The sequence below is a fragment of the Oncorhynchus clarkii genome, chromosome 2 (genome assembly GCF_045791955.1).
Source record: "Oncorhynchus clarkii lewisi isolate Uvic-CL-2024 chromosome 2, UVic_Ocla_1.0, whole genome shotgun sequence".
Classification (NCBI taxonomy): Eukaryota; Metazoa; Chordata; class Actinopteri; order Salmoniformes; family Salmonidae; genus Oncorhynchus; species Oncorhynchus clarkii.
In genome coordinates, this window is record NC_092148.1 from 25,977,603 (window position 1) to 26,121,781 (window position 144,179).

The 144,179-nt window shown below is 42.4% G+C and overlaps 8 protein-coding genes and 1 pseudogene across 20 annotated transcripts in view; 5 read left to right on the forward strand and 4 right to left on the reverse strand.

Moving 5' to 3' along the window:
• The window catches only part of LOC139365041 (myocyte-specific enhancer factor 2D homolog), a 74,789-nt gene extending 72,220 nt beyond the window's left edge, over window positions 1–2,569 (forward strand). For 10 of the 13 annotated variants that reach the window (XM_071102385.1, XM_071102433.1, XM_071102455.1 and 7 more), the window contains one exon: window positions 1–1,780. This exon is cut by the window's left edge and continues 1,680 nt beyond it. The gene's annotated coding sequence lies outside the window, so the exon portion shown is untranslated. The other 3 variants (XM_071102417.1, XM_071102450.1, XM_071102441.1) reach the window with 2 other exon arrangements.
• Window positions 2,570–6,304: 3,735 nt separating this feature from the next.
• LOC139365096 (nestin-like) lies at window positions 6,305–17,844 on the reverse strand. Its single transcript, XM_071102476.1, has 5 exons — window positions 16,780–17,844; window positions 15,772–15,896; window positions 14,061–14,134; window positions 11,051–13,396; window positions 6,305–7,804 (listed from the first exon to the last, which is right to left on the reverse strand). Exons 1-5 carry the CDS (start codon window positions 17,593–17,595, stop codon window positions 6,555–6,557), a joined length of 4,611 nt encoding a protein of 1,536 aa, XP_070958577.1. The 5' UTR covers window positions 17,596–17,844; the 3' UTR covers window positions 6,305–6,554.
• Window positions 17,845–19,020: 1,176 nt separating this feature from the next.
• LOC139380571 (C-type lectin domain family 12 member B-like) lies at window positions 19,021–27,904 on the forward strand. The gene is made up of 7 exons (XM_071123365.1): window positions 19,021–19,096; window positions 25,513–25,587; window positions 25,931–26,038; window positions 26,185–26,427; window positions 26,773–26,933; window positions 27,248–27,369; window positions 27,473–27,904. The coding sequence occupies exons 1-7, from the start codon at window positions 19,033–19,035 to the stop codon at window positions 27,612–27,614; spliced, it is 915 nt and encodes a 304-aa protein (XP_070979466.1). The 5' UTR covers window positions 19,021–19,032; the 3' UTR covers window positions 27,615–27,904.
• Window positions 27,905–30,840: 2,936 nt separating this feature from the next.
• LOC139376999 (asialoglycoprotein receptor 2-like) lies at window positions 30,841–34,062 on the forward strand. The gene is made up of 6 exons (XM_071120052.1): window positions 30,841–30,847; window positions 31,130–31,237; window positions 31,319–31,624; window positions 31,932–32,104; window positions 33,195–33,322; window positions 33,592–34,062. Exons 1-6 carry the CDS (start codon window positions 30,841–30,843, stop codon window positions 33,734–33,736), a joined length of 867 nt encoding a protein of 288 aa, XP_070976153.1. The 3' UTR covers window positions 33,737–34,062.
• Window positions 34,063–35,074: 1,012 nt separating this feature from the next.
• LOC139377007 (G patch domain-containing protein 4-like) lies at window positions 35,075–37,564 on the reverse strand (annotated as a pseudogene).
• A 10,457-nt stretch (window positions 37,565–48,021) lies between these two features.
• On the forward strand, window positions 48,022–85,657 carry LOC139365105 (platelet endothelial aggregation receptor 1-like). The gene is made up of 23 exons (XM_071102489.1): window positions 48,022–48,274; window positions 71,901–72,011; window positions 72,254–72,355; window positions 72,457–72,557; window positions 72,820–72,912; window positions 76,926–77,172; window positions 78,559–78,664; window positions 78,844–78,980; window positions 79,217–79,429; window positions 79,767–79,941; window positions 80,124–80,244; window positions 80,715–80,878; window positions 81,232–81,334; window positions 81,669–81,815; window positions 81,961–82,092; window positions 82,241–82,369; window positions 82,512–82,637; window positions 82,897–83,106; window positions 83,282–83,388; window positions 83,517–83,640; window positions 83,811–83,873; window positions 84,140–84,343; window positions 84,849–85,657. The coding sequence occupies exons 2-23, from the start codon at window positions 71,905–71,907 to the stop codon at window positions 84,989–84,991; spliced, it is 3,054 nt and encodes a 1,017-aa protein (XP_070958590.1). The 5' UTR covers window positions 48,022–48,274; window positions 71,901–71,904; the 3' UTR covers window positions 84,992–85,657.
• A 58-nt stretch (window positions 85,658–85,715) lies between these two features.
• Window positions 85,716–110,394, reverse strand: LOC139365111 (lamin-A-like). The gene is made up of 13 exons (XM_071102502.1): window positions 110,020–110,394; window positions 107,482–107,873; window positions 92,096–92,252; window positions 91,524–91,649; window positions 91,048–91,221; window positions 90,689–90,814; window positions 90,282–90,502; window positions 89,784–90,120; window positions 89,458–89,565; window positions 89,150–89,269; window positions 88,897–88,953; window positions 88,345–88,548; window positions 85,716–88,090 (listed from the first exon to the last, which is right to left on the reverse strand). Exons 2-13 carry the CDS (start codon window positions 107,835–107,837, stop codon window positions 88,055–88,057), a joined length of 2,022 nt encoding a protein of 673 aa, XP_070958603.1. The 5' UTR covers window positions 107,838–107,873; window positions 110,020–110,394; the 3' UTR covers window positions 85,716–88,054.
• Window positions 110,395–130,137: 19,743 nt separating this feature from the next.
• Window positions 130,138–135,371, forward strand: LOC139380578 (RNA-binding protein MEX3A-like). Its single transcript, XM_071123379.1, has 2 exons — window positions 130,138–130,567; window positions 134,245–135,371. Exons 1-2 carry the CDS (start codon window positions 130,144–130,146, stop codon window positions 135,369–135,371), a joined length of 1,551 nt encoding a protein of 516 aa, XP_070979480.1. The 5' UTR covers window positions 130,138–130,143.
• Window positions 135,372–143,345: 7,974 nt separating this feature from the next.
• LOC139365116 (ras-related protein Rab-11A-like) overlaps window positions 143,346–144,179 on the reverse strand; it is an 8,881-nt gene continuing 8,047 nt past the window's right edge. The window contains exon 5 of the mRNA XM_071102517.1: window positions 143,346–144,179. This exon is cut by the window's right edge and continues 885 nt beyond it. The gene's annotated coding sequence lies outside the window, so the exon portion shown is untranslated.

Sequence of the window (144,179 nt, forward strand, 5' to 3'; positions counted from 1 at the left end):
AGCAGGGACATCGTTTTTTGAGGGTAAACATATAGAGCATATAAATATATATTTAAACAGCAGCGATAGCAGATTTTGAGAGTAAGGGATGAACTGCATACGATGCAGAGAAAACGATAGACGACAGGGATTGTATATAGAAATATATGTTCACATATGTTCAGCAGGATATCCCTAAAAGCCAATGTGTTGATTCTCAGTGGATCGGGTCTTTCTATTTATGTGTGTACATAAGTGTACTAGGTTGCAAAGCCAGGTGAGGGTGCCAGAGGGACAGAAAAGGAAGTAGCAGTGGATTGGACTGTTTGAGTGAGCAGTGGTTAGTACTCTGATGGAGCGCACTTTAACCCCTTCCTCCTCCCAAGCCCCCAAAATGCCCCCTCTCTTTAAAAGCCAGGTGTCCTCCAGAAAGGGACAGTCATGTCTGCATGTCCTCAGGCACGTCAAACTCATTCAACACACACAAACACATTTTCACACATTAGCCAGACAAGTATCCCCTGTGCTTTCTGTTAGAGGAGAGTTCTCTGGCCACATGAAGTAATTACAGCATTTCACTCATTGAACCGTAGTGTAAACTCGACCGCTCCCTACCAGTGACTTAAGACAAGTCCATCTCACACTCATTTGACCCTTGCCACTATCAATTTTCTGCCAAAATGCCTCATTGCTCCACACACTCAAACACCATACTCGCATATACTCTGCACTCCGTCCACAACAGGTTCAAATGACCTCCCATTGGCTCTTTATCGTTTTATATCGTTGTAGTTGTTGCTGTAGGGATTGTGCAGCCTGACTCGTCAGGAGTCTAGACAATCGTCTAGAGGTGGATGGCAGAGAGAGAGAGTGATCACGCCTGCCGGTATATTCACACACCCTTAGACTGTAAGACTGTTGTGTCCTGAGCTTTGAACAAAACGTTGACCCTGATGTTTTTTTTATAATAATGGTAGCCATGTCTTGAATAGGGCCACATGCCATGAAGCGATGTTTCATACCTAGACTAAATGGTGACTAGCGGAAGCAGACGATGGGGTTGGTTAGTACTATGGACACTGACCAATCGAGGTGTTGTATAAAGCCCTGACATTATCTCAGAACAACACTATGGGTCACTGTAATCACAAATGAAAAGACAATCGTCATGACAATAGTTAACCTGCGCCCCCATATTCCCCATATATAATGAATGATGTTTAGAGAATCTCACTTTCCAGTGTTAATTTGTGCTGGTGACAGTTCTATTGTCTGTTTTTATTATAATTGTTCTATGATAATTGCTATTATTACTGTTAATATTATCATTATTGTGACCATCGATGGTAATTGTAATGATGATATAGAAAAGGCAATTTTATTTTTTGCGGTTTTGTGTAGGTTAGGAATCTTGTTTTATTTGAATTTTATTTTATTATATATAAATATATTTTTGTTTTGTTTTCATTTTTTGTTTTTTCTTCAAAGGGTGTACTAAAATTGCACGATTTATGACGTAAAACAAAACGGCTGTAGTAATATTAGTACATGTGAGATCATGAAAGGTGGTAAACAAGTTTAATATAATAACCAGTTCAATGCTGCAATTTTTTGTCAAATGTACAAAACTTAGTCCACAGATAGTAAAGTGAGGACAATTTATTTCTGACCAGACACAAAGATGTCAATGCATGGGCATAACACAAACAAAGAATGAATCCTATTATAGGAAATGCATATGAAATGTAATATCAATAAGAATATACATCACACAGAAATAAAATAGAAATTGAAGAAAAAATTATAGCTAATATATTGTGTTCGGCTAGTCTGCTTTTTGTTGTAAACAAAATGAACTTTTTTGTTGTTTTTGGAGAATGATATACAATTTGTGTATATTTTCATAAATAAAGTATGCACTGATGTTATTACAAATTCTATACTGCTTTTACAAAAAGTGTTTGTTATTGTACCAAAGTATCCATTTGTCCCTTCTTACCCTCCCCTTTTTGCGTATGTTTTATGGTATTTTATATATTAAATAGACAAGTTGACCTACAAAAAGGTTTGGTTTGTTATTATGATTTACATTAGAATGTGCATTTGTGTTGTTCACCATCAAAACATATGATAATTTATCAATACAAACTTGTTCTCTGAAAAAAGTTTTCTGAAACGTGATTTATCAGCTATGTTTGGTAAGTGACAGAAAATATGGGACTGTTGAGAGAGTAGTTTATTAACTGCTCACATCTGAGCATCTGTGAAGTGGAATGATGTATTTTCACCATAAGATGTCATCACATGTGCTGGTAATGCTTTGGGCATCATTATCACGTGTTCAGATCTACTGAATTATTTTAAGCCTAAACCTAAACCAAATTTGTTCTGGTTTTTCTTAGTTTTATGAAATGGAAATGTTTCTAGAAATAATTTATTATTTCGAATCACATTTAAAGCATTCCATTTTTCGCAAGCGAAGTGATAAACTTAATTGACTTAAACTGCATGTTATGTGAGACACTATGCCACGGTATTTGAATGACATAACTAAGATTAAAACAAATAAAACTAATGTTGATATAAAATTCTTATGTTTCTAAATCATAACTGTCATGGGAGGAAAAGAGAAAGTCAAATGAACTTGGAAGGAGAGACTTGGGAGAGTTGTCATGGAGAAATGTTGTATTGAGGCATCTATTCACTGCATGATAACTTTTCCACTGACATAATCTCTACTTATTTAAAGAAGTGCAAGATTTCAGTTTCTAAATGTATCATTGGACATTTAAATTGCACAGTAAACAAATAGTTAATAAATAAGACCCTGTTTAGTCCCAATTTTCTGAATGAGAGAGAGAGATGAAGTAACGAGACAAGAGGATTGGAGCGAGGGGTGTAATTTCCCCTCCTCCAGACAGTTGACCATAGTGTCAGCTGGAAGTGGCAGCTGTTCTGTCCTGTGTGGCCCATGAGCACATGTCTCAGACACACACTTCTGTCTCCAGTGGCAATGGCCAACTAATAATCATGTCTAATCCAGACCACTCAGTCTGTGGCAGTATACCTTGCAGGTTAGTGTTTTCTGTCATGAATCTTATTCTGGAGGCAGCTCTGCAGAGTGGTCACTAGCTGGCGCAGCCACAAAGTAATACAATCTGATTTGAAACCTAACCTTAACCACACTGCTAACCCTAATGCCTAACCTTAAATGAAGACCAAAAATATAATTGTTGTTTTCATGAATTATTACAATTTAGCCAATTTTGACTTTGCAGCTGGCCTAAGGGGAAATCACTCAGTTCTGCCTCCAGGACAAGACTCATGAGAATAAGCGCCAACCTACGTATATATCATCCTTTTATCACTATTTACGGAGAGCAAGCTAGTGTGTGTGTGTGTGTGTGTGTGTGTCACGTGGCCAGCGATGAGCCAGGGTGTGGCTCCACTATTGCAATCAAGGTCATTGGCTGGACGTGTGTGATTATTTCTGTTACCCAGTTGCTGATTGCCAGACATGACCTTATCTCATCATAAGGGGACCTTTTTCTGTGAGAATGATTCACACATTCTTTGGAGCAGCTGATGTGGTTGTGAGATAGCAGCTGGAGCCAAACCCTGTCAGATGCGGCTCTGTCTAAAGTGCTTTGTCGTTTGTCCTTGGTAAGTGGCACTTGTCCTTAGTGATGTATTCATACAATTATTTGAGTCTAACAGAATGAGTACATACTGTATATGCATCAGGTTGCACTGATTTAATATATATTTCTATTCTGTTTGCAACATGGCACGTATAACATTTCTTTTCCTTATAGCCCATTGTTTGCAAGGGGTGGGCCAGTTGAAACTTTAGAACAGAGAAAAGGAAGGCCAGCTAAGGAGCCACCCCTTCCTCCGTCTGATTTTACAGGTCTTCCGTCACATGGAGTAAATCAACAGAATGGGAATAATGGATGACAGATGGTCGTCGAAGGAGAGCAAACGCACTCCCTGTAGAGATCTGGTATAGTTTTTACATTCCTCCTGTGTCAAATCCACACACACACACCAGCCCTGCAGCTGAGCCCCTCCCCCCGGGTTAGCCAGAATGGCCCAGCTGAAATGGCGCCTCTGGTCGCAGCCGGACATAGTGACCAAGCACTTTCAGCCTCTTGCATCAGATATGGTCATCCTGGCTGTTTGTCAGGAAACTATTCTTCTATTAATAGCACTGGGCATGTGTTCCTGGGATAGACATAGCTTGTCCATCCACAATATCTCTTTCTATAAGTATTGTTATTTCATATACTGTAGATCATCTTGTGCCTATATAGCCTAGTTAGTTTATTCTTATTCCCTGAACGGAATATATAAAGTTGTATTGCCATAGCTAGTTATAAGGCTGACTGGGAGCCATAGACATGAGAGAATAAGAGCATGCCAGACAGCTGCCGTAATGCCATTCCAGCACCCAGCCTTTCTCTCTGTGAATGGCTGTGGCTTCCCCCTTTATTCAATCAGTCATTGCACAGACTTGGGCAGTGAGCAGGCAACCGGCAGCTAAAATAGCCAACATTGTTCTGAAGACTGACTAATGAATGACAAAAAAAGGGGGAAGGAAAGCCGTGAGGCGGGAAGAGGAGGTGGTGAGGGGAGGTCATCCATTGTTCCTTTTGCCCATTTTATCCCTCCCTTCCCATGGGATGGTTGTTTGTTATGGAGGGCCCAGTACGTCTTTGTTAGCTAGCCTGCTTTGAGGTCAGTAAAGCTGGGATGGTGCAAAATCTCACCTCCCACACCGCCACTGGGTCTCACTCACTTTAATGTAATACACAGAGGAAACAGATAGATGCTGAGGGAGAAGCCAGCTGTTTTCTTGGCCTGGTCTAAGGGTATACATTCCTCTGAGCTTCATCCAGATTTCAACAGACACTGGATAATTATTCTCAGAACCCGTTGTGCGCTGGTCTTTCCTCTATCAGAAGAGACACATACCCTGGATAATAGACCGTCATTGTAAAATAACTGACAGTTTCTTAACTGACTTGTTTAGTTAAATAAACGTCAAATAAAACAAAAAAATGGACCGTGGTGTGTTTATTTGTTTATATTTCTGTTTTTCTCCCTTCATTTTTCAAAAGCTTTTTGTAAATATTTCAATGTAGAGTAATATCAAACGTGCATCATGAAATAAGTCCTACACAGTTCTTAAGCAAAAAATAAAATGTATAAACATATTTGTCAATTTGTTTTATTTTTCCAGGTATGTTTTTTTTGTGTGCATTTCTAGAGAGAGAACACTAGCCAAAGAACAACACACGTTTATTTTTGCTGTAATCGTGAACAAAGCATAACTAATATGGTACCATGTTGTTTCATTGTATGTTAGTTATACATTGTGACACTGTGTTGTGAAACGCTTTAATAAAATGAAGGCAAACTGTTCTTCTGGGATTTCAAACCATGCACTGCTGAACATCTAGACAAATGGCTACCCAGACTATTCACCCCCCCCCCCCACCACTGCCACTCTCTGTTGTCATCTATGCATAGTCACTTTAATAACTCTACCTACATGTACATACTACCCAAACTAACCGGTGCCCTGCACATTGACTCTGTACCGGCACTCCCCTGTATATATTGTTATTTTTTTTACTGCTCCTCTAGTTACCTGTTACTTTTATCTCTTATTCTTATCCATATTTTTTGAAACTGCACTGTCAGTTAGGGGCTCGTAAGTAAGCATTTCACTGTAAGGTCTAAACTGGTTGTATTCGGCGCATGTGACTAATACAATTTGATTTGATTTGCTGCTTGTAGTGTGTTAGTTGAAATATCAAATGATAATCATAAATAACTCTTCAATGGAGTAAGTCAAAGGGGTATGAATACCTTCTGAAGGCACAGCTGGAGTCCTTATCAAATGGACTTAAGATGTTAAGATAACAGTTGCTGCTAGAAAAAACAAGCTCCCAGGCCTTGGTTCTCACTTTTGCTCTAATTGATTTCCTTCAATCAGTGCAATCAAATCAACTATCAATTAATGGCAGTTCAGAATGCTTTGACTTTCAAATGTCCTTTCTTTGGTTTTTAATTAAGTTACTTTTGTTCTTCAAAGGGGGGAGGCAAAATAAACAAATGCTATTCAAACATCAATTTGTAAAACTTACAAAAAATGGCCCTCAATGTCTTGAAATGGAGTAGGTACACTGGTGGTTAGTGCCACAAGCACAACTTTTTGGTTTTTGAAAACAGCATAAATATTTGACGGTCTGTGCTATCTCGCATCCTTGGGACGTCCCTACCCCATTGAAGTTGACATTTTAAATGGTGTAGGTAAGGATTATGGTTATAGTTAGGGTTTAGGGTAGGGACATCCCAAGGATCCCGGAGAGCACTGAATTGTCATGACATTCTGTGACATAGTACATTCATGTTTGGATGAAATTATCGTTTCATTTACTTTCCACTGTGAGGATCAATGTGAATCAATGCTCAAATTCAAAGCCTGTAAAATGTAAATAGTTTTACACTCTCAGTAACACTTGTTACTTATACTTTTCTCCTTTATAGAAACCATGCTGAAATTGTTCCTATTCTTCCCCAGATGACCAGGAGTCTCCATCTTCAGAACCTTCAGAAGTAACATTCATACCCTCTACCACATCTTTACAAACCAGCTGCTTCACCTGTGAGGGCATCTGTTTGTCCTCTTCTTCAAGGGTGGAAGCTTTAGGTGTGTCGCTGTCCATCTTTGTGTTCCAATTAGTTGCCTGTGGATTATCCAAATCCACCCAGGATAGGTTGTTAGCCAAGACTAGGTTCTGATTGGGTAGCTCGGTCACATGGTCATATGGCTCATCCGGTTGATAGGGGGCTCCTGTCTCCAGATTGGAACCCCAGAAGTTGTTGTGTACACCAGAGCTGAGGAAGCTGTGGAGGTCCTGGCCTTCGCTGTCAGTTTTGGATGATCTCTCGGAGTCTCTCTTGTGACCTGCAAAAGGATCTCCAGATTCCAGGTGTTTGTTTGGACTTTCTAAGACTTCCCATTCATCTGTCTGAAGACATTCATTACTTGCCTGATAGCTAGTGACCTCTTCTGCAGAATGTTCAATAAGAGTATTGCAATCCTCATAGTGAGAGTCTGCCACATTTAACAAGTCTTCCTGATCTGCGGTTAGATTTGCTTTGGTGACAGGTTGCAAATACTGGCTTGCATTTGGCGACTCATCATCTGTGCTGTTGGACTCTTCTATATCCAAGTTGTTCATGTCGGTTTGACTCTCAGGCCTGCTGTTTAAACTGCTGTAGATAGAATGGCTTTCAGTGAAGTCTGCATGAGTCGACATATAAAGGTTCTGGTCATCCTGTCCTTCTATTTTGTCTGGTACAGCTTCAGTTCCCAGTCCCCCACTGAATACCTTACCTTGAGCCAAATATTCTTCTTTGGATATTTCTACTGAACCTTCTCTAAGAGATGTGTGATCAGATGTCATTAGAATCCTAGAGTGCACCGAATACATAACCTCTGAGGAAATACACTCTTGTTCAGACTGATTCAGTTTCTCTGCACCTGGAGGTATACGCTCTTGTTCAGACTGATTCAGTTTCTCTGCACCTGAAGGTATATGCTCTTGCTCAGACTGATTCAGTTTCTCTCCACCTGAAGGTATACACTCTTGCTCAGACTGATTCAGTTTCTCTCCACCTGAAGGTATATGCTCTTGCTCAGACTGATTCAGTTTCTCTGCACCTGAAGGTATATGCTCTTGCTCAGACTGATTCAGTTTCTCTCCACCTGAAGGTATATGCTCTTGCTCAGACTGATTCAGTTTCTCTGCACCTGAAGGTATACACTCTTGCTCAGACTGATTCAGTTTCTCTCCACCTGAAGGTATATACTCGGACTCAGATTGATTCATTTTCTCTCCATCTGAGGGTATATGTTCTTGCTCACATATATCCAGTGTCTCTCCGCCTGAAGTTATATCCTCTTGTTCAGATTGATTCAGTTTCTCTCCGTCTGATGGTATGTGTTCTTGCACATATAGATTCAGTTTCTCTCCACCTGAAGGTATATACTCTGACTCGGATTGATTCATTTTCTCTCCGTCTGTTGGTATGTGTTCTTGTGCATTTACGTTCTGTTTCTCTCCGCCTGAAGTTATATACTCTTGTTCAGATTGATTTAGTTTCTCTCCGTTTGAAGGTAAATGCTCTGTCTCGGATTGATTCCGTTTCTCTCCTCCTGAAGTTATATCCTCTGTCTCGGATTGATTCAGTTTCTCTCCACCTGAAGTTATATCCTCTGTCTCGGATTGATTCCGTTTCTCTCCTCCTGAAGTTATATCCTCTGTCTCGGATTGATTCCGTTTCTCTCCTCCTGAAGGTATATTCTCTGTCTCGGATTGATTCCGTTTCTCTCCTCCTGAAGTTATATCCTCTGTCTCGGATTGATTCCGTTTCTCTCCTCCTGAAGTTATATCCTCTGTCTCGGATTGATTCAGTTTCTCTCCACCTGAAGTTATATCCTCTGTCTCGGATTGATTCAGTTTCTCTCCACCTGAAGTTATATCCTCTGTCTCGGATTGATTCAGTTTCTCTCCTCCTGAAGGTATATACTCGGGCTCGGATTGATTCAGTTTCTCTCCACCTGAAGGTATATACTCGGGCTCGGATTGATTCAGTTTCTCTCCTCCTGAAGGTATATCCTCTGTCTCGGATTGATTCAGTTTCTCTCCACCTGAAGTTATATCCTCTGTCTCGGATTGATTCAGTTTCTCTCCACCTGAAGTTATATCCTCTGTCTCGGATTGATTCAGTTTCTCTCCGCCTGAAGTTATATCCTCTGTCTCGGATTGATTCAGTTTCTCACCACCTGAAGTTATATCCTCTGTCTCGGATTGATTCAGTTTCTCTCCGCCTGAAGGTATATCCTCTGTCTCGGATTGATTCAGTTTCTCTCCACCTGAAGTTATATCCTCTGTCTCGGATTGATTCAGTTTCTCTCCGCCTGAAGTTATATCCTCTGTCTCGGATTGATTCAGTTTCTCTCCACCTGAAGTTATATCCTCTGTCTCGGATTGATTCAGTTTCTCTCCGCCTGAAGGTATATCCTCTGTCTCGGATTGATTCAGTTTCTCTCCTCCTGAAGGTATATCCTCTGTCTCGGATTGATTCAGTTTCTCTCCGCCTGAAGGTATATCCTCTGTCTCGGATTGATTCCGTTTCTCTCCACCTGAAGTTATATCCTCTGTCTCGGATTGATTTTGTTTCTCTCCACCTGAAGGTATATCCTCTGTCTCGGATTGATTCAGTTTCTCTCCACCTGAAGTTATATCCTCTGTCTCGGATTGATTCAGTTTCTCTCCTCCTGAAGGTATCTTCTCTTGTTCAGATTGATTCAGTTTCTCTCCGCCTGAGGGTATATACTCTTGTTCAGATTGATTCAGTCTCTCTCCACCTGAGGGTATATACTCTTGTTCAGATTGATTCAGTCTCTCTCCGCCTGAGGGTATATACTCTTGTTCAGATTGATTCAGTCTCTCTCCGCCTGAGGGTATATACTCTTGTTCAGGTTGATTCAGTCTCTCTGAGGGTATACACTTCTGTTCAGGTTGATTCAGTTTCTCTCCGCCTGAGGGTATATACACTTGCTCAGGTTGATTCAGTCTCTCTGAGGGTATATACTCTTGTTCAGGTTGATTCAGTTTCTCGCCGCCTGAGGGTATATACACTTGCTCAGGTTGGTTCAGTCTCTCTGAGGGTATATACTCTTGCTCAGGTTGATTCAGTCTCTCTGAGGGTATATACTCTTGTTCAGATTGATTCAGTCTCTCTGAGTGTATATACTCTTGCTCAGGTTGATTCAGTCTCTCTCCGCCTGAGGGTATATACTCTTGCTCGGATTGATTCAGTTTCTCTCTACCTGAAGTTATATCCTCTGTCTCGGATTGATTCAGTTTCTCTCCACCTGAAGTTATATCCTCTGTCTCGGATTGATTCAGTTTCTCTCCTCCTGAAGGTATCTTCTCTTGTTCAGATTGATTCAGATTCTCTCCATCTGAGGGTATGTGTTCTTGCACAGATAGATTCAGTTTCTCTCCGCCTGAGGGTATATACTCTTGTTCAGATTGATTCAGTCTCTCTCCGCCTGAGGGTATATACTCTTGTTCAGATTGATTCAGTCTCTCTCCGCCTGAGGGTATATACTCTTGTTCAGATTGATTCAGTCTCTCTCCGCCTGAGGGTATATACTCTTGTTCAGGTTGATTCAGTCTCTCTGAGGGTATATACTCTTGTTCAGATTGATTCAGTCTCTCTGAGGGTATATACTCTTGTTCAGATTGATTCAGTCTCTCTGAGTGTATATACTCTTGCTCAGGTTGATTCAGTCTCTCTGAGTGTATATACTCTTGCTCAGGTTGATTCAGTCTCTCTCCGCCTGAGGGTATATACTCTTGCTCGGATTGATTCAGTTTCTCTCCACCTGAAGTTATATCCTCTGTCTCGGATTGATTCAGTTTCTCTCCGCCTGAAGTTATATCCTCTGTCTCGGATTGATTCAGTTTCTCTCCTCCTGAAGGTATCTTCTCTTGTTCAGATTGATTCAGATTCTCTCCATCTGAGGGTATGTGTTCTTGCACAGATAGATTCAGTTTCTCTCCGCCTGAGGGTATATACTCTTGTTCAGATTGATTCAGTCTCTCTCCGCCTGAGGGTATATACTCTTGTTCAGATTGATTCAGTCTCTCTCCGCCTGAGGGTATATACTCTTGTTCAGATTGATTCAGTTTCTTGCCGCCTGAGGGTATATACACTTGCTCAGGTTGATTCAGTCTCTCTGAGGGTATATACTCTTGTTCAGGTTGATTCAGTTTCTCGCCGCCTGAGGGTATATACACTTGCTCAGGTTGATTCAGTCTCTCTGAGGGTATATACTCTTGCTCAGGTTGATTCAGTCTCTCTGAGGGTATATACTCTTGCTCAGGTTGATTCAGTCTCTCTGAGGGTATATACTCTTGTTCAGATTGATTCAGTCTCTCTGAGGGTATATACTCTTGCTCAGGTTGATTCAGTCTCTCTCCGCCTGAGGGTATATACTCTTGCTCAGATTGATTCAGTCTCTCTGAGTGTATCTGCTCTACCTCCTCACTGTATAATATGTCTTGTGTCTGGGGAAGTTCAGTGTGAGACTCAATTTGAAGACTCAGTACTGACTCGCTCTCAATCATCTGCCCAGTAAAGTGTTCACTGTAACTGGATATAGATAAATTCTCTAGCTCTTGCTCCACCAATCTATCAATTCTGTCTTCATTATAGTCCTCATCAGAGCACACCATGGAGTACTCTCCAGGTTCTGTAAGTTCCTCATAGGATTGCTCCTCTTCTGCCTCCTGAATCAACTGATCTACAGCATTCTCCTCATCGTTCTCCTGTGGAGCATGCTCCTTTGTTTGGCTAGCATCCATGTCCTCTTGGTGAGTGGAGCCCATGTTACTTTCCTGATCTATGACATCTCCTTCTGACTCTTCATACAGATATTCCATGGTGTCAAACTGTTTGGACTTGCTTTCGCCCCAGGTGTCTGTTCCTGTCTGGCAAACCTCCCTGTCCTCTTCACCATCACTGGAGTCACTCTCGCCCATGTGTGAAGCCTGAGTGTTGACATCCGTCTCGTCACTCTTGTAACGGATCAAGGGGTGTGTGTCGGCTAGTGTGTTGTCCTGAGCATAGCTGTCGCCTTCTAGCTCAGCCCTCCATGAAACAGAATTATTTTGACAGTAGTTTGCCTCATCATGATCCTCTTTGTCATTGTCGGATATATTCAGTTTCTCTCCGCCTGAAGGTATATGCTCTTGCTCAGACTGATTCAGTTTCTCTCCGTTTGAATTGATATACCTTTGCTCAGACTGATTCAGTTTCTCTCTGCCTGAAGGTATTTGCTCTTGCTCGAATTGATTTAGTTTCTCTTCATTTGAAGGTATATACTCTTGATCAGACCGATTGGATTGGGCTTCTCTGTTATTCCACATCTCTTCCTCTTTCATATGATACTTTCCGTCTTTCCAATCATCCATTCTTTCTCCAATTCCATTCTCTTCATTGTACCCTCCCACTCTATCCCATTCATCCTTTACATCCCCATTGGGGTTCAGTGCATGTTGTTCCTCACGTTTGTTAGACATATCATTTTCATCATCCACTTTTGTGAAATTTATGTCACCTTCCTCCACTCTTTCAACATGGTGAAATACCTCTTCTGACCATTGAGAAGCTTGAGCAGATTCAGATGAGATCATCTCCTCTTGGTTGAACTTATCGATTCTTTCTGTCATATCATTTTCCTTAATGAATCCTCCCAATCTTTCACGATCATCCTTACCATACCCATAGGGGTGCAATTCATCTTCCAATTGCTCCTCATGTTTGTTAGACATATCATTTTCATCCTCTTTTGGGAGATGAATAACATCTTCCTCCAGTCTTTTAACATGGCGAAATGCCTCTTCTGAACCGTGGGAGGCTTGAGTAGATTCATATGACATATTGTCCTCTTGGTTGAGCTCTATTGGCTTGTTGTAACTTTTCCCCGCCCCATACTCAAAAGCTTGACTGCTTGTGAAGGTCTCAAATGCTTGTTCTAGCACTGATGCAGTTTCAGATTCCAAGCCTTCATTTCCCGTCCATTCAGCATCTTTCTTTGCTGTTTCAAGATCTCTTTCCTCCGATGCATTCATGGGACCGTAAGGCATATCTAGTAGAGGTTCCTCTTTTTCAAAAGACATTTCAAAAGGTACATCATTATCATCATTCGCTGAGAAAGCAGAATGTGCCCCTGTCACCGAACCTGCTCTCTCATAGCTCACTGAAAGGCTGTAGAGCTCTTGAGCATCAGTGCTGAACACAGTTGGCATACTGAAGCTGGTCTCGACCCGGTGACTCATGGCAGATTCCAGAACAGGTTTCTCTTCAGCAAACCAGGTTCTGACTATGTTCTGATCCTCTTCCTCCTTTTCCATATCCCACATGGATTGTTCCTTGTGGTCAGACCCAAGCAAAGATACAACATCAGCTCCTGCCTCTTCAGTGGGAGGTGAGAGAGGCTCAGCATAGTTGACTTCTTTATGGACATCTTGGGGTCTGAAGTGGTCGACTGAAATTCCGTCCTGTGGTACTTTGGGGTAAGGCGTTGAACAACTTACCTGGTGGTTGGACCCTACCCCAAAGTCGATATGCTCTTCTGTCTTTCGACAACTCTCAGGTGTTTCTTTCAGGGTTACCCGATTTTGAGTCCAGATTGGTGATGCGGACATCATTGTCACATTGGATCGTGGGCTTGCTCTATGGATGGTAGAGATGGGCCTGATCATGTGACTGGTAGCCAGCTGTGTCTGGAAGCTTTGCTTAACCCCTCGGGAGCTGGGCACTCCATCTGTGAATGACATAGGAAGATTATTGAATAGGTACACCATACATAATGGTACTGGGTAGGCCACAGGCCAGGGACTATTGTAGATAGACATCAATAAGGTTGAAATGACACTGACAGTAATCTTAACAATACCAGGAAACATTCACCAATGCTTTGATTGTAAGACAAAAAGCAATCTCTGTCTATTCCAAAATGTCTTCAGTATTATCTTAGGTTGACAGAGATCTTGAAACCCCATCCCAAAGGCAATATTAGGAGACATGTTCTCCTGAACAGAGGTTAGACAGTAATGGAGAGATATTGATCATGACTTCCTTCCCCTCCAGTCTGAATTACCGGAAAGCAAAGCCATATGGCTCAATGACCTTTGGGGACTCTAGGTAGCTTGCGTTACAGAGCACAAAGCGTCTAGCTCAGCCCCCTAACCAACCCACACCACCCCCCACTCGTTTTGGTCTAATGTGAATATATACACTGTACAGTGCAGAGTCAGGACTCGCCCACCTTAAGTATGAGGAAGATTCCTTTTGGTTTACAGTACAATTATACAGCAACAGGAGTACATGTCATGGAGGTGTTGGCTTTGACAGCTATCAATATCATGTTGTATTACAACACAGTCACTAATCTAGCTGGCAGATTCCTGTATGAAGTGATCATTTACCAGAGATGTAGGTACTCCTTAGCTGATTTGTTGAAGAGAAATCCCCCTTCAGACTTTCATTGTCCAGTAAAGCGCTGAAGGAAAAGAGCAGACACAGACAAACGAGAGAAGGATTCATAAAGGGAAAGTGATGTAACATTTTTTTGCAACACTATCTAGAAAATCTTATGTCCTGGTTAGAAGCAGCTTGAATACTAATGTGACGAATAACCAAAATAATTTGTACTTTGGCCACACTAGGGGGTATTCTGAAATGATGTGTCATAGGGTGGGGTGAGAGGAGTGAAGTGGGAGGGCTTTTGTTGCCAACATGAGATCTGTTGTTATGGAAATGTGGGGACGACATTGTCATTTGACGAGCCATCTGCTGTGCATACCACTGCCATCAATTCCCCCTCTCACATACTCACAGCCTAAAATACAGGCATGCACGCCCTGAAATTCTGATTAGCCCAAGCAGAACTAATACCATTTGTATTCACAGATGTGGACCATGCCCATTCCATCACACATTCAAACCAACATCTCTAATGAAACAATACTTAGAAATACTTATAAACTGGTGGACATGTATATCCCAATATGATCCCAGAATCACATTCCAAGTGTTGCTCAATGTGTTCTGTTGCGCATTGGGATCTACTGTATAGGTGCCGATAATATGAATTTGATGCATTTACGAAATCTCTTTTGAGACTTGCTGTCTGCTTCTCCCCCTGCCTCTTATTCCTGTTCCTCTAGACTCCCATAGCTCATACGTTGGTCATCCCCTGCTGATACCTTGGGGTGACTATGGAGGGGGAAGAGACCAAGGGAAAGAGAAAGGCGCCACTATAGAGGCCCATATAAAGTTACCCTGCTCAAGACAGCTGAGACTGGCCTTTTCAAGGGGATGACCTTTTGGGTCAGACGGCTGAGCCCTATTGGACAACAGGCCTTGGACATCTACATATTGTTCCACATTCTCACAGGGGGAGGGGTGATGGGGCTCAGTCTGAACTTCCAGTTGAAAAGCCATCTTTGAATGTGAAAAACTAGACATCTGAATCAGCATGGACATGGGGGCTAATAATGACGGCTTTCTCACAAATCGGTAGAAAAGTAAAAAGAAAAAGAACATGTTTGGAAAATAACTATTGGAAAAGAAGAGGAAGATAGTAGTGAACATGGGATGATTGTGACATTTGCCTCAATTTTCATATTCTGATCGACAGGCTTTTTTGCAGACGTCAAACATGCGTGGGCTTGGTGTCACTTTTTCAGCTGTTGCCGCCTTCATCAGAGTTCAAACCAACTTGAGGTGACACTTTTATTTGAACATTCCCACGTCTCTCTTACATTAAAAAAAATGACACTACCTCTTATCACCTTTGGCTGTGTGCCAATAGTCTTTCATGGCTTCCTCCCCGTGTCTCCTTTCCCTCTACAGTTGATAAGTAAAATAGCTGGATGGATGGCCATCAACATACTTTCATCTGTCATGGTCTATCCGATCAGTGGTTGTGAAGATAAACAAGTTAGTTAAGACTGAAGTCCAACTTGAGATCATTGTGTACAAGTAATGTTTTCAAGCAAAGCTCCAATTGACATCAATGCATGATTTACTAGTTACCCTTTAGCATTTGGCCCAAAATGTCGATAGTTTCCTGCTAAAGATATGATGAGAGAGGTACTGTAGCTTCTGATATATGTACAGTGACATGTACCGTACCTGTATGTGGCCACCTCCATGCCCAGAGACATCTTCAGCTGCAGCAGACCCCTACTTTCTGTCAGGAGAGTGTCAATCTGATTTCCCAGCGCCCCCTTCTCCATCTCCAACACGTCCAGATGGGCCTGTGGAACAGGAAAAGGGAAGAGAATTGATTGAAAATGGCATTGATGTTATCCAACCATAGCACATGAACAGGTATTGAAGGCACCGAATTATGGTTCCTGGTCCCATGGCAAGAGCTTATGACCAGCATAGAACATAGAATGTTCAATGTTGTGTTCCCTGCATCTAATGGTTGGGCCCCAGTGTGGATTTTTGACCTTTCTGGACAAATAATGACCTGGAACTAATTCCCAGAGCCCCAGCCTAGGCAGAGTCCAACATGCTGTTTCTGTCCAAACATTTCATTAGCATTTCAAATGAAAGGGAGCACAATATAAGCCTTCTCAGAGATACTGCGTTGGTATGTTTCTACGTCATAGATATCATCAGACTCATTTGGACAAAAACACCTTGTTTTCATAAAATTACCATATTGTTCCTGTTTTTATTTTGGGCCATGTCCATTTGAAAAACGTTCTGCTATGACACTTTGTTTTGCCCTGGTTTGCTCAACTGGAAGCAGCTTTAGCTGTCTCGATTAACTGGCAAGATACACAACGAAGCACATTGTAATTTGTCTTTGGACTGAAATCATTTGAAGGTCCTAAATCCCAGACAGCAGTCACATTCAGACAACACACTCAAGATGTTTTAAACAATGCATGATTATTAAAGCATAACTCGATATGGAATTTAATAGTATGGTTAGGAATCTCACTTATATGGCTCAGTTCAGGTTCAGGTGAACAGGAGTTTTAAATCATCTAATTGACACTGTTTTATGATTGAATTGGCAAATGACACTGTTAACAAAGTTACCTATGAGATATTGACATGAATAAACCCACACCCATAAATACGCCCACACCAAAGACCAGGGTCGGCTACTTTAACTGTTCTTACCTGCAGGTTTTGTATCTCTTGCCTCTGCATGTCTCTCTGTTTGGCCACACTCCTCTCCAGACACTGCCTTCTAGCCTGGGCTGATTGCAGCTCATTCTCCAGGGCCTGAAGTTTCAGCTGGCTCTCATTCTTCTCCTGGCCCACCTGGGCCAACCGGGTTCTGGCCTGGTTTAGAGACTCGTCCAGGCTGTCCACCTGGCCCTGAAACACCATGGCCGCCTCATGCCACGCCCTGACAGCCATCTGGGAGTACTCCTCACCTAGCTCCTGGAGGCTGGGCAGCTGGGTGCCCGTTTGGGGTGGAGGGGGTGGCAGTGCAGGTCTGACATGGATTAGTGTAGCCTGGAAGCCGGCAACATCTTCCTGGTGGGTTTTTATCTGGAACTGGATTTGTTTCTCTAGCTGGCTCACCTTCTCTCCTAACCAGATCTGAGCCCTCCTCTCCTCCTCCATCTGCTTCCTGCTGTCTGCCAGCTTCTTCTTCACCTCCCCATGGGCGTCCGCCTCCCACTGTCTCTGCAGCCCCAGGACGTGGAGCTCTTCACCCAGGCTCCCTAGCTCCAGCTCCACCCGATCCTTCTCCCTCCAGACTTCCTCTACCTCTTGCCTGGCCAGGCTCAGCTTGTCCTCCAGGCCCATCCGCCCCCCCTGGCCGCTGCCCCTCAGGGCCTGGATCTCCTGGCATAGTAGCTTGTTCTCCTCCTCCAGCAGCCTCACTCGGCCCAGGTAGGTCTCCAGGCGTTGGTTGAGGTTCAGCATCTGGAGCTTGTCGTCAGTCCGGTGGCTGTGGTGGTGTCGGAGGCGGTGGAGCTCCATGTCAGAGAGAGAGGACAGATAGTAATGCTGGTTGAGTAATTCAATTTTTTTTAAGTAAAGAATTCCTCACCCTGGAGCGAGCAGGTTCTGGCAATGTGTGTGAGGTGCTGATTCGGTCTCTCTCTCTCTCTCTCTCTCTCCAAGCCTGTGTGTGATGGTCAGAATGTGCTGTGAGGCTGCTTGCTTCCTGGAGTGTGACCGCTGGTGAGACACTCTCCTTTCATACTGGAATTAATGCAGGGGGAGGGCAGAGGGGAAGAAAGGGGAGGAGGGATGGAGAGGAGGGAAGAGAGGGAGGTGGGAGTGAGCGGTGATGTCATTTGGGGGTTAACTCTAGCTCTGCTGGGAAGGTATTTTTCTTATTCACTGGGAGAAATTCACATTTTGATTGAATGATTTCTGTTATCTCTCTACAAGTACATATTCAGTTGTAATTTATGAAATGATGTATTTCTTTAGACCATTTCTTTTTCTGATAAAACATATTGTGTGTAATTGTTAGACTACTGGATGTAATATGTAAGGCTAAATGTCAAAGCACGAATACAATACTCTAATACGTCACTGTAAATGAAGAGACTTGACAGGAAGCCTAGAGGAAACATTTGTAGTTGGACTAAGACAACTCTGATTGTCACACATGTTTAGAAACTATAGGCTAAATCAATCTAATTGGATAGTTTTTTGATAAAAAAAATTGTGATGTATCGACTTCTCAGATCCATTTTGACCTCACTACTACCCTCTGGTGACAGTATTTCAACATTGTCGCAGCCCCACGTCCATACAGTATCAAGTCCACTTCCATTCAACCTTGATCTTCTGGTTGGGAAAGGGGGGTACTTAATCAATTGTGCATCTGAATGCCAACAACTGAAATGTGTCTTCCGCATTTAACCCAACCCCTCTGGCTCAATAGTGTCCTGAAGATCTATTGCAGACATATGGGAAATGAATTACAGACAAATGAGAAACACATTACGACATGTTCTGAAGTCTTAGCAAGCCAGGGTATTCCCTTTAACTTGTAAGCCAGTCAACCACAATGTGAATTGGCAAACTTCTCAAACTTCTCAAGCAACCACTGACAGGAGGGTATGGCATGTCTTCAGAGGTGCACTCATGCTAAAACAAGTGAGCATAGAATGAGATACACTATGTACAAAACTAGTTCTGTTTTCCATGCACAGTTGTCTGCCTATTGTTTCCATACAGTTTTTCATATTGAGTACAGGTGTATTGACAATGGCACGTCAACATGACTTCCTCTTCTCAGTCAGGTGAAATTGTTGTCTGACATGAGTAATGCAAACCAGAGTCTAAGCAGAAGTACTAAAACAGGTCCTAATTGGAGCCATCACCACTCGTATAGATCAATACTGGGTAAGGTTTCTCTGTACTTGTATCTCTAAGAAACACACTGTTGACAACTAAAGGATGTCAGAAGAGCTGCATTATTCTACAGTGGTTTTCAAGAATCCCATGATTTCTTTGCTGGAAGGTGAGTCTTGGCCTTTCTTTCTCATCTCTTCATCAATGTCACTCCCTTTTATTTTATTTCTTTCAGTTTCAAAAAATGTCAATTCCAGACTGAAGACTATAACAATCACAGTTGTGTGTGAATATTCCAAGTAAAGGGTCCATAAATCAAGTGATCCAGATATGGCTGCTACAGTATGCTGAATCATGTTCATGTTTTTCAACTCTGACTTGTTGTTTTAATCAAGTACAAATTACATTCTTAACCCATTTAATCGCATGGGTCACAATAGCAAGACTATATTTGTTGTACTTTACAGGCTCTAGAGAAGTTAAAGTTGTATTTAGAATCAATGTTTCAAATATTATACATTATCATTTCATTTAGAGAAGTTTCATTTGATTTCTCAAAAATGGTCAGAAGACCACAAGCATATTTCTCCAAGATGTACTTTTACAGACAAACTTGGCACCAGAGGTCTGTACTCAACAGCTTTAAAAACAAATACGTTGTTGAAATAAAAATATATTTTCCCTATGAATATATTTTTTAAACGGTCTAGTTTATAAACACTATATATACCGAAGTATGTGGACACTTGTTCAAATTAGTGGATTTGGCTATTTCAGCCACACCCGTTGCTGACAGGTGTATAAAATTGAGCACACAGTTATGCAATCTCCATAAACAAACATTGGCAGTAGAATGTACTTACTGAAGAGCTCAGTGACTTTCAACGTGGTACCGTCATAGGATGCTACCTTACCAACAAGTCAGTTTATCAAATTTCTGTCCTGATAGAGCTGCCCCGCTCAATTAAGTCCTGTTATTGTGAAGTGGAAACAATGAGGAGCAACAACAGTTCAGCCGCGAAGTGGTAGGCCACACAAGCTCACAGAACGGAACCACCTAGTGATGAAGTGCATACCGTGTAAATATTGCCTGTTCTCGGTTGCAGCACTCACTACCGAGTTCCAAATTGCCTCTGGAAGCAACATCAGCACAAGAACTGTTAGTCGGGAGCTTCATGACATGGGTTTCCATGGCTGAGCAGCGCACACAAGCCTAAGATCACCATGTGCAATGTCACGCGTAGGCTGCAGTGGTGTAATGCTCACTGCTATTGGACTCTTGAGCAGTGGAAACTCGTTCTCTGGAGTGATGAATCACGCTTCCCCATCTGGCGGTCTGATGGACGATTCTGGGTTTGGCGGATGCCAGGAGGACGCTACCTGCCCCAATGCATAGTGCCAACTGTAAAGTTTGGTGGAGGAGGAATAATCTCTGGGGACGTTTTTCATGGTTCGGATTAGGCACCTTAGTTCCAGTGAAGGGAAATCTTAACACTACGGCATACAATGACATTTTAGACGATTCTGTTCTTTCAACTTTGTGGCAACCTTTTAGGGAAGGTCCTTTCCTGATTTAGCATGACAATGCCCCCATGCACAAAGCAAGGTCCATACAGAAATGGTTTGTCGAGATCGGTGTGGAAGAACTTGACTGGCCTGCATAGAGCCCTGACAACTCATCGAACACCTTTGGAATGAACTGGGACGCCGACTGAGAGCCAGGCCTAATCGCCCAACATCAGTGCCCAACCTCCTTAATGCTCTTGTGGCTGAATGGAAGTTCCCGCAGCAATGTCCTAACATCTAGTTTAAAACCTTCCCAGAAGAGTGGAGACTGTTATTACAGCAAAAATGGGAGCAACTCCATATTAATGCCCATGACTTTGGAATGAGATGTGTCCACACACTTTTGGTCATGTAGCACATGTGCCTTAATTTTCAATACATTGAATCCATGATACTTGAGGTAAATTAATTCATCCGCATACACAGTGTCTCTAATTTATAAAATACAGTACCGGTCAAAAGTTTGGACACACATACTCATTCAATTTTTTAATTTTTTATTTTGTACTATTTTCTACATTGCAGCATAATAGTGAAGACATCAAAACTATGAAATAACACATATGGAATCACGTAGTAACCAAAAAAGTGTTAAACAAATCCAAATATATTTTATACCTAATATTATTCAAAGTAGCCAACCTTTGCCTTGATGACAGCTTTGCACACTCTTGTCATTCTCTTAACCAGATTCATGAGGAATGCTTATCCAACAGTATTGAAGGAGTTCCCACATATGCTGAGCACTTGTTGGCTGCTTTTCCTTCACTCTGAGGTCCCCAAACCATCTCAATTGGGTTGAGGTCGGGTGATTGTGGAGGCCAGGTCATCTGATGCAGCACTCCTTCACTCTCCTTGGTGAAATAGTCCTTACACAGCCTGGAGGTGTGTTTTGGGTCATTGTCCTATTGAAAAATGTATTATTGTCCCACTAAGCGCAAACCATATGGGATGGCGTATCGCTGCAGAATGCTGTGATAGCCATGCTGGTTAATTGTGCCTTGAATTCTAAATAAGTCACAGACAGTGTCACCAGCAAAGCACCCCCACACCATCACATCTCCTCCATACTTCACGATGGGAACCACACATGCGGAGATCATCTGTTCACCTACTCTGTCTCTCACAAAGCTACGGCGGTTGGAACCAAAAATCAAAAATGTTGACTAATCTGACCAAAGGACAGATTTCCACCGGTCTAATGTCCATTGCTCATTTTTTTGGGCCCAAGCAAGTCTCTTCTTCTTATTGATGTCCTTTAGAGGTGGTTTCTTTGCAGCAATTCGACCATGAAGGCCTGATTCACGCATTCTCCTCTGAACAGTTGATGTTGAGATGTATCTGTTACTTGAACTCTGTGAAGCATTTTATTTGGGCTGCAATCTGAGGTGCAGTTAAATGCTGATTTCTGAGGCTGGTAATGCTAATGAACTCTGGCTTTTGATGGACTGTCATTTCTCTTTGCCTAATTGAGCTATTCTTGCCATAATATGGACTTTTGGTCTTTTACCAAATTGGGCTATCTTCTGTATACCACCCCTCCCTTGTCACAACACAACTAGCAACTGCAAGCTAGCTAGCTAAATTGCCATAAATGTTTAATGCTTTTCAACCTGCCCCCAAATTAACATAATTGGTTCAGAGTTTGTTTAGATATTTCAACCTGCGTGTTGTGGTTGCGTTTGGTGTGTGGGACCAAATCAATTTGTGCATGTGCGTGTCCGGTTCGGACATGGTGTTTTGGAGGAAACGGCACGCACAGGGATGAGACGCCATACACCTCATCAAATTCTCCCTTGTGCCGATAGGGTGAACTGGAGATAAGCCAACCTGTATGCTCTGCAAACAAAATTATAAGAAATGTTAGTCTGATACCGAAACTAAATCACAATGTATTTACAATGAGCACGCCCCATTATTGGTTAGAATGAGATTTCATGAATGCTGTCTGCGATTCGAACTCCTGTCGTCTAATCTAAAGGTAAATGTGTTACCAACTTGGCAAACTGAGCTGATGATAAACATCATTATAAAATACTGAACACCTACCCACTACTGATATTAACCTTAAGCAATGTATAATCAAGCTAAATTTGACCAATTATTTAACTGGCATATCAGCTGCTGACTGGTCGAGTAACCTCTTCTGCCAGGAAGTCCTTCATATGGATTAGTAACACGTTCAATAAATACATTGCCATCCAGACAGACTGACAGGAACTTCTGACTGCATAATACAGCCACCATCCGCTGGGATATTGTGCTGTATTGCTACCATCTCTCTACAACACACACACTCCTACTCTAGCCTTTACCTGGCAGCATCCCCACTCACACCAGTTAGTGTTTGCCCTCTAGCTGAGGTGTTTCAGGCGGCATATCTGTGTTGTTACTGCTACGAGAAGAAACTCTTTGATCTGGGGCAACGATCGGCTCAAACATGAACGTCTTCAGTAGGTTTATTGGCTCCCTAACTAACAATTATGTCATTCTCTGTAATAAACTCATTCTCAGACTTGGAGCTACTCTGTAAATTCAGACATTTTGGGGAATTCCAAAATGCGCTCTCCTGCCAGTGAAGCAACAATGCCAATATGGTGATTTACAATTACAGTTAGATGGCATTCTTAATCATAGTGTTTCCATTTCCCTTTAATGATTTTCAAACTCCTCATATATCTTCTTACGAAATCTTCTTATGTTTGGTCTGATGTCTGGTGCTAGGCAACCAATTTAGCTAGCTATCTAGCTAGCAATGGCAATCATGTTAGCATATTTCCTACTGAGATTACTGTTCTAAAATATGTACTTTGGTTTAAAATAATCTATACTGAAACTTTAATTTGACATTTGAGTGGATTAAACATGTTCAATTGTTATTCTCTCACTGCCCAGAGTTTAAGACAAGGGTTTAGCTATCATGGAATTAAGAACAAATCCAATAACTTTATTTTCAAGAATCTAATTTCTTGTAAACTATTTGCTTAAGGAGAAACATAAGAAATAGTGCAATAACCTTTCCAATAACCTTTTTGAGGAATAGCAACTTTGCTTAACTTTCTTTAAGTTAATAATACATTTTTTCTTAAGACGATTTTGTGAATCTGGACCCAGGCGACTACCTCATGAAGCTGGTTGAGAGTATGCCAAGAGTGTGCAAAACTGTCATCAAGGCAAAGGGTGGCTACTTTGAAGAATAGGAAAGCAACAGGGACGAGGAGTTTTGACAAAGAAACTGGGGTCTATGAGTAACAAATAGGAACATTTAAGGGTAGGATATGGATGTATCAGTACTTGATTGTTTCAATATTAGGGTATGGGGCATGTGTGGGAAAATGTAGGAACAAATGTGTTAATATTATTGAATATGTACAGTGCCTTGCGAAAGTATTCGGCCCCCTTGAACTTTGCGACCTTTTGCCACATTTCAGGCTTCAAACATAAAGATATAAAACTGTAGTTTTTTTGTGAAGAATCAACAACAAGTGGGACACAATCATGAAGTGGAACGACATTTATTGGATATTTCAAACTTTTTTAACAAATCAAAACCTGAAAAATTGGGCGTGCAAAATTATTCAGCCCCTTTACTTTCAGTGCAGCAAACTCTCTCCAGAAGTTCAGTGAGGATCTCTGAATGATCCAATGTTGACCTAAATGACTAATGATGATAAATACAATCCACCTGTGTGTAATCAAGTCTCCGTATAAATGCACCTGCACTGTGATAGTCTCAGAGGTCCGTTAAAAGCGCAGAGAGCATCATGAAGAACAAGGAACACACCAGGCAGGTCCGAGATACTGTTGTGAAGAAGTTTAAAGCCGGATTTGGATACAAAAAGATTTCCCAAGCTTTAAACATCCCAAGGAGCACAGTGCAAGCGATAATATTGAAATGGAAGGAGTATCAGACCACTGCAAATCTACCAAGACCTGGCCGTCCCTCTAAACTTTCAGCTCATACAAGGAGAAGACTGATCAGAGATGCAGCCAAGAGGCCCATGATCACTCTGGATGAACTGCAGAGATCTACAGCTGAAGTGGGAGACTCTGTCCATAGGACAACAATCAGTCGTATATTGCACAAATCTGGCCTTTATGGAAGAGTGGCAAGAAGAAAGCCATTTCTTAAAGATATCCATAAAAAGTGTCGTTTAAAGTTTGCCACAAGCCACCTGGGAGACACACCAAACATGTGGAAGAAGGTGCTCTGGTCAGATGAAACCAAAATTGAACTTTTTGGCAACAATGCAAAACGTTATGTTTGGCGTAAAAGCAACACCCTGAACACACCATCCCCACTGTCAAACAAGATGGTGGCAGCATCATGGTTTGGGCCTGCTTTTCTTCAGCAGGGACAGGGAAGATGGTTAAAATTGATGGGAAGATGGATGGAGCCAAATACAGGACCATTCTGGAAGAAAACCTGATGGAGTCTGCAAAAGACCTGAGACTGGGACGGAGATTTGTCTTCCAACAAGACAATGATCCAAAACATAAAGCAAAATCTACAATGGAATGGTTCAAAAATAAACATATCCAGGTGTTAGAATGGCCAAGTCAAAGTCCAGACCTGAATCCAATCGAGAATCTGTGGAAAGAACTGAAAACTGCTGTTCACAAATGCTCTCCATCCAACCTCACTGAGCTCGAGCTGTTTTGCAAGGAGGAATGGGAAAAAATTTCAGTCTCGATGTGCAAAACTGATAGAGACATACCCCAAGCGACTTACAGCTGTAATCGCAGCAAAAGGTGGCGCTACAAAGTATTAACTTAAGGGGGCTGAATAATTTTGCACGCCCAATTTTTCAGTTTTTGATTTGTTAAAAAAGTTTGAAATATCCAATAAATGTCGTTCCACTTCATGATTGTGTCCCACTTGTTGTTGATTCTTCACAAAAAAAATACAGTTTTATATCTTTATGTTTGAAGCCTGAAATGTGGCAAAAGGTCGCAAAGTTCAAGGGGGCCGAATACTTTCGCAAGGCACTGTATGTGTCCCCTTTCTCTTCCCCACAGAGAATAAAGAGGAAGAAACAGTATATGCTGAAGTTAAGGGAAGTGCAGTCACTCAACGGAATCCTGCCACAGCAGGTACATTTGAGAGATACCGAACTGCGGAAGATCTGCGTTATTGTGCAATTCTATAGATATCCGGGTTGCCTCCAACAATTAATTTTTTTTTCGCTTTAACATCGTCTGAACGGCAATTTGGCATAGAGGAATTATGTCACTGCCTATGCGAGTACCTTATCCGCTTGAATAAAATAAGAAATAGTAAAAAGCAAAATGTATATATATTTCCTCAAATTATCCACCATTTACTGTTCAATTATTAGATTTCAACAAATTATGGAATAACGCTTACCATTAAATATATACACTTATGCTAACAATTTGGCTATAATAACATGAATCTTATTTTTGCTATTCCTAGTGGATGAGAGGCCTGCTCTCCACTCTCAACCCTTTCGAGGAGTGGCAGTGTGTTTGGGTGTTCTTTGTGTCCTCTTGGTTTCAGCCATTATAGGCCTCTATGTGTACTGTGAGTATGTGGATCATAACATAATATGGATTGTGGAGTGGTGCAGGATGACATCATAGAGTAAACATGTCCTTCTCTCTCCATAGTCAGCACTGCCCTGTCAGAGCACAACACAAAGTTGGTGAGGGAACTGGAGCAACTAACAGATGTGCGTGCATTCCTACTGGCGGCCAATCAGGACCTTACGAACCTCAACAGTAATCTGAGTACAGCCAATCACATTTTGCGGTGTGATTATAGCAAAGTAAGCACTGCAAACCAACGTTTAGCGGCTGAGAAAGAAGCATTGTCAAGAGAGAGGGATAGACTGAACTGGAATCTTAAGTACATATATCAGTTTGAAAATTTTCCAGTCAATCAATATTGTTCACCAAAGGATGACGTAGGAGGTAAGCCCACCTTCCTGTTGGCCTTGTTTTCATCATAGTGTACACCACGTGTCAAACTCCTCCCACGGAGGGCCAAGTGTCTGCGGGTTTTCGCTCCACCCTTGTACTTGATTGATGATTTAAGGTTACTAATTAGTAAGGAACTCCCCTCACCTGGTTGTCTAGGTCTTAATAGAAGGACAAAACTAAAACCTGAAGACACTCGGCCCTCCACGGAATGAGTTTGACACCCTTAGTGTACACTAAAGACAAACTTTACACTTTCTATCTTACTCTGTAATATTGATAACACGTATGTAGTACAATTACCTAATAATTACCACCTGTAATTCTTCATTGTTGCAGAGAGAAAGTGTAACCCTTGTCAAAGTGGGTGGATGTTGTTCCAATCTAGTTGTTACCAGATTTTATACCATTCCAGTCCCTGGAAGACCTGGGAACAAAGCAGAGAGAATTGCAAAACAAATCATTCTGATCTGCTTGTCATAGGAAGTCAAAAGGAACAGGTGGGACAATGCTACAGACTAGAGTTTTGAGGGACAGATTCATTTCACATTTAAAGTGGATCTCCAAAAAGTGAAATGGGAACTATATTATAATGTGTGATATGTAGATATGAGCTCAAGGTAAACCAGTTGTTACTGAAAAACAAAAGCACAAAGGTCATTATACTGCTGCTACCTGTTATGCCTTTTGTTATTCTCGCTCATTTGGACCTGATTAGATACATTTATTCATAACGTTTAGACACTCTCTCCTGAAACTGTGGATTACCATATAAAAATGTTTTTACTTGTGGTTTCATTCATTTCACATTCAGGAATTCATTCATAACCACACTCAATACTACTTTGATATTCATCATGGATACTGGATCGGTTTGACTGACATAGCTAATGTCAACCAATGGCTCTGGGTTAATGGAAGTCACCAGACTGATGGGTAAGGACCTTTCATTCAATGTAAATACAACAAAGACGCATTGTTAAATCATTATTTGACTCAGTCATTTCTTTTCATTCATGGTGGTGTTCTCTTTTCACAGGTTTTGGAAGAGACAAACTGGGGGGGGTAATTGCGCGCTAACTGTCCCAAATAATGAGCCTTTGGCTAATTGGAATGCTGAATCATGTAGCATGCAGAACCGTTGGATCTGTGAGAGTAGAGCCTTACTATGGTCAGATTAAATTGCAGGGACACTCTCTTAAGAGGTATTCTCACATACTGAACTTATATATTATTGCATCTCCACTTGAGAATTACATTGAGTTTTATTCTTCTAATTTAAGGACCCATGCATCTGTCTGTTGTGGTCAATTCGAATTCACTCAATTCAGGAAGTGATTTTAATTTAAAATTTACAATGGAAAACCTTCCTTAGCTGACTTCAATTTGAATTGACCCCAATCTGGTTCTGTTTGTATGTTTTTGAATCAAGGATCTGGAGTAATGTAGCTATAGAGAAGTTAAAAAATAATGTTCCGTTTTGACCTTTCATATAAATCAGGCATATTTTCTTTAATGTCAATCATTTCACTTTGACAATAAATTTATGTTCTTCTATTGTCTTACTGTATTATGTTCGTAGTGTTTTAGAATAACATTTGTCTTGGCCTTTTCATAGACCAGAAATCACATCATATTCAGTTTACAAAGCAAAGCAGGACTTGTCTTCCAAGATTGTCTTCTTTCGATTTTGAAAGATCTTACTTAGCATATGAAGTACAAGTTTAATACATGGAATGGAAGTTTAAAGTTTTTAATGAAATCACTGTTTTATAAACTATACAATACTTCTAAATCAGCAGCTTTAGGCACTTGATTAAATCTTTATTTAAAGCAGCAATCAAGAGTTGAAACCGTAACAAAGTACATCCCCGCCCCTGTTTTGGTGAAAGAAAAAAAAAAGCTGAGGGATGGGGCTGGAGAAATGTTACCACTGTCAAATTCATAGAAGGAGCCATGCCTGACCATCCATGATATCAAAATTATAGTTTTAACCATGTTATGAAGCTGTAGTGTTTGTTTACATGTATTTTGATGACAAACATTGGAGGAAAACAAGCTTATACCTTTGGTTCTGATGGAGAATCACAGTTGAACGAAGCTCATGAGGCATTTATAAGTTATATTCTTTAAGAATCAATGGGTACATATCATTCATTTAAGTCCAAAATTGATTCCTCTTTAAGCATCATGCAAATGTGTCACATCAGAGAGTAGTAAGGAAAGCTCATTGAGCAAAAGACGGGCTACAATCCTTTATTCAGCCCATCAATTATCCAATAAGATGAATTTGATAAGATTACTACATTTTTTACACAAAATAGTCTCAATCTTTATCAGATAAACTAAAAAACCATTGTGTCCATATTTAATTAAATAATTTCAAATGTATATGCAGAGATGGTCTTCTACATAACAGTAATGTCAATCAAATCATGAATTTCTCTAAGTGACTGACTCAGACACTAATATCAAAAATAAGAAGTCGTCCAAGAACAAAGAGGATTCAGCGGTGATAGAACACACTAACGTAGAGAAACCAACCAATCAGAAACTGCGGTGGACTCTCCTCGGAAAAAGAAATTGGATGCAGCAATAGAGGAGAGAGAGATGAAGGGAGAACCGTGGAGGAGGAACCTAAAATAAAAGGTAAAAACAAAAAATGCAAAGAGGACAAGCAGACAGTAGAGGACAGGTAACATGAGTCCATACCTCTAAAAAATAAATAAAATGGAACAAGATTGAGGACTTGCCTAAGATTGTTGGAGAGGCAAATAGGTCAGGCATTTAGGAGCTTGTGGTCAGAGCTCCAATGTTCACTTCATCTCATAGACACATGAAACCACCATATGAAACCGTATATTTGAATCTGACATTATTGCAAAACCATGACAAAAGGATGCTTTGACAGGAAACAAGACTTTCAACAATCTACTTCATAGTGGAATGGATATTAGAAAGAATTTTGTGTGCATCAACTGGTGTTTATATACCACTTCTTGTACGGTGGTCCTGTATTGTTAATATTCTCAACATGGATGTTTTAAACAATGCTACATCAGATAAAAGGTTGCTAGATATGAGCATAGTAGTGTCCATGTTTATTTGGAATAAACAAATGGCGTAGCTATTTTCTCAGATCCATTTTGACCTCAGTACTACCCTCTGGTGACAGTATTCAACATTGCAACAGCCCCACGTCCATATTGTCCAGTGGCAACTCCGCTTCCATTCAACCTCCTAAGGTTGGCTCAATAGTGTACTGAAGATCTACTGCATTCATATGGGAAATGACTTAATATCTATTGCAGACTAATTGGAAAACTTACATTTTCTGACATCTTAGGAAGTCAGGGAATTTCCTTGAACTTGTAACCAGTCAATGTGGCTCGATCTACTTATTTTTTAAGAATCAATTAGTGACTGGAGGGTATGGCAAGTCTTCAGAGATATGCTCACCCTAAAACAAGAGAGGAATGAAAGACAATTGTATTTCTGTTTCCCACAGCTATAGAGCTTTCCATATTGAGTAGCACACAGCAATGTTACCATCATGACACGTAAACATACATTCCCCTTTTGAGTCAGATGTGTGAATCTGTACAGTGAAATGTCTGTCTGTGAAGTAACCTCATCGCCAGGCTCAATTACTACAGTGACAGAGAGCCGGCTGGGTGGAGATTATCTGTGAGTAATTAATGCAGACCAGAGTCAACCCATAAGTACTTATTCAGATCCTATTGGGGATAACAACAGTAGTCGCACTTGTAGAAACAGTAGTCGCACTTGTATCGAATCACGCTTCAAACCAGCTTGAACAAAAAAGGGAATCCCAAAAAGCCTTCCTCACCCCAGGACACTTCAACAGGTAAATAAATACCTTTAAATAAACTGAAAAATAAAGAAAAGGTGCTTATGAAGGCATCCAATGATGAAACATAAGCCTGTTTGCTTTACATGAAACAGATCAATGCAGACAGAGAGCTATTTTTCTTTATTTTCCTGATAGTCACCTGTTGCAAAGTCCTGGAGTAAGGAATGCTTTTTAACAGTAGTCGCACATGTATTTCAGACACCGTTGGTTATGGCTTTATTTGTATCTGAAGGATGCCAGAAGAGCTGCATTACTCTACAGTGGTTATAAAAAAAATTAAAATGTCTTCACCAAAAGGTGAGTCTTAGCATTTCTTTCTCTCTTCATCTATCTTACTCTCTTATAGTGCATTTCTACCAATTCAGCTAATTCTCACTGCCAGACCTAGAAATAAAACAGTTTTACTTAAATTGCCATGTTTTTAAATGTTCAAATTGATGGATGCTTAAAGCAAGCAAGCCGGTTATGGCAGCTATTTATTCCAGATTATTTGAATGTTTTACCAATTCTGTGTTGGAGAACATTGATGCCAAATGAATTGTAAATTAAGGTTTAATCAAGTACCTCTGTGTAAAAACTAATGAATAATCTCCCTCTCCCACGAAATAAGAGGAAAAGAAAGAACATATGCCATATATTGAAGTAAAGGCAAGATGCACCCAGTCAACCTGGTCCTGCCACAGCATGTGTTAAATAAGAGCTCAATATCCACCACTTATTGTTCAATTATTTGACTCCTTCGAATAATAGCATACTGTCAGATTCACTAATGAAGCATATTAAAATGTAGCTATAATGCACTCCTATCTTTGCTATTCCTAGTGGAGGAGGGCCCTGCTCCCCACTCTCAAACCTTTGGAGGAGTGGCATTGTGTTTGGGGGTTCTTTGTGTCCTGTTGGTGTCAACCATTTTACCTCTCTGTGTCTACTGTGAGTATGTTCATCATAAAGACATAATAATATGGAATTTGGAGAGGTGCAGGTTGAGTAAACATGTCCTTCTCTCCACAGTCAGCACTACCCTCTCAGAGCACAACACAAATTTGGTGAGGGAACTGGAGCAGCTAACAGATGAGCATATATCCCTACTGGCAGCCAATCAGGACCTAATGAATCTCTACTGCAAGCTGAGTGTAGCCAATCACATTTTGCAGAGCGATTACATCAAAGTGTCTACTGAAAACCAGCAATTGAAGGCAGAGAGGATGAACTTGTCAAGAGACAGGGATGGGCTCAACTGGACTCTTGGGGTCATATTTCAGTTGAAGAATTTCCCAGTTGATAACTACTGCCCATATGAAGATGCCAACACCAAAGGTAAAGTTTCCATCCTTGTTAATATTTCCTCATTCATTTGAATTGTTTCATATGCTGATGGTCTAGAATGTGTCACAGTGATACTTTGTTACTTTAAATGTCAAAAACACTATGTAGCTGGTCGTAGCGGTCCTCTGTTGCCCAGTTGATAGAGCATGGCACTTGCAATGCCAGGATAGTGGGTTTGATTCCCAGGACCACTCGTAGAACAAATGTATGCACGCATGACTAAGTCACTTTGGACAAAAACATCTGCTAAATGGAATATATTAATATTATATTACTTTGCATGTTTCATGTTGCACAGATAGAGCGTGCAAACCTTGTCAAGTTGGCTGGGTGCTGTTCCAATCCAGTTGTTACCTGTTTCTGCACATTAAAGTCCCCTTCGGTCACCTTTGGAGGACCTGGCAAGGAAGCAGACAGCACTGCAAAAACAACAACGCAGATTTGGTTGACATAGGCAGTCAAGAGGAACAGGTAGGACAGTACTACAGGTAAATGCTTTAAGGGAGATTCACACAGCCTTTAAAGGGTTGCTCAAGCAATACAAATGTACAAAAAGTAGGAATAGGAACCATATTAAAATGTGATATAGCTACCTCATAACATGAAGTTCATTAACACTGCTACAACTGTGCTCCTTGTTATATGGTATGAAAGTGGTACTTCCTGTTGTCTCGTTTTGTAGGCTAAGAATGGGCTTCAAATAAGACTTTTCTAACTTTTGGCAATGTGTCGTACTTCTTGAGCATCAAATATTTTGATAAAAGGAATCGGCTATGAGCTAATCAACACATGAATATGAATAGAATTGTGTATATATTATTATATATATGTAATACACTGAGTGTACAAAACATTAGGAACACCTTCCAAATATTAAGTTGCACCCCATTTTGCCCTCAGAACAGCCTCAATTTGTCAGGGCGTGGACTCTACAAGGTGTTCGAAAGCGTTCAACAGGAATTCTGGCCCCATGTGGACAATGCTTCCCACAGTTGTGTCAAGTTGGCTGGATGTCCTTGGGGTGGTGGACTATTTTTGATAAACACAGGAAACTGTTGAGTATTAAAAAAACAGCAGCCTTGCAGTTCTTGACACACTCAAACTGGTACACCTGGCACCTACCACCATACCCCCATTCAAAGGCACTTCAGAAAATCTTGCCCATTCACCCTCTGAATGGCACACACGGTCCATGTCTCTAGGCCTAAAATCCTTCTTTAACCTGTCTCCTCACCTTCATCTACAATGATTAAAATGGATTTAACAAGTGACATCAATAAGGGATCATAGCTTTTCACCTGGTCAGTCTGTCATGGAAAGAGCATGTGTTCCTAATGTGCACTCAGTGTATTTAATTATATAAGCTTGAAGCCCATTCAAAAAAGTAGGGGACTGACAACAGGAAGTACTTTCATACTGTATTATCTTTCATTTGCACCAGATAAGATACATTTATCCATAACATTTAGACAAGTCACACTGCCTCAAAACTGTGGATTACTGTTAAATGTATCCTATATGTATTTTTATCTACTTGTGGTTTCCTTAATTTCGCATTCAGGAATTCATTCTCAACAACACTCAAGCCTACTATGATGAAGATCATGGGTACTGGATCGGCCTGACTGACATAGCAGAAGACGGTCAATGGCTTTGGGTTGATGGACGTAATCAGAATCTGACTGATGGGTAAGGACATTCCAAAGAAGCATGTTCCCTGAAACAATTCTTCACTAAGGGCTGGATTCAATTGGTATCGCAGAAGATTCGCAAAATTTTAAATCAATGTTCCCACGTTTGCAGACTGCATTCATGGTAAACGCTGCATGCCGGCCCAATTGGAAACCATTACCTTTAAATCTTAACGTGGCTCTTCAACGATACAGATTGAATCCAGCCTTAAATCATTATTTTTGGGGGTTATGTTTTTTCATTCATTGTAGGATTTCTTTTCACAGGTTTTGGAAGATTCAACCTGTATGGGGTCGCGATTGTGCTTTAACTAACCCAAACAATGAACCTTTGGCTAATTGGAATGCTGCACCATGTGGCCAGAGAAACCGATGGATCTGTGAGAGTAAAGCATTAATATGGTCAGGATAAATTGAGCCACGTTCACAGTCAAAAAAGCTATTAGCAGTGTATAACAATTTTAAAATATAACACTTGTGTAGGGCTTTCATAGGTTCCGTTTTTTAATATAAAAAAATTATAATTGCTGTTTTAGAAGCGATGCAATAATTCTAAATCAGCAGCTTTAATTGTCACTTCATGTAAATGTACCTCAGAGTAGTAAGGAAAGTTAATTGAGCAAAAAAAATGCATTACTGTGCTCATATGTAGCAACCTCATATCTGATGTTGATATCACATTGTTTAAAACAGCCATGTTGAGAATATTAATACAAGACCACTAGACAAGTATAAAAACACCAGTTGACACTGAAATACACTGCTCAAAAAAATAAAGGGAACACTTAAACAACACAATGTAACCCCAAGTCAATCACACTTCTGTGAAATCAAACTGTCCACTTAGGAAGCAACACTGATTGACAATAAATCTCACATGCTGTTGTGCAAATGGAATAGACAACAGGTGGAAATTATAGGCAATTAGCAAGACACAAAGCAAGACATAAAGGAGTGGTTCTGCAGGTGATAACTACAGACCACTTCTCAGTTCCTATGCTTCCTGGCTGATGTTTTGGTCACTTGTGAATGCTGGCGGTGCTTTCACTCTAGTGGTAGCATGAGACGGAGTCTAAAACCCACACAAGTGGCTCAGGTAGTGCAGCTCATCCAGGATGGCACATCAATGCGAGCTGTGGCAAGAAGGTTTGCGGTGTCTGTCAGCGTAGTGTCCAGAGCATGGAGGCGCTACCAGGAGACTGGCCAGTGCATCAGGAGACGTGGAGGAGGCCAACAACCCAGCAGCAGGACCGCTACCCCCGCCTTTGTGCAAGGAGGATCAGGAGGAGCACTGCCAGAGCCCTGCAAAATGACCTCCAGCAGGCCACAAATGTGCATGTGTCTGCTCAAACGGTCAGAAACAGACTCCATGAGGGTGGTATGAGGGCCCGACGTCCACAGGTGGGGGTTGCGCTTTACAGCCCAACACCGTGCAGGACGTTTGGCATTTGCCAGAGAACACCAAGATTGGCAAATTCGCCACTGGCGCCCTGTGCTCTTCACAGATGAAAGCAGGTTCACACTGAGCACGTGACAGACGTGACAGTCTGGAGACGCCGTGGAGAACGTTCTGCTGCCTGCAACATCCTCCAGCATGACCGTTTTGGTGGTGGGTCAGTCATGGTGTGGGGTGGCATTTCTTTGTGGGGGCCGCACAGCCCTCCATGTGCTCGCCAGAGGTAGCCTGACTGCCATTAGGTACCGAGATGAGATCCTCAGACCCCTTGTGAGACCATATGCTGGTGCGGTTGGCCCTGGGTTCCTCCTAATGCAAGACAATGCTAGACCTCATGTGGCTGGAGTGTGTCAGCAGTTCCTGCAAGAGGAAGGCATTGATGCTATGGACTGGCCCGCCCGTTCCCCAGACCTGAATCCAATTGAGCACATCTGGGACATCATGTCTCGCTCCATCCACCACAGACTGTCCAGGAGTTGGCGGATGCTTTAGTCCAGGTCTGGGAGGAGATCCCTCAGGGGACCATCCGCCACCTCATCAGGAGCATGCCCAGGCATTGTAGGGAGGTCATACAGGCACGTGGAGGCCACACACAATATTGAGCCTCATTTTGACTTGTTTTAAGGACATTACATCAAAGTTGGATCCACCTGTAGTGTGGTTTTCCACTTTAAATTTTGAGTGTGACTCCAAATCCAGACCTCCATGGGTTGATACATTTGATTTCCATTTATAATTTTTGTGTGATTTTGTTGTCAGCACATTCAACTATGTAAAAAAAAATATATTTTAATAAGACTATTTCATTCATTCAGATCTAGGATGTGTTATTTTAGTGTTCCCTTTATTTTTTGAGCAGTGTATATATTTTCTTATACAGTCTGTAGCTGAATTTTTCCATACAAATAAATATGTTGACAAGAAACAAAACATCCTTTTTGCATGGTGTTGCAATAATGGCCATTGAGCGTTAATTAGAAATATACTTAATTTCATTAGATGGTTTCATGTGTCTTTGAGACGTATTAGAGCGCTGACCCAAATCCCTGACCCGTTTCCTCTCCAACTAGTCCTCATCAATCTGGTTCCTGTTGTTTAGCTTTCTTCTATTTTTTAGAGGTATGGAGTCCGATACATCATGCAACCTGTCCTCTACTGTCTGCTTGTCCTCTTTGCATTTTTTATTTTAGGTTCCTCCTACACCGTTCTCACTTCCTCTATTGCTCCATCCCGTTTCTTTTTCTCTTTTGGAGGGGAGTCCACCAGGTTCCGGTTGGTTTCTCTATCAGAGTGTTCCATCTCCCCAGCCACCATAGCCACCTCTGTTCTTGGAGGACTTCTTCTTGGTAGTAGTGTCTGAGTCAGTCTGTTGCTGAGTGGCACCTTCTCCCTCTGAAGCCTCTTCACAGCCGCCTCCGGCTTAACTCCCTATAGAAATGACAGCAGTTTTACACCTCTCCATTTAGATGACAGCTCTCGCCCTCTTCCAACACCTTCCACTGTTTTGAACGTTTCCTCTTGGTTGGCTGAGCGTTGTCTGTTGTATTATCTTCCACAGAAGATAATAGTTCTTCCTCTACAGGAACCACTGCCACCTCTCCAGTGTTCTCCTTTGAACTTCCCTTCTTTATTTCCATGTTGGTACTTCTGGAGACGACAGCAGAATCAGCATTCTCTTCAGCCACATTCCCACGGGTATCCTCCGTGATTCTTCCTCTTTTTCTCCCCCCCCCCCCCCGGGTCTCATCCTTCAGTTCATCCTCAGGGATCTGGGCAGCTGGCTGGGTAACGGTGGTGACGCTATCTGGTGTTGCACCCGCTAATTGGTTTTTCTTGCCATCCTTTGCCATGAACTCTTGCTCCTGCTGCTCCAGTCTGGCTAGCTTGGCACTCATGGTAAGGCCGTATCTGGCTCCTCTGTGGCGAACAGGAATAGGGACAAACAATGTTTAGCTTCCTTATTAAGACATGCAAGACCAGGTTCAAGCCCTTCACTAACAGCATGCACCAAGATAGAATACACATTCATGTGATTTGTTTATGGTTTATTACAAACTTATTGGTGACAAGCAAAATACTTACTTGTGAGCGGTGCGTCCTCCACAAGCCTTCACCAGGTCAGCGTCCAAGGGAAATAACATCTATTATTTAAACCTGTGAGTACATAAAACCACTGTCGTTAATCTTCACATTGATATGAAAATGAATAACCTTCAAACTGATAACAATCCCTGTATGGTGGTGGATGGTATTGGGCAGTGAGGTTCTTACTTGGTGGTGCTGGAGAGTTCCAGTCTCTGGTCCTCATCGTCAGAGCTGCTGCTGTCATCTGTACTGGAAGACTTATACTCTGGCTGCTCCAGTCCTGCCAGGAGGGTGGCAGACTAGGAGGAAGAGAAGTACAACCGTTCCAGTCCATATCATTAGCCAAAGTGCAGTATATTTCTGTACTATCAAGAGAGCTCATTGGCACAAATATGGAAGTGTGTTCCAGTTAGATTTGTTTATCTGTACCTTCACAAAGCATCCATAAAGTTTGTCTTCCCAGCATGGCTTTCGTTGGCTGCTGGTCCTTCCTCTTCCTCCTCAACCAACTTCTTCACCTGCACACCATTCTACAACAGAAAGGTGGAGATGTAGCCTAGGCCCATTGTAAGTGTGTGTGTGTGTGTGTGTGTGTGGTAGTGGTAAAATACTATTTCATTTCACACACCCCTTCTGAGGACTTACCTCTCCAAATTCCACTTCCAGTCTAGAAGATGTCCCACCCCTCCCTTGCCACATTCACTATGATAGCCTCACATACCATTCTTCTGCCGACCAAGACCTTTACCTGTGAACAGTGAGGGGTCTTCTATTAGTGGTAGACTTAGAACATTAGACCTAGTTACCATTCATAACACAGAATAAGATACAACTGGCAACTACTACTAGTAGGGACAGCAAACATTCCGTCTACTGCACAGACATAGGCTCTAGTCTAGAACGCCCAATGTAATTGTTTGAGAGCATTTTTTTTAACACTAAATCATTAAATTAGTGAGAAATAGATGTCATTGTTGCATTAGTTTGACACAATCATCTTAAATTGACATGTTTCATTATTTTGCCATATTGAATATTGCGCTCATTTCCCTAATGTGGACATTTTGTTAATACCTTACAAGCTTGCATTTTCAACCTATAATAAACTCGGCAAAAAAAAGAAACGTCCTCTGTCAACTGCGTTCATTTTGAGTAAACCTAACATGTGTAAATATTTGTATGAACATAACAAGATTCAACAACTGAGACAAACTGAACAAGTTCCACAGAAATGGAATAATGTGTCCCTGAACGGGGGGGGGGGGGGGGTCAAAATCAAAAGTAACAGTCGGTATCTGGTGTGGCCACCAGCTGCATTAAGTACTGCAGTGAATCTCCTCCTCGTGGACTGCACCAGATTTGCCAGGTCTTGCTGTGAGATGTTACCCCACTCTTCCACCAAGTCACCTGCAAGTTCCTGGACATTTCTGGGGGTGGGATGGCTCTAGCACTCACCCTCCCATCCGGTCCAACAGGTCCCAGACGTGCTCAATGGGATTGAGATCCGGGCTCTTCGGTGGCCATGGCAGAACACTAACATTCCTGTCTTGCAGGAAATCACGCACAGAACGAGCAGTATGGCTGTTGGCATTGTCATGCTAGAGGGTCATGTCAGGATGAGCCTGCAGGAAGGGTACCACATGAGGGAGTAGGACATCTTTCCCTTTAATGCACAGCATTGAGATTGCCTACAATGATGACAAGCTCAGTCCAATGATGCTGTGACACACTGCCCCAGACCACGAAGGACCCTCCACCTCCAAATTGATCCCGCACCAGAGTACAGGGCTCGGTGTAACGCTCATTCCTTTGATGATAAACGTGAATCCGATCACCACCCCCGAAGAGACAAAACCACGACTCGTCAGTGAAGAGCAATTTTCGCCAGTCCTGTCTGGTCCAGCGACGGTGGGTTGGTGCCCATAGGCGACGTTGTTGCCGATGATGTCTGGTGAGGACCTGCCTTACAACAGGCCTACAAGCCCTCAGTCCAGCCTTTCTCAGCCTATTGTGGACAGTCTGAGCACTGATAGAGGGATTGTGCGTTCCTGGTGTAACTCTGGCAGTTGTTGTTGCCATCCTGTACCTGTCCCGCAGGTGTGATGTTCGGATGTACCGATCCTGTGCAGGTGTTGTTACACGTGGTCTGCCACTGCGAGGGCTGTCTTAGGCTTCTCACAGTACGGACATTGCAATTTATTGCCCTGCCTAAGGGCCTAAGGCACGTTCATGCAGATGAGCAGGGACCCAGGGCATCTTTCTTTTGGTGTTTTTCCAGAGTCAGTAGAAAGGCCTCTTTAGTGTCCTACGTTTTCATAACTGTGACCTTAATTGCCTAACGTCTGTAAGCTGTTTGGGTCTTAATTAATGACCGTTCCAAAGGTGCATGTTCATCAATTGTTTATGGTTCAATGAACAAGCATGGGAAACCATGTTTAAACCCTTTCCAATGAAGATCTGCGTAGTTATTTGGATTTTTACAAATTATCTTTGAAAGACCGGGACCTGAAAAAGGGACTTTTCTTTTTTTTGCTGAGTTTATTTAGTGGAATTACATTTACCTCAGATTGGTGATGTTAGTGTAAAAGAATATAGTCATCACGATGACATAAGATTGATTACTTAAAACATATCAATATATTTGGTTTTGTACTCACGTTTTGTACACACGTGCTGGGATTAATGAAATGGCACGAAAAATTTGGGTCAGTCTCTCTATAAAAGTTTCTAGCCACACCAATGGATTTGACAATCAAACTATCACTAAATATCAGCCAACCATCATCACTGTTGATATCCTATGGGTCGTGATAACTTAAACAAATCACAACATTTGGGTTAACAGAAAGTGGTTTGTTCCCTTTTTTGTGATGCAGCTTCGGGAAATCAACGTCTGGCATTCCAAAATATAGATATCAGCCTTCTACAAGTTCTCATCTAACCAACCATATACAGGTTATTCCAAGATTCTGTGTGGCCTTTGAATAGTGTTAGTTTAAACAGCGCTACACTCCAAACGTTTGCCCCCTGTTCAACAATTGTAGCTAGCAGTCTCCTACAAAATTGTCCTCAGTGATGTACACATTATTCCATGTGGTTTTCGATATGAGTGATTGACAAATGTGTTGGGTTTCTTTTTCTGTTTAGGTAACCCTCAAATCAAAATGCATCACCCCAATGTAGCCCACTGTCTTCTACAGGTGATGTAAAAATATCTCCAGTGTTTTTAGTTTCAACAGGGCGTACCCGATCCCCCCCCCCCCCCCTAATCGATATCAGTGATGTATTGCCACCAGTCAAACCAGGGTTTATGGTGCATAAAAAAATACAAGTAATATGATTACTAATTGTTGCACATGTATGATAGTACATTTTATGTTTAGGTTTTCAAGATAAACTGTTTCTGCATATTGGGTATTGATTTGGCCACGTTAAACCTGTTTTGACATTGGGCTATTTATCCAAATGGCTTGTGGAAAGGAAGCAGTGCCAGCATCATTTAACACACGTTTTAGTTATATAAATTTTACTTTCAACATTAAATTCCAATGGTATTGTACTTAAATCTGGTAAAAAAATAAAAAAAAACTGCTGAATGAGTCCAAAAACGTGCTGTGATGGATTTATTTTGATGATATACCATAAAATCACCAAAATCGCCCTGCCTACTAATGTATGTATAACGTTACACTTGATATATTATCATTGCTATTGTTATTTTCACTGTTGTTTTTATTTCTTTACTTACCTATTGTTCACCTTATACCTTTTTTAACTTAGAAATTGCACTGTAAGTAAGCATTTCACTGTAAGGTTGTATTCGGCGCACGTGACAAATAAACTTTGATTTGAGAAACTCCTGCCCGTAATCGATGTTCATTAGCTAACATATTGTCTATCATTAATTGACTATACTGTTACTAAATATATTTCTGAACATCTAACACGGAGTCAAGTTGATAGGTATTCGACTAGCCGGACTGTTCCCCGGACTCCATGTGTAGGGATTTGTACAATGCACAAACAAGGCTATTGAACCTGACATTGGTGTCTGTCTTTATTCCTTTATCCAACATATCATACTGAAACAGTAGTGGTTGCTCTGCAAACTTCAGTCCACGGCTCTTTCCCTTAACAGTTTCTGCCATTTACTTCCAAATGAATGAATATGTTAGCTATATTACACTGCATTTGGCAGGTCTTCAGTCTCAGGTGTCAACATTTATGTATTAATTAGATAGTTGAACGGTAATGCACAAAGAATACACTATTTTCTCAAATATAATATACAAATTTCCGTTTGGAAGTCTGCAAAAAAAAAAAAAAATACTGCTCAGTCAAAGTTCAGTTTGGGTTTAGCTAACGTAATCTAACAATAGTAACGTTAGCTAGGTAGTTTTAAGAGAACATTTACACTTGAATGCAAGTCATTAACGTTACTGTGCTAATAAGGGCTGGAAATGAAATCATAAACAACGACCGGAGTAATGGAACTAATGACTTTTACCTCGTCTGGTTATCTAGACTCACATCGTTGTTGAAAAGAGATACATAAAAACGTTTTCACAGTTCTATTGAAACCATGGGATAAATTCAGCACGCTGACACGACACCGGAAAATACTAAACTTCTTGTTCTTCCTCGACGAGGTGTAACGGCAGTTGGCATCCAATAAATGTTCCATTACCGCCACCTACGAGACTGGAGTATAACACCCTTGTACTTTGCTTGTAAATTCAAAATAAAAACAAATCACCAAATACCCTACCATCTAACCCTACACTCACCACCCTACTCCACTATTTAAATATATCTAGGCTACCTCAGGCCAACAGCCTGAAAGGACAGGTCACCACCACTCAATACACCCTGTAACTCTTCTGACGTTAAGTCTCATACACCCAAATATCTCTCTGTAGCATCCACCACAACTTTTCTGCGACTTACATTCCATCCCTGCAGTACAGTTGAAAATCATTGCTATAAATGCAAAAACTCCAATCTGACTGAAGCATACAGTACCTGTCGAAAGTTTGAACACACCTACTCATGCAAGGGTTTTTATGTTTACTATTTTCTACATAATAATGGTGTCAGGTAACCTAGTGGTTAGAGTGTTGGACTAGTAACCGAAAGGTTGCAAGATCAAATCCTTGAGCTGACAAGGTAAAAAATCTGTCGTTCTGCCCCTGAACAAGGCAGTTAACCCACTGTTCCAAGGCCATCATTAAAAATAAGAATTTGTTCTTAACTGACTTGCCTAGTTAAATAAAGGTCAAATAAAAACATCAAAGCTATGAACACATATGGAATCATGTAGTAACCAAAAAAGTGTTAAACAAATCTAAATATATTTTATCTTAACCAGCTTCACCTGGATTGCTTTTCCAACTGTCTTGAATGAGTTCCCACACATGCTGAGCACTTGTTGGATGCTTTTCCTTCACTCTGCGGTCCAACTCATCCCAAACCATCTCAACTGGGTTGAGGTCGGGTGATTGTGGAGGCCAGGTTATCTGATGCAGCACTCCATCACTCTCCTTCTTTGTGGTCAAATAGTCCTTACACAGCCTGGAGGTGTGTTTTGGGTCATTGTCCTGTTGAAAAGCAAATGATAGTGGGACTAAGCGCAAACCAGATGGGATGGTGTATTGCTGCAGAATACTGTGGTAGCCATGCTGTTTAAGTGTGGCTTGAATTCTGAATAAATCACAGACAGTGTCACGAGCAAAGCACTCCCACACCATCACACCTCCTCGTCCATGCTTCACGGTGGGAACCACACATGCAGAGATCATTCGTTCACCTACTCTGCATCTCACAAAGACATGACGGTTGGAAACAAAAAGTCCAATTTGAACTCTTCAGACCAAAGGACAGATTTCCACCGGTCTAATGTCCATTGCTCGCGTTTCTTGGCCCAAGCAAGTCTTTTCTTCTTATTGGTGTCCTTTAGTAGTGGTTTCTTTGCAGCAATTTGATCATGAAGGCCTGATTCACGCATTCTCCTCTGAACAGTTGATGTTGAGATGTGTCTGTTACTTGAACCCTGTGAAGCATTTATTTGGGCTGCAATCTGAGGTGCAGTTAATTGCCGATTTCTGAGTCTGGTAATGCTAATGAACTTGTCCTCTGCAGCAGAGGTAACTCTGGGTCTTCCTTCCCTCTGGCGGTCCTCATGAGAGACAGTTTTTCACAGTTTCTTCGTAGTTTCTGCGACTGCACTTGAAGAAACGTTCAAAGTTCTTGACATTTTCTGGATTGACTGACCCTCTTGTCTTAAAGTAATGATGGACTGTCGTTTCTCTTTGCTTATTTGAGCTGTTCTTGCCATAATATGGACTTGGTATTTTACCAAATTAGGCTATCTACTGTATACAACCCCTATCTTGTCACAACACAACTGATTGGCTAAAACGCATTAAAGGAGGAAATAAATTCCACAAATTCGCTTTTAACAAGGCACAACTGTTAAAACCCCTCTGGGATATGTGGGAACTAGAGTCCCACCTGGCCAAAAGCCAGAGAAAATGCAGAGCGCCAAATTCAAATAAATTACTATTAAAATCAAACTTTCATGAAATCACACATGTAAGACACCAAATTAAAGCTACACGTGTTGTGAATCCAGGCAAAATGTCAGATTTCAAAAAGGCTTTTTGGCGAAAGAAAACAATGCTATTATCTGAGAGTAGCACCTCCATAAACAAAGAGAGAAAACATATTTCAACCCTGCAGGCGCGACACAAAACGCAGAAAGAAAAATATAAATCATGCCTTACCTTTGACGAGCTTCTTCTGTTGGCACTCCAATATGTCCCATAAACATCACAAATGGTCCTTTTGTTCGATTATTTCCGGCGATATATATCCAAAATGTATTTATTTGGCGTGTTTGATCCAGAAAAACACTGGTTCCAACTTGTGCAACGTGACTACAAAATATCTCAAAAGTAACCTGTAAACTGTGCCAAAACATTTCAAACGACTTTTGTAATACAACTTTAGGTATTTTCTAAACTAAATAATCGATCAAATTGAAGACGGGATGATCTGTGTTCAATACAGGAAGAAAACAAACTGACGCTACCTTTCTGGTCACGCGGCTCTAACAAACAGTACACTTGAAGTGACCCTCGTTTTGAACAGGACTACTTCTTCATTACACAAAGGAAAAACCTCAACCAATTTCTAAAGACTGGTAACATCCAGTGGAAGTGGTAGGAACTGCAAGAAGGTCCCTTAAAAATCTGGATTCCCAATGAAAACCCATTGAAAAGAAAGTGACCTAAAAAACAACAACATCTGAATGGTTTTTCCTCAGGGTTTCGCCTGCTACATAAGTTATGTTATACTCACAGACATGATTCAAACAGTTCTAGAAACTTCAGAGTTTCTATCTTATCTTCTGGGGATGAGTAGCAGGCAGTTGAATTTGGGCATGCATTTCATTCGGACATGAAAATACTGCCCCCTATCACCAAGAAGTTAATTGAAATGCAAACCAGGTGACTACCTCATGAAGCTGGTTGAGAGAATGCCAAGAGTGTGAAAAGCTGTCATCAAGGCAAAGGGTGGCTATTTTGAAGAATCTCAAATATATTTGTTTAACACTTTTTTGGTTACTACATGATTCCATATGTGTTATTTCATAGTTTTGATGTCTTCACTATTATTCTACAATGTATAAAATAGTAAAAATAAAGAAAATTAGTAGGAATGAGTAGGTGTATCCAAACTATTGACTGGTACTGTTTATCACTTGTTGGCCTATCCCTCTGTACTGGTACAGATCTACTACAGTACTCACATCACTCCTCTCAAAGTCCCTCCCCCTTGACCCATCTTCCTCTACTTTCTTCACTGCCTCAGCATATGATAACTTCTGCACTCTAGCCCTAAAAACCTCAACCTGCCTCTTTCGCACTGTACATTTCTGATCCACAGTCCCATGGGCACCCCTACAATTAACACATATCCTGTGGTGTAAAGTACTTAAGTAAAAATACTTGAAAGTACTACTTAAGTTTTTCAGGGTATCTGTACTTTACTTTGCTATTTTTGACAACTTTTACTTCACTACATTCCTAAAGATTTGTTAAAACTTTTTACTCCATACATTTTCCCTGACACCCAAAAGTACTCGTTACATTTTGATTGCTTAGCAGGACAGGAAAATGGTCCAATTTACACACTTGCCAAGAGAACATCCCGGGTCACCCTACCTCCTCTGATCTGGCGGACTCACTAAACACACATGCTTCGTCTGTAAATTATGTCAGTGTTGGGAGTGTGCCACTGGCTATCCGTACATTAAAATAACAAGAAAATGGTGCCGGCTGGTTTGCTTAATATAAGGACTTTTACATTTTAATTTACCTTTTGATACTTATGTATATTTAAAACCAAAATAACTTTAGACTTTTACTCAAGTAGTATTTTACTGAGGGACTTTCACTTTTACTTGAGTGAGTTTCTATTAAAAGGTATCTTTATTTGTACTCAAGTATGACAATTTGGTACTTTCTCCACCATTGCACATATCTCTACTTTCCCCAATGCTACACATTCCTTTGTCTCATGCCCTTGTGCACACTTCTCACACCTAGGAACCTCCCTCCTACACACTGCTGCCACCTGTCCAAAGGCTTGACACGTGTAACAACGTAAGGCACAAAAGCTCATACGGGATAACTAACTAACATCACTTTGTCGGGCAAAGACTCAACATCAAAACTCAAAAGAACAGACAACGACTTCTGTTTCACCACTCATGCCACCCTGTCTGCGTTGCACCAAGTGACTAAACACTGGGGCGTATTCTTTACGTTTCTGAAACGGAAGCAAACGGAACGCAACGGGGAGAGACCTAGCGGAATTTGTCCAATAGTAACTCTCGTTTGGACCACAGGAGGTTGGTGGCTAGTTGGTGGCACCTTAATTGGGGAGGACGGTCTCGTGGTAATGGCTGAAGTGGAATTAGTGGAATGTATCAAATAAATCAAACACATGGTTTCCATATGCTTTATGCCATTCCATTTACTTAGTTCCTGACATTGCAATGAGCCATCCTCCCGTCAGCAGCCTCCACTGGTTTGGACTAATGATTACAACCCCAACGTGCAGAATCGGCAACATTCTGAACTTGTTTCCGGTTTTAGTTGATTAGAAGTGGTTTTGAACTTGCAAATAATCATTATTTAATTGGTAAAATGTTGTACTTGTCAGCCAAACTGAACAGAGAATGTGTTGCATTGCCATTGCCATTACAATACCAACCCTTGCCCAATACATATGTGAAACTCACAGAAGGCTGCTGAGGGGAAGACGGCTCATAATAAAGGCTGGAACGGAGCTAATGTAATGGCATCAAACACATGGAAAACATGTGTTTGATGTATTTGATACCATTACACCTATTCCGCTCCAGTCCTTACCACAAGGCCATCCTCCCCAATTAAGATGCCACAAACCTCCTGTTTTGAAACTACAGTCATTTGAAACGAATGTGCCCGATATCCTTCCAACAGTGGACTCTTGATTAGCCTGTCACAGTTCTGACAGTGGGCCTACCTGCCCCCTTGTTCTTGCAAACCTGCCTCCTAGGGCCCCAATGGAGAAACCCCATGTTGGGGCCCCAGAGAAAATTGCATTGTGATAACGTTTTCCTCAACAGCTGTTTTCCCAACCTTTCCAACTTATACCCATCCTGTTTGTAAAAATGTTGCACGTTTCTTACAATTATGGAGCCTATGGGAAAACATTGTAATTGTTTTACTTATCATGCTTTGAAAATGTCAATGATTCATAATTAATATCATATTTTATCACAATATTTTAAAGCAGCAGCTTGCCACATGAGTAAGTCTTTCATAACCCACAAGGGGTCATGAGATAGAGAGAGCAATCTGAAAATCAACAGATGGGCCATGATCAAGTACATCTTTACATAATATGTCATTTGTCTTATTCCATGAATTTCTGCATGACATGAGCTCAATTGATTTTAATTTAGCTTTTGAGTTTGTGTAGAGACATAGGCTACAGTTCCCTGGCTCAATTAGTGCACGTCAGGTGGACATGATTAGTTCCATCCTACAGGAGTCCACTCAGGCTTTGCCTCATAGGGCCCTGGTTGAGCACTCCAGCCTACAGGAAACCATTTTATTTTTCCTTGGGCTCTTGGTTTCCTCACGACAAGGTTGTGTGCACCATTAACCCACCATGCTGTGCTGTTTATCTGTGTGAACACTCGGCGGTAGGAAAAACCCACGTCCTGAAGTCCCCAGTTATCATCCCCAGCCTACTGTTTACCAGGAAACTCTTCTCTTGCTGCCATACAGTCCCTATATACCACACAGACACACGGTTAGCACAGCAGTTGCAACATATATTGTGAGCCAGAAATACCCAATGTCAATAAAACGTGTGTCCACTGTCTGGTCATGTTTAACATTCCTGTCCTGAAACTCAGTGCCCTACTGAGGAGGGGAAAACCCCAAGGGGAAAGACAGAAGAGGAAAAGAAGGTATAATGAGCAGTGTGCATATTGTCATTTTTCAACAGGAGTACATTTACATGACTAAACCTTTACGACACCAGGCCTACTATGTTGAATTATTGGTTCTGTACAGTGGTGAAAAATTATTTAAGGATGCCTTCATCAAACACTGCGTCTTCATGATGTCACTGATGCACTCGGTCTGTCCTCCATATGAGCCAGTCGTAGCAAACTGATGTTCTGTCTCCCTAGCATGCAATGAGTTATTTAGTTTCCCATTGAGTATTCATTGTCGATTGGTCCTTACTTACAATCTGAACCACACATTCTTGATCATATCTCCTCATCCACTTCTTCAGATCTTAAAACTAGGCTACAGTAATGAATAGCGATCATGTATGACAAATAATTGAAAAAAACTCCAATGTGCACTTTGACGTGATCACCTACTGTATTAGTTCAATCCCACTGAAAATGTACTAACCATATACTTTAGGCCTTCAAGATAATAAATACATTTGCCAATTTCGTTTTTGTTTATTGTGAAAAGTCTAATTGCAATCAAATGTTTACTATTCTATACTTGTATCTCTCTTTCTCTTTCTCTTTCTCTCTCTCTCTCTCTCTCTTTCTCTCTCTCTCTTCTCTCGTTCTTCTTTCCTGTCACAGTTTTTCAATTCGCTACTTGTCTCTCCTCCTCTCAATCCACAATCTGCGACGACAGACCCTCCCCCGATGGATGCGGCTGAAACCAATGCACTGAAGTTGTGAAGTTATGCTACTGCTCTTTCTTCACTGACTTCATCTGGAACTCATTTTTCACCGCTGGAAATTTGTTATAATATCTTGAGGTAGCCTACTTTGAGATCGCAAATACAGTGGATTAACAACAAATGCTTTTCACCCAGGTGAGTACAGAAAACATATGCGTTTAGAAAACAAACGATAAAGTCTCTATTGTATAACCAAGATTATGATTATGCCTGATCATTTGCAGATTATTCAAACTGTAGCGGTCATATTTAGATCTGTATGATTTTTTTAAATTCTCTCCCATACTGTTGTCTTGCTCTTTTCACTGAAGTACCGCACATACAGCAAGTACATCCTGACATGCCTGCTTATTACCATGTATATTAGTAGATAGAAAATAACACGTGAATACTGAACATTTGTATTTGGAGTGCCGATTTTGTGAGTATTTCTTGTCATTAATGTTTGCTATATCCTCAGTCTTCATAACTAAACCGGGTCAATTCATATTTTGTTAAAAGGATTAGCCTATAGTCTTGATATGCAAAGCATGATCTGACTATCATAGAGTGCCATCTTAATGGGTATTGTTTGATCAGGCTTGCAGTTGATTGGTTTAGGGTTCAAGTTGTTTCAGAGAGGGTGTCACTTTTCATTTTATTAAGTGCCTCTGGGGTATTCCAAGATCTTAATTGACCTTGAGGCCTATGTTGTGGCAAGGCAAGAGTCATGATTAATGGCAAAGAAACGTGGAGATGAGGTGGTTGTCACTTCTCGCAGTGTGCGACACATTGTGACACGGCCTGAGTGACTGAGTCAACTTTCAACTCTTCCATGTGTAGTCTGTCAAGTTGGAAACATACCAAATAGGACAATCATAGGGCAACGAAACGTGGAGATGGATCTGGCGGATCTGTCTCACCCAGTGGCTTTCATATCTATGTGGAGCACATTTCCTCTTTGGATGACACATATAAAGTTGAAGTCGTAAATTTACATACACTTAGGTTGGAGTCATTAAAACTCATTTTTCAACCACTCCACACATTTCTTGTTTGCAAACTATAGTTTTGGCAAGTTGGTTAGGACATCTACTTTGTGCATGACACAAGTAATGTTTCCAACAATTGTTTACAGACAGATTATTTAGCTTATAATTCACTGAATTACAATTCCAGTGGGTCAGAAGTTTACATACACTAAGTTGACTGTGACTTTAAACAGCTTGGAAAATTCCAGAAAAAGATGTCATGGTTTTAGAAGCTTCTAATAGGCTAATTGACATCATTTGAGTCTATTGGAGGCGTACCTGTGGATGTATTTCAAGGCCTACCTTCAAACTCAGTGCCTCTGCTTGACATCACAGGAAAATCAAAAGAAATCCGCCAAGACCTTAAACCTCCACAAGTCTGGTTCATCCTTGGGAGCAATTTCCAAATGCCTGAAGGTACCACATTCATCTGTACAAACAATAGTACACAAGTATAAACACCATGGGACCACGCGGACGTCATACCGCTGAGGAAGGAGACGCGTTCTGTCTCCTAGAGATGAACGTACTTTGGTGCGAAAATCCCAGAACAACAGAAAAGGACCTTGTGAAGATGCTGGAGGAAACGGGTACAAAAGTATCTATATCCACAGTAAAACGAGTCCTATATTGACATAAACTGAAAAGCCGCTCAGCAAGGAAGAAGCCACTGCTCCAAAACAGCCATAAAAAAGCCAGACTACGGTTTGCAACAGCACATGGGGACAAAGAACATACTTTTTGGAGAAATGTCCTTTGGTCTGATGAAATAAAAATATAGCTGTTTGGCCATAATGACCATCATTATGTTTGGAGGAAAAAGGGGGAGGCCTGCAAGCTGAAGAACACCATCCCAACCGTGAAGCACGGGGGTGGCAGCATCATGTTGTGGGGGTGCTTTGCTCTATTTTGTGATGCACTTCACAAAATAGATGGCATCATGAGGAGGAAAAATTATGTGGATATATTGAAGCAACATCTAAAGACATCAGTCAGGAAGTTAAAGCTTGGTTGCAAATGGGTCCAAGCAAATTTGAAAGCATAGTTGTGTCAAAATGGCTTAAGGACAACAAAGTCAAGGTATTGGAGTGGCCATCACAAAGACCTGACCTCAACCCTCTAGAAAATTTGTGGGCAGACCTGAAAAAGCATGTGCGAGCAAGGAGGCTTACAAACCTGACTCAGTTACACCATCTCTGTCAGGAGGAATGGGCCAATATTCACCCAACTTATTGTGGGAAGCTTGTGGAAGACTACCCAAAACATTTGACCCAAGTTAAACAAGTTAAAGGCAATGCTACCAAATACTAATTGAGTGAATGTAAATCTCTGACCAACTGGGAATGTGATGAAAGAAATAAAAGCTGAAATAAATAATTCTCTCTACTATTATTCTGACATTTCACATGATTAAAATAAGTGGTGATCCTAACTGACCTAAAACAGGGAATTTTTACTTGGATTAAATGTCAGGAATTGTGGAAAAACTGTGTTTAAATGTAATTGGCTAAGGTGTATGTAAACTTCCGACTTCACCTGTACTCTTTGTATGGCTATTTCTTATTGCTATAAAGCCAAGCTATATGTGTTTGTTTTTCACCCAGCTTTACCTTAGGACTGCGAACTGGCCTAAAATCCTCCAGTGTAGTACCCAAAGAGATCTTGTGAATGGAAGCTCTTGGGAGAACCTGGCGCTGTTGCACATAGAAACACTTTAACACTCAACACCTGGAAAGGAAAGATAGGATATGTGATTTACACAGTAAGCCGCTGCCACCTGGACCTGACAGCACCTAAACTCCCATCTACTGTGGTCTTTAAGACAGCTCACCAAAATCCTCAGGAAAACACATTGATATTTGTCTGTAGTATGCTGACCTCTTTACAAAAGTAGATACCCACTGGGCACAAACGTCAATTCAACATCTATTCCACGTTGGTTCAATACCATTTCATCGAAATTTTATTTGATTATTTTTACATTTTTAATTTCACCTTTATTTAACCAGGTAGGCTAGTTGAGAACAAGTTCTCATTTACAACTGCGACCTGGCCAAGATAAAGCATAGCAGTGTGAACAGACAACAACACAGAGTTACACATGGAGTAAACAATAAACAAGTCAATAACACAATAGAAAGAAAAAAGGAGTCTATATACATTGTGTGCAAAAGGCATGAGGAGGTAGGCGGATAGTTACAATTTTGCAGATTAACACTGGAGTGATAAACGATCAGATGGTCATGTGCAGGTAGAGATACTGGTGTGCAAAAGAGCAGAAAAGTAAATAAATATAAACAGTATGGGGATGAGGTAGGTCAATTGGGTGGGCTATTTACCAATGGACTATGTACAGCTGCAGCGATCGGTTAGCTGCTCAGATAGCAGATGTTTGACGTGGAAACATAATTAATTCAACCAGCGTGTGCCCAGTGGATAAATCAAGATTCCGTGTGGATTTTTCTGTCTGATGTCCATACATACTGCTCTGCATATTTACAGTACACCTCTTGGATACGTGTCTGTTTGTCTACAGACTGTTACTGCCATCAGTCAGTACTGTATGAAGATTTGGTGATCTCTTTTCTGTCTGTGGTCTAACTACAGATTCCTCTCTTCAATCAAACAGCTGGAGTTTCTCCATTGCTCTCCTCAGACTGGCCTTCTATGACCATCTGTTTCTCCATCCAAGAGGTGAAGTATGGAGGTCTGGTGAGCCATCGGATATGTTTTGATTTGGGATGACACTGGCCAGACACACCAGAGCCGAGGTAGAAATAGGACGAGTAGAGATGAGGTAGTTACAGTATATTTACTTCACGTTAATTTGATCTTCCAAATGGCACAAACCCTCTGTTTATAAAGGTTTATTGTAACGCCACAGAGTACACTGGGTCTCTATGTGTTTTCTTTTGAAAGCTAGGGCTTTTCATGAAAGGTTTATACCAGGCCACACACCATTTGTGTGTTGTTATTGAGTTGAGATTGTAGTTGTGGATCCTTGCTTGTTTTTTATCCAAACATGTCACTTTATGGACTCAAAACATTGTTTATATAGAAGGTGGATTAATGGTTGTACTGTACAGAAGGCCTGGGAGGTTCTTACGAGTTTTTTTGACATCGTAGTCTGGCAGATTTAATGTTGTCAAATCTACACAGCAAACTCCCAGTTGATTCATAAACCTCCCAAGGATTTCTTTCCCTGCCAAAGTGATTGTCAATATTAAAATTAGTACTCGACTTGATTTGATGATTGGTCAATCTTGTCTTTTCAGTCTTTTGTGCAGATAAATCATCGTAATGGAAAACAGCAAAAAGCAGGTGACAGAGATGTAATATTCCTACGACATGATTGTATAAGTCTCAACTTCATATGCTCTGCAGCCGTGCAGATCATTTGGAGCAGATACGACTGCAGCCATGCAAGACGTGGTTTTGGACCGGTTTTGCTGTGGAACATGGACAGTTACTATAGGCTCTGGCTCAAATAAACTTTCATAAAGAACAGTTGGATAGAGGATCGGGGGGGGAGGGGACTGGAAAGGGCTAATGGAGTGACCACAGAGTACTTGTACTGTGGTGAGTGTCTTTGAAGCTGCTTGTGTTGTTGGTTGGTTGGGTGGGTGGGTGATGTTGGGTAGGGAGGGTGGTTTTGTGGAGGGGGTGGTGGAGACGTGTAATTAAGATTTGGGGGCCTGTTCTGGTGCCTCTCATTTCATGCGGTGTCTATAGAGGAAGGCTGTAGCAAACAGAAACCTGAGCTGTAGAGGGAGGAAATGTATCCCCTTTAACGTCTCATTGCTTTCTCAGGCCGTCTTGAGAAAATGGTTGTGCTTTTTCCACTCTTCGTTTCTTTCAGCAGCTGGTGTGAGGTCATTTATGTAAATGAAGCAAGAGCCATTTATTTTCTCAACTGTTGGATAAGATGTCATATTTATAATATAATGTGAATTCTGAATGCTAAAATAAAGAACTGTTATGTCATGCTTGGCACCCCAGTGACATGAATTGGTAGAGCCCCACTTGATGTTTTTCCTAGTTCCTGACCTACAGCCAACCCAGTCGTCCACCAGCTGTGTGGAGCAGTGACTCCATGGCTCTCCATCATGCATTTTATGAGATCCCCTCCACTCACACACATTTCCATTATTCAGGTCAGGTAATAAAAGGGAGAGTTAGTCACAGAGAAATGCAGAATGAGAGAGTATCCCTCGTCAACATCACCATTATTCAAAACAACAGACTATGTTAGCATCCCAATGGATTTGCTCTTGGAAATTCTGGGTACAGCAATGCCAGTATTGGTATGATGGTGTTGGTAGTTTTTGTTTTACTCGTAAGAATCCCTCCTCAGTTGTGTTTACTTGTCAGAGGAAGGGAAGGTTGGGATGCATACCTGGGTTTAGAGGCAAGATGTTTCCTATCTGCTTCCTATTGTTTGTCCTAGTTCTGTCTCACAGCGATGAGCGAGGGAAAGAGCTATGAGAATGTGGACTTGTGGGGGTTTGGGAGACTGGGGATGTTTTAACTTTGTTTTCTTTTTGCACCCTGGCAGATAAACAGAGCAGAACAAACAAACTATTTGCGTGAAGAGACAGCTTGGCCCCTGTGCTTTATAAGAGGTGAGCGAACACATGAGTTAGTAGAGTCCATATTGAGCCATCTTTTTTTAAATGGTAGAATGACCTATATGATCAAGATGACCCCATTTAAAGGATGCTTTTGAAGTAGTGCTGAAGGAAAGGAAGAAGCAGTAACACTTACTTTTACAGTGTGTTAACTACAAGGAAATTACTTGGTACCTACTCACAGCTATAGCCATTTATAGTTATTAGTTGTTAGGCTACCATTAGTGCATGCTGCATTTCCACTTCAACTTATTATTATTTATTTTTTACATAAGTTCAGATCTCTACTGATTAGTTCCCACTTTGCACACAGAAAAATAAAGTGTTACATTTGTTTGCCGTGTCCTTGATTGGCTAAGATCATACCCAAAGAGGAAGGGATGCTCCTGGCCCCTCTTCTTCCTTGCCTGCCCCCCGCGTTATTTGCCCAGGACGTCCTTTGTGGTGGCGGTGGTGTGCATCTGGCCCTTGTTTCCAGGTCGCCCCCTGCCTTCCTGTTCTGTCGAGCAGACCTGCAGGTGTGACACAAAGCTTTTGTTTTACCATATGATTACATTTTGCATGCATAATGACCACATGGATGTATTTTCCTCTTATTCTTTGCTGAATGTATCGCTTTTATGTTTTGGAGCCGAAGTGAAAAAAGTAATGCTGCCACCTATAGGTCTCGAAATAGGTTACAGCACCACAGCTGTGAAAAGCATAGTCGCAAAGACAAAGGATAGGAACATTTCTAAGGGTTCACCTTCACGGTAGCACACGTGGCTCAAGTTCTAAAGAGACAAAATACAAAAATGAGTTTGGTCTTTACTTCCAAATGCTCAGAACGAGGGATATATTTTGGTTCTGTGAAGAAAAAGCTGCGATAAAAGGATCACATTAATAAGGAGCAGATTTCCTCCTCGTCCTCCAAAGGCAGTGCACCGAAGGCCAGAGGCAGGCCAGTAAATCTATTGGGTTTAAATGAGAGGAATTTACTGGCCCAGACTGAACTTCCTGGAAAAGCAGAGAGGTAGTAGAGATAGAGAAAGAAAGAGACAAGTACCTTATGAAATGCATCCCACTCTTAGTTCTTTCCCTGGTTACTGTCCCATTGAATTATTTTTGCTAGCATGTCACAGTACCTTTCTGATGTGCAGTCATTCAGCCATAATGCAGACAGAGGGACGAGTCTGTAGATGCACATCTGCCTGCATGTGTTTAGGTCTATGTCTCTTCATGCATTATGCATAATGGCCTAACCACATACCCTGCAGGCTTTTTACATTTAGGGGGTACATGAGGTAAATAAATGCCCAGATGGGACACCATTATTATTCCCCAAACAGGAAATGATGCCCAGCTAAAGAAGATGAAAAACAACAACAGCAACAGAGAAAAGATATACCAACAGCTACCCAAATGGGTTCCAGCTCGCGCCTGTCTCACTGACTGCAAATAAACTGGCCAGCTAGTTACATTAGAAGTGTTGTCTTAATCGAAAGCAGATGCTGCGTGGTCATAGTCTGTTATCTTTAATTGCTCTCAGTTTCATGGAACTGTGAAGTAAAAAAAAAATGTGAAGGCCCAGTGCAGTCAAACTTCTGTTTTGTATCATATTGTACAAGAGCTGATGAAACGAACAATGTAAAAGTATGAACAAATGTGATCAGTGGTTGAAAATACAATATACACAGGACCTTCTAATTAGCAGGTTTGCATGGGAGGGAGTTTCGGCTTTCCATGGCGACATGGGGTAAATTGGTTAATAGACTAATAACAAAGAGAGTTCTAAACCTCTCTGCCAATAACAGCTAGTTTTCAGTTTTCCCCTTCCCACTCAGAGCATTCCCAGACAGTCCTAGCAAATGTTTTGCTGGAGAGATAGTTTTTTGCTTAAATACAATTTTGCCCATTTGAATAGAAATCTATTACAGTAAGGTACTTAATTGTTACCAATAAATTATTTAATATTGATATAAAACGGCTTCATTAGGCCTTTAAAGCTAAATGCCCATGGTATGAAATGTGTGGTGCTTGAACCATGTGTTATTGAAGAGGACACTGAATCAGATACTCAACCATGGGATTCCGAAGGATCAGTGTATGTTACACTAAATGTGGAAAATCTTTATTTATTCCTTGGGATGTCTTTAGTTTTTCAAAAGATCTGCATTGCACCGAAACGTATATATTAGGAATTACAATGCCTGTATTGTAGAAATACTTAAACTAAGGTATACTGTAACATCCAAATCTGTGTTACTGTACCTATCAGGGCCGGTGTGAGTCCTGTTGAGACCATGGTTCCGTTTGCTTTAGTGTTAGCCAAGGCAGAGGGGGGTTGCTACCACACCTTGCCACTGGAGAGGGGACTGCAGCAAACATCTGGGACTTGTAGTATGAAATCTGCATGGGATTCAACCAAGGGAAAGGGGATAGTGGATAGAGATGGAAAGTGTGCGTGCACACACTTGTTGTGAGGGAGGGCATGTGAGGCCATCCATGAAGTCACTGTTGGTCTCTGTGTGTGCACATCTGTGTTTATGTGGATGTTTGATGCAAGGTTTCTTTGATGGCCAGGCAATTTTTGCTGTCCACATCAGTTCAGCATTTCCTTTTGTTAAAGTACATTATGCTTGGCTGTTTTCCTTAGTGAGAAAATACAGAACAAAACATTATTGGAATACTGTACCAGTGCTGCTCTACGGCCAACGATTAATTGGGTATTGATTGACAGACCGCAAAATTGAGGAAGTAGGAGAGGCAGAGAGTGTTTTTGAATATGCCACCTCCAGTGTAGTAAATCCAGATGTGCACAGTTTCAGACTACGGTGTGGTCATAAAACAGGCATGACTTTTATAGACTTGGGTGATCATAAGGAGGAGAATTGATTTCGTAACAGGACTTCTATGGTCCTCAAACATCATTTGATGGCAATTTGCAATACTCCAGAATGTTATGATGAGTGATCAGATGAATTTAAATTAATTGCAAAGTCCCTCTTTGCCATGCAAATGAACTGAATCCCCCAAAAAACATTTCCACTGCATTTCAGCCCTGCCACAAAAGGACCAGCTGACATCATGTCAGTGATTCTCTCGTGTTGACGAGGACAAGGCTGGAGATCACTCTGTCATGCTGATTGAGTTTGAATAACAGACTGGAAGCTTCAAAAGGAGGGTGGTGCTTGGAATCATTGTTCTTCCTCTGTCAAACATGGTTACCTGCAAGGAAACACGTGCCGTCATCATTGCTTTGCGCAAAAACGGCTTCACAGACAAGGATATTGATGCCAATAAGATTGCACCTAAATCAACCATTTATCGGATCATCAAGAACTTCAAGGAGAGAGGAATTAGTTGTTGTGAAAAAGGCTTCAGGGCGCCCAAGAAAGTCCAGCAAGCGCCAGGACCGTCTCCTAAAGTTGATTCAGCTGCGGGATCGGGGCACCACCAGTACAGAACTTGCTCAGGAATGGCAGCAGGCAGGTGTGAGTGCATCTGCACACACAGTTAGGCAAAGACTTTTGGAGGATGGCCTGGTGTCAAGAAGGGAAGCAAAGAAGCCACTTCTCTCCAGGAAAAACATCAGGGACAGACTGATATTCTGCAAAAGGTACAGGGATTGGACTGCTGAGGACTGGGGTAAAGTCATTTTCTCAGTCGTGTGTCATGCCAGCAGTAAAGCATCCTGAGACCATTCATGTGTGGGGTTGCTTTTCAGCCAAGGGAGTGGGCTCACTCACAATTTTGCCTAAGGACACAGCCATGAATAAAGAATGGTACCAACACATCCTCCGAAAGCAACTTCTCCCAACCATCCAGGAACAGTTTGGGGATGAACAATGCCTTTTCCAGCATGATGGAGCACCTTGCCATAAGGCAAAAATGATAACTAAGTGGCTCGGGGAACAAAACATCGATATTTTGGGTCCATGGCCAGGAAACTCCCCAGACCTTAATCCCATTGAGAACTTGTGGTCAATCCTCAAGAGGCGGGTGGACAAACAAAACCCCACAAATTCTGACAAACTCCAAACATTGATTGTGCAAGAATGGGCTGCCATCAGTCAGGATGTGGCCCAGAAGTTAATTGACAGCATGCCAGGGCGGATTGCAGAGGTCTTGAAAAGAAGGGTCAACACTGCATATATTGCATCAACTTCATGTAATTGTCAATAAAAGCCTTTGACACTTATGAAATGCTTGTAATTATACTTCCGTATTCCATAGTAACATCTGGCAAATATATCTAAAGACACTGAAGCAGCAAACTTTGTGAAAATGTATATTTGTGTCAAAACGTTTGGCCACGACTGTATATGACAATCACTTGTGTTTATAAAGTACCATATGCATTCTTTATGATGAAGTCCACTTTTGTTTATGGAATTACATACATTTATACACTACCGTTCAAAAGTTTGGGGTCACTTAGAAATGTCCTTGTTTTTGAAAGAAAAGCTATTTTCTTTGTCCATTAAAATAACATCAAATTGATCAGAAATACAGTGTAGACATTGTTCATGTTGTGAAACAAGAAACACGAACAACGCACAAACAGGAAACAATGACACCTGGGGAAGGAACTAAATGGAGTGACATATATAGGGCAGGTAATCAAGGAAGTGAGTCCAGGTGAGTGATGATGCGCAGGTGCGTGTTACGATGGTGACAGATGTGCACCATAACGAGCAGCCTGGTGACCTAGAGGCTGGAGGGTGAGCACAAGTGACAATTAGAAAACCCTTTTGCAATTATGTTAGCACAGCTGAAAATCTGTTGTTCTGATTAAAGAAGCAATAAAATTGACCTTTAGACTAGTTGAGTATCTGGAGCATCAGCATTTGTGGGTTTGATTACAGGCTCAAAATGGTCAGAAACAAAGCACTTTCTTTTGAAACTCATCAGTCTATTCTTGTTCTGAGAAATGAAGGCTATTCCATGCGAGAAATTGCTGAAGAGAAATTGAAGATCTCGTACAGCTCTGTGTACTACTCCCTTCACAGAACAATGCAAACTGGCTCTAACCAGAATAGAAAGAGGAGTGGGAGGCCCCGGTACACAACTGAGCAAGAGGACAAGTACATTACAGTGTTTAGTTTGAGAAACAGACCCCTCAGAAGTCCTCAACTGGCAGCTTCATTAAATAGTACCCGCAAAACACCAGTCTCAACGTCAACAGTAAGAGGCAACTCCGGGATGCTGGCCTTCTAGGCAGAGTTGCAAAGAAAGGCCATATCTCAGACTGGCCAATAATAAGAAAAGATTAAGATGGGCCAAAGAACACAGACACTGGACAGAGGAACTCTGCCTATAAGGCCAGCACCCCGGAGTCGCCTCTTCACTGTTGACGTTGAGACTGGTGTTTTGTGGGTACTTTTACTGCTTCTTTAATCAGCACAACAGTTTTCAGCCAATTGTGCAAGTTCTCCCACTTAAAAAGATGAGAGAGGCCACCATAATTTGCAAATAAATTCAGTTAAAATCCTACAATGTGATTTTCTGGATTTTTTTTTCTAATTTTTATCTATGTAGATATTCCATTAAAAAAACAGCTACAATAGTCATTTTCAACATGAACAATGACTACACTAAATTTTATGTTATTTTAATGGACCAAAAATGTGCTTTTCTTTCAGAAACAAGGACATTTCTAAGTGAACCCAAACTTCTGAACGGTAGTGCATGTGTAGTCTGACATTATGAGGAGGGTGATGTGTAGAGGTATGACTGATATCCGAGTTTATAACCCCTTTTTCTCGTTCTCAAAAAAAACTTCACACCTTACAGACTCATAACTCTTCACTGTCAGGCGCCAAGGCCTTTTTTGATCATGGCATCATGTGTGAAGTGACTCAACGGGTAGTATAACAATAGGCTTGTGGGGTCCAGGGCACCACAGAGACCTTCGGACTATAGGGAACTTCCTGTTGTAATGTCACCACCATATTGTAGTAGGAGAGGGGATTTTACTACGGGGTATGGCAGGAAGAGCAAAGGAAGGGGTAGTTCTGAACAAGCAAGCTACTGATGATGATTCATGCTGTCACACCAGAAAACTCATCAATTATGATTATCAGGATGTCTAGAAGTCGTAACACAAATTGTGTAATTGTGAAAATCTCAAATTATGTAGATATTTATTGTTTCGTTATTCAAGACCTGTATGTCAGGATGCTACAGTATTTCTTGAAGATAATTATGGTAAATATGAATCTACAGCGGAGGATTCGGTTATGAATGGGGTTATACCAATAGTGGATTGTTCTTTTATACCAACTAAACTGTACTAAACAGCTTGTCTCCAGCATGGAGGTTCATTCACTATGAAAGCTCACTGTACACGCATGGGGTCTCTAGAATAATACCACTTGATTCTATGGCAATTACATATGGTCTCTAAAATAATACCACTTGATTCTATGGTAATTACATGTTCAGAATCCTGAACTGTTACTGGAGCCTTCTAAGCGATGGTCTCACGATAATGCCAACGGTGTGGTCTTTCTACCGTGTTCTTCAAGGCTGTGTTTTCTGGTTATGGTTTGTGGAAAGCCTTTTTTATTTACAAGAAGCCCAAGTGTCTCTGCATACATTATGATCCCAGTACATTACGGCGCATATAATTACTGCTCTGTATCGTCATGTCCCTCCAAAACCAGGGCCTCCATTTTAGGTTTTCCACCATTTCATATAGTAAAGTTTGCATAGAAAATACTATTTATACCCTGAACAATGCTTTTTTAATCTGAGGTGAGTGTTTTGGGGTGTACTGAACATGTACATGTGCATGTGTTTTTATTCTGGCTAGAGTACTCCGGAGTGTTTGTGTTTGTGAGGACCCCTACACTTTCTCTGACCAACGAAACCACAGTCACTCTGCCTGTGGTTATGGTCTGGAGTGTGCCGGCCCTAGAGGTAGTTTACACTGTGTGGCTAGCTGGTTGCAGAAGCACACAAGCCCTCACTGTGGAGCAATGCCGCAGGGATGTACTCAACTTGGAGAGAGAGGCCTCAACTTGGTTAAATGCCCAACACAACAAGAGAGAATATGTTCCCAGAGTGTCAGTACAACACGTTTCAGTTGGCCAGGCATTGATACCAACCTTATCTATAAGATGACACCCCCAAAGAGGATGACTGACGTTTTACATGGTCATCAGAACAGCGATTACTCACCACAAACTGGAAGAAGCTTTTTCCTTTAACGAGTCCGATGAGAAGGATATACTGCTTTCCCGGGGGGAACAGGCCCAAATCCCAGTCATTTGCGTAAAGAAAAGACGGAGAAAAAGAGGGCGCAGGCTGGGCTGCCTTCTGAGAATCCGTAGAAGGACGAGTAAACTCCCACTGCCATCCGTTCTACTTGCTAACATGCAATCATTTGAAAATAAAATTGATGACCTACGATTATGATTATCCTACCAACAGGACATTAAAAATTGTAATATCTTAATGTTTCACCAAGTCGTAGCTGAACGGCGCCACGGATAATATAGAGCTGGCGGGATTTTCCATGCACCGGCAGAACAGAGAAGAAGCTACGTCTAGAGGGGTGGGGGTGCGTGTCTTTTTGTCAATAACAGCTGGTGCGTGATGTCTAATATTAAAGAAGTCTTGAGGTATTGCTCGCCTGAGATAGAGTTTTTTATGATAAGCTGTAGACCATACTATCTTCCAAGAGAGTTCTCATCTATATTATTCGTAGCCGTCTATTTACCACCACAGACCGATGCTGGCACTAATACCGCACTCAACCAACTCTATAAGGCCGTAAGCAAATAAGAAAATGCTCAACCAGAAGCGGCGCTCCTAGTGGCCGGGGACTTTAATGCAGGCAAACTTGATAAATCAGTTTTACAAAATTTTGTGCAACCAGAGGAATAGAAACTGTAGACCACCTTTACTCCACACACAGAGATGAATACGAAGCTCTTCCCCGCCCTCCATTTGGCAAATCTAACCGTAATTGTATCCTCCTGATTCCTACTTACAAACAAAAACTTAAGCAGGAAGTACCAGTGACTCGGTCAAGACGGAAGTGGTCAGATAACGCGGATGCTACGCTACAGGACTGTTTTTCTAGCACAGACGGGAATATGTTCATCCAATGGCATTGAGGAGTATACCTCCTCAGTCATCGGCTTCATCAAAAAGTGCATCGAGAATGTCGTCCCCACAGTGACCGTACTTACATATCCCAACTAGAAGCCATGGATTACAGGCAACATCTGCATCGGGCTAAAGGCTAGAGCTGCCACTTTCAAGGAGCAGGACACTAATCTTTTAAGAAATACCGCTATGCCCTCAGACTAACCATCAAACAAGCAAAATGTCAATACAGGATCAAGATTGAATCCTACTACACTGGCTCTGACGCTCGTCAGATGTGGCAGAGCTTGAAAACTATTACGGACTACAAAGGGAATCCCAGACGCGAGCTGCGTGCCTACCAGACGAGCTAAATGCCTTTTATGCTCGCATCGAGGCAAGCAACACTGAAGCATGCACAAGAGCACCAGCTGTTCTGGATGACTGTGTGATAACACTCTCGATAGCCAATGTGAGCAAGACCTTTAAACAGGTCAACATTCACAAAGCCGTGGGGCCAGATGGATTACCAGTAAGTGTACTCAAAGCATGTGCGGACCAACTGGCAAGTGTCTTTACTGACATTTTCAACCTCTCCCTGACCAAGTCTGTAATATCTACATGTTTCAAGCAGAGCGCCATAGTCCCTGTGCACAAGGAGGCGAAGGTAACCTGCCTAAATGATTAGCACCCTGTAGCACTCACGTCGGTAACCTTGAGGTGCTTTGAAAGGCTGGTCATGGCTCACATCAACAGCATCCTCCCAGATACCCTATACCCACTCCAATTCACATACAGCCTAAAAAGATCCACAGATGACGCAATCTCAATCAAACTCCACACTGCCTTTTCCCACCTGGACAAAAGGAACACCTATGTGAGAATACTGTTCATTGACTACAGCTCAGCGTTCAACACCATAGTGCCCACAAACCTCATCACTAAGCTAAGGACCCTGGGACTAAACACCTCCCTCTGCAACTGGATTCTGAACTTCCTGACAGGGTGGTGCGTACGGCCCAGTACATCACTGGAGCCAAGCTTCCTGCCATCCAGGACCTATATAATAGGCAGTGTCAGAGGAAAGCCCATAAAATTGTCAAAGACTCCAGTCACCCAAGTCATAGACTGTTTTCTCTGCTACCGCACAGCAAGCGGTACCGGAGCGCCAAGTCTAGCACATGCATTTGTTTTGTACACTGCTGCTACTCGCTGTTTATTATCTATGCATAGTCACTTCACCCCTACCTACTGTACATGTACAAATGACCTCAACTAACCTGTACTCCCACACACTCTGACTCGGTACCGGTACCCCCTGTATATAGCCTCGTTATTGTTATTTTATTGTGTTACTTTGTATTATTTTAAATGTTTTACTTTAGTTCATTTGGTAAATATTTTCTTAACTCTTCTTGAACTGCGCTGTTGGTTAAGGGCTTGTAAGTAAGCATTTCACTGTAAGGTCTTGTTGTATTCGGTGCATGTGACAAATAAAGTTTGATTTGATTTAATTTGAATATATTAGGTCTGAATGATCATGCATGAACTAGCTTCAAGTATTAGCTTAACAACACCATAAGTCACATATTCCATGGCTGACTGTTTGGCCATGTGTAGAGCTCATGTTGATGTTCTAATAAGACCCAAAACAACATCATTGCCATGGTACCCTTATCAACTCTCCCTCCGTTATCTATTTCAGTCTGTTCAGTGTCGCCCTATCGACAGTGCCTATGACATAAGCTTTCTACACCAGAACCACATGACCAACATTACAGGGATAGAGTCTAACACATACACCCCAACTCTGGTTTATCAGACTGCTAAGCTGCTCTCTAGGAGTAGAGGAAAAGGTGTGGCCATCACGTAGACCTCCTGACCCAATCATCTGGTATTTGGGGGCCCAACCCCCCAACCTTTTTCTTTTTTTGGGGGGGGGGGGGGGGGGGGGGGGGGGGAGCAATATGTGTGCCCTGCATGCCCGTTCGGTAATCCGGCCCTGCTCACACACAGGCCTCGGGCCCGTTGCCTGACAAAAAAAGAATATGAAAATGTGTAGAATTGCTGGAAATTAGCTTTAAAACTGCAAAATGTTCTCTCAGCCTTATGACAGAATGTGTAGAATAGTATTATAAAACTGCACATTTTTCTCTCTGCACCATGGCTTATTTCCCCTGGAGGTCGGTGGCCCAGGGCCCCAAATGCGGTAGTCCGGCCCTGTATGTGAGGCAGAAGAAGAGAAGTGTGAGGCAATAGAGTTGACATACAGACGTAGGTTCTGTTTTATTTTTCCATAGCAACTACTCTGATTTAACAAAGCGTTAGAGAAGTGTTTTATGACTCAAACCGTGGCATAGATTGGCAGACATCATTAAGTATACAGAATGTTACTGTATTGAAGAGGCTGTTGCTGAGAAGGGTTGTGTTGAATCATATCCAAAAGGCTGACCGAATCAAACAGATTTCCTGAGGTTCAATAACATTTTTAAAGAAACAGACGCCCAAAAGTGGTATATCAAAAGTTAAGAACAGGTCAAGTTCAATAAATTATTTTTGGTCTTTTATCTTTTGCCATAAAAGTTTAACTAGTGGCCAGTTGATAAACTTAAACCGGGGATGGGTAACTGTGATGGGGCTGAGGGCCACCATCTGAACTCATCATGAGGGGCCGCAGTGGCTCGCCGGTCTGCGTACCCACAACCATACCCACATCCATACCCACACACGCAGTCAGAGCCAGCCCTAGCCTTTTGGCGGCTCTAAGTGACATTTTGTTGGGGCCCTAAGTTTATCTTATTTTTTTATTTTTGTGACTGACATAACAAGAGAAAAACATCTGATGCACGACCAAATTTCGAAATTCTACTATTCTCACTCTCAACAGTAAGTTGAGTTTAAAATATAAATGTTTCATTTATTTTTAGGTTGCTCCGTGGGTCTACAAAAACGGGCCACTAGTTGCCCATCCCTGACTTAGACACGAATGCTTTTGTCAGTTGTTAATCATTGGTCATCACAGTGTTTAGCTGGGGTTGTTTTTGTTTTCTGATGGCCCACAACATTTTTCAAAGACCCGTGACCTCTTGGCCTTGTGGTGTATGTGTAAAAGCTGAGTGTTATGTCTGGCAGTGTCATGAGAAGATCAGCCGATGACGATACACCTCATCTAGAATATTTCACTCAAGTAGAGGTTCCCACAATACTCTGGTCCCAAAACAAGACAGAAGTTGAGTTGAAGAGTCATGAAGAAAATAAGAAGTACAACATCTTGATTGAGGAAATTAGACATAGGGATGACATACAGTTAAAACAAAAAAAAAAAAAGTTAAAGGTGTCTTTTTTTCTCTCCGGGTCAAAGGTCAAAGTGCAAGAACTCATAGTTCATTCGCATGAATCCTACAGAAGACAGCACACTCTGCAGCTCCAAGCTCACTCAGCAAAATACAGCCTTCCGAGAAGTAACTTCCCAAAAGACGAACCCCTCCTCTTTCCCTCCATATCATCCCTTTGTCACGCAAATCCTACGACAACCATCAGCAGCATATGAGCTGCCAGGACAAGACTTTCCACTCAGAATGTTCCAGTGTGTGGGGGATGAGACTTGTGGTCCGGTACCACCCTTAATGTACAAAGCCTCACTGTGAATACCCCCAAAATGTGTCATGTTCAAGAAACAATAAAAGATGTAATGGATAAATGCAAGAAAATGACCAAATCAACAGTTACGCACCACATATATTTCTGATTTGCAAAAAACGTTCATGTTTCAGAAAGTATGAATTTGAAAGATTGGGTGTGGGGTGGGGTGTAGTTGTTACGTCAAGTCCCCATTCTCCCAAAGGGTTGTTGATGGTGCCTACTCCCTTTGCCCCCACACCCGCCACCTAACATGTGGCATTACAGCGACTAGGGAGTGTGTGCCAGCCTACCCGTGGTCGAAGGAGCCGAATCTCTCATGCACGTCATGAAGAAATTCCAGATGCAAAGGATTATGGGATGATATATCTAGTTTATAGTAACTGTGTTTTAATGGAGGGTATAGGGGGGAAAGGGGGTGGGGGCTAATGCTGCAGAGTCGGGACTATAGACTGTGGTTAGAGTGACACATCAAGCTCTCCATCTTATTCACTCCAACTGGCAATGCCTGTCAGCTTGAGAGCACTTTTATGGATTTGTTCTTACAGTTCATATGTAAATTGATGACACAAAGTCTTAAGCTTGAAATTGTTATATTTGTCCTAAAAAGGCTCTTGATACCACTAATCAGGGGAATTGACATTCAGAAGTGTTCAGCCAATTATATCATGTTGACAAGTTTTGGTTGTTACATTACCTAACTGATATGCATTGAAAATCATATATGATTTAGCTCAAGCTTTTTTAAATAATATTTTCTGTATAATGTTCAACTATAATGTTCAACTATAGCGTATAATGTTCAGCTTCTGAATGTCATATATCATGAAAATAGTGCAGCTGGTGACATTGACCTTTGATTGGTTGTTGTTACCTTATAAGTATCATAGAATCATATATAGGAGTTGGCTGTTGAATGGATATCAACCTCATTACAAAGTGTTGACTCTTAGCCCATCGTTTTTGCGCAGTGCAGACGTGGCGAATGCAATACTGAAGTGAATAAACTGTTTTCCTGTGTAATTTTCTCTCTTTGGCTTCAATAATTTGGGACATTTGGACATTTAGAAATGGCATTGATATTATTGATCATATAACATTATTATAGCATTTTACAATGCCAGGAGATTCCCAGGAGTAACTTTGAGAAATGACTGTGAACTTGAGACTTCATAGTGTGTAACTTAGTTTCTTAGTCGGTCTTAGATATTGCACCCCTCTATATGAAAATCGAGTTGTTATTGGCGTCCCTCTCTCCTCCCTCCTTTCCTCCCTCTCTCTTTTCTCTCTCTCTCTCCCTCTCTCTCTCTCTCTCTCTCTCTCTCTCTCTCTCTCTCTCTCTCTCTATCTCTCTCTTTCTCTCTCTCTATCCTTATCTCTCTCTCTCTCTCTATCTCTCTCTCTCTCTCGCTCCCTACTTCTCTCTCTCTCTCTCTCTCTCTCTCTCTCTCTCTCTCTCTCTCTCTCTCTCTCTCTCTCTCACTGTCTCTCTCTCTCTCTCTCACTGTCTCTCTCTCTCTCTCTCTCTGTCTCTCTCTCTCTCTCTCTCTCTCTCTCTCTCTCTCTCTCTCACTGTCTCTCTCACTGTCTCTCTCACTGTCTCTCTCTCTCTCGCTCTCTCTCTCTCTCTCTCTCTCTCTCTCTCTCTCTCTCTCTCGCTGTCTCTCTCTCTCTCGCTGTCTCTCTCTCTCGCTGTCTCTCTCTCTCTCTCGCTGTCTCTCTCTCTCTCTCGCTGTCTCTCTCTCTCTCTGTCTCTCTCTCTCTCTCTGTGTCTCTCTCTCTCTCTCTCTGTCTCTCTCTCTCTCTCTCTCTCACACTCTCTCTCTCTCTCTCTCACTGTCTCTCTCTCTCTCGCTTTCTCTCTCTCTCTCGCTCTCTCTCTCTCTCGCTGTCTCTCTCTCTCTCTCGCGCTGTCTCTCTCTCTCTCTCTCTCTCTCCTTTTCTATTTTCTCTTTCTCACTCGACCTGTCACCAATCCACAGCCAATGTTTTTCTCTCAATTTTATTTTCCTTTGCGACGCTCTGTTCCAAAGAGTGACTAATATTTTCTACCTCAATTAACATTTCAACCCCAAAGAGAGAGGAGTAGAGGGGAGGGAAAAAGGCAAGCAACATTTGAACAGTGCCATGTGCAGTGTCTAGAATTTCACCATATACTGACAGTATAAAAACAACTCTCTACTCTAAAGAACATTTGAATGACACTAAGTGGCAGTGTTTTTACAACTAATGCCGGTTTGCCTGAGGCTGATGCCATGCAGGTGTTTGTACACATGCATATACACACACTCTCATTCAAATAAACACATACAAGAACACACACATACATGTAATAGTGCCAGACATGCACACAAACATATACAGTTGCTGTTATGATTTTAGTCGTCCTTGATGTCCTTTGTTGTTTTTTTTTATAATATTTTTTTTGCATTGTTGTTTGCTGTTTTCTTCTCTCTTTTCCTTTTTTCTCTTTAGTCATTCTCTTGGTTGTTGGTACATTGGGTGGGGTTCTTGGGGGTGGGGAATTACATTAAAAAATATTCCTTGGGGGGGGACTGTGGGAGGGGTCTCAAATGGTTGAGAGACAACTATTAGGGAACTGTGGGGGGATCTTGGAGGGTTCGGGTTCACGTTTTTTGGTCTGGTGGTAGATCGGTCAACGTGCCCTTGAGCAGGGCATTGACCCTGGTTGCTTCTGTGTGTCGCTTTGAATGGGAATCTGTTGGATGACTGGTATGATGTAGTTGTTGAGCGGCTTCACTGCAAGTATATTGTATGTTTCGAATATTCAATAAATAATAAATAAATACATAATATAAAATTAAATTTAAAAAACTCTCTACCCTTATTTAAGGAGCATGTTATCCAATAGCGACCATTAAGACCCCACCCCACTCAGGACTGGATTGTCTTGGAAGACAAGAAGCTTTAGGATGCTCAGTAAATGTGAATTAATCACTATTGCATGAATATTTCATGGTTCAAATGATGGTAAAGATGAAATAATAATAATAAAAAGTTTCAGTAAATATGTGTGAGTAGCCTCCTGAGCTGTCATTAAATGAAAACTGTGAACGCAGTCTGTGTGAAACCAAATCAAATATTTTTCCTTAGTCTCATTTCTGAGGCTTTTTTTTGCAAGACTCGTGACTGAAATTGAATGGTAATAACATGCATAAGAGTGTCTCGGTCTTGAAAGATTAATGTGACACGAGTACATCTGTTTTCATTTGGGCCTTGTTTCCATTGAAGTCCCTGTGCAGTTCTGGAAAGAGCATTGTGGGGCCCTTTTAAACATTAGGACATTCTCCAGTTGGTACGATCGGCACACGCGTGGGCCACTTGTTTAGATCTGTGACGCTTGACATTGTGAGCCAAGACGAGTCCAATGAATTTGTGAATATACTCAGATACTATAAATAGTCTCTCTGTACTCGTTTCAATGTATGGGACTCATTTTGTGCATGGAACGTTTTAAGAACATGAAAAACAAATGAGCTGTCGATGAAACTATTAGAAAGTGTGTGCGTGCGTTGTGCTGTGTATTCCTAGACTCTTTTTTTTAATGGGCCACATGAAAGTCCAATTGAGATGGTCTGCTTTGCTCATTGAAACTAACCAAAAAAAGCCTTCGAGTGCAGGCTGCTGCATTAGAGGTCCAGAACCACCTCTGTACCATTCAAGGCACATAGAGATATACCTCTGGTCCAGACTACACCCCGGACCTAATAGATAAGTAGAGCCAAATCTGGTGCCCATCTGCACTTTTAACATAATAAATAATAATAATAAATATATTTTGCCATCTGTGTAGGTTTTTATCTTATGTTGATTACATGAAGCAACACAGAAGAAGAATCTTGATTTTTATAAAAAACGATGGAAAAAAAGATGATGAGGATTAAGCTAATAACTGTAAGTTGAATTTTATAAGAGTGTGCTCTCAGCAGCAAAGGCTTGGGCAGGAATCAGTAATCAACCCACATGTATGGGTGGAGTTGCAAATAAAAGACTACTTTTGGGGGGGGGGGGGACCTGAACCATTTTACCCTCTCTGAGCAGGGGTCTGCTACCTACTTACCAGTTATGTCTACCGACCTACCGTTCAATTTAAAGGCAACGCAAACATGCCATGTGAACTGCGCTGCATTTACTTTCAACCAGAGCTGTCGCTCTTCACGTCTGCACTCATTAAACCTACGTTCTCTTTCTCGGCACTTAAGCATTCCCATGCGGTTTCAAGACTTTGTCTAATGAAGATCAATTAAAAAGAAAAAAGCTAATGAAAAATATTTACTCCAGTCCAATGAAGTGGCTGCTGAAGTCCAATGAAGTGGCTGCTGAAGTCCAATGAAGTGGCTGCTGAAGTCCAATGAAGTGGCTGCTGAAGTCCAATGAAGTGGCTGCTGAAGTCCAATGAAGTGGCTGCTGAAGTCCAATGAAGTGGCTGCTGAAGTCCAATGAAGTGGCTGCTGAAGTCGATTGCTCCTCTTAATAAAAACCATATGCCTGTTCTTATAAAATCCTGTTTTTGTGGTGCAGCTTTTTAAGGCGTTAGAGTGTGTGCCAGAATGTGTATTATCTCCTGACACAGAGGACAGGAGGGTTGTGAAGGGTGATCTCTCAAACGCAGCAGATCAGTGAATGAACATGATTTATGTTACAGGGAGAATTGTGCCAAATCAACTCATAGCTACAGCTGTAGGTTTAGTGTGACTGCTGTGGTGTGGCTGCAGTTTGTTTGTTACTCTGATTAGGAGAATGCTTAGGCTGAAGCCCCTAAAAGGGATCCTAGCATGGCATTGTTGAAGAACCACAGCCTTACATTGTGGGGGGAGAAAGAGACCTTGTGAAGGGCTAGACCTAGACTTATTGAAGTGGCTTGTTGTTCCTCTCTTTGCTTGACTGAACAAAAATGCTAAATATCTAGTTGAATACCCCTTGACCAATTTTATGTCAACATGAGTCCATCCTCCAAAGACCGTCCCTTTCCCAAGATGAGGGGACTGGCCCTTCAGTCGACACCCATGCTATAGTGCTCCTGAACTTCCCAAAATGTCCATGGGGAAAAGACCACTTTCTCTGTGCCGGCCTCCCTACCGCTCCTTGAGAGCCTTCTCCGGTCCCCATCACTGGGCGTTCCCCTGGGTCTGCGTTTTGATTGGATCCAGATGGTGTGAGTGTGGAAGGGGACATGGCAGAAGAGTGTGGAGTCTTCTCTCCAGCTCTGATTGATAATAGCTAGGATGGTAGCTGGAGTCGTACTCCTCTCCCCAATCCATTTCTGTCTCGCTCGCTCTTTCTCGCTCTCTCACAGATTCAGTGGTGGAAAAAGTATCCAATTGTCATACTTGAGTAAAAGTAAAGATTCCTTCACAGAAAATGTCTCTAGAAAAAGTGAAAGTCACTCAGTAAAATACTACTTGAGTAAAAGTCTAAATGTATTTGGTTTTAAATATTCTTAAGTATCAAAAGTAAATGTAAACGGTTAAATATACAATAATTTCAAATTCCTTATAATAAGCTAACCAGACGGCACAATGTTTTCTACGGATTGACAGCGGCACACTCCCAACACTCAGACATAATTTACAAACTAAGCATTTGTGTTTAGTGAGTCCGCCAGATCAGAGGCAGTAGGGATGTAGGGATTCATGTGTGAATTGGACACTTTTCCTGTCCTGCTAAGCATTCAAAATGTAAGTACTTTTCGGTGTGAGGGAAAATGTATGGAGTAAAAAGTACATAATTGTCTTTAGGAACGTAATGAAGTAAAAGTAAAAGTTGTCAAAAATATAAATAGTGTAGTACAGATACCCGAAAAAATGACTTAAGTTGTACCTTAAAGTATTTTTACTTAAGTACTCGACACCACTGCTCAGATTCCTCAGTTCTAAGTTGCCATATGGGGAGAGTAGGGAGCGCGACGGGGAGGGTTTTGGTACGCGGCTCAATGCTGGCCCGCTGCCTTACCTCTGCTTAGTGTTTAATCAACTCTTTTACAAGGGGTAATGCTTACCATGCTTTATAGGTGCTGAAAATATCATTAGATTCCCCTTGGAGTGAAACTACAGGAAGGTTTCAGATAAATGTTCATATTCTTTACATTGTGAAGTGTTTGATATCTTTGTAATTCAGATGGCGGGCTAAAAGCAGTGCCAAACAAAAAACAGACAAGTATCAGTTTATCAAAGTCAGTATGATTTGATTTGCTGTTTAATGAGAGAAATAAAGATAGGTATTTGATTATCCCCGTTCCTGCTAATAACCTGAACCTTAATAACTAACCCTCTCCTCAAATGTTGGTCCTCATGCTTTCGATCTGTAGCCTATTATCACTGCTATTGCTCCCATAGACAGGCATTATAAATATCCTCCATAACCTTTTTCCTCCCTTTCTCTCCTCAGGACCATGCAGTCACTGCAGACCTGTACCGTCCTGCTGGTTCTGAGCGTTCTGATTGGCCTGTCCTGGTCTCTGAACCCCAGGGACCCCAACGTGTGTAGCCTATGGGAGAGGTAAGTCAGTGTAGCTCATCTCATGTCATTGTACCAGAATAGAAGGGAGCACGTTTTTTGTTTATACTGTTTAGTTTGTGATAAAGAAATAGAAGTAGCAGCAGGTTTCATTGTGGATAACATGTTGTTCATTGAAGATGTAGCACAAAATATCAACTTCAGGTTGTCTCAACTCTAGACCATGATGGGTTCGTTCTGTCAATGTATTATTATGTCTGAGTACATTTTGTCCTTTCATGCAGCTTCACAACCTCAGTGAAGGAGTCGTATGCCCACCCTTATGACCAGGTGACAGAGGAACCTTGCTCTGAGCCACGCACCTCCTACAGATGCACCCGTCACAGGTAACACAGTCTGCCGACTCACTTCATGTTTACTTCCTGGTTGTGTCCATGAGGTCAGAGAGTAACAGGAAGTATTCTCTATTTGACTTTGTGTTGGCCAGGATCACCTATAAGACAGCATACAGACAGGCGGTGAAGATGGACTACCGCCGGAGGTACCAGTGTTGCCCTGGCTACTACGAGAGCAGAGACAAATGTGTCCGTAAGTTTAACGCCATGGCTTTTCTTTATTAGCATACCATAACAAACTAAGAAGATTCACTTGGTTTCATCAGTAGCATTTCAATTCATTACATTTCTACATATTTTGCCATCGATTTCTAGAATTCATCCAGTTTTGTGCTTGGTTGCTGAGTTGGTTACATTCTGCAGAGTTGACATGCATAATTACATAACATAATATAACCCTCCACGAACCTTCTAGTCTACTTAAGAGTGTGTTTGTGTGTGTTTTTCATCACTAGCCCGCTGTACTAAGGAGTGTGTCCATGGGAGATGTGTTGCTCCAGACCGCTGCCAGTGTGAGGGAGGCTGGCGTGGCGACGACTGCTCCAGTGGTGCGTTACATCAACACACACACACACACACACACACACACACACACACACACACACACACACACACACACACACACACTGCAGGAAATGACAAATGACCATTACTCAAAAACTGATCCTCACACACAACACTCAATCACACATAGGGCTTTCCAATGGAAACAGCAAGGGGCCAAATAAACAGTGATGCGTCATTGAAGTAAGCCACAGTCCAGAAAACAGTTTATTAGACCAGGAGGACACTATGTCCCACTCCCTTCCCTTCCTTTCACCTGCCATTTTATGCTACATCAAGTATATAACATCCCCAAAGCTTATACTGCATGCTTAGACCCAGGGCCCGGGATGTAAACTGCATGCTTAGACCCAGGGCCCGGGATGTATACTGCATGCTTAGACCCAGGGCCCGGGATGTAAACTGCATGCTTAGACCCAGGGCCCGGGATGTATACTGCATGCTTAGACCCAGGGCCCGGGATGTAAACTGCATGCTTAGACCCAGGGCCCGGGATGTATACTGCATGCTTAGACCCAGGGCCCGGGATGTATACTGCATGCTTAGACCCAGGGCCCGGGATGTAAACTGCATGCTTAGACCCAGGGCCCGGGATGTATACTGCATGCTTAGACCCAGGGCCCGGGATGTATACTGCATGCTTAGACCCAGGGCCCGGGATGTATACTGCATGCTTAGACCCAGGGCCCGGGATGTAAACTGCATGCTTAGACCCAGGGCCCGGGATGTAAACTGCATGCTTAGACCCAGGGCCCGGGATGTAAACTGCATGCTTAGACCCAGGGCCCGGGATGTAAACTGCATGCTTAGACCTAGGGCCCGGGATGTAAACTGCATGCTTAGACCCAGGGCCCGGGATGTATACTGCATGCTTAGACCCAGGGCCCGGGATGTATACTGCATGCTTAGACCCAGGGCCCGGGATGTAAACTGCATGCTTAGACCCAGGGCCCGGGATGTAAACTGCATGCTTAGACCCAGGGCCCGGGATGTAAACTGCATGCTTAGACCCAGGGCCCGGGATGTAAACTGCATGCTTAGACCCAGGGCCCGGGATGTAAACTGCATGCTTAGACCCAGGGCCCGGGATGTAAACTGCATGCTTAGACCCAGGGCCCGGGATGTAAACTGCATGCTTAGACCCAGGGCCCGGGATGTATACTGCATGCTTAGACCCAGGGCCCGGGATGTAAACTGCATGCTTAGACCCAGGGCCCGGGATGTAAACTGCATGCTTAGACCCAGGGCCCGGGATGTAAACTGCATGCTTAGACCCAGGGCCCGGGATGTAAACTGCATGCTTAGACCCAGGGCCCGGGATGTAAACTGCATGCTTAGACCCAGGGCCCGGGATGTAAACTGCATGCTTAGACCCAGGGCCCGGGATGTAAACTGCATGCTTAGACCCAGGGCCCGGGATGTAAACTGCATGCTTAGACCCAGGGCCCGGGATGTAAACTCAATATTTTCCATATTCTGCAAGTATACACTTTTGGAATCCTATGCTAAAAAATGTATAGTTTAAAAAAAAGCTTTATCTCCAGCACAGGAATAATGTTTTACATTGTATTTATTCCAGAAACATTTTATTAACCCAGAAATGTCTAGTTAATCAATGCCAGTGTTCTTCTGAACTCAACCAGGTCACTGGTACAGTGCTGAATGGGGGGCTTAACTTAAGCTGGTGGTGTATGATGCCTTCAGAGGGGATGATGGGAAGGGGAAATGGAAAATGTTACCCCTTTCCCACTTTGTCTCTCTCTCCTTCTCTCTCTGGGCAAACAAGTGCTGGCCTTGGCCCCATACTGCTGAGTCCTATAATAAAGCCCACTGGCAGAATGAGAGCTGACACTTCCTGGAATAGATTCTTGTGTGTTGAGCTAGCTGTGGGAAATGAGAGAGAAAGGCTGAGGTTTAGCACTGGGAGCTGAGAGAAAAACAGAGGAAGAGGGAGAGAGAGAGACCAAGAGAGAGGGGGAGAAGGGGGGGCAGAGGCAGCCAGAGAGAGTGCGAGAGAAAGAAGTGGACAAAGAGAACGAAAGAGGAAGAAAGAGAGAGAAATAAATAAATGTAGTTTAATAAGAGATTGTTTTGGGAAGAGCGATTGTGACGGAATAATACATATTTGGTGAGGTCGGGGGGTTTGGATACAGAAAAAGAAGACTGGTTGAGTTTTGATACTTAAGAATAGAGTGATATACTCTAGAAGGGTGTGTGAGAAAGAAGGGTATGGGGAAAAGAAGGACTGGATGTGGTTCAGTTAGATATGTGGGAGATGATGCTGTGGTTGGATGCAGACGTGACCTCCACCACCACTTGGACAATACACTTTGGGAAAGGAGATAAGTGTCCCACCTTATCTTAATGCATTCCATTTACAGTACAATGGAGACTTGCTATTTTTAAAGAGCGCATCAATCGAAAAAATTTAACTTTTGAACCCTGATCAGATGTAAACAAACATATCGACAATCTCCCTGAGAACAGGTCTGGGTTCTGTTATAAGTTGAGTAAGTGCAGAGGCTTGGGCACAGCCAGCTGGTCCTAGCACAGCTCTTCAAAGCATAGGTGTCCAATCCATCATGTTTCACTCACCCACACTCATGGCTGGCCTTGTCAGGCCTGGACTATGATAGCAGATAGTAGGCCTAGTACCCTGCAGGTCCTAAATCTCCATTGGCGTCCTGGAGAACGCCTGTGCAAACATTATTGCTGCTCCAGCTGAGCTTCCCATAACTCAATGTGTCACACACTCCAACTGCAGCCTCTCAGCGTCTCTGCCCACACAGGGAATGAGTAAACGTTTGATTCATTTAAACAAAGAAAGGAGAAAAAGGTCTTGTTCTGAGTTAGAGTAATAAACATTTCTCTGCTATGTGGTAGTTTACGCTCCAAACCCTAATTTGGCCATACTGTCCCCTCCATTTAATTGTCAAAGAAGTCCTGCTTGAAACTGTGACACAGTACATACTGTATGTGACTGAAGGAAAGAGAGGTGGGTGGAAGATCTCACGATAAACTACGTAGAAAAGATACCGTTCCTGTAGAAAATGTGTGTGCTTGCTTCAGCTGTCTAAAAGTATTTTTCTCATAGTGGAAGAAGTAGTAGTAGTTTTTACTGCAATAGTAGTTGTGACTGAAGCAAGCACACTAGAATCCATTTAGAACCCTATGATTTGTTTGTGATCATTCCCCAATAACCTCAATGAGACAAGTATCAATCTATCATTGAATGGTTGGCACCATGATAGTTAGTGAGATCATCACTTGTGTGCAAAGCATCAGTTACATCACCTGTATTTGATATCTTTTTTTCCATTGAATAGGGTTTGTACCGCAGTCCGTCTGCATTATTGATGAGACATTGGAAGAGTCAGTGTGTGTCCATGTGGGATCCTGGTTCTCGTGGAATCAGGAATGATCCCCCTCCTGACGCTCCTTAACTCTGATTGAAATCCAAACCCTGTGCGAATCACCGGTTGGCGATAGCCGCCGGAGCCATCCCGAAAGGCCGCTGTCAAATTCTCAATTTTAACCTCATCCATCTTGTTGGCTCCATGCAAATTGCCCTGTCAATCGTGAATCACAAGTCTGTAACATAATATTCTGGAGCTATTAGGGCTAGAGTTGGACATAGACTATGTCTCTGTTTGTTGGAAATTCATGACTATACATGTATAGATATATTGTCCCTGGGGGAGTGATCTTTACCATTGTCTTCTACTCAGGTTCCTGTGCTGTTGTTGTTGGGATGAAACATGACAGTCCCAGTGGTCCAAATGGAATTTCTTTGGATTTGTTTTTGTTAATGTGCATTGCAATGACATCACATATAGTATACAGTGTAACACCATACAACTACATCAGGTTAAGTTAATATAAAGAAAACCTTTTCAGAGATATCAGATGGAAAACATTGTACACTGACCCACCAGTCCACTGTATGGGGTTTATTTTTTTATGTGTCTGTAATCATCTGTCTGTTTGTGTTTTCCAGCCTGCGATGACCAACACTGGGGTCCAGGTTGTGGTCAGCTGTGTAAGTGTGAGAACGGTGGCCTGTGCAATCCTGTGACCGGTACCTGCCAGTGTCCTCCAGGCTACATTGGGCGCCGCTGCGAGGACCCCTGCCCACCAGGCACCTTTGGCAAGGGCTGTCTTCAGAAGTGCCAGTGTGGAACTGGGGGAGCCTGCAATAAAGTGACCGGAGAGTGCCTGTGTCGAGAAAATTTCACTGGGACATTGTGAGTTGTAGAACTAACGCTCTCTCAAATAGGCCTTCAGCAGTCTGTATCAATATAAAGTAAATAGAATGTTAAGGTTGGAAAGACAAAATGCAGAGGCAGTAGACTAATTGTTATACCATATCATATGGCCTTATTCCATCCTACCAATGCAGCAAAAGAGCCCCTCTTGAAACAGTAGGTTAGAGCATGAGTCATTAGTTACAACCTGTGTTTTAGATGCCCCTGAGGATGAGTAGAAAACCACTAGGAATTAGTGGGAACTATTTATATGAGGCAGCTGCCAATGTCAGAAATCAACACAGCACTCTAATAGTCCAAGGTCCACCCTCAAAAAATGTGTTGATCCATGACCCAGGAAACAAAACTGCAAAATGTCAGCAACTAGGTAGATAATCTTGTGAATATGAACACTGTGTGATTCAAAACTTGTAAAAGTTGCATATTAATTTGTTTAAAAAAATTACATTTATGTAATTATGTAACTAAGCATCAAAATCTTAGCGCATCTTGGATAATATCCCTAGCAACGCTCCTAGCAACGTTCTGGATAATATCCCTAGCAACGATAATATATCCCTAGCAACGTTCCTAGCAACGTACCGGTCCTTCACTGATCCAGATGAACCCGTATAAGATGTTTTGTCAGCTGTATTTAGCTTACAAGGGCCATCATTGCTTTTGCCTTCTAGCCAAACTAAAGACAGCACATTTGCCAGCTAGCACAGCTCTCAAAACATTCAAGGTCCCGACAGCTACATAATGCGATGTTCTGAAATCTGATACAAAAATCTATTTAGCACCTTTCAACAGCTTCTGATCTTGTATTATTCTGGGATTTCTCCGGTCCGGTACATAAGTTGCTTGCTGCAAGCATGGACAGCGGAAAGTGTGTAACAAATGTAACCAAGGTGTAGCATGCCAACCTCATTATGTTGCTAGAGGAAATTACCCAAAATGTTATGATTTTGAAATTGCATCTTTGATTTGTAATATTTAAGCAACGTGCAACGTTTACAAGTTTTGAAACACACAGTCCTCATACTCATAAAATGATCTGCGTAATGATGTTTGTTTCCTGGGTCACGGAATGCCTTTTCTGAAGCCTTTTTTTGGTGGTTGGCCCTTTGACTATAAGCACTAGTAGAAGTGTTTGGCAATGTACCACTATTGATGAATTCTACTGTGTACAGTTGAGTATTTGTTGCAAGTGCAGTAATTTGATTTGTCCTTGAACAACTTTCTCTGTTTGCTTATGCACTGGATCGCAAAGAGATTCCACTGAATTGAAAAAGATAGGAACTTGTTAACTTGTACCCTACATTTCCATCTCTACACAATCTGAGTTGAGCTGCCACTCAGAGTTCTTTCCTCCATGTTCCTCAGCTGTGAGAAGGCATGCCCAAGGAGTCGATGCCCGCTGCGATGCCCGTGCCAGAATGGGGGAATCTGCCAGGGGAAGGGGATCTGTGCGTGCCCCCCTGGGTGGACGGTATGTTTCCTGATCCCTACATTGACTCAAACACAGCATCAGTGGGTCAACATGGACATCTTTGTTTTTTGAGGTTATCAATCAGATCCCTCTTTTAATGTCATCGTACCATGTACACTCTCTCTCTCTTTCTCTCCTCTCTCTTTCTCTCTTTCTCTGTCTTTCTCTCTCTTCCTCAGGGTGAGGTGTGTACAGAGCGCTGTGCAGAGGGCAGGTTTGGTCCTAACTGTGCCAACGAGTGTGTGTGTCACAACCGGGGCCACTGCGACCCTGAGACAGGCCATTGCCAGTGTGCTGAAGGCTTCACTGGAAACAGGTGTGTGTGTTTATCTAACTCTCTGCAGTAGAGACCGATGCATGTGCCGTATACTCAACCTGCGCCCATGGTTGGGTAGAAGTTGTTTATATCATACAGTTCATGTATCTGTCATACAGGATATTAAATAGGGTACAAACACAATAGTTTCTGATTCAGTTCGAGACAGATATATGTTATTCCACTTTGGTTGCGGAGCTTGTCCTGATTTGTGTGTATGTGTGGTATCTCCACAGGTGCAGCGAGGAGTGCCGGGTGGGTAGTTACGGGCGGGACTGTAAGGGTGTGTGCGACTGTGCCAACGGGTCTCGCTGCTATAACATAGACGGAGGCTGTCTGTGTGAGCCTGGCTTCAGTGGACCCCAGTGCAGAGAGAGGATGTGTAGGCACGGCACCTACGGCCTTCAATGTGAACGCACCTGCCGCTGCCACGACACACACACACTCAGGTATGGATCAAGAAAGGGTACACACACACACTGCCACATATAACAATTCACACACACACACACACACACACACACACACGCACACACACACGCACACACACACGCACACACACACGCACACACACACACACACACACACACACACACACACACACACACACACACACACACACACACACGCACACACACGCACGCACACACACACACACACACACACACACACACAAGCCCATATTAGTTTTTACATTATTTTGTTGTTTATAATTCTTAGATTTGTTAAATTCTGTATTAATTGTGCTCACCCATGTGACCATGTTTTCCTCTGTCCATTGGCTAGCTGTCACCCACTGAAAGGTGAGTGCACGTGCCAGCCAGGCTGGGCGGGGCTTTACTGCAACGAGACCTGCGCCCGTGGTTACTACGGCCATGGTTGCCTGGAGCCCTGCCTGTGTGTCAACGGAGGGGTGTGTGACAGTGTGAGCGGGGGCTGCCACTGTGCCCCTGGGTACACGGTGAGTGATTAGGACAGGCAACACTGGGGCACAGAATGGCACTGACAATAACTAAAGCATCATTTATTTGGGTTATTTACTTAAGGTAATAAACATGCATGCAGAAATGTATACTCATATTGCATATATTCTGCTTTTCTGTTGTTGTGAGCTGTTATAACCTGCTTATGTCTGTTGCGTAGGGTGCTCACTGTGAGAGTCCCTGTAAGAGTGATACCTATGGGAAGGACTGTTCTCTGGAGTGCTCCTGCTCCAACTCAGTGTACTGCTCTCCCATTGATGGGATCTGCTTCTGCAAAGAGGGTGAGTCACTGATAAGAGACAGTCTGACTGAGCGAGAATAGTCATAATATCTCTACTCCGATGGGACAAACAAACACGCAGACATACTCAACGGTGTGAGTGTGTCTGTGGCTACCTTATTGTGTGAACCAGTCAGTTAGAACGCGATTCCATCTGTGTCGCTGAAGCGTTACAGATTGGGCAATCTAAATTTAAACAGGACTTCCTTTTGAGCCGACGTATGCAGCGTTTACCGTGAACGCAGTCACCGCTAGCTAACGTGGGAACATTGCCTTTAAAGTTCAATCACGCTGTAATCTTGAACCTCCGCGACACCGTTTGAATCCAGCCATAGGTATCAGAAGCAGACCTGTGTTTTGTTCCAAAATAGCTGCTCCTCTTTACAGAAAGACATTTAGACAAACATACAGGCTGACAGACACAGACATGTATGATTCCTTTACAAAATGTCCCTCTCTGTCTCTCTCCAGGCTGGCGAGGGCGGTACTGCTCCATGCCCTGTTCTAAGGGCACCTGGGGCCCGGGTTGCAACGCCACGTGCCAGTGTGCCAATGGGGCATTGTGTAACCCAGCAGACGGATCCTGCACTTGCTCTCCAGGCTGGCAGGGGCCCCTGTGCGACCAACCATGTCCCGTAAGTGCCAGAATGATACTGTAGCTATAACGTTTGTTAAAAGGAAACATAATCTTAACGTAACTTGGGCCTGATGTGATTTTTTTCATTGCATATATTAGTAATGTTACTCATACTATAATCACTGTCTTTATCTCTTTACTGTAGCTCATTCTGTGCATCCATAAGCCTATATTCTGGACTTCCCCTTATCTTCAGTCCTCCTTTTCCTCAATGAGGAAAATCTGCCAACTATGATGTATTTACAGTGTATCTTGCCAAAGTACAGTTTGCTTGACTCTGACTGTGCTGGCCAAATGGTTCAGGGATTCCCTTGACGATGCTTTCGTGGTTGGCATGTGTTTGCTGTACAGATGGGCACGTTCGGGCCAGGCTGCCTGAAGAGGTGTGACTGCCTAAACGCAGACGGCTGCCAGGGTGCCAGCGGGCAGTGCCAGTGTCTGCCAGGGTGGACAGGTAAGCACCGACGCCCCCATTGAGTTTGTGTCAGCTTGGGATGGACATGGAAATTAGTCAGTCCAATGTGATCTACAGGTTTTAACCTCTCTCTGTCTCTCTCTCTGTGTCTCTCTGTCTCTCTCTCTCTGTCTCTCGCTCTCTGTCTCTCCCTCTCTCTGTCTCTCTCTCTGTCTCTCTCTCTGTGTCTCTCTCTTTCTGTCTCTCTCTGTCTCTCTCTCTGTGTCTCTCTCTGTCTCTCTCTCTGTGTCTCTCTCTCTCTGTGTCTCTCTGTCTCTCTCTCTCTGTGTCCCTCTGTCTCTCTGTCTGTCTTGTGTGTGCTTTTCTCTCCTAGGTGCCCGCTGTGCCCAGACATGCCCAGAGGATACATGGGGACGTCACTGTAACCAGAGCTGCTTCTGTCAGAACAGCGCCACCTGTCTGCCACACAGCGGTGCCTGCGTTTGTCTCCCTGGTTACTGGGGACCCACCTGTCAACAAAGTGAGTACAGAAAATGCTTGATATTGATGCTTGTATAAATAAGTAGAAAATGTCACTCTATCACCATCAATCTCATTCATATGCTAAGTTGTGTGTCCAGTTGCTAAATTGTTATGAATCACCATAATCTCTCTCTTTCTCTCAGTGTGCAGTGCAGGTGTGTATGGTGACCAGTGCAGTATAACATGCCCGTCCTGTGCCCACTCCTCCTCCTGCCACCATGTCACAGGCCAGTGTGTGTGTACCCTCGGGTACACTGGAGCCCTTTGTGAACAAGGTCAGCACTAAATCATATCTCACCTATAGTCAAACTAGCGTACATATAGAAGCCCCGCAGCATCTTGGCATACTTTAGTGCTTTATATGGTCATTTTTTATGTGTGTATTATATTTGACCTTGACGTGTGTTTTGGTGTAATTCCTAGCCTGTCCAGTGGGTCTCTATGGTAAGCAATGTACTGGAGTGTGTAGATGTGCCCACAACTCATCGTGCCACCATCAGGATGGGTCCTGCCTCTGCCCCCCAGGATGGACAGGCCCTGACTGTACACTACGTAAGTCTGGCTCAATAGATTTTTTACTGTATCACAACATATGCCCAACTTGACCTTTGCTGATTGAAATCAATGCCATTTTTTTAAAAATAAAGAGTTCAAATTCACGAGTCATACTTTGAATATCTGCATGTGCCTCTAGAATGCCACCATGGGATGTTTGGCCTTAACTGTGCCCAAGTCTGCTCCTGCCCACCCAACTTCTACTGCGACCCACAGACAGGGGAGTGTGTGTGTGAATCAGGACCAGGGATCGACTGCAAAAAAGGTATGGTCTCCCCTTTACCCAAATGAACAGTTACTAACCATACATCAGTTTACAAGCTAGTAAATGACATACTGTTGCCCATAGCTACCAGACTATAATAGTTGTCTATTGAGTTGTCTATTGAATCTGCTACAATCCAGTTAAATAAGACGGTAATGAAGACGGTATCTACCGAAGGCTATTCAGCATTAAGTATTGTGACGGTGATGACTGGAGGGCCTGTGACGGTGATGACCCTTGTTCTCTGTGCTCCACACAGAACGCTTTGTGAGTATGATGGTGCCCGTGTCCCCGGGGGAGAGGGACTCCTGGGGGGCCATCGCAGGCATCGTGGTGCTGGTCATGCTGGTGGTGCTGCTGCTGGCCCTGCTACTGCTCTACCGCCGCCGGCAGAAAGACAAGCAAGCCAACACACCAACAGTCTCCTTCTCCACCTCACGCACCGTCAACTCCGAATACGCAATACCAGGTACTGTATTGATACAGTGTTGGTTTTTAAAAAAAATGTTTGCGAATAGTTTGACCCCATAATGTAGCCATACTGTAGCGCTGGCTAGGTTACAGTTTTGGTTAGGATTCATATACAGTAATGTATTTTATACACAGTGCTGGTTATTGAGGTCATGTCCCTTCTTGCTCCTCAGATGTTCCTCACAGCTACCACCACTACTACAACCCCAGCTATCACACATTGACTTGGAGCAGACCCCCTCTACCACACGTCCCCAACAACCAGGACCGCGCCATCAAGGCAAGTGTCATTACCATCACCTCCGTCTCGAGTCAACTCTGTTAAACCTGTGTCCTTTATACGGGATATGCTTGTTTGAGAGGAGCTGTATGATTTCCAATTGGTTAATATTGGTGTCTTTCAAACAGAACACCAATAACCAGCTCTTCTGTGATGTGAAGAACATGGAGAGGGAGAGAGGCCTGTTCGGGGTGGAGAGCAATGCCACTTTGCCTGCAGACTGGAAACACCACGAGGCTCGCAAAGAACCAGGTCCGTCTTTTTTACTGCCTGTTTCAAACTGCCCGTTCTTCGCCAACTTTCATCCTCCATTTCATCACCTGATATTGATTTAATACCAACGACAGGATATTTGTCTTTTATGAGTTTGCTATAAATAAATAGATGTTTACAGGAGTTTACAAAATGTTTCATGTTTACAGGAGCTTTCAGCATTGACCGCAGTTATAGCTACAGTGCCAGCCTTGGGAAATATTACAACAAAGGTAGTTTTCCATGCTTCCTATATATCCCTTTTCTCCTTCATTTCCAGCAACTCGAAGTTAACGTGAAATATGCTTGCTTTTCTCTAGAACTACTCTAGGCAACATGTCCATCAATCCATTTTCACACATGCCTTCCTTTTGTGGAACATTTAACATAAAACATGCCTGAACTGTCAACCCATCACCAGATGACAAACTACATGTGACCTGGCTGACCCAGAGCCAGTCAGCTCCTCTGTTAACTTTTACACTCTGCCCCTTGTTAGTGACAGAACTAAAGGACACTGGGGTTGCAGCTAGCAGCAGTTCTCTGAACAGTGAGAACCCCTACGCCACCATTAAAGACCTGCCCGGCCTGCCCTTCGGCCCTCCTGAGAGCAGCTACATGGAGATGAGGACGACCGTGCCCCATGAGAGGTCCTACACGGAGATCAGCCCTCCACCATTCAGCACAGCAACATTACGCAGAGGTGGGTTACTATACTGTTGTTCAAGACCCTTCCAATTTATGTCAGTAGTATACACGGAATATCTGGCTATGCTAGCATGTAAAACAACAAAACAGACAATTCTCTATCACTATGTAAAATGTTTAGGTTTCACATAGCATACTCAGAAAAAAATAAAGAATAAATATTAGACTGTGCAAATAGACAACTGAGATGGATGGGTTTCCGTAACACATGGTTGAATGGGCAGTCCTGTTTTCATGGAAATGAAAGGAGGTCATGTGAGGAAAGGGAGAGGGGAGGAAACCACAGGAATGGATTGGAAAGTCTCAGTATGAGGGCTGGAGAAAGGGTTGACCATAGCAATAACCTCATTCCTAGGCCAGGAGAATCATACCGTATATTTCATAGTATGATCCTTAATTTACCATTCACATTATTTGAGTAAATATAAAGAAAATCAGAAATATAAACTCCAGTAGACGGATGACAATTACCCTTACAATGTTTATTTCAAATTTTTCAGAGCGCAGTTCCCTTGGGCAGGTCCCAGAGCAGGAGCCCCATAATCACTATGACCTACCTGTGAACAGCCACATCCCAGGACACTATGACCTGCCACCTGTCCGACGCCCACCCTCTCCCGTACGCAGGAGACTGCCCCAATGACACCAGCCCTACTCTGAACATCACAACTCAGAAGAACTACTTTTAAACGTTACTGCCATTCAAAAAACATTGGTAGGAAGTTGTCTTGGGGTTATTCAAGGCTACAAAACAGTCAGTTGCAGCAGTGACAGTCAGTGCAACCTGACAAAGACAGCAGATTATGCCGATGCTTCTGTCAGTAGGTTTACATAGTAACACTGCCGCCTGGTGGATTAAGGTGGCATTTTATACACCGTTACACTCTTGTGATCCAGACTCAAGGGCCAAGGCATGTGGGGATAGGCTTTGAGAATGCCAGTATCGCAGTTTGAGGACATACATGCATGCATTCGAGTTTGACCAAACTTGGGATTCCTTCAAATGTTATTGTCACACTGCAGATGAAGGGACTTGGCTTTTGGAGCACATGATTTGGCATACAAGCCTTTTAACCAGAATGACATAAACCGGGACGGCAATTGAAAGACATTTTTTATATCTCCATGATGTCAGTAGTTTAGTATGATGTCCTCTCAAGCCCATTTTCCCCTCCCCTATAGACAATAGAATGTCAGCTTCCAATTAGGGGAAATCCAGAGCACATTTGTACAGCTAGCGCCTTAGAATGTTTTTCAATGTAATCATGCAATATGTTGTATATAATGTACATTAAATGGCTTAACATTGTATGCACTTGTTCAGAAGCATTGTGCTCAGGTAGGTACTCTAATATCACACATCAAACCACAGATGACATTTTATTAAGAAGTCAACCACAAGACGGCATTTGTTGGGAAAATAGTTTTCATTGTGTCGTCTTGAACAGAAAAGGCTGGTACATCATCACTAATTCATTCTACCTGGATTGCATATATTTCCCATATTAGGTATAATCATTTCTTACAAATTCAATTGAGCATTATGTACAAGGGCAATTTCCGTACAAATATGCAACTATAGCCAACATACTCTGTAAATCTATAAATTCCATGGTCTTTAAAGACAAAATATCGCATATCTTTGGAATTGACACCTCATAATGCAAAAAGAATACATCATTTCCAATGATCACTAGCAGGTATCAATAAGGCACTTGAGACATGACGAGAAAAGAAATGCTGAAAAGTGACAAAAGTAATTATATATGTATAAGTTAAAAAAATATTGAGCTTCTCTAAGGTATGTCTGGGGCAGTGAGAATAATCACATTTTCTCCAAATTGGTAGTGATAGAAATGTGTATGAAGTACAAAAAAAAAACTTTCATGTTTCATAAAGTATCAAGTATTCTCAGAAACTCTTCACTGCTTATACATCCTATAAAAAGGCTGCCAGACTACTGTACATGCCTCTATTAATATATTCAGTGGATAAATCTTTGTAGATGATTGTAGCTCATTTGACATAATTGTAAAGAAATAAGACAGAAGAATAAACATGGCCAAAAGAAAAGACACTAAGCTCAGAAAAACACAACCATTATAATCCTTTAGTGGGAGAGAGGCCTCCGGTAATAGTCTCAAGACTACAATACATGAATACAGAGCATGTCAATGTAAAATTGGTATCATGTGAGGAATAGATGGTTTAAGTTTCATTTAGGTTTCCTTCTCAAGTTAAATACTCTTTCTGACCTTGTCAAAGTGACACCTTGATAATTGATTACACTGAAAATATGGCACCAACATGTTTGCCAATGCAACATACTGTGTAGTTCATAAATAAAGTCAACTTTTGGCCAGATAATACCATATAGTCCAACTACCCCTACGGGCCATTCAGGCTCAGGCTTACTTGTCCAAGGTTTACTTTCTATCTGTACCCATTCTTTCTGACACTACACCTGATACAAAGTTACAGAATGTACACATTGTTGCACTGCTGTCACGAGAAGGTAAGCATTGTACTTTCATTTAAAATCAACACACTTCCAACTCAGACGACTTCTGTCTTTAGAGTCTGACAAACCAGAACATCTATTTCTCAAGCTGCCACATTCCCTCAAACCTAAAAATGGAAGGTCAATATTAGAAGGTTACAGTAACATTACTATAATCCATCTGGCAATTATCTCAGATTCAAAAAAGCAAAATAATCCCTACAAATCATATTTTTTTGTCTAGATCTGATGAGTTGCCCTACAGTATAACTACGTAAACAAAAAAAGCGTGGCATAACTGTTTTGTCATACAAGACAAAGGTCAGACAAGAATTATCAGCCTCTAAGAGGAAACTATTTCTGGAGGTCAGAGGTCATGTCAAGACCGTACTCAACTTTACAATACAGTACTACTTTGTCTTCCCCATATCTGTGTGCTCATCTCGTTTTGGTATCCTTTCTTTAACAACTACATACCTCTTTCAAGCCTGTGAAAACAAGTCACAATTTGGAACCTATATCCATATTACCATAGTTGTCTGATTGTTTCATGAGTAATAATATCGATGTCATTCCATAAAAACTACTGTCTTGTGTTCAGAAATATAAACCACTTGATGGCAGTGTCAAGTTTGAGCTCCTCTTTGTAACTATGGCTTTAGAATGACCAATCCCATCGCTCAGTCTAATACAAACCCCCATAATCCTCTCGCTGTCAGAGGGGGTTCACTCCATCTCCATTTAGTGACATTCAGGACATTCTATGGTAGTGTATTTGGAATACCAGGCCAGAGATCCCTGGTTCCAGCCCCCATATCCACTGATTCATAGCAGGGTTTGCTGCTGTGCGTGTTTAGTGTTGTGACAGTTTAGACATGACGCAAAAGCCCACTATGGATTAAAGTCCACTGTAATGGTTAAAGGTGCTTTCTGTGCCTCTCTCCCTAGATATGGCCCTAAACAGTGAAAGCATCTGCCCAGCCCACATGCAATAACTAGAATATACAAGCTCATATATCTGAAGTGAATACACAGCTCCTAAGCCCTTTGCCAAACACCAAAGGCAATCTAACCTGCAGATTATGTCATACAAAATAAGACAGATCATACATCAAACAAAGGAAATAAAAAAGTAAATTTAAAAAAAGACGTCTCCCATCCATGTGTGGAAGGTACTTGTCCAGGTAAGCTGGTGCCTGCCTGGCTTTACATGATGGAGCAGTTCTCCGGTCTGGGACCTCCCTGAGAAAGACAGGAAGTGACATAGGGGCGTTAGAGTAAGTGAGGGGACAGGAAGGGGCTGTTGTCATAACAGCAGGAGACACAGGAAAACTGGGATAACAGTGTTGCTGTGTGCATGAGCGTGCATGTGTCAGAGAGAGAGAGAGAGAGAATGAGGAGTGTTTGTGCTTTGAAACAGAAATAGTGTGTGCTAAGTGTCTTAAAATGTGTGTTAAAACGATATACATGATCAAACAGATGGAGTCATACAGTACCTGTCTGGGTGAGTTGCTACCCATTATAAAGAGGGGAGACATCAGGCCCTCAGGCAGACCTCCTCCACTGCTGATGGAGCAGGAGCCACTGGACACCCCTGAGGTGGCACAGCTCTTATCAGACGGCTGGCCACATGAGCCACAGACCACCGTGCGGCTCCGCAGGTTGTAGTCACTGTCCACACCGCACGCACTGTGGTTGCCCTGCAGAGGGAGACAGAGAACAGGTTCCAACATTACTGGTAAATACTAACTGTAGCCACTGTGAGGCAGTGGTTCCTACACTTTTTAGCACTGAGACCCAGTAATGGTAAATAAAAGTCTTCCCATTTTTCTTGTCACCCTTTAGAGAAGTATTTAAGTGTATCATCGCACACCCCTGGCCTTGTTCAGTGACTAAATAAGTACTCTACATAAATGAACCTATTTTCATCTGAAACAGGGCATCCTGAACAACGTTTTGGCTCAATAGCCTTCCTCACAGTGCAAGTATAGTTTGAGTAATTCATTTATCATCCTGAGCCTGTGTCTTTCATAAAACGTGAGACTCACGTCATCGTCATCATCTTCCTGGAACAGGGTGCGTGTAACCTTCCTCTGTGCCATTTCCTATAGGAAAGAGAGGCGCAGAACAGTCAGTTTGTCAACCGGCTATGACATGAGTAAGGTTTTTTACCAAATCTCACATGTATTCAAATATGTAGGATAGGAAGTGGGATGATGTTGCCAAGAGAAAGACTGAACAGTCAATGGGACAATGGGAAGGTACAACTACAAACAGGTGCATGTAACGTGTGTCTCTCACCTCTCCATTGGCGCTGACCAGGATGGTTTGGAGCAGGTCTCCGCTGCCCCATGAGTTCTGGGTCTTCCACACCAGGTCTGAGGGGGGGTTGTGGGTGCCGCCTGCTCCTGAAGCCCAAATCTACAGAGGGAAGAGGTACAGGACTGTCTGTTATGACCTAATCACATACTATAGATGCTTTACACACAGGCCCACATTGTGACAAACATGCTGCTCTCTGTTAGAATACACACTTCTCTCAACATGGTGTACTAAAAACTGAACACAAGCATAGTTGATGACAGTGCAGACATGAAGGTTTTACTCACTGTGACGGTCTGTCCTGCCTTGAGGTTGAATTTGGGGGGGAACTTGTAGACGATGGGGGTGCTGGTGCCCACCTGTCTCTTCACCTGCCAGTGGCCCAGGAGCTGGTCCTGAAGGAGAACAGACAAGCATCAAGTGTGTTTCAGCCAACGTCAACTAAAAATCACTAAGTAGAAAAGTGATTGTCCTTTTACAACATCAGCCTAACATGGTGTTTTTACTACAGTAGCTTCCTTACAAAACCTGTGCATTTGACCATAACAGAAAGCATGCGCCAATGGGTGCTTTCTGCTACGAGGCATGTCAAGCTGACCGATGAACTCCATACCTCGTTGGCCTTGTTGCTGAGGCGGACGTACTTCCCCTCCAGGTCCACCTCGTCCACGGTGACACGGCCGCTAGCGGAGGCCTGCTGGGCAATGCGTGTACGCGTCACGGCGCCCCCCGCCAGGCTGGAGGTCTCGCTGTCGTTGTCATTGAGCCGTCTCTTCTTGGCGCTAGCCGTGCCTGAGGAGTTGCGGCTGCCGCTGGTGGACTGGACCACTCGGGCGCTGTGGCTGTGTCCTGAGCCCGAGGTACGGGTGGTATGGGTGTGTGCTGAGCCCGAGCCGGTGGTACGGGACACGGTGACTCGGGTTGGGGGAGGGCTGGGGGACAGACGCAGTCTGGGGGGGTGGCAGAGAAGAAGATTGTTGATACAAATCTAGTGTGGGTGTGTAGGTTACATGAGTTTATTTACTTCAGTCTGTGTGTAAATGTCTGTGTGTGGCTTTCAGTGCTCGTGTATGCATGATGTGTATTATGCATATCTGTCATGTCTCCTCACCTCTCCTCCTCTCCCTCCAGCAGTTTACGATAGGCGCTGATCTCCATGTCCAGGGCCAGTTTGATGTCCAGCAGCTCCTGGTATTCATCCAGCTGTTGCTGCATCCGCATGCGCATGTCCCCCATCTCCCTCTCCTTGTCCTCCAGGCGCCGGCGCATCGTGTCCCGCTCCCGGGCCAGAGACTCCTCCAGCTCACGCACCCTGGCCTCCCTCGCCGCCAGCTAACACACAGAGGGTTGATACCCCGGTTAGACCAACCAAAAGGGCCATATTTGACAGAGACGAGATGAACTGCGCTAATACTTTGCATTAGAGCCAACACTAGAGCTAAGATAACAGCTGTCAGAGCTCCACAGTACGGAGATGTACGGTAAGAGACTTCTGTGATTGCACCCTGTCCACCGTACCTGTTTCTGCAGCTGGCTGAGCTGGGAGGACATGCCCTCCATCCGCACGCGGGTCTGCTGCAGCTCCTCGTGAGCCGCCCCCACCAGGGTACTGTTCCTGTCTGCGGAGTGACGGGCGTTCTCCAGCTGAAACACACACAGGGCCCGAGAGGTCAGAACGAAACCACACTACATGTGTCTGTGCTAGGTTGGCACTGGGCCAGTGAAAGGATGTTGAATGATGCATGGACAATACTACCGATTTCAACTGGATGGACAGCTTAGTGAAATTAAAATGAAATAACACTATCGATTTGAACTGATTTACTTTTAGTCCACGTTTGAGCTGGCAGTGTGGACCAGTGGGTTGTGCTCCCTACCTTGGAGGTGTAGGTCTTCTCGATCTCCTCCTTATAGATGCGGACCTGCTCCTCGTGCTGGGCTCTCAGCTCCATCAGGGCCTCAGCCAGCTTACTCTCGTAATCCTGCTTTGTTCCTGCACTGTCAATCTCCACCATGCGAGACTCGTGCCTGCGCTTGGACTCCCTCAGCTCCTGCAGGGAGATAGACGGTACAGGCATACTTGAGTTATAGAAGAGGGGGTGAAGAGGTAACCTCATAAAACAGACTGATCTCGGTGTTCCATCAGTCTAGTTTGTAAGGCTAGTGAGGAGGACAGATGAGGAAACAAAAGGGAGATAAAAAAGAGTGAGCTAGATAAGGAGGAGCAGATCAGAGGGGAAAAAAGAGAAAAAAGAAAGTCTGAGGTAAAAAGAGAGAGAGAGAGAGGTCAAGGGGGGAAAGGGGCGCTAGTGTAAGAGTGTAAGGTAAAAGAGGGAGAGAGAGAGAGCCTCACCTCTCCGTAGATGTTCTTCTGGAACTGCAGTTCTTCCTTGAGGGTCTGCAGGCGGTTCTCAGCGTCCACTCTCCTCAGCATCTCATCCTGAAGCTGCTTCTTAGCATCGCTCAGACCTGTCTCCAGCTAAGGGACAGAGAGTTTAAAGTTTGATGTTCACCTTTAGGGTTCTGTTAGATTAGATCAATTATTAATCATTCGTTGATCTGAAATCGCTAGAGTTATCAAAATCGCTTTAGCGAAGAGGAATAGAGGAGCTGCATGTAAGATGTCAAAGCATGACTGGGTGAAACGATAGTTCACTTATGTGAACAGAAGGTGGCGTAGGAATATTACTCATTTCAGAGTTCATTGAGAACGATCCATGATGATGCACTGACCTTGTTACAGCACTAACCCAAAAGTCATATTCACAGTTGATAGTTCTTTAAAAAGTAACATGTTTTTCTTTATATACACTGGAAGATTATAAAAAACTTTTTTCAATCATATGCAGTTTGAACCCTGTACCTGAGGAGAGAGTATGTAGTATGTGTTTAATTCAGAGTTGGCCTTTACCACTAGTCTCTTACCTTGGCTAGCTGGGCCTTTAGGTCCCTGACCTCAGCATCTAGAGAGCGTTTCTCCCCCAGGGCAGTGGACAAAGAGGCATCTTTAGAGTTCAACAGAGCCTCTAGATCCCTCAGCCGGGCCAGAGCTGCCTCTAGGTCTGACTCCTTCTTCCCATTTCTGTTGAGACATAGGTAGACAAATATATCAGTTTCCTGTTTCACTAACACAGTCTGTGTTTGAGCAACTTGTGTCTAATGCAGTATGATTACAATAAAGGCTGTTATGCATTTAGGCTCTTACAAAAAGAGTCAAACTGTTTAGTAACCTCTGTACATAAACGTCCCATTGACCAACATTATCCACATAGGTTCTAATTCTGGGATAACGTACTCACTACCACTACCTATGAAAGACTCATGAATGCCTTGAGCTGTCCTTAACTGAACTCCCATCATATTGAATAAATTAATTGACAGGGACATAATTGAATCAAGCTCACGTGTTCTAAATAAAAGGCCAACAGGCACTCCTGAGGGAATCTCAGTTAAATCAAACACTGGCTGCAGAGATCCAACTTTTCCCTCAGCACATATCCTGACCACAGTCTGCGCATGTGTTTCTTTACCTCTACTTTACACACACATTTTTGTGGTGTGATAATTATTCAAGTGTTAATGCTGAAACGCCCATGCAGCATCTGCATTCCAACCATTTGAGCTCAATTCAGTTAAATGTTTACATTTTAGTCATTTAGCAGTTATTCTTATCCAGAGCAATTAGGGTTAAGTGCCTTACTCAAAGGCCATCAACAGATTTTTAACCTAGGTCAGCTCAGGGATTCGAAACAGCTACCTTTCGGTTATTGGCCCAACGTACTTCATGGGGACATGCAATTAGATCTTGAGTTACGAAGTTGTCTACGGTGTTGTTTTGAATGATAAACAGTGAGCAGATTCAAGAGCAGATGGTGTTAAACTGTAGCAGAGCCTACGTGTGTATTTTGCCTAGTGGCGCACGCTTTTGAGTTTTGGCCACGAGAGAAAAATGTGGTGGTGTTTTGTCCTTACAGTAACGTTATACTATGCTATTATATTCGGTTATGTAGAATACGATCATTATGTGATCTTGCAGCCATTGATTCAGCTTTGGTCTAACTTTATTAAAACGAGCACTATCCGCCAGAGTAGCCTGTTCTCTACGATTAGAGCAGAGATATGCGCGAAAAGTTGAAAATAAACATGCGCAGAAGTTTCGAGGTTTTCCGGAAATTTGGACCGCAACCACGGCCTAAATCAAAAACGTTAACATTTGTGGTTTGCATGTGTGTGTTTTTTTGTGTCAGACCTCTAAAGCAGGCATCAATTTGCCGTAGTGGTAAAAAAACAAACTTGGTCCCGGACCGTGGAAAAACTGTAGCCAAACAGAAGAGGATGGGAAAGTGGTAGCTTGAGCTTCATACCAGTTTGGCAAAGGCGCTCATTGAAAGCCGAGCAGGAAATAGATTCCCCGTTATTACATTTGGCCCTTGCATTTCAATGTTCATGATCACTAATGACGCCCATCTGCTTGGGAGATGGCTTCCAGACGGCTAACCCACCACACTCATGCTCCCCCAGCCACTGCCAGCCTACAATAATCCCCTCTCCTTCATGTATGCATGAATTCAATAAAAAGACACAAAATCAGAACCATATGTATACGCCAATAAAGCCTACACCAGTACAAGAACACACATAAAGTATACAATGGAGTAGAAATATGCTCTGCCACATACAGACTAGCCCTTGTCCCATCTCAGATTTCACAAAGGCCCAGAGAGCACTAATGTTCAGCAGGATGAGTGATTGATGGACTAACAGTTGGCATCCAACCACATTTACCGGCACCGGCCACCCACACAGCCCCCACCATTTGCAAGAAAACAAAGACCAAACACAGCATCCTTCATGCACAGGAACACAAACACCCATACATATATCACAGTGATAATGGACAAGATCCAGCAATTAAAATGTAGAGGCCTATTAGTCTGAAGGGTCCATTTAAAAACATTGTCTGCATATTTAATCAATAATAGCTTAGCTATACATGTGGCAGTAAACTGCCTACTCTGATCTGAATTAATTCAACCATTATTCTTGATTTCTAGAGGCTTAAAGAAACTCTACCCCGGTCTAGATTTGATTTGATCTAGATTTGATTACTCGTTAGACTTTATGACAGACACTGGGGTCATATTTAGCTTATTTTCCACCTGTGTGGATGGAGAGGACCAGTCTAACAGCTTGTACTGATAAGCCTGACTGACAGAGAAACACAAGAGAGCTCAGTGGGATGGAAACCAGGAGTCATGTGAGGAATGTGATGGTACTGTTGCCGGACAAGGCCAGGCAGAAGTGAGGAGAGATGGAAGGGGGGGGGGGGGGGGGGGGGTTCCTGGAAGAGAGGGATAAGAAGAAAGGAATTATTTCCGGTCAGCTCCTGTGCTGAAATATTTCCACTGAACTGCAAAAAGTGTCACTGTTTTAGATAGCATCTGTGACATAAGAGCTAGGCCTCACACATACACAGGCTCTCATACACCCAGCTACTTGGAGGGCACGAGACAAGGTAGTGTGAAGACATGTCCCACTAAATAGCAACCTCTCAACCAAAAACAAGCAAATCAAGGTGGACAGCTTAGTGACTGGGGACAAATGAAACAGCAGTTACTCTACTGTTATGGTCTTTTTTACAACCTACGTTCAACAATATTTGTTACGTTTAACCACCTTTCGTGGTGCCAAGTTCCCTCTGGCTTATAGCCTAACTGTGGCCTTAATTAAGTTCTCACTGTTCCAATGGTTGGGAGGGTGTTTGTGTGGAATATTTTATAATAGTAATTTAAATATAATAGACATGGGAGAACCCAGAATAACCCAACGTAGGGCTGTTAGTCCTGTGTTATGAGGCATGTGTGTGAATTTGTGTGTCGGCATGTGTGTTTAGCCCAACTTGCACACTGAGTTGGAACAGTAAAGCACTTGTGTCCAGACATTCAGTGTTTAAATAAGACATGTAAACATTTCATGCTGGGGCTACATTAATGCCTCCAGAACTGTAGCTTGTGTGTGGGTGGTGGGTCATTTATTATGACTAAATGTGTTGTGGATCAGCTCTGGTACTGAACCTATGGTGATATAGAATGTAAATAATAAGCATGTATATGATAATATCTCTTGAATGGCTGGTAGCTCCCGAGTGGCGCAGCGGTCTATGGCACTGCATCTCTGCGCTAGAGGCGTCACTACAGACCCTGGTTCGATTCCAGGCTGTATCACAATCCGGTTGTGATTGGGAGTCCCATAGGGCGGCGCACAATTGGCACAGCGTCGTCCGGGTTAGGGTTTGGCCGTCATTGTAAATAAGAATTTGTTCTTAACTGGCTTGCCTAGTTATATTTAAAAAATGTCATAAAAAAGGTAACATCGAATGGCTATAAGATGATTTAGGACATAGTAATACAGGCTGTGATGACAGAATGTGAATGACCTGAGTATGGCAATATTGGGTGTGATGTGTGTCAGTAACTTTGTTCATCAGCTGTAGTGCTGAGGATATAGGTGATAATGAATATGAATGGCATTGTTGATCCGCTCTAGTGTTGAGGATATGGATGCCTGTGTATCCATAACTGCCAGTAAGGCTGCAATGCGTTTGTTTGCTCCAGGATGTCGACTTAACGGAATGCATGACCTGGCTGAACGTCATGCCTGAGAGCGTGAATGTGTGTGCAAACTGAATACATTTGTAGAGCAAAATGTACTTTGAATAAAGTTTACATTTGAATCCATCCAAACTTGGACCCCACCTCAGAAACCGGTGTGGATGGAAGTCTGTTTATCAAAACAGCATGTGTTGGATGTGGACAGTTTATGCAACTGAATTTTAGGGGATAAAAGAACCAAACCGGTGTACTGTATTTATAGCATAGGGTATGATGTGTTCAATTGTCACAATTACTCATAGGACATTGATCTGGGCATCTAGATACCATGTAAAGAAAAGGAGTTAAGGAAGCCTACAGTTAACGGTCTATTTAGATAAGAGAAATAGTCGATGATGCTTCAAAACACACAGTAGCCCGACTGTTTCTCCTGTGCACATTACTGTTGTGATAATCTTGGTTACCCAGAAGTAAAATTCTCTTGCGAAAGTTGGCCAATTCCTGTTTTACTTCTGGGGGGGAATGGCGTTAACAATTGTGATTATCTTTGTGCAAAGGAAGGAAGCAAAGTTTCCTCCCTCGGAAATGGAAACTCTCAGCCAAACCCCTGCCTTCCGCTAATTCCCCCAGTGTTAATCATGGCCAAAATGCACATTTTATATTTCATGAATTTTTACAGAGAGACAATTTGACTTTGTGGCTGTGTAATCTAGTGGAAACAGTTTATAATCCACACATGGGCTTGAAAAATCGACCACACCAGTTTAAGCACCGCCGTCACCCAATCCTGATTCGTCCAAGTAATCAACGACGAAAACCACAAACCAGGAACTGCTGCTGCTCGTAATCAAATAATTCTGTGAGCCTTGACAGATTCCTGCCGTTTCATCTGTCCACCAGAGATTACTGTTGTGACAACACAGTGTTATATCAAAGCTCACACAACTTTAAAAAAGGGCAGAGGACAAAGAGCTGTCTCAAAACGTTTTCCGGTATACATAGTGAGCAGCAGAGCTACTGCCGAATGACAGTTTAGTGAGTGTGAGAGAGAGAGGGAGAAAGAAAGGTGAGGAGAGAGAGAAAAGGGGAGGAATAATAAAACGGAGGAATGTGTTGGTTCAGCCTCCACTCTTGGGTGACTCACTGCTATCTTTGTCCACCTCATTCCTCCACTCTTGGGTGACTCACTGCTATCCTTGTCCACCTCATTGACGACAATGGAGCGAGCCCACCCCCAAAAAAACAAAACTACGGAAAACCCACAATCCTGGCTATTTTGCTGTGCCGTTGCTATGACAACAGAGGCCTACTCATCTAAAGTATGGCATTTCCCCACATTTTGGATATAATGGATAAACACGTAGAATTTCACTGCCGATGCTTACTTTGAGCATATTTCAGAGCTAAACTCAATCGAAAAAGTTTCCTCCCTCATAGGCCTATTTGGAAAAGCTTTCCTGTTAGGCTCCTGGTGGAAAATCTAGCCTATAATTACTACAATATGACAGATGCATCATGCGGGAATACCCACAAAGTCTTAAAGTATTTTAATGTCCTGGCAGCAGTAATACCTAAATAATGATTCACTATGAAGACCAGCCAGAAACCAGAGACCGTATCGGTTTCCCATGAAGTTGATGTTAAACAGATCATTCATTGTATGTACTCTAAATCACATTTTAAAGGGTAGGAAGCATATGAACAATACTAGACGCTTCATTTTAACCAGGGATACATATAGTTCACATCCAAATGACTTTTTACACAAATACTACAGCGGCATGATTATAGACGACTATGAACACTCCTATACTCTGTGTGTGTGTGTGTGTGTCCGCACCCATCCTCTGGTCCCCTCATACTACCACACCCACTTTCTGACTCTCACACACAGACACAGTAAATTACTTGCCCAGTTCCCCGACCTTGTAAACACAGCCATTTCCCTATCAGTGCAGGCCAACAGTGCACTGTAGTGAGGCAGTCAACGCTAAATCACCCCACTAATGGGAAAAGCCACACAGTCAATCAGGCAGTGCAAAAGGCCCTCTGGCCTCTCTGTGCTATTAGGGGGTCTGTTAGGAATGAGAATGTAATCCCCCCTCCCGTGTTACTACACAGTCTTCCACTGCACAGTTGTAATGGTTGATTGATCTTATTGGTACAGTGCGCAACTAAGGAACGACACCCCGCCCGTCTGGCTGGCATGTGTGAACACGTGTGGGTGGATTCCCATGGAAGTTGGAAATTACCAGGGGTCCTCCGTCCCTAAAGACGATCTTTGGGCTCCCATCCCTATTAATAGCTATCCTTCACAATCCCATTTTCCCAATACCAAAGTGGTAAGTTTAGGACACAGAGAGCCTAGAGGGGAAAAGGCTGTTGAATAATGGGGTCTTAGTGCAAACAAGGTCCAGAAATAGCAGTAGAGAGTTTTTCCAAGACCAACAGCCAGACTACACAATGTGTCAGAGTTTCAGGAGAATGCTGAAAACAGCATTGATTAAATGAAAAAATGTGCGGTTCATATTTAAAGTTAAGTATTCAGACCATGGATTGGTTCCTTACTTCTGTACTGATTCAACAACATGTTTAAGTATGTCATGTATTATTTCAACTAAAAGGTTGTTTATGTGAACATCATTTAGAAGCACTGTTAAGAGGACATGGAGATCTCTGACATTAAAAGAAAATAATATAATCCAAAGTACAGGCTGGCACATGATCATGTCTCTTCTGGGATCAAAACACAATGGAAAGGATTGTTTTCATTCCGTGTGTGTGTGTGTGTGTGTGTGTGTGAGATAAATCACAAGGGGAAAACAACCCAGCCATAGCCAGAAGCCACACACTCACCACATCCATATGGGCAGATGGGAATAGAGTTCCTAGTGTTTCACCACCAGCATCATGGTGCTCAAGACTGCTATCTTCCTATGTGTTTCAAATAGACAAGCAGTGGTGGTGGGGGGGGGGGGGGGGGGGTACAGAGAGGAGGCCATAAACAGCCTACACATGGGTCATGCTCAGTAGGTACAAAACGTTTTCTTCAAAATGTTTCTTTCCCCTTGTCATGTCTATTGAACATGACCCTGCTTTTTGCCTCTCATAATATCCCCATTCAAACACATGGCCAGCAATGACCAAAAGAAAGCATCTCTCCCACAGATAAAGCTTTTTATGTAGCTCTGGCTCTGTGTGTACGTGACACAGGCCTGGTTCCACTTTTAATGATTAGTTAGTGATTCACCATGACATGAGTCAGAAGCCTGGTGCCCTTTCATTCAGCATGTTGGCATAAAAGCTAGCTATTGTTTGATTGTCTAGCCCCGATAAGGTAGAGAACACAGGTTAGCCAGTTTGTCCTTGTCTTTTACCACTTGTAACACTCGTTTTATAATACTTCAACTGTCAGGAGTGTTACCTACACACAGAAAGTGATGTAGCTATGTAAATCAATTCTTACAGCTCTAAATGTATTTTAAGCCTGCATCACCTATGAGCTTTAGTCAAATTTCAGACGATAACACTAATGAAATGAATTGAGATTGCTTGGAATCAAACTACTGCATACTGACAAAGTTTAAATACATGTTAACCTTGGTAGAACATACGCTCCATGTAGATGAACAGCAAACAGTGTGTGACTGGCTTTGACAGAGCAAACAGAGTCAGTGGGGACAGAGCTTAACTGATCTGAGGCCAAGTGGGGTGGGGTGGTGTGGTGTGGTGTGGTGTCCCCCCCCCACCGAAATCTGGTTGGCCACTCCAATGGCCCCTCAGAGATCTGATCGGTCTTCTCTGAAAATATATTGACATGACGGGCACCGAGCATCTCACCGGAAAAAGCATCCGAGCGAGCGAAACAGCACCCCTCTGTCTTAGTATGTGTAGCCCATGTATCTGATCTTGTCTGGCCAAAAATAGTATGACATGTCCATACAGCATCAGATACATGGGCTACAGATACGAAGACAGAGGGGCGCTGTTCGCCTCGCTTTCGATGCTTTCTCTGGTGAAAATTATGAAAGACCGTTAGACACAAATGATAAATCATTTTATAAGTGTTTCTCTTTTTTATTGTTCATTTTTGGAGACTTTGTAGGCTGAATGTCATTACACTTATGGCGTTTGTAACATCCCTTTCCATTCAAATGGTGGTTGCACAGTGCACTGTTCGGATGCTGAACTTTGGAGTAGACAAACGTGTGCAGGTAACCTACTTGACCTACTTTTTGATGTGTTTGTTTACCAATCAGGTGATAACATCAGACTGGTTGTGTTCATGACACATTAAAAGGGAATATTTCTACAGTTAAATTACTATAAAGCCGATAAAAATAAATTTGTGCACGCACAAGCACACATAGGAGGTCGCTTAAGAATGTCACGGTATAAATTTGCTCTCTGGATGTCACTTTCAAGTGAATTTACTGCTGTATGCTGCTCTTCTATAAAATCCTGACCTCAAATGCAAACACTTTTGGAATTGATTTATTTGAACAGGGAAATGTACCAAACGTAAGCTGAAGCATTTAATATGTGTTGAACCATTATAATTGAAATTTGTACAACCCCCCCCCCCCCAAAATATACAAATCAGGTTCAAAATGGTATGATCCCCCTAAACTGGGTCTGTGTCCCACCTTGGCCACCCCATTCAAAATGTTCTGGGCACGCCACTGAACAGATTCAGAGCTTAACTGATCTGAGGCCAATTACCCCATGCAGCTGCATTGAGTTACAATGAAAGCTCTGCTGTGGTGACATGTGAATAGATGGGGAGTGGTGCTAACGTTAGCATTATGGAACTAATACAGCAGACTGTGTGGCGCCTAATAGGAGGAGCAGTGTTAGCTTTAACATTCTTTAGCCTATTCTAGCCAATGGGAATATGTCTGTAACAGCACCCAACTGTTAGATGCACTATGCAGAAATCGCGCCACCATTTCCTGGTTGCTAGAACTCTAATAGTTCGCTTAATTTCAGTTTGTGACAAAACAAGCAAGTATAGTGTAGAGAATCATTGTACCATCTAAATTGCTGTGAAATATATTTTTCATAACCAAAAATATTGTATTTTCAGCTGTTGGAAGCTGGTGTGCAAAACCGAAAAGTAAACAATGCAAAAACTAAACTTAAGAACAGGAAGCATAGAAGTAGTGCATAGAACAGATCTACCGCTTCTTAGAGACTTACTTTCAACGAGAATGACAGATCTATAACCCACATTTATATGTGATTTTGGTCAAGTCGCCCAAAAAGTTACATAATCCATCTTTAATAGGTTAAGATTAGTTCCCTTCTGCATTACGGTATGTAAACGTCAGTAAACATTTCCTTGGTGAACACTTGCATTGAGGAGTAGTCTATAACAGTGTGTCGGACAACATTGGCCTGCACCTGGTTAAACATCACAATCCTTTTAAAGCTTGGCTTGTATAGGCTCCAGTAAACAAGAGTGATGTTTAGTGACACACAATGCTAAACATCTGGAGGTCTTCCTGAATGTTCAAAATGCTCCATGCAAACATCAAACTCTGTTGAAGGAAATGAAAACGCTTCAGACATATTGATCATTCAGAGTTGTGGTAATCCACTGGCAGTTACATTATTGATCAGATAAGAACATTTGGGGGTCGCATCCACTTCATCCACTACCAAATGGGAACTTCCCAGTGTGTTGTGTGTGTGTAACTTACTTTGAGGTGAATGTGTGTTTTAATTTGGGTACATGGGTACAATGTGTGTGTCTAAGTATGATGTGTGTTCGTGTGGAGTGAGCATGTGTGCAGAGGCCAAGCATCTTAAAGTGATTTACCCTGTTAGAGAGCGGATGACTCATTCAGCTTGGCTGGGTCTTGAAAAGAATCAAAGTGCTATGGAAACTCTTATCCACACACACACTCGTTCCAGCCCGCCAATGCCTTCTCCGAACACAGTACTGGTCTACTGAAAGGCCAAACACTACTCTTTAATTATCAAAACTCAGCCCAACAAAGAGAGCTCTATATAGCAGACATCACATGTACAGTCTTAGCACATGTGTTTTCCATTGCCATGTACTTTGTTAGGGCCAGTGGAGCGAGTAGCCACGAGACTAGGTTAGGTATACTCCCACTTGCCCCACTCACGCCTTTGGAGACCCCTAGAGCCTAGGGAACACTAAGTTGAAAGACAAAACAATGTATGAGAATAGCCATCAATTGTAGAACATTCATATCAGACTTACTATTAACAACATTCCATGTTTTATAACTACAGCCACTGGAACAGTCAGCCTTCAAGCTCCCTATTCATTACTAATCAATAAACTAGTTGAACAGCTGCTGAACTAACTACTAATGACACAGTAAACACTTGTAAAATGCTCTCAATGGGCGGCAGGATAGCCTAGTGGTTAGAGCGTTGGGCCAGTAACCAAAAGTTTGCTGGATCGAATCCCCAACTGTCGTTCTGCCCCTGAACAAGGCAGTAAATAAGAATTTGTTCTTAACTGACTTGCCTAGTTAAATAAAATGTGCAATTTTTAAAATAAAAATAATCAACGACATGAAAACTGTCTGTTCATTTATTTATTTTACCTAGGCAAGTCAGTTAAGAACAAATTCTTATTTTCAATGACGGCCTAGGAACAGTGGGTTAACTGCCTGTTCAGGGGCAGAACGAGAGACTTGCCAGCTCGGGAGTTTTGAACTTGCAACCTTCCGGTTGCTAGTCCAACACTCTAACCACTAGGCTACCCTGCCGCCACAAAATGAAGACAAACAATGTTTCTATAACACATTTTTTAAATATACTTAAACATTTCAATAAGCCTGAACCTGTCTCTCTAATAGCAAGTCACAGAACAGGTTTCATTTGTGGCCTACACACCGTTGTGGCTAAAATAAAGTGTGTCACCCAAATCCAGGGAGCCTGTGGTCCAGACAGACTTGGTTCTGTATAACTTGAGAAGGTCACACTGTGTCACATGATACAGGCTGAGGTCATGCTGGTAGAATGACGCTGCCCTCGAGGGAGTTTTCCGAGAGAATAGAGATCCAAACCTCCTGGGAGAAGCTGTAGTATAATAAACTGTCATGGTACACATTTCGTCCCCGAGGAAAACGAGTGGGGAAAAGGCTGCACACACTGCTGAGTTTCTATCTGTTCCATGAAGAGCGAGCGCTTTAGAAACCAAATATTGATTCTTTGTGCCTCACGAACTGTAGCAAAGATGGATTCTATGTTGAATAAGACATGTTTCTTCTTATATTCAATTCAAGTTATGTTCTGCACAATTAAGGATGGGCACCAACTATTGCTTTCTCTCTAAGGTGTACTTCTATTGTGAACTTTAGACATTCATATCCTGAGGGATTGAGCCAAAAGCCTTTATTGAGAGGTTGTTTGAGTGCAGAACCACAGAGTATTTGAACAGCTTTGATACATCATCATTCATTGGTGGGGAGAGGATGTTTGCTCTTGTCCATTTTAGAGGGAGAGTGACTTAATTCAAACACTTTAGCATAACAAATGGACTTCAATGGGTTCCTCCTGTTGTCCAGCTGTGTGTCAGCCCGGCAGAACATTCACATGATTAAATGGAAGTAGAGTGCAGTCGACGTCAGCGAATTGTTTAGAGTTTCCCTAAGCTAAAAGTAGCAGTACAGCCCTTGGTTACTAGTGGTAACCAAACTATGTGTTTATAAAATATTTGGGCCTACAAATAGACCACTTAGCCTCCTTGTATTACCATCCTTGTGGGTACCGGAAATCCCCAAAAGGACGGTAAAACAAGGAAAATTCTCCCCACCAGGACAAAGGCTATTTGAAGCTTATGGGTTAGGTTTAGGGTTGCGGGTTAAGGTTAGGTTTAGAGAAAATAGGATTTTGAATGGAAATCTATTTTAGGTCCCCACAAATATAGCGCTTGTGTGCGAGCACGAGCGCAGAAATGAAACTGAGACAAATACTTTCTTAATGAAGGAAATGTGTTCATGCTATATGATAAGTGTACTTCCTGCTGTATTCTCTGATAGCCCCAAAGTGCTACAAGTTGGCATGGCAGCCACTCCAACACAAAATACATTACAGTACATAAAGAAGCCAAACAACTTCATATCAGATTCTCCATCATTCAGGTCATTGGAATTAAATGACGATTAAAAAAGGAAATGCGTTGGGAAACTTCACACTGCAACCATATTCATTCTAATGAACATTTATCCTGCATACCGTACCCTCAATAAACAGACCAAACATCTACGTGTGTTAGAAGATGTTATCTGTCCTGTCCCACCATTAGCTACACTTATCTGTTACTCTTTGCCAACAGGTGTCACACACAGCAACCTTGGAAAAAGAGTCTGGAAATGGGAGTGGGTATTGACTTTTGAACTCCCTCAATGATCTAGCCCATTCCACCACCTTTGATCCCGAATGCCTACAACTCCGACCATAAAAATAATTGTTCTACAGTTTGCAATAGATTAGCGAACCATCTTTACTTCCAGGGAGTGAAAGTCAAAAAGCAATAGGTTTTGACAATATAACTCAAAGTGCCATTTTTCAACAGGTGAACCAACAATAAGATCTAGAAAGAACACTGTATCTGCAGAGCTTGCATGGGTCTCCCTGTATATTGTCAACACAAAGCAGCCTATTCATCGTCTGGATGGGGAGACAAGGGATTGTCCTGCCAATGACGACCAGGAGCAGGTTCCCCCACACATGCTCCTATTTCACAGCCACAGATGGAAGGCACTGTGGCATGAGACTAGCGTCCGCCGCCCCTCTTAGGTTCCAGAGGAGGAGCATCCACAGTGGATAACTAGACCTTGACGAATGTGGGAGTGTGGGCCAAGCCTTGGGGCTCATGTTGAAGCTTAGCAAATCATATTGCAGCATAGCAGCGTCTTAGGTGGGTAGTCAATATTTTTAGGCATGCCCGATTGTGCTCTAGCCTAGCGATTCTTACTCTATCCTAACAGTGGAACATGCTTTAGCCAAATAAGGTTTGTTTTTATCCCCCCTGGCAAATCATTTACAAGCTAGACTGGGTTGTAGACGAGCAGTTTACATCCTAGTAGCCCAATGGCGATGGTCTGTCCTCAGGGGAGTTGCATGTGTCTGTTGCGACATAAAGACGACTGTGTGGCGTGGCCCAATGGCATGTCTAAGAACAGGTGTGTATAGTCACAGGCCCTGGTAAGTGACCGTTACATCTGCTGCAGCACACTACAAAACAGGGCTAGAGGGCTTGGCACTGTATAATGTAGGGCCTACAGTAATGGGGTATTATAATATTTGAATGACTAAGAATATTGTTGAAAGGGACATGCACACTGTTTATTTGTTGGGACGGTATACTGCTCTGTCTCTGATAAGAAAGTTACATTTACTTTGAAGTCCTCACAGGGCACCAGCCAAAGGTAATAACATGGTGTTGATAGGGAACTAGATGATACGTATTAACTATTAATAAAGATGGCTCGCTGCTCTGCCCCAGAGATCCAGACCTAAAGAAAGGCCACAGCCAGCAGCTCCCTTCCCACAATCAAGGCCCTGAAAAACCTCTGAGTCACCACCCTGTCACACGCCCATGCCAAGACTCCCCAGCTGCCATGGCAACCAAACACTGGCAAACACACCGGCTGCAGCGTAAGAGACCGAGGCTGCCCACGCAGGCCTGAGTGATACATTTCCACCACACGTGTAACAAATGATTGGTTTCCAACGGAAGTTATAGGCGCTGTTGCTATTCTTCACTCAGCTAGGGACCTTACGGCACAATGGGAAAGAGAATTTAAGTGAACTGTAAAATTCCATTCACTCACCAAACAGACTTGGTTTTTAAAGAGAGTCACTACTCCTCAGACAGCCCAACTCACTCAAGTCAAGACCCAGAAGTCCACACCCTGACCAAGGTCGGCACTCAAAACACAAACCCACCCCAGAGCCACACCCTCACCTGCAACGTTGGGCACACCAAACACTGTACATTCCATCTTGACAGATACACTGCAAACATTAATTGAAACATTAACCCAGTGAAAACACAATGGCACTATGGTTGAACAAGTAAGACTCCACCCTCACGTCTCTGTACAGACGCCCTTGCTTCAACATTGCAATTGCACGGTGTTGAAAACCAGAGTCATGCCAATGAGAAGCTGTTGAAGACAGTGTTTGCATAGCTTAAAATATTCCTATTCTCTGTTTGCTACTCCCTGCGGAGGGAAGCCCCATGCATAAACGAGGGTACGTTAAATAAGTTTTTTTTTTAAATAGTAAAATAACAAGTAAATACAACTAACACTTTCAACTGTCTTTCATTTTCTCAGACACACTGCAACCCGATTTGCACTTTGCCAAGACATTCAAACATTCCTGTGGAGTCATTGCAGGCCGTTGCCTGCTAGTAGGAGAGAGAGAGAGAGAGAGAGAGCGAGAGATGTGAGCTATTGTCTAGTCTGTGGGCACATTTACCCACTTAACTCTGGTAGACAGATCCCTTTCACATTCTCCCAAAGGTCTAACCTACCCAGCCAGTTCCGATGGCTCAGTTGGTTGGAGAATGGTGCCAACACCAGAGTTTGGATTAAAGCATATTTTATCTTAACCTGGAAACCTGCTTACAGGCTTTGATTGAAATGCGCTGTGTAATAATGCATTGCATGCATGGGATTGTGGGAGTGTTGACTGTCATTACACTCGTAAGTCAAGCTAAACAGAGCGAGCTGTTTGTCAGGGCGTGGCCCCGTGGCTGGGCCCTTTGTCATTACCATGTAGGGGAATACAGTATTACTACCCAACCTGCTGAAAACCACCAGGAATGTACACAACTAATGTCAGGCATGTCGCTCTCCACACCTCTAAAGGATTTTAGAAGTCTAGAGTTTAAGGTAGTGTGCATTCTGGTGCAAAATGGATGTTGCATCACCCAGGTGTGGATTAGAAGCACTACCACTCACATCCTCAGTGGCAAACTGCCTTGGAATTAAAGCTTGCAATGGGTTAAATTCAATTATTTATTAGTAAAGGCTTATCTGACCAACGCTCTGACAAATGTGCCAGCATACTAGGTATCCAGTCCAGGGTGAAAATGGTTTCAGGGCTGGTGTGCTTATGGTTTGGAAGAGAAAGAGGAACATGATGTAGTAGTGGAAATCTACTTCATTGAGAATGACTGTCGTGAAGGACTGGAGTAAGAGCAGACCTGCACTGGTTGATGAGTCAGAGCCAGTACAGGGAAATAACGTCACCACAAATGAGGTATAATGAAATGAGATGGTGTCTCGTCCTCTGGTTTGAATATGCCCCTCCCTATCATCATATAGGAGGTTGTAGGCAGTTAAATGTGTGTCAGTGAGATTACATGCTGAATCACAATCACTTTCAAATTTAGACTAAATTAATTAGCCCCTTGGCCAAAACCCAATGTGTCCCTCGGCCAGAAACTTACAACAGGGAGCATGGCAATAGACTAACTTTATGACACCACAATTTGATACAGGATTACCCATTAACCTCCTGCCTTTCTGTCCCCATCCCAGGATTTCCCCTAATAATACTCCTGCAAACCCATCTTTGCTAGCTCTCTTGCCCCCCACCTAGAACATTTGGCCTCAATTCAACTGAACATTTGTTTTTGCAGCCTTTGCATGCTGCCTACAAAAAAAATGACCTAAACCCTGCCAACCCAATGTGTCCTACCTGACTTTGAGCTCCTTGTAATCCTCCTTGACTTTGCCTAGCTCCAGCTGCAGTCGGGCGCGCTCCTTGGCCACCGAGTCGAGGGTCTTGCGGGCGTCGGCAAGCTCCGTCTCATAGGCCACCTTCATGCCTGTCACCTCACGGCTGATCTCGGTCTCGGACTCGGTGATGCGCAGCCGCAGCCCAGCATTCTCTATCTCCAGCGAGCGCACCTTGTCGATGTAGACGGCCAGCCGGTCGTTGAGGTTGCACAGGTCGTCCTTCTCCTGCAGGCGAGAGATGCGGGTTGGGGAGAGTGGGGTGGCAGTCCCACCGCGGCTGGCTCGTTTCTGACCCGGAGATTCCATAGTGGACATCCAGCAGGTGGTTCAGGTGGTTGGCTGGGAGACAGGCTGTGGAGGGAAGGATTAATTAATTAATCAACATCTGATACAGCAAATGTTAGAACAGGTATAGCGAAGCCTGAGGGAGGAACCATGTGAGTTAGCATGTGCCAAAATAGAAAATAGTAAAGGAGGAGGGGGTTGGGGCTTAGGCGTATAACAGCTACGCATCTCTCTCACCATCAGAGAAGCCCTACTAAAAATGCTGTTTGGGTGGTTAAGCAACTTTAGCTCTCTCCTGAGCAAGTCTAATTCCCACCGTCTGGCGTCTGCAGTGAACAGGCAATTAGACAATTTTGATAACACACAAAATATGTATTCAAGAACTACAGAAGCATACAAAACAATGAACAAATATTACACAAGCAAAGAATATCTGCATCATCTCCCTTGTCCGCCAACTGCTTGTTGAGACAGAGTGAAGAAGTACTAACAGCCTGCTAATTATGCCAGAGTCACTAATTCGGAGAAATCTGTCCGATGGCTGTCTCCCTCCACTTACATTCGGCTTGCCTAAATCTCAGTCATTACACCATGGCCTTGACTCACTACATAAACAAACACAGCAGGATGCCCTGATTAGGAGATGAAGAACCACTTTCTCAATGTTTAGATGGGCAGAGGCAGCAGTGAAATGACTGTCAGAAAGTAGTGGATGAAAGGCTTTCGAAGCCCAAGAAACTAGCTGAGATTCCACTCTGGAACTTGGATATCGCAGTAGAGTAAATTATGTTTCCACAATATATTGACAATTAGCAATACAAAAAATTATATATATTTTCAATATCCATGTTGATATATTTTTTTATATTTAAAAATTAATGTTAAAAATAAATATTGAAATCTAAATACGAGTAGTATTTAGATTTCAATATTTATTTTTAACATTAATTTTTAAATATAAAAAAATATATCAACATGGATATTGAAAATATATATAATTTTTTGTATTACAGAGAACGCTGTAAAACTTCTTATGCCACCAATTCTTGCTTTGTAGCATCTACAGATTAAACATTATGGAGTCTTAAAGGAGGCCTTGGTATGCCCGAAATGTCATAAGTATGCCAACTTTGACTAATTATTTCTCAATTATGCTTTTAGATACATATTTCAAATACACACTGAATGTACCAAACATTAGTAACACTTTCCTAATATTCCACCCCCTTTAGCCCTCCAAACAGCCTCAAATCATCGGGGCACAGACTCTACAAGGTGTTGAAAGCGTTCCACAGGGATGCTGGCCCATGTCGACGCCAATGGTGCCGACAGTTGTGTCAAGTTGGCTGGATGTCCTTTGGTTGGTGGGCCGTTTTTGATACACATGAGAAACTTGAGAGTGAAAAGCCCAGCAGCGTTGCAGTTTGACACACACAAACCGGTGCGCCTGGCACCTACTACCATACCCTATTCAAAGGAACTTAAATAATTATCTTGCCTATTCACCCTCTGAATGGCACACATACACAATCCATACCTCAATTGTCTCTAGGCTTAAAAATCCTTCTTTAACTCGTCTTCTCCCCTTCAACTGCCCTGATTGAAGTGGATTTAACAGGTTTCATCAATAATGGATTATAGCTTTCACCTGGTCAGTCGGTCATGGAAAGAGCAGGTGTTCCTAATGTTTTGTACACTCATTGTATGTTAACAATCCTTCTTCCAAAGGACTGTTGTATGAATTTCATTTTGAGAAAATCCCCAAAAGCATGGTCTTTTTTGTCTGGGTTTTATGAGGAATCACTCAGATGTAATCTATTTCATTACTCGTGCAATGATACAGCATATATTATAAATAAGTAACTGATGAATGTGAACACCTTAGCACTACATATAATGTACATGTGTCAAGCCCTTTCCATAGATAATGAAGTACTTTTAGAAAGAGTAACTACCTACATTACTTTCCCCAATAACAATGCATTAGAGTAACTTACACTGAATGACATATACTTTGAAAAGGTCATAGCCGAGTTGTTATCCTACACCCCCAACCGGTCAACAACGAAAGTGAAATGAAATTTGAACTGTACACTGTAGCCGTCAAGATCAAAGTACAAGCAGGAACCTATTCTCACATCTCTGTTAGTGTGGGCTGACATTCACAACTGTCAGTCAAAGTGCAACCAGAGCCAAAACGTCTTTACCTTACCTTAGTGAGAGTGTGAGGTTGTGAGTGGAAGCCTCCTGGTGGAGCAGTGTGTGTGTCTGCACAGCCGGACCTCTGTGGAAGTTCAGCTGCCGCTGTGTGTTGTAGATAGGTGTTCTTCTCTGGGTCTGAGGTGCCCCTGTGGAGTATAGGGAGGAGGATCAGTGCTGTCTGTGTGCCTTTGGCTCACGCTCTGGAATGGCTGCGTCACAGTCTCTCCCTGCACATGTATCGCGCTGAAGAGAGAAAGAGAGCGGGAAGTAGGGAGAGGGTGGGGCAAGGAGGAGCCAGGCTGGACTAATACAGATAGAGCCCACACACAGCACAGCAACTACTCAGCTCCCTGGTGTCTCACTTACTCTCTTTTCCTTTCTCTTTCATTCACAGTGGGCTCACAGACACAGTGATCCCAACTGCTTGGACATGTGGCCTGTCAGTGAAAGCTCCACTTTCAAGTGCAAACAGACAGAGGAAAATGGTTGGATGGAAAATCCGTCCTTATCCATTCTTTAACTGTACGGAGCTGTATAAATTAGTCCCAAAGAAAATAGTCTATGTTACTGCTATATTTCCAATGAAGGGTACAGCACAGTACACTAATACAGTAATTCCCATAGGTCATCTTCAAGCTCCCAGGTCTCTTTATCATCTCTGCTCGAAGATGGATCTTGTATTTATTGCCTCGGGGTGGAGTTAATGAAAGAACAGGTCCAATCAAGTCCAATGTCAGGAGAGGATGGTTATTCTGTTGTGTGTGTGTGTGTGTGTGTGTGTGTGTGTGTGTGTGTGTGTGTGTGTGTACTGTTGATGGAGAGTGTGGGCATGGCATTGGACAGGCCCAGTAGCTATGGGAGTACCCTGGTGAAGCCCTAGCGGAGGAAAGGGCCTGTAATTTTGTGGCCTTCTCTCTCTGAGTCACATATCCCAGCACAAACAGCTCACTGTGTTCAGCGCTGCCCCCTTTTTTACCCCTCCCTCTCTCCCATTTCTCTCCCGCTCACTGTTCTTGCTCCTTAGGCATTTACCCTAAAAAGTGGTGGAAAAAGTACCTAATTGTCATACTTGAGTACTATATAAATAGTAAAGTAATGTAAAGACACTCCAAAAAATGACTTAAGTAGTACTTAAAAGTATGTTTACGTATGTACTTTACACCACTTCCCCTAACAAACAACAAGCTTGTTCCAAATGAAGTATTTACCCCAAACTCTTATACTGGACATTGGACTATACTAAAAAAGCAGCAAATAGCCAACTCTTTGGGTGGACTGCATCTGTGCCTGAACCATAGAGGACTCAAAAAACATAGTACTAAGAAGTTACTACTGGGTTTGCTTCAAATTGAGGCGGCAGGTAGCCTAGTGGTTTTAGCGTTGGGCCAGTAACCGAAAGGTTGCTAGAGCGAATCCCCAAACTGACACTGTAAAAATCTGTCGTTCTGCCCCTGAACAACTGACGGCCTGTTCCTAGGCCGTCATTGTAAATAAGAATTTGTTCTTAACGGACTTGCCAAGTCAAATGAAAGGTTACATAAAAATTCACTTCATTTTGGTACCTGCACAAATAACATAACCATAAAACCCTTTGGATTAACAATAGTAGGACCGAGACGATACCAGATACACAATACTCATTAGTATCGTGGCAAGGAAACCAAACACAAAATGGATTTGACGTCTTTAGGAAAACAGCCCTAATTTCGGAAACAAACATTATGTCATCCAGAGAAACATTTATTTATTTTCCAAACTATAGCACATAATATTTTACATACAGTTGAAGTTGGAAGTTAACATACACTTAGGTTGGAGTCATTAAAACTCATTTTTCAACCACTCCACAAAAGCCTTGTTAACAAACTATAGTTTTGGCAAGTCGGTTAGGACATCTACTTTGTGCATGACACAAGTAATTTTTCCAACAATTGTTTGCACACAGATTATTTCACTCATAACTCACTGTATCACAATTCCAGTGGGTCAGAAGTTTACATACACTAAGTTGACTGTGCCTTTAAACAGCTTGGAAAGTTCCAGAAAATGATGTCATGGCTTTAGAAGCTTCTGATAGGCTATTTGACATAATTCGAGTAGATTGGAGGTGTACCTGTGGATGTATTTCAAGGCCAACCTTCAAACTCAGTGTCTCTTTGTTTGACATCATGGGAAAATCTAAAGAAATTAGCCAAGACCACAGAAAGAAAATTGTAGACGTCCATAAATCTGGTTCATCCTTGGGAGCAATTTCCAAATGCCTGAAGGTACCACGTTCATCTGTACAAACAATAGTACGCAAGTACAAACACCATGGGACCACGCAGCTGTCATACCGCTCAGGAAGGAGACGCGTTCTGTCTCCTAGAGTTGAACGTACTTTGGTGTGAAAAGTGCAAATCAATCCCAGAACAACAGCAAAGGACCTTGTGAAGATGCAGGAGGAAACAGGTACAAAAATATCCATATCCACAGTAAAACGAGTCCTATATCGACATAACCTGAAAAGCCTCTCAGCAAGGAAGAAGCCACTGCTCCAAAACAGCCATAAAAAAAGTCAGACTATGGTTTACAACTGCACATGGGGACAAAGATCGTACTTTTTGGAGAAATGTCCTCTGGTCTGATGAAACAAAAATAGAACTGTTTGGCCATAATGACCATCATTATGTTTGGAGGAAAAAGGGGGAGGCTTGCAAGCCGAAGAATACCATCTCAACCGTGAAGCACAGGGGTGGCAGCCTCATGTTGTGGGGTGATTTGCTGCAGGAGGGACTGGTGCACTTCACAAAATAAATGGCATCATGAGGGAGGGAAATTATGTGGATATATTGAAGCAACGTCTCAAGACATCAGTCAGGAAGTTAAAGCTTGGTCGCAAATGGGTCTTCCAAATGGACAATGACCCCAAGCATACTTCCAAAGTTGTGGCAAAAGGGCTAAAGGACAACAAAGTCAAGGTATGTGAGTGGCCATCACAAAGCCCTGACCTCAATCCTATAGAATGTTTGTGGGCAGAACTGAAAAGGTGTGAGCGAGCAAGGAGGCCTACAAACCTGACTCAGTTACACCAGCTCTGTCAGGAGGAATGGGCCAAAATTCACCCAAATTATTGTGGGAAGCTTGTGGAAGGCTAACCGAAACATTTGACTCAAGTTAAACAATTTAAAGGCAATGCTACCAAATACTAATTGAGTGTGTGTAAACTTCGGAACCACTGAGAATGTGATGAAAGAAATACAAGCTGAAATAAATCATTCTCTCTACTATTATTCTGACATTTCACATTCGTAAAATAAAGTGGTGATTCTAACTGAACTAAAACAGGTAATTTTTACTAGGATTAAATGTCAGGAATTGTGAAAACCTGAGTTTAAATGTACTTGGCTAAGGTGTATGTAAACTTCAGACTTCAACTGTATATCAGGTTTTAAAGGACCAAAGACTGTTCTGCTTCGTGTTCTCATTTTTGCCATGTAAAAAATGATTTTGATACTGGTATCCTCACAGCCCTAAACAGAGAGATCAGACTTTTGGATGAAGGCTGTTGCTTGATGTAAAAGCAACACACAAAGCGGGTCCGCTGAAATCCAGGGCCAGGAGTGAATGCTCTAACTCTCTGAGGCACTCATCCAGTCAACAGGCAGGAACAGGAATGACAGCCTGTGATGCAACTTACGAGACATGACAGGCAACATGTGGCATGTTAACTCTGCAGTCAGCCCTTTCTTTCTGTTTCATTCTCTTTCCATTCCCCTATAGCATTCCAAGAGGGTAGCAAAAAACAAGACACTGTTGAGCAATCTAAATGTTTTCTTTTTTATGAATGAGATACTCTATTGAATGCTGATGCACTACGTACAAGATGTGGCTGGGGTTATAGCATTTCTTTCACATGACCCATCAATTTAGACAAGTGTGTCTGGGTAAGCTTCATCTAATATTTTTTTAATATTTTTATCTGGACACTTTGTTTACCTGGAACTTTTCCTTATTGTAGGCTACTACACCACTTTTAGTCTTAATCTTTACTACATGACCTCATGTGAATCCTTAAAGAGATGGGTGAGCCTGGCTTAAGAGGATGTGAACAATACTGAATGGGTGTAGACAAAGGAAAGCTCTCCAGTAGGTACCAAAACATTCAAAGGCCCTTTTCTCAAAAGTGATTTTACAAGCGTATAACATTCAAAGCAGAATTACTTTCCCATAGTTCCTAAAAAATGCTGTGCATGATATATCATTTTGTAGCTTTGAGTCTCTACTTTTATCCAAAGTAAAAAACACAATTTCAAATTTTGCTACATAAGACTGAATCCAGGTGGTGAGTCACATATCATCTAAGGCCACAGTAAAACTGCAACTAGTAATCAAAGTATGGAATATTCACCCTTAACAGTAGTATCACTTGTTACATTTCTCACTGCAAGGCATATCCTAGTTTATTTCATACTTCCACCTTGGTTTATTTTGTGTTAGCTTATAAAATGAACAAACTGCTACAGAAAATAATTTGACATGCAGCTGAGACAGGTTGCTATAGGCTGTTTGCTCTGGTGTAATTTTTGTGACCTGGATCAATCTCTACAAAGTTCAACAAAAATAATTGTAAAGATACATTAGCCTACTTTGTATTAAAGTTTCAGTGTATGCTAAAATGGTTTATACTCTGTTGTATGAATGGCTTTTGATGCATTGTCCGACTAGTATTAACTGTAAATCCTTTACCCTCAGGGGAAGAATGGCAGGCTTCACTTCAGATGCTCTACTCTTCTGCTCCTGATTTACAAAATGTATCAGCAGAGTACAGTAGGACTACATTGGCAGACGATGTGCTAACTTTGTTTTGTACAGGCATCCTCCCCTTGGGTGGGTCCAAAAGATACAGGACCACAAGGGACAAAGGATCAAGCCCAAGGTCCCATTTAGCATAATTAGGAACATGGTGTGATTATGAAGTGTCCCATAGGAACAGATAAAGAGGGTATAGGGCTCAAAATGGAAAAGAGCTCCAATGTGCCTCTTCCTAATCCTAACCACTTGTTTTAATGGCTGGCTGAATATCTAGTGAATGACTACTGAGGCTGATGGGTTGGGAATGTAATGTAATTCATCTCATCATTCCATTCGTCTGGAATGGACATTTTGGTAGGTAGTACTTGACGTTTGAGAGACGTGGCCGCGCCCCCTGCCTTCTGTTATCCATCCAGTCAATACAATTATTCCTCCTTCAGTAAACACAGGCAGAAACAAAGGCATAGGCGCCACCCACCGGCCAACTGTTGATGAGAACTCTGACTGACGTGAAGTGCAGGAATTACATTTCAGGAAACATATTATAGAAGGAAAAATTGTGACGGAAACATGCTGATTGAAAACAGCAAACCATTTCACCTCAACAGAATATGGCCAGATTGGCTTCTATGATAAAACTTACCACAACCAGTTGGGGACTTTTTGGTTTATTGACTGATGAAAGAAAGTCACTTCAAAAACATACGCATTTGTCACCCGTAAGTGAAATGTAAGTAGCCTACAATTTGTTTGAAATACTGATGTAGCCTAATTGTAAACTACCTGGCATACGGTGTTACAGCCATCTGCAAATTTGATTAATTACGTTGCTACGCCCGCTAACGTCTTCTTCTTTGGTATCATGGCGTTTGCTCATTTTGTTTGTGCATGCCGCCACCTGCTGTGCGGTAGTGTGGTCAATCACGTTATATTCATTTTGTGACACAAAAATAAAAAAGGAAGGGGGAAAAGGAAAAAAATGTCACCACGAACCCTGCACCTATATACAGGTGTGTAGTGCTGAGGAAGCGTTTTCATTTTGAGAATAGACAGGAAATTAATTCTGAATCAATTATATTCAATTACCACAAAAATTCCATGACAAATAATAGAATGACAAACCAAATAGAGATCCACAGTGGAGGTGTGGAAATCTTGGTTTCAAACAGGGAAATAGTTCCAATAGTTTTCTCAGCGTTAATTTTTCCCACAGGGAATTTTAGAAACACTTAAAAAGGGGCTTTATTTCGTGTAGTCTTACCCTGGCGTGTATTTTTGATTACCATGTAAATCTCTCTCAGACAAGGTGATGTTTACCAATATTTTCAGCTCTATTTACTATCAGATTCAAAAATGCTAATTAGCATCAAAGTAGACATCATGCAATTTACACGGTTACACATATTTACACAGTTATCAAAACCGCTGAAAAACATTCCCACTGCATGATGCTGCCACCACCATGCTTCACCGTAGGGATGGTGCCAGGTTCCCTTCACACATGATGCTTGGCATTCAGGCCAAAGAATCTTGTTTCTCATGGTCTGAGAGTTCTTTAGGTTCCTTTTGGCAAACTCCAAGCGGGCTGTTATGTGCCTTTTACTGATGAGTGGCTTCCGTCTGGCCACTACCAAAAGGTCTGATTGGTGGAGTGCTGCAGAGATGGATGTCCTTCTGGAAGGTTCTCCACAGAGGAATTGTGGAGCTCCCTAACCAAGGCCCTTCTCCACCGATTGCTCAGTTTGGCCAGGCAACCAGCTCAAGGAAGAATCTTGGTGGTTCCAAATGTCTTCCATTTAAGAATGATGGAGGCCACTGGGTTCTTTGGGACCTTCAATGCTGCAGACATTTTTTTGGTACCCTTCCCCAGATCTGTGCCTCGACACAATTCTGTCTCGGAGCTCTACGGACAATTCCTTCAACCTCATGGCTTGTTTTTTTGCTCTGACATGCACTGTGGAACCTTATATAGACAGGTGTGTGCCTTTCCAAATCATGTCAAATTAATTGAATTTACCACAGGTGTACTCCAATCAAGATGTAGAAACATCTCAAGGATGATCAATGGAAACAGGATGTACCTGAGCTCAATTTCGAGTCTCATAGCAAAGTGTCTACTTATGTAAATCAGGTATTTCTGTTTGTTATTTTTAATAAATAAATAAAAAAATAAAATTGTTTTCGCTTTGTCATTATGGGATATTGTGTGTAGATTAATGAGAACATTTAAAAATATATATCTTTAGAATAAGGCTGTAACGTAACAAAATGTGGAAAAAGGGAAGGGGTCTGAATAATTTTCAAATGCACTGTAAATATGTAGGCTATAGCGGGCTAGGTAGTGTAAATGATGGTTTCTTCTCTGTCTTCTCTTGGTGGTGAGAATGATGAAAAACTGTAGGCTACATGTGTGTACTGCGAAGGCCCGTTGAAAAAAAATCTTAATTCAACTTTGATGTTCAATAAAACTCCAAGACCCCCTCTTGTGCAGGGCCTGTTCTAGCTTGGTATGTCAGGGTGGGAAATTGGAAATGTGAATCGGGCCAAGATGGAGGTAATAATGGATTTAGATTATAGTCCAATGAGATGCATGAATAGGCTACACCACACCAAAAGCTTGATTTTATGGTTGTTTTAAAATGAATTGCCTGCAAATTATGTTGATGATTAAATCTATGCAAATAAATTCTATGAATTGATAAATCACCTCTGTTTTATTTCATTCTGTAATAGGGTATATTGTAACCATGTGTTCAAGCTAATTAAATCAAAGTTCATTTAGCGCTGTCCTTTTAGAACTACCAAGGGTGCTCCAATCATTTAAAATCACAATCATCATTATCTGTTGGCTATACCTAATAGTCCTGCTCATCACTTATTATATTATTACGAATAGAAGATTATCACTTTTCACAATGGTGCTCGTTTAGTAAAGTTAGGTCAAAGCTGAATCAATGTCTTGCAAGATCACATAATAGAACCGAATATAATAGCATAGTATGTCTACAACGCTACTGTTACACCAAAAACACCTCCTTATTTCAAACTAGATTTTAGCTGAAGCTAACCATCCTAACCAACAACAAAATATCCTAAGCCAAAACTCAACAGAGCCACTAGGAAGGATATATGCTTTCATTGAAACAAAATACAAGAAAGGCTAATAGTTTGATGACACAATCTACTCTAATTCACTCACGAAACAGTAATTCAAGAAGATCGAAATGCATAGGTAATTCCCATGAAACTGGTTGAGATCAATCAAATGATTGACGTGCAGATGCAGTTTCACCAGTAAAACGTGAAGATTAATCATCTAACTGATCCTACACCGGGCCAATGGCCAGGTAGGACGGGACTCTTACGTTCAACAAACCTTGTAACTCTTCTGCAGTAAAACCTCGTACACCCAAGTACTTCTCTGCAGCTGCCACCACAACATCTATTTTCTGTGATTTACGTTCCATTTCTGCAGTACAGTTGATAACCATGGCAATGAACACTAAGAAGCCAACCTTACTGAAGCACAAATTCATATCACTCTGTATTGACCCTAGGCCTACTACTCACACTTGACCCATCATCCTCTACTCTTTTCACTGTCTCAGCATACAACACTTTCTGTTCTACTCTAACCCTGGCAACCTCAAACTGTCTTTCTCGCACCGGGCACATCTGATCATTCCCCAGCAACATGGGCACCCCGACAATTGACACACAGTTTTTTACACCGATACTACACATTCCTTCGTCCCATGCCCTCCTACACACTTCTCACATCTTGGAATCTCTTTCCTACACACTGCTGCAACATGATCATAAGCTTGGCATCTCTAACACCTTAATGTGTTCGGCACAAAAGCTCTCACTGGATAACTACATATCTTTACATTATTTTATCAGGTCTGCTTCAAAACTCAAAAGGACAGACAATGTAATGTCTTCTCAGTTTCACCACAAGGACTGCATCTCACAAAAATGGCGGGCATCACAGAAACAGGGAATTTTCAATTTCAGTTGTCTAATCTCAACAATTAATGCCACCCCAGTAATCACTCCTTTCAAAGGCTGTACTGCTCCGGAGAGCAAAGCAAGTCACAGGTCTTGTCCCTAGTCACGTGACGTGAAGAGTCTGCTTCCTCTGGACGGAAGAAACACAGAAAATCGTCACGTCCACTTCGAGCTACCTTCTGTCATGTCTGCTCCCGCTCCCCTCTCTGGCGCTCAAGGGTGCCAGGCGGCCCATCATTACACACACCTGTCACCATCGTTACGCGCATCAGCACTTCTTGGGACTCACTTCTTGGACTCTATTACTTTATTGATTGCCTCCCCTATATCTGTCACTTCCGCAGTTTCTTCCCCGTGTCTGCATTAATGTTGTTTTGTTCCCCCTGTCCAGACGCGGTTCTTATTTTGTTCTATGTCCGTTTGTCCATAAAATATTCACTCCCTGTACTTGCTTCTCGTCTCCCAGCGTCTGTCCACACAGAATGCAGAAACCAATATTGCAAGCATCAGGGAGTTTTTACATTTTCTGGGGGGGTTGGTGACGTCGAGTCCGGGTGCCACTGCCGAAGGAACCAGGGGTGCCTCAGCTGGCTCGTCAGGCTTCCATGCCTTAGCTGGCTCTAGAGATTTTCTTGCCTCGGTTGGCTCGGCAGGATCCCATCCCACATCATGTCTCAGCTGGCTCGTCGGGCTCCCACGCCTCAGCAGGCACGTCAGGCTCCCATGCCTCAGCCGGCTCATCGGGCTCCCAAGCCTCAGCTGGCTCGTCGGGCTTCCACACTGCAGGCAAGCCTGTCAGGCTCGCCCAGGTGGGACGTCGGGTACTGACACGCCTGCTCCTGCACCTGTTCTCCTCTCTGGCGCTCGAGGGCACCATGTCGCCCATCATCACGCACACCTGTCACCATCGTTAGGCGCATCAGCGCTTCATGGGACTCACCTGGACTCTATTACTTTATTGATTGCCTCCCCTATATCTGTCACTTCCTCAGTTTCTTCCCCATGTCTGCATTAATGTCATTTTGTTCCCGGTCCAGACGCTGTTCTTGTTTTGTTATATGTCCGTTTATCCATTAAATCTTCACTCCATGTACTTGCTTCTCGTCTCCCAGCATCTGTCCTCACACCTTCACCTATTTAAAAGTACCCAACTTATTTTCTACCCAGCCTAAGGCTACATATGGATCAGCCAAAAGGCAGGGATCCACTTTCTCCAAAAACTTTCCTCCCACTGGTCCCTGAAGTGGCAGGTAGTAGATTACGTAAAAATACTTTGTAACTTGTTCAAATTCCAATTCAAGAGGCGAGCACCCTGACTGAATTGTTGATAATTTCACAGTAAAACAGTTTGTTTTTAATAGAAAAGCGGGTTAAATATGAGGCAGATTATCTGTAGGCAAGCTCTATGTGTTTCTTAGTTTAAATTGAGACTTTTCTTAAATTATCGGCCAACGTAGTAGGCTACGGGATCTGGGTTCGGTTTCCGATCTGGACCCGAAATCCCATGGTAGATCTGGGCATGGTTTCCAAAGAGCATCTTAAGGCTAAGTTCATTGTTAGAACCATAAGATCCTATGATTCTAAGATGAATTTAGCCTTAAGATGCTTTTTGGAAACCGGGCCCATATCACCATGGGTCAAGGGCAAGGCCAGACAGAGGAGGTGAGATGACATTTTCACTTTTTCCCAATTAGCATATAACAGCATTTGGTGTCATCAGATTTTCATAAATGCAATAACTGAAATCTATCCATAATGTTGTTTGAAACAAGGTTCTGGATTATTTAATATACCTAATCTAAATGCCAGAAAATAATGACCATGCTCATAGAATTGAAAGAAAAAATTTATGAATACAGAATCTGCATTAATATTGATACTGTAGGCTACATTGATTACTTTATTACCAACATTTATCTGTGGTTTTCTTTCGTTTTCGTAACGGGTTGCGAAACAACCTATGGGAACTCCACACGATGTGTAATATGTGCAGGGTCACAAAGCCTTGGCACACACATCCATGGTCTCACATCACCTCTCCGAGTTGGGACTAACAATTCACTCGGAAAAGAGTCCCCACTCGATGTGTGCACTTTCTGGGCTTGACATTGGACAATCAAATCTTTAGAGAAACACTCTCCAGAAAGAGTGGTATCTTTGACAAATTGTCTTTCAACATTCAAACTGAGAAAACAGGTGACAGCGCTAGAGAGTCAGAGGCTCCTAGGACGCCTAGCTGCTGCAGTCCATTTTGTACCATTAGGCTTGCTCCACATGCGGCCAATACAGCGTTGGTATGACAGAAGGGACAAACACAAAACGCTGGCAATTTCAATGAGTTGCTGGAGAGCAATACAATGGTGGCCCCTAGCATTTCAAACTCCAAGTGGAGTTCTCCTAGGTGCAGTTCACAACCAGATGTGACATAGACACAGGGAGTCAGAAAGCAGGTGCAGTCGGTGAGTTTAACCAGAATGAATATAGAGAGAATACAAAAACAGGAGAAGCGTCTGAACATGAAAACAGAAACAATACTGCCTGATGGGTGATACAACGGAGTGCTAGATAAAGTGGAAGTAATCAGGGTAGTGAAGAAGTCCAGGTGTGCCTAATGATGGGGCACAGGTATGCGTACTGATGAGTTGCCAGGACCGGTAGTAGGGAGCGGGAGTAGACATGACACCGGGTTACTATGACCACAGATGCCTCCCTACAGGGATGAGGAGCAGTCTTGAACCAGTCAGTGGTCCATGATGTATGGTCAGCACCATGGACAATGCCTCACATCAACGTACTGGAGCTCAATGCGGTTCACCTGGCATTCTGGCACTTCCTCCCAGTACTGAGAGGACAACATGTACTGATATGGACAGACAACACATCCGTGGTTGCACACATCAACCACCGGGGCGGACTGAGGTCAATGGCACCTCACCAGATAACAAAGGTGATACACCTGCCAGGGGTGGAGAATCAGGCAGCAGACCTTCTCTCCAGAGGAGGCCCTCTTCCTTCAGACTAGAGGATACATCCCACAGTAGTGGAGAAGATCTGGGTGCGTTTCGGAAGGGCCATCGTCGATCTGCTCGCATCGCAAGACTCAACCTATTGTCCTATTTGGTTCTCAATAAAGGGTCAATCAGGCCGCCTCGGCCACACAGATGGCCAAGGGGGCTGCTGTATGCGTTTCCACCAATTCTCTTGCTCCCTCAGGTCTTGAGAAAGATCAGTCTCATGAGCAAGTCAGTTCTACTTGTTGCTCCACATTGGCCACAGCAGCACTGGTTTTCAGACCTTGTATAGCTGACAACCTCCCAACCATGGGAACTCCCTCTTCGAGCGGACCTCCTGTCACAAGCGAACGGCAAGCTTTGGCACCCCAAACCCAGCATACTGAAGTTGTGGGTGTGGCCTCCAAACGTGACCGCCTTGTAGCTGCAGTGTTGCCCTCCTTGGTAATTGATACAATTCAGGCAGCCAGAGCATCCTCTACGCCAAGCCTAGGCAAATTCAGTCCTTGGGGGCCTGATTGGTGTCACACTTTTACCCCAGCCCCAACTAACACACCTGACTCCAATAATCAACTAATCATGATCTTCAGTTAAAAATGAAATTAGTTTAAATCAGCTGTGTTTGCTAGGGATGGGGGAAAAGTGTAACACCAATCAGGACCCTGAAGGACTGGAATTGCCCAGGCCTGCTCTACGTGAACCCTGTATTCCTAAAAGTGGAACGTGTTCAGGAGGTGATGTGTCGACCGTACAGAATCGCCATCTTCCTGACCAATTTCTGTCATTTTGACTTTCCTCCAGGAGCTTATGACTGCAGGGAAGTTCCCATCTACATTGAAGGTGTATATGGAAGCCATCTCTATGGGTCATGACCAGATTGCGGTTGCATCATCATGGGCACACCCTCTAGTATCGCAATTCATGTAAGGTGCCCACAGGCTACGGCCCCCCAAGGCTCCTTCAGTACCCTCATGGGAGTCAGGTGTTGTCCTACTATCACTTATGAGCCCACCATTTGAGCCACTCTTCACTTGAGCTATGTGAGCTCTCAGTCAAGACTGACAAAACCAGTATTATTTCCTAATGTGCTTTCATCATCACATGCTAACCAGCCCTTAATCATAGCAGCATTTCACCCACCTCCCCACTTCTCACAGGAGAGTTGTGAGTTGCATTCACTTTGCCCGGTTAGGGCATTGAGTGCCTATCTTGCTCCAACAAGAACTGTTTGTCAAACAGAACAGCTTTTTGTGTGTTATGGGGCTAACACCAAAGGGGAAGCAGAGACTGGCACATTGGATTACCAATGCAGTGTTAAAATCACACGCTGCAGCAAGTAGACCAACTCCAGACAGCCACTTCATGGGCACTGTTTAGAGGGGCTTCACTGGACTCTATATGTGCTGCTGCAAGTTGAGCAACAACCATGACTTTCATGAGGAACTAAAGACTCAATGTTATGTCCACACCATCAGTGGCGTCTGTGGTTCTGGACACTGCAAGCTCTTTGAACACAGATAAGTGAACATACCGTGAACCTTGTACTTATCAACCATCATTGAGAAAATGAATACAGAGGTTGTCTAGTCTTGGTGCTGTTGCACCCAATTGAAGCCTCATGTTGTAAGTTCTAGCTTTCAGCTTGCGTGTGTATACGGTTGTATACCACAGTTGAAATTTTGTGTTACCCTGTTGAGTAATTATATTATGTTGCATCCTGTGGGGGATATAAGGACATCCCAGGGACTCATCTGGAATAAGTTAAATGGTGAGTCATCCCTCTCTGTTGTTCGAAAGATCTCTTTGGTACAGCCTTTCCCATCGGTCGTTTGGTGACCAGTTACGAAAATGAAAGAGAACGGTGGATTATGGATGTAACCTTGGTTCTCTGAGTAGAGTAATGGGTCACCAAGCTTTCATGTCGTTCCTTCACCTCCGTGGAGTTCATGTGCTGTAATAGACTGTATGTCACACTGCCTTTTATAGTGACAGGTCACGTAGGTATAGTAAGGGTGTGGCGTGACTTTAGATGTATACATATTTGATATTAAGCATCTAAATCACATCCCGTGAAGGGGAAGGAGTTCCCATAGGTCATTTGGCGGCCCCTTATTCTACTCAGAGAACCAAAGTTACGTCTGTAACCCAACGTTCTACAGTATGTATGTACACTGCTTTGTTAGGCATTATGACTTTGTTCACCTAGAAAAAACACACAAAAAGACCAGAAAAAGTACAATAGGTTAAAGTAACTGTCAGTGGTGTAAAGTACTTAAGTACAAATAGTTTAAAGTACAACTTAAGCAGTTTTTGGGGGTATCTGTACTTCACTATTTATATATTTGACTACTTTTACTTCACTACATTCCTGAAGAAAATATTGTACTTTTTACTATATACAATATTCCTTGACACCCAAAAGTACTCTTTACATTTTGAATGCTTAGCAGTACAGGAAAATAGTCCAATTCACGCCCTTATCAACCGAACATACTATGTCATCCCTACTGCCTCTGATCTGGCGGACTCACTAAACCAACATGTTTTGTTTGTAAATGATGTCTGAGTGTTGGAGTGTGCCATCTGGTTTGCTTAATATAAAGAATTTGAAATTATTTCTACTTTTACTTTCAATACTTAAGTATATTTTAAACCAAATACTTTTAGACTTTTACTCAAGTACAATTTTACTGGGTGACTTTTACTTTTACTTGATTCATTTTCTATTAAGGTATCTTTAACTTTTACTCAAGTATGACAGTTGGGTACTTTTTCCACCACTGGTGTCACGCCCTGACCTTAGAGAGCCGTTTTATTTCTCTATTTGGTTAGGTCAGGGTGTGTGGTGGGGTGGGCATTCTATGTTCGATTTTCTATGTTTTTGTTTTTGTTTATTTTGGCCGGGTATGGTTCTCAATCAGGGACAGCTGTCTATCGTTGTCTCTGATTGGGAACCATACTTAGGTAACCCTTTTTCCCACCTGTCTTTGTGGGTAGTTTACTTTGTTAGAGGCATCATAGCCTAAGTTAAGCTTCACGGTCATTTCTGTGTTTTGTTGGCGACATTTACCTAATTAACAGAAATGTATGCTCACCACGCTGCACTTTGGTCTCCTTCTTACGACGCCTGTGACAACTGGTAACTGTCCAGTGAAAGTCTCCATTTAAAAATTGTATATTCTGTTAACTCTGTTCTGTTAACTCATAACCACAAATAATGAAAGCATAAAGTGGGAAAAAAACACTTGTATTTCAAACAGACCATTTAAAAAAATGCTTGCTAGTTCCTCATAGAGAATGATGTCATCCTCAGCTGGCCAATCAGCGGTCTACTGTCAATAATATTCTTTATGATCAGTATATGCCCACACCATTCTGTTGTTGAGGTACTCCCGAAACATTTCAAATCTAATCAAATTGTATTTGTTACAAGAGCCGAATACAACATGTGTAGACTTTACTGTGAAATGCTTATTTACGAGCCCTTTCCCAACAATGCAGAGTTAAAAGTAAGAAAAATGTATAAGTAATAATAAAAATTTGCTAAATAAAACAAGGAAAATAGTAACACAATAAAATAACAATAACGAGTCTATATGCAAGGAGTACCGGTACTGAGTCAATGTGCAGGGGTATGAGGTAGTTGAGGTAATTGAGGTAATATGTACATGTAGGTAGGGATAAAAGTGAATAGGCAATCAGGATAGATAATAAACAGAGTAGCAGCAGCGCATGTGAGGAGTGTGAAAGAGTATAAAAGACTGTCTGTGTGTGTGTTTGGCGTCAATGTGGATGTGTGTGTGTGTGCGTGTTGGAGTGTCAGTGTAGTATGTGTGGTGAGTGTGTCGGTAGAGTCTAGTGAGTGTGCATAGAGCCAGTGAAAAGAATATGTATACAAAAAACACAGAAAAGCTTATTTTTAACATATTTCATTACTGTTTTTTGAAAGGAAAACTATTTTACACATTGTAATTCATTATAGGCCATATTTGATATCAATCTGACTTCAGTCTCTTATGGGTGATGTCATTAGAGAGCGGAAAACATGAGGTGAGGTGAACCGTACTCATCACTAGGTGTGTCACTACCTGCTGAGCATCGATGTGATCAGTTTGCTAAGAGAGAGAGAGAGAGGAGGGGGGGGGGGGGGTGACCTAATACCCAAGAAAAGCGATGAAGTCATAACCACCTGACTCATATTCCCAGCTGAGACCAGTTTTCCCAATCTCCATAAGCCTGTGTGTGTGTGTGTGTGTGTGTGTGTGTGTGTGTGTGTGTGTGTGTGTGTGTGTGTGTGTGTGTGCGCGCGCAAGAGAGAAAGTGAGTGAGTGTATGCCTGTCCAGGGAGTTGTTGGGGAGGATCATGCCTTTAATAGCAAAAGAGGGTGTTGAATAAACCTTGGTGTGGATATGTTTGTCACACCAATCCTACCACTCTCCTGTTAAACACATTCCCTCACATACAGTAAATGGAGCTTGCCTTGTAGTGAGAGAAACACATTAACAGCCTCACTCACAGAGAAGTTTTATGGGGCTGTATTTATGGATTGCCGTTCATTGAGAAAATGCTGCCGTTTCATTGACAACTTCTAGAGTGTTCAGGGAAAAAACACAATCAATTGGATAAAGTCAAAGAGGCAAATAAAACCAGTAAGGACCAGGTTTAAGTGAATAACATATTGATAAGTGTCATGTTTGTCTAAGTCAAGCTAACTGATTATGGTTTATGTGAAATAATCTGCAATTTTAAACTGATCCTCTTACAGAGGATTCTATTGCCGTCTTGTCTGCACAAAGCTGATGCAATGCAGGGCATTTTAGGCTATACTCAGCTTAGAATGAGATATTAGTGCAAGATATGACATGGTGTCATCATATGCAGGAGGAGTTACGTCATCCACATGTGCTGGTTCACTGTATGACATCAGCATTTGGCGCCAGGCCAACATCTCCATTGTGCTCATAGCATCATTCAGGAGACAGCGGGGCACCAAACATGTCATGAAAGGACATCTGGACATGAAAATCAAAGGGATGCCCCTTGGGGGTTTCTTAAAGATGTCTTTACACTCCATTAAGTCCACTTTGAAAGACAGACACTGTCCATAGGTGGATACAGTGTTTGCATGAGTTGTTGGACAAAGAGATTGTTGTCTGTCTCTGTGGCACAGTAAACCAAAGCACCTCCCCACAGATGCAGCTTCCCTTTCAGAGGGTGCAGAAGGGAGACAGGCATAATCAAACAGCCAGATGGTCAAGATCATTGAGCGTTTTTTTATGTGGGCATGTAACATGACCTCAGCACTCTGGGTTTTATCAAGCATCCTCCATACACGCACAGCTGATGAGTTTGTACACTCAAACTACTAGGTAATAACATGTGGATGTAAACCAGGCCTGCTGTGTCTGATCTTTTAGCGGCATACTGTGTGAAACTTGTACTGGGTGGGGTCAGATCAGGATCCCTAAATGTAGATTTATAGAGAGAGATAATGTAAGGAATACAGTATCATCACAAACAGGCCCATAACCCAGAGCCCCAGACACCCAGACAGACTGGGGTGGGGGGGAAAGATTATCCCTGATCTGTCCTCTTTATTGATTGGGCCTTGGGCTCCCTGTAGACCCCATTAATGGAGGCAGATGACCTCTTGGACAACACTGGCTCTGTGTGTCACTGAGAAGCTGGACCTTCTCCAACGTCTGCCACAAAGCCTCTCCCCCATCCCCACACTCTCCCCAGCCCTCAAGCCTCTCTGCTGGGATAGGGGGATACAGACCCCCTCCCCCAGTCCTTTATTCATCCCCAGCAATCCGGCTGTTGGTGCTGTTGTTGTCATAGAGGCCTTGGGGTTAGGTGGACTAATACAGGGTTTTTAATCCTGTATTCCTTTGTACATATTAGTTCCCCTCTCCTCATGGGCCAGCCTTGGGAGAGCACCCCTTTCTGATTAGCACCCAGGGCAGGTGTCAGAGTCTAGACTCTCTAGACTATGATTATGCACAGGTACACCTGAACTGACCTTTGTTGTGACAGTGTCTTTCAACACATGACATAGCCTACTCATCTGTAGTGACTCAGTCAGTGTCTCATGTGAACAGAAGAGAAAGTTGAGGGATTTAAAAAAAAAAAAATGTTTGAACTATTTACAAATTAATTGCAGAGATTATGGATGAAAAAATGAGCTCATCTGCAGACTGCAGACACATTTACAGTACATTAATGTGAACACTGGAACGTTTACTGATTCAGGTGAACTGTCCCTGTTAAATAAATGGCATATAACTAAATAAATCATTAATTAAATAATGATTTATTGAGTAATTGTTTCTCAGTTTCATACATACTCAAATTGTAATGGTTGTAAAAAAAACTATTATGGCGTAAACATCATCATGGTTATAAATGAGTGTTTTATCAATGCATTAGACTAAACATTCATTATGAACATGAAATACTGCTGGATTACCACATTATTAGGTATAGTTATTGTATATGGATTTGTGCCAATGAAATTAGTGGGAGACTGTCTGATCACATACCCAGTCTGTCACATCCCAAATGAAGGAGGGTTGTTGTTGTTATCAGTAATGTAATGCATGACAAGGCCACATACAGTATATGGTGACAAGTGATTAATTGAACTCACTCAGTGGGGTTCAAGTCCTCAGATAATCTGGTTAAACCAGTCCAGCCAAACCATATCCACTTTGATAATACAATGAGAGCATCAAATAATTCGATGATATTCATAATCGGTTAGGCTAACTATAGTTTTGTCAGTGCTGAACATATCACCCATTTGAGGGTGGCTTTGGTGACAAACGTCAAGGTTTCCACAGTTAGTTCGAAGGACACCAGAAACAGCAAGATAACATAATTGCTTATGCGAAGTGCACAGGAAAAAGTAATGGAAACGGTAAATTACCGATCAAATTAACCGTATCGTGGTTGGTAAGAGAACAAGCAGTGATGCCCCCCACAGTTTGCCACAACACTGCCATGCGCACCCACACTGCGCCCGCGACAGGCACTATAGGCTACATTAGATATAGACTACTGTTCCGCTCCAATTCACTATTGAGAGTTTGTATTGTTCACTTGTGAAATGAGACATTGGAGACATTTTAACTTAAAACACTGGAGATAGATTGTATTATTCAATTGTACTATTATTTGTATTATTATTATTACTACTAAGCACATGTGTCTTTGTGTTATTATACAACCATGCCGCCAGGCGTGGCTTCTCTAGAGGACATTTTGGTATGTAGATTTCGCGAGGCAAACGCGGTTCTTTGTTCGCGCCAGGCAAGAAATGCTGCAAGAAAGAGCTCTGCTTACGGGAAATATGTAAGGACATTTTTTTTTAAAGATCCCTGCTGCACAGGGTCTGCAACGCCTGTCTGACAACTCCCTTTCTCCTCTCCTCCTCACCCCCTCCTCCTACGTTACAGCCCCCATGCGCAACGGCGCCCGAGACAACAACGCGGTGACCTGCAGCAACCCACGACGAGTGGGGTGGGCGGAACCCCGAAATATGTCACTTAACTCCTTCATTCTCGATAGACAGAATAACGCAAATCCTCCCCAATACAGTGAACGAAGTCGTTAAGGTTTCACAAATAAACTCCATCCAAAGTCCATCTATCCCTCAGTAGGCTACTGCGTCTCACCATAGATAATACAACATTGGCAATATACCAAAACAGTACGCTATGGTGCCCAAATAGTAACTTGAATCGGGAAACAATCCTAAATGCATCCACTTTTGACATTTTATTGAGGGGGAATTATTAAACTATAGCCCATGCATCCTTGTACAAGTAGCCTACAGTAAAAAGACCGTTGCGGTCTTGCATTGCAGGGATGGGGAATGAGTAGCGTTGCTTGGATCTAACGCATGGCTGATATGGACAAAGGAAAGGTGGAGGGAATATTTTTTATTTTTTTTCTATACGTGAGGAAAAACGCGGGGGTTGGTTTCTGAGATGCCACAGGCTTGGGAACCTGAGACGGAATGGTATAACGGGAGGGCGGTGCGTTTTCTCTCAGCGAGGAGGGGAGTGTGTACCAGACGGGGTGGAGTGATGCATCGCCTAGCCCCTCTCGGTTCAGACGGCCTTGTGTCCCGTTTGCCTAGAGCTGAGAGAATACTGTATTGCAAGTAGGCCTATAGCAGACAGAGAGAGGGGCAGGTCTATGGGAGGGACTAGCGCAGAGGCAGAATTGGAAGGAGGAGGGGGCGGGGAGGCGGCACGGGTGCTGTTTCTCCAGTCTCTTTCCCCTGTCTTTGTCTCACACTCTTTTGTTAGCCATGCCTAGCCTGCTGGTTCTAGCAGGGATCATGGAGAAAAATGGGGGCTACGGCGGGGATCTAGCCGGCTCCGGGTACGGAAGCGAAGGTCTCCTAGTGCCACCCGACGAGGAAGAAGACGACTCCCGTGCCCTGAGGGTCGCGCTGGGCCAGCTGTCTCTACTGGGGCTTGGTGAAGGCGAGGACGGTGGTGGGGCTCCTGGAACGGGAGTACAGGATCGGAGTAACAATAACAATAACCATCACAACCATACCAATAATATTGGCGTAGGCATTGGTGACACAGGGCTTTTGCAAGGGAAGAACAAGTTATGTGTCCTGTACGAGGGTTCTTCAAGTGAGACGAAAGGACGAGGCTGCAACATAACAGAATGCGTCCCCGTGCCCAGCTCAGAACATGTGGCCGAAATAGTGGGGAGACAAGGTAAAGATTCCAACCAAATGTTCCTATTGAAAGTTATGTTGCAGTTCTGAGCTTAATGTGTCTCCCTGTAGTTTGTAGGGTGTTTTGATAACGCTCTATAACTGTTACGTTAGCTGGTGTTATTGATATAGAAAAGGGAGTGGTGTTATTTTTTGTTGTATTCTTCTACACAGGCTTCCTTACCACTCTTTGGCATGGTAACAAATCTGTTTCAAGTTAACATACAGTGGCAGAAACTGCAACATTGTTGCAACTAGGCTCAGTTCTATTGTCCTTCTAGTGAATTTCAAACGTGGGGAGACACAAAGCAGGACTGTAACCGTTACCTCATGGGCGCATTATTCTACATCCAGCCATCAATGTCAGCTCACAGACGCACACTTCAGGCAGGGATAGCACTTGCTTCCTTTGTCGTCTGAACGCGCGAGACTGTTAAAAAAAACGCAACGTGCTGCTGGTAACGGAGGAATCTCGTTCGCCCTGAAATGTTTACAAATTATTTACTCTCTTTATTGTGAATAGAGCTTGTATTTGAGTGACGTTTGATGTTTTCAAGCTGTTGTTTTCGTTTTCGTAAATTCAAATTATGTTAATTGTTTTTGTTGCTGACTGCCCCAGTGACACAATTAGACAATGGCAAGTGTGTTTCTCTATATTCTCTTTTCTTGAGCAGTTTAAAAGTGAATTCCCAGATTTAAGATGGATATATCTGTGTATTGAGTAATTGTCGAAGACCTCGACATGAACTTGAATGACAGCAGCTGTCAAACAAAGGTGTGAAAGTGAGGGGAGGGGTACCTTATTAGGCAGTGTTACCAGTAGACGCTTGGGATGATCATAGGAATCGAAGCGTGACTCAGCCAGAAGTTGGACCAACGTGTCGAGTTGAATGTTGTGTGGTTCTTATATTTTATGATATAAAATAAGAACAAATAATAACAAAATATGTTGCCTTTTTAAAACTTATTGCCCATATTGTTATTGTGATCAACTCAAATTGGCTATTTATCAGACTGTAATATATTGATTCTCCAGATTGCTTGTAACCTGTACAACTCTCAGAACCAGCAACTTATTGCTTTGTGCTACATGGTTGTTTTTGTTTGACTGCACCTATTGTTGACTGGCTCTGTTGTGATGAGTCCAAACGATACAGAGGGGCTGGTTAGACAAGCAGGGATAAATGGATGGGTCGATTGTTGGTGGGTCAGAGGCACTGGGCATTAAAAGGGAGTCACACCCAAACCAAGGACTCCCTTACCTAATGGGGGGGTAAGGGAAACCAATTTAGCCAGTGGATCCTAATTCATCTTTTTGGGCTTACACAAATCCACAGGTCCCCACAATGTCAAGTGGGTCCAAGGCAGCAGAGACCATTTGCTTCAACTCCATTTTTTCCACAGATGTGGGGATCTGGTTTTTGTTGTGCCGTTAAGTGCCCTCATCTTCCTGTGCGTCTCCTGTTCGTTACTCTGAAGTGTTTTAATAGGGTAACTGAAGACAGCCGGAGGGTGGATCCAGTGAGCACAAGTGCAGCAGAGGGCTTTGTGTTGACTGAGAAGTACTGATTTGGGGGATTGGGGATGAGCTCTTTTGATTCAGGGCCTCGTTAGTTAGTTCACATTCAATGCCCTCCTTCCCAGGGTCGACTACTGCCTGGTGAATCTGGCAAGTCAATGTCCCGTCCTGGAGAGGCGAATGTTATCATTTTCTCCTTTGTCAAAGTCATTTGAACTGATTCCGGGGGATGCTTTTTGTGTCGTCTAGGGCTGTATTATTACGACTTTAGGTCAAGGGTGGGTTTGCTGTGCATGCGCCACTAACAATGCACACAGTACTGGAAAGCATGCTCTCCAAATGAAAGACATGGCATACAGTTGTGGAATGATCTAGAATGCTCTTTGTCATTTGCCTGAAGGAAATTGTAAAGGTTCCAGTGGAGTCCCTTTCTTTGTCTCCTCTGTTCATAGTTTTATGTCGCCTATTGGTCTCAACTTAAATATTCACCTTCCTGCTACAAAGGATCACAAAACCTTACATCTATCCTAAGTTAACACATGGTTTAATATAATAACATTGTGGTTATTGCATGAGTTATCACTGTCATACATATATGTTAAATAACTATCATACATATTATAAAGCCTGAGTGTTCCATCTAACACCATCATGCTTGAACCCCAACTAATATCACCACCGCCATCGTCCTCAATAAATAAATAATAAATGTAGTTTGAACTCTTCAGCCCTCAGAGCCTCACTGAGTCACTCAGTCAGTGCCATCCAGGCTTCTGATGTTAGTGCCCTAGTAAGTGGGGCTATTTAGTAGCATTAGGGAAGCACATCTCCCTCGGTTAGAGGTGTTCAGACATTTGATCCACACTGCTAAAGTCCCTGCTCAGGGACTGCAGTTGAAAATAAGCAGGCTGGCTAAAACAGGCACTTTTATAGTAATGTTGATTAATGTGCACTGTCCCTGGTAAAACGACATTTTAATAAAGAAAGTAAAGTAAAGCGTGTTTAGGCTACTGATGTCATGGTGTGCTGTGATTTGTAGTGCTACTCAGAAAGACGAGCTGAGACCTGACCATCGAATAAATTGCTAGTTATTGTTACCAGACCACGGACATACATAAGCCTCTTAAAGTCACTGCTAAGGGGAGACACTCAGGGATTCTTAGGGGTGGAACATAAACTTGCATTTCAGAATGAGAACGGTAGCTGCACACCTGTGTATATGTCACCACAGGCTGCCGTAGTGGGGCGTTGCATGCCGTTTCCTGTTGGGTGTAATATACAGTGTACGGCTGGCTGTGTTTACCATATCCCTCTTGACCTCAAGAGCTCTTAACCACCCTACTCTACAATTACTCATTTTTTATTCCCCTCTTGTATTATTACCTCGTCTCAGTAGTAGAGCCGAAGGTAATTTGACATGATATAGCATTAGCCTGTACTTTCTCAAATCTAGACTCTCGCAAAAAGCACTTAATATTATCAGCTTTTACACACTGATCAAAATCAGAACATATGCACTGCAATAGATGACCCAAAAATGATGTATGTGTGGACCGGAGGTACCAGACTTATCAGTTCAAAGAGAGGGGCAGGTTGTTCGTGGCAACACTGTTGAATGCATCCATAACTGTAGCCATAGCACAGAATAGTTCTGATGTCCTTTGGAAATGGGTACAATAACTCATCTGTTTAGCAATGTTAGATATAGGAAATCAAATAATGGGGTGTTCTACTTTGAGGTCTACAGTCTCTTCAATTATTTCAGATTGTACAGCATATTGAGACTTGATGCCATGTGAAAACATGTGACTTAGTAATGATAATCTTGGCTGAAATGGGGGAAAAAAGTGTAATACTGTAAAATGTTGTAAAGGGGATAATGACTAGTGAACATTGCTGGACTGTCTAAAAACTCTGAAGTTGTGAGCATTTTAGACCAACATTTGCCATCTTTTAAAAAGGTATGTCAAAGGTCAACTATACATTTTGTCTTTGTTTCCATAGAAGAAGAAAAAAACATAAAAAATTGCTTTGCTCTTCCATGTAGTAGAAACAATCTTAGCTATTCCAAATTCCTCATCTTTGATGAGTGTATCAGAAAATTGAATAAAAATTGTGTCCTTGGCTCTTTTTAAAAACGTTGTCTTTTGTTTCTGCAGGTTGCAAGATCAAAGCCTTACGGGCCAAGACCAACACCTACATCAAGACCCCCGTGAGGGGTGAGGAGCCTGTGTTTCTCATCACGGGCCGAAAGGAGGATGTGGCACTGGCCCGGCGCGAGATCATCTCTGCCGCCGAGCACTTCTCCATGCTCCGAGCTTCCCGCAACAAGCTGGGTGTGTCCTTCAGCGGTTCCCCGCCTGCGCCCCTGCCGGGCCAGACCACCATCCAGGTGAGGGTGCCCTACCGCGTGGTGGGGCTGGTGGTGGGGCCCAAGGGTTCCACCATCAAACGCATCCAACAGCAAACCTGCACCTACATCGTCACCCCTAGCCGAGACCGTGACCCCGTCTTCGAGATCACGGGATCACCTAGCAACGCCGAGAGGGCCCGTGAGGAGATTGAGGCGCACATCGCATTCCGAACGGGAGGTCTGCATGACCACAACAACGAGAATGACTGCTTGGGGCCGGATGGCGGCAGCCCTGTAGGCTCCGGGGGTCTGGAGAGCCGCCTGCAGCAGGTGTGGGGTCTGCAGGGGGGCCAGCGCAAGCCGTTGACCAGCAGCTTCCGCCAGAACTTCTCAGATGCCATGGTTGGAGGAGAAGGTGGTGGCGTAATCTACAGCAAGGGCAACTTCAACAGCCCTGGAGAGAAGCCCTGTTCCTACTTTGGCTCAGAGGGCACCCAGAGTTGGGGAGACCCAGACTACCCAAAACAGGTGGCCTTCTATGCCCAGCAGCGCTCCAAGAGCTTTGGAGGCCTGCCCCTGCCCCTGACCAGACTCTCTCCAGGCCTTCCTGACCCCTGTGGAGGGAACAACGGCAACTCCTCGGGCACCAACATCACTATTCTGTCTGGCTCTCCTCATGCCCAGGCCCGCCGTGCCCACAGCGAGCCAACCTCGGGCGCGGGGTTCCCTGGACGCCTCCCTGTACCGGACTCGCCACCAGCCATCCTCCGGGACTGCATGACCTGCTTCGAGAGCAAAGTGACGGCCGCCCTGGTGCCCTGCGGCCACAACCTCTTCTGCATGGAGTGTGCCATCCGCATCTGTGAGCTCAACCATCCAGAGTGCCCGGTGTGCCACACCCTGGTCTCTCAGGCTATCCGAATATTCTCCTAAAAAACACCACGTCAGTTTTTAACATTCGTTTTATCACAGTGTTTGTTCTACAATTATTTACTATTATTATTATTATTATACTTTTCTTTTCTCAGAAAATGTTTTAAAAAAACAAGCAGATATTTTAGAAGGCACTGCTTGCTTTACTAAAAAGTATAAGAAATATTTTGAATTTTTTCTTTTATATATATATACATATATATTTTATAAAAGTTTTGTTTATAAGAAAAGTATAGTACCTAGCATTTTTTCAGTTTTTTTTACTGCTGCTGTTTTTCATTCACGAATCACAGTATGGGCGGAGTAGTAGGAACGTGAACATTTTACGATTCAGATTTATTTTACCATGAAGTGGTTTTATATGGAGAAAAGGAAGGAGGTGATCATTGAGGTTCAGTTTAACTCCCTGGTATCTTATCTGTACCTGAATGATATGGGAAGTCAAAATCAAACAGAAGGAAAAAGATTTAATCTTTCATTGCACCTTATAATCGTCTTAGTTTCGGATAGTCAGATTAATGATTGTCAATCATCCAGAAAAATGACGTAGCTGATGAAAAGGCAAATCCCTCAATGTGGCTCGAAAAAATGGAACAAGCTTTGATATTGTCATTGAAAGTCTAAATTTGTTCCAATCGAAGGACAGACTATTCCATCATTGTCATCTTTCTGACATTTGTGTCCCTTTACAAGCTCGTTGTTATACCTGGTAGTCCTCCCTAAACACCTGTTAGAATGGTAACAATATGGGACAGCAGACAAACGCCTTTCTTTATGCAGATATGTCTTACAGATTTCCTTTTTCACAAAGAGGTGAATGAATGAATGCTACACATTGTATTGCTGAAATATCACTGCAGTTTGGTGAAAAGTTTCAGCGATGCCTGTTCCTCGTGGCACTTGAAAAGCATGTTTCTTTCGCCGGTGTTAAGCACTGATTTAATTTGTGAGGTCAAAAGCCTTGGAATTCGTCCAGTTGGCTAATTTGGGAGATCCGTCTCCCCGACGGACTAGTTTCAAAGCCAACTTATACCCACTTTATTGTCTTATGTGGTAATTTAGCTGTTATCTGAACGATGTAGGACAAAAACTAGAGCCACTTTTGACAGGCATCTCTCTGAGGTTTGCGCAGTTAGAGCATCAGCCATTAGAGTGGACAGAAGCTGAGGAAAACTCTGAGCTGTTCTCTGAATTGGTAATAGAGTGTGCCTAAATGGGCAAAAAGCTCCTAGAATACAGTACCACCATCCACAGAGCTCCCTCGCCACCCCCGTCCAGCAGCTTTGTATTTTAGCTCAGAGGCCTCTAATTATCAGAGCTGTGCAGAAGCAGGTGTTTAATAGCCCCCTCTTTTTCTATTTTCTTTGGGAGTGGCTTAACCCCCCCCCCCCCCGCTTACTGTTCGATCGTTGGCTGTTGAAGGTAGTAATGACTGCAGCTGACCCAGAATGCATTGCCTCCCTGAGTGGGGCGTATTGTCTGGGCCCAGCAGTGGCGTGGGCCCGGAGTGCTCGGACACGGCCCGGAGAGACTCATTGATAATTAGGCAAATTGGCCGGTCCAGGTGCGGACCATGTGGCGACCCTGGTGCTGAATGGGGGGGTGAGACAGAGTCCCGGCGTGGGCTGCTGACCGCCCCACCCCTCTGTCACAGGCACAGAAGGTCCAGTCTGGGTGCAGCTGGGCGAATGGGACCCCTCCTTCCATATCCCCCTCCCTCTTTCCTTCTCTGCTGCTCTGAGCTATCCCTACTGGGGAGAGGGGCCTCCTTTGTCCCAACACTCAGGAAAAAAGCAGCATATGAAAGAAAGAGACCAACTGAACAGGCTGCCAGCTCTGAAATGAGAGTGAGGGGACTTTGCAGAAAGAAAGGATATCTACAGTGTCAGTAGATTCAGTAATTTACCTAGTGTACAATTCTGACACACAGATCCAATTCTTTGAAATGCCCCACTGAACTAGATGTCTCCATGTGTTCTCAATAAGATAAGGGTATGAACACATGCAGACATATATCATTTAAGAGTACGAGGAGTCTGATCACTTGGAGTTCATCGTCCCCCCAATTTGGATGGAGGCCTTTGTGACAGAGAGCGAGTGCAGATCGAAGTTTCCATAGAGAGCCCCCCCACCCCCTTTATCTCCTGTCTGTATGGGACATCCTGCAGCTGCCCACTCACCACAGACACACAGGCTTAGCCAATGGCAGGCTAGCACTGGGCCTTCAGAATGAAATCAGACAATTGTAATTGACAGGAAAGCGGAGGAAACGCCCCATTTAGCCACCACTCATGCTGAATCAAATTACACACCCTTTGCCTCTGCCTTAGCCCCAGCCTGGGGATTTCAGAGGGAGGGAGGGGGGATTAGAGCCGTTGGAGGATAAGAGGGGGGCTTTTTGGGGTGGAGAGAGAGAGAAGGCTGCTCTCAAAGAAAACAGAACCTGCAGATCTAGTCTTTGTGAGAGGGGTAGTTAGAAGGCTGCTGCCTCATGTTTGCTGGTGGTGGCAGGTGAACAAGGACATGCTGGTGATTCAGCTGGTCTCCCACTAACACTGCATCAGATCGCTCTATTAAGTTGTTTTTTCAGGAGAACTCTTTTGCTCAACTTTTGTCCATCAACATATAATGAATAGTTACAATAGACTGTTGTCCCTAGTCTAGGCAGCAACAGAGCCCCCCTTTTCCCCATTGTATTGTCAGCAGACCACTCCTGTTGTCCATGGACTGTGAAGAAATAGAACTGTACTTTCAGAGTATCTAAATTCTATTACATATTTAGAAATTAATTGACTATTTATTAATGGGGAGAACTGCACAGTGGTTTGGTCTGAACTGTCAATGACAATTTCAAGGCAGTATAACGCTGTTAACTGAATATAGTATTTTCTATTCTTTTTTATTTTGTTTTAAGCCTGAATATTTTGTATTAAAAGATAAATATTGCTTTCACTTTGGCATGAAAGTTTAGTGACATACAGTAGGCCTTCAATAGTATTGCCCCTTAAAAAAACGTTCACGTAACTATTTGTCAGAAAATAATGTGAATCAACCGGGTTGGGTGGGATTAAATGGAATTGGGAAATTAGGCTCTTAAACCCTTTACATTAAAATATAGAGTAAAGCACCTTATTATAAGAAAACACATATAATTAATACCAAACCGACCACTGATGGTGAATATTTCTTCATAGATTTTGAAAGACATGCACATAAGGTTTCCCTATCATGTTTTTATAATATAATTATTGTTATTCCTTGTAGTAGTGGTATTATGGGAGACCTCTCATCCATTCAGTCAGTACTGATGACTTGGTTGAGTTTGCACTGGTTTAATGTAGAGGGCTTTTTAGAGAGTCTCACTGTTTTAGAGGCTGTGGGAGAAATTTGCATTGTGCTTTATGAGAAAGGATTCTGCGCATCTGTGTATATATATATCAGTAATTTACATCCAGTCAAATGCCTGCTATATAAGTGGGATTTTGATTATTTTTACAAGGTGAAAATATCATTTTGAATTTGTTTGTTTATGGACTTTTAAGATCACTTTGATTTATATATATATATATATAATGTCCCCTCATCCTTAAACATAAAGAAGTATATTAATAGGCTACTTATATGTATGGATCTAATAAACTTAAGCATTTCATCAAGTCAAATATATAGATAAGAATACCACAATACCACATACTGTAATGATGAATACGGGGCTGTATTGATGTTTCCACTGACATATACCAATACATTCTCTCAAATATGTGAAGACATGTGTTCTAAAATATTCCTAGGTCCTTTTGGATGAATCAGGTTTTATGTACATTAGGATGAAAAGCAATAATGTCAATACTGCAACAGTAAACAAAAGAGCCAGTTTAGTAAATTCATAGAATTCAGCACCATCCATAACGCAAACTTGATTAATTTGAATATTATTCCATTTTTGGTTAATATCTTCTAAAAATGCATATGGATTTATGCCAATGTAGGATGAGAAATGTAATTAATTAGTAACAGTTTCAGGCACAATAGCATGTTTTTGTTGCTTTCCTACGTCTTGCTTTTAGTAATTTTTGACTGCTTAATCCCGTCTTTTTAACATTGAATATTAATAAGACTGCAAGTATACCTCAAATACAGGGTGTGCCAACACCAGTGCAACCTCAAGAGTTCCTCCTCTTAGTATATGTGGAATTTTGAGATCACAATACCTATTATTTGGAAGAAACCAATTGCATTGTATAAGTAAGCTTTTCAGTGTAAACATACAATGCTTTTCAGGAACATAACATGAACAATTGAGGCATTTCCTGTCTGGCGAAAGCAGGAAGTCATAACAACTTAAATCACAAACTAAAGTAGACACAATGGCAAGACAGAAGGTTGGATTATTTCCATAGGATCTATCTAAGACCTCTTCCATATGAACGTATACTGATGCCCAATGCATTGAGCCAAACATTTTCATCACTTGGGAAAGTAGCATTTATTTAACATGTATTACTCTGTATTTATTCATGTTTAGGGAGAAACGTTTATAGTTACCATAAGCATATCATGAGAATATATTTCAGTTTTTAGATTGGTTCCAAAACATATGTAGCTGATATGATGGCACAATTTAATTATTTCTTTATGCTATCTGTTATAAGTAGTCATTATCCAGCATTTAGCTGATTTAAAATAAAAGGTCAAAAGGTAGCCAAAGAACAAAACCTTGGGAGAGGTTCGAGGACATCTATAGAAATTATATTGCTAATCGTAAGCTTACAATTCTACGAATGTTAACACATTTCGACCTTATCATAGTTTGGATTTATTGATGAAGGTGGCTGAGGTCAATACAATAATAATCAGCTTTTGTTTTTAATAACCCGCTAGTGATAGTTTTGTCAAAAGTCGTACAGCATACAAGCTTCAGTCAATATCTGTGAAATGGAGCTTGTCTCAATAAAGACATCCTGTTTCAGTTTGGTCTTTTTTTATGCTACAGTAGCTTCAGTGATCAACTATCCAATCACTGCCCAAAGACACCAGTCCTAATGCATCACCCTCTTAAGTTGTATTTATATTGGTATTATTGCCAACGTAGATTTATGAATAATGATGTCAATAAGTTTTGTTTCATCACAGCTCTTAATATGAAAACGCTAGACTTGTCTTAGGAAGTTTATGTTTCTTCAGAATGGGGCAGGGACACATAATAAATGAGAAAAATAAGGGTTAGAGATTTGTCTTTGTTTACAATTCTGTTCAAATTCATGTTGAATTTCAGCTAAAGGGCTAGATTTGTCTTAAAGACCCCAGACTGAACAATAGTTGAATAATGCATACGAAAGTTGTTAAGATTACACAAATACCCTGCAGTACCTTTGTTAGAGTTCAAAAATAAGACTGCGGTTTTAATTTAATATTGTTTCTAGTTAACTTTATACTCCATGTCGAAGTATGATAGCTGAAGTTTAGTCCAGTACATAAGAGTAAAATTAAGATCCCATGGCATTAACATATTTCATCAACATAACCACAAGGTGTATAAAAAGCTTTAAAGAAATTAAGATGGACATATATTTAATTCCATTTATTTACCTTGAGGTGTAATTGATATAGAAATTCAAATAATGACTGTCTTATAAGATGAGGTATAGCTTGATATATGCACCCAGTCACCCAGTATATGAAGTACTCCACTTCCTTTAGTGGAGAAACAAAGATGGCGGTGAGAACTCTTAGGGGGATGTCTATTTCATTAACTTTTTTTTCAATTGTTAGTGTTCTTTATAATATATTAAAGTAACCGTAGAAACTATGAACAGTTTTCTTCTCTTTAACAAATGTACAACTCTTTATGCATTATGTATAACAATAATAGCACCCCTTTCAAGGAGTGATAGGAAATCCTTTAAATTGACGCACTTAAGCAATTATTCTGACCTATCATAATCACAAGATGAGCAAGTAATGCATTTGAATGTAAAATAAATTACCATTGCACTCTTTTTACCTTTTGGTTTATACATTTTAAAGTGAGCTGGAAATAATTTGTGAGAAGGTTTCACCGCAGTCTATAGAGTTCTTCCACATACATTTATAGAAAGCAACTTTAAAAATGAATATTATTACAGTTTCTTAAATCTATTTTGCTAACATGGGTTATTATTTCATAGAAAGACGAGGATTAAGTCAGTTTCAGGATGTTATTTATGAAAATCTTAAAATTAAGAAAACATATTTATGAGTAACCTCAAGAAATTTGTTTTTTAATTAAAAATACAAGAAGTTAATATATTTCTAAACACAGGAAAGTTGGTTTCTACTAACGGTTAAAAAAATAAAATACGTTTTATTTATGAAAGTTATGGACTCACCTCCACACTGTATTTCATTGTAAATGAAATATAAGCTGATGTGGGTTCCCCATAGCTTATATTTTAACTTCCGATATGCACTATTTAAAAGAACACCCGTGCATTCACAGTGGAATTATGACAGAAAATAATATAATATTTTTAGGATTTGGAGGTATTTTAGTCACTGAGCATCAATATTGTGCCTCAATTACACATGTATTTCTTGCATCAGCACTCTCTCTATGCTGCTTGCTTACATTTTCCCCTTTGACTAACCCCATACTGACTGGCCCCATTATACATTTCCTCTGGAGTCTTAACTTGCTTTTATTAATCTCAAACTTTTTATGCTAACACAGCTTCAGTTGTGATTGCAATGCTGAGAACAAGTGATTCAGGTGTCCCACAGGGGCACATGTTAAACACATTCAGATAAACACATTCATATGTCTACTACTTGGGATCCTTTGTGATTGGTAAGGCAAGAGAGGACATCATCAAAGCCTTAATGAATGATTACCTGAAAATTGGGCTCAAGTTTCTTCTTGAAAACATGACAGGCTGAGAACTGAGCTGAGTGATCAATAGTTTAGCACATAGGCACACTGTGTAGTAGATCTATGGTAACCAGCCACACACACACACACCAACACATTCATATCCGTACTAGTTTGCATGTATCTTGTATGGTCACCTAGACTGGATAAACACCACAGATCCTTTGTGTTTGGTTTTAACACAAGGGGTCTGGGGCTGGTTGTTCCTTGTAGATTTTCATAGTTGGCGCCCCTTCAGAAAACAAGGACAAGTGTTTCAGGTGAAGCAAAGAGAGGCCGTTTCTGTCCCCATGTGACACGGTCAGTATTTGACCCTTTTCATTTTCTCATCCCAGTTCTATAAAGAGGGAAGGAAAGCTTGATTGTCATTCCTTCACATATGGATGAACCTAAAAATGTATTTATTTAATCTCAAAACTAGGTAGTTAAAAGTGAATAGTTGTCGTACAATTCAACATGTCAGGACGGTATTTTCCGCCACAACTGACTGAAGCAGGGGGACTGAAATGACCTTCACGTCGTCCTCTTCTGAAGGGGCCACCGCAGTCTGACAGTCTTTGGTAGTGTTTCTTCAGATTCTCCCGGCACCGTAGAAGTGTTTCATACCGGTCTTATAGTGGTCTTAGTGCATTAGTTTTGGGTCAGCATCTCCTGGCTTTAGTTTCTGGTTTCTCTGTGATCAGTGAGAGAGGGTTTGCCATGTGGCTGGCCGTCACTTTGATAAAATAAAAAGTCTTCTTTGAACTGTTACAGTGTGTCATGCCCGCAAGAGGCATGTGATATTGCAGGTTTATTTCTTAGCACATGTTTTTGTGAATAATTTGATATTTTATTATTGTATCTGCGCCATATTAGTTTTGGTTTCTGTTTTATTTTATTTTTTTCAAAGATTCAAGATGTATTGTAAATGTTTCTAATAAAACAAAAATGAAATAATTTCCGATGGATGCTCTGCTTTGTCGCATGAGTATTTTAAAAAGTTGCAGTTGTGAAATGGCAAACAATTACCATACAGTAACTCCACAGTATGCCATTTTTCAATGAAAAGTAGGCACAAGGCATAAAATAAGGAGCAAGACTTAAGAAATTACATTTATTTATACATATGCAATCTAAATATACACATGAGAATTATTTTTTATTTTTTTATTTACTATTGGGAATGCCACAAGGGTGAAAAAAACTCAGCAGGATAATGACTGTTCACACTGTTGACCTTTTGGCTGTGGTAATGGCACCCTGAAACTTTCCCCACACCTCCCCTCTTGCCAATCTATCAGATCTATAAGGGCTAGCATCCTCCGTAGTGCTTACTCTTACCAACATGACAGAACTACACACACCCAGAAAAAAGAGAAAATAAAACCATACAAAAGAGACCTGGGATACTCTTATGGGATATCCCAGAAGGCATGATACTGTTCCAGTTACAATGGAGTTAATTTACAGTAAAACAAGCCGTCTTGTGTACATCAGAGACCCAGCAGCGGGCAAGGCTGAGTGCCCTTACTACCCATCTCTTGCAACATGAGCTGTCCATCCATCCAGGACAGCAGGGAGGGCTCCACTGAGACCATGGTATATGACCAGCACCACTACAACCAATATCCCCCCATATCTCCACAGCCACAGGGAAAATGACAGCAATTCAGTTAAACCAGAAAAAAAGGATGGATCACAGCGGTAAAGGAGCAAGACTGGTTTGTTAGCAAAGAAGATAGGCCTGTGAGAGAAAAATTGCTGCGCACAAAGTACTTTGTAATGGGTTTCATCAGAAGAGCAAACTTTATTCTGTGTAAAGACAAAGGGAAGTCGAAGTGCACTGATAAAATGGACATGAAAAGTTCTCCACGGACCCCCATTTTGTGCAGTTTAGATTGGCCTGACATTCGACCAGGTAC

Bases quoted from the DNA above. Each gene is read 5' to 3' on its own strand.
- LOC139365096 (XM_071102476.1), bottom strand. From the start codon at position 17,595: ATGGAGCTCCACCGCCTCCGACACCACCACAGCCACCGGACTGACGAC. The intron at 14,135-15,771 runs GTACGGTACATG...CTTTTCCTTCAG, and splicing joins ATGGAGGTGGCCACATACAG to CGCTTTACTGGACAATGAAA. The intron at 7,805-11,050 runs GCGGAGAGAGAC...GTATACCTTCAG, and splicing joins GCAAGAGTATATACCCTCAG to GTGCAGAGAAACTGAATCAG.
- LOC139380571 (XM_071123365.1), top strand. From the start codon at position 19,033: ATGTCAGAAGAGCTGCATTATTCTACAGTGGTTTTCAAGAATCCCATG. The intron at 26,428-26,772 runs GTAAGCCCACCT...TCATTGTTGCAG, and splicing joins ACCAAAGGATGACGTAGGAG to AGAGAAAGTGTAACCCTTGT. The intron at 27,370-27,472 runs GTAAGGACCTTT...CTCTTTTCACAG, and splicing joins GGAAGTCACCAGACTGATGG to GTTTTGGAAGAGACAAACTG.
- LOC139376999 (XM_071120052.1), top strand. The intron at 31,238-31,318 runs GTGAGTATGTTC...TTCTCTCCACAG, and splicing joins TTTACCTCTCTGTGTCTACT to TCAGCACTACCCTCTCAGAG. The intron at 33,323-33,591 runs GTAAGGACATTC...TTCTTTTCACAG, and splicing joins AATCAGAATCTGACTGATGG to GTTTTGGAAGATTCAACCTG.
- LOC139365105 (XM_071102489.1), top strand. From the start codon at position 71,905: ATGCAGTCACTGCAGACCTGTACCGTCCTGCTGGTTCTGAGCGTTCTG. The intron at 79,942-80,123 runs GTGAGTGATTAG...TCTGTTGCGTAG, and splicing joins ACTGTGCCCCTGGGTACACG to GGTGCTCACTGTGAGAGTCC. The intron at 83,107-83,281 runs GTACTGTATTGA...CTTGCTCCTCAG, and splicing joins CTCCGAATACGCAATACCAG to ATGTTCCTCACAGCTACCAC.
- LOC139365111 (XM_071102502.1), bottom strand. From the start codon at position 107,837: ATGTCCACTATGGAATCTCCGGGTCAGAAACGAGCCAGCCGCGGTGGG. The intron at 91,650-92,095 runs GTAAGAGACTAG...TCTGTCCCTTAG, and splicing joins TAAAGGCCCAGCTAGCCAAG to CTGGAGACAGGTCTGAGCGA. The intron at 90,815-91,047 runs GTAGGGAGCACA...TGTGTGTTTCAG, and splicing joins AGAAGACCTACACCTCCAAG to CTGGAGAACGCCCGTCACTC.
- LOC139380578 (XM_071123379.1), top strand. From the start codon at position 130,144: ATGCCTAGCCTGCTGGTTCTAGCAGGGATCATGGAGAAAAATGGGGGC. The intron at 130,568-134,244 runs GTAAAGATTCCA...TTGTTTCTGCAG, and splicing joins CGAAATAGTGGGGAGACAAG to GTTGCAAGATCAAAGCCTTA.